Below are 144,179 nucleotides of genomic sequence, written 5' to 3'. Positions count from 1 at the left end.
TGTGATTAGACTTCCTGCACTAGATAGGGTGATCAACTATTATTAATTATAGAATCATAGAATCAAAGAGTTGGAAGAGACCTCATGGGCCATCCAGTCCAACCCCCTGCCAAGAAGCAGGAATATTGCATTCAAATCACCCCTGACAGATGGCCATCCAGCCTCTGTTTAAAAGCTTCCAAAGAAGGAGCCTCCACCACATTCCGAGGCAGAGAGTTCCACTGCTGAACAGCTCTCACAGTCAGGAAGTTCTTCCTCATGTTCAGATGGAATCTTCCCTCTTGTAGTTTGAAGCCATTGTTCCGCATCCTAGTCTCCAAGGAAGCAGAAAACAAGCCTGCTCCCTCCTCCCTGTGGCTTTCTCTCACATATTTATACATGGCTATCATATCTCCTCTCAGCCTTCTTTTCTTCAGGCTAAACATGCCCAGCTCCTTAAGCCGCTCTTCATAGGGCTTGTTCTCCAGACCCTTTATCCTTTTAGTCACCCTCCTCTGTACACATTCCAGCTTGTCAATATCTCTCTTCAACTGTGGTGCCCAGAATTGGACACAATATTCCAGGTGTGGTCTAACCAAAGCAGAATAGAGGGGTAGCATTACTTCCCTGTACCTAGACACTATGCTCCTATTGATGCAGGCCAAAATCCCATTGGCTTTTTTTGCCGCCACATCACATTGTTGGCTCATGTTTAACTTGTTGTCCACGAGGACTCCAAGATCTTTTTCACACGTACTGCTCTCGAGCCAGGCATCCCCCATTCTGTATCTTTGCATTTTGTTTTTCCTGCCAAAGTGGAGTATCTTGCATTTGTCACTGTTGAACTTCGTTTTGTTAGTTTTGGCCCATCTCTCTAATCTGTCAAGATCGTTTTGAATCCTGCTCCTGTCCTCTGGAGTATTGGCTATCCCTCCCAATTTGGTGTCATCTGCAAACTTGATGATCCTGCCTTCTAACCCTTCTTGAGATTAAGGTGGCAAAATTCCAAGCTATGGCTGTTTTGTCTGTTATGGCTTTTTCTGGACAGAGATAACTGAACCATGTCCTGACAGCCTTCAGATTGGACTATTGCATTACACTGGTACTGAAGATAGTATGGAAACTGCAGCAGGGTAAAGACAATCTTGAGGTACAAGAGGCATAGTGTTGAACATAATTTTGTGCAGATGTTCAAGACAAATTTCATTCTTTATACAATACCATTAATGGAAATTCCTTGGGGAAACCAAATACAGCAGGTGACTGTAACTGGACCATTAACTCTCCAACCAATATAAAGTACTCTACAAAATAAAATACTGTAGTATTTATAATAACTTCTAATATTCTATTAACACCTGCAGAGATCAATTAAAATAACATGGTTATTTTCCATGGTCAGCACAGCTGCAGCAGAAGAAAACAAGTTGTGGGACTATAAATAGAGTTGCCCAAGTTCTTTCCTGGCAGGGTTGCTGTTCCTTTAACAACTTCAAGACACAGACAGGACAAAATAAAAGAGGTGGAGCTCACCTCAGCAGATACAAACCACAGCAGATACAATCCTACTTTGATGAATGTCTGCTTGGTACACAACTTTTAAAGAAGCAGAACCTTAGCCATCCACCTCAAAGAAAGAAAATGATTGGCTCTAAAATATAAATGCAGTTATATCTTTCTTTTCTGAAAAAAAATCCTTTTTTTATCTATTGAAAATAATAAAAGTAACTTTTATTTTAAGAAATGTTCCCAAAATGTTACAGTGTAGGGCAGTTATTTTTAACTTCCTGAAGAAATTAAAGTGTGAAGCCAGAGGAATCATAGCAAGTCAAAACACTGTATGATATAACAAAGGAAACATGGAACTGTGTGTATTTGTACTTACTTGGGTTTGAATTCAGTACTGAGGAACTCATCTCATTGAGACTGAAAAGCATCTTCTCCCCACTTCTCTACATTGCCCACACGGAGTCCCCGGGAGCCCATCATATTATACAAAGCTACTTCTGGTGGTGCTCGGTGGGGCCCCATGATGGCAGCACAGAGAAATAGAGCAGAGAAGTGTTGGGTTAGAGCAGAAATAGAGCAGAAGAACTGAAGGGGAGGACAGGTGGGGAAACATTGTGGGGAGATTAAGGGAGGTAACAGAGCCTGATGACTCCCTTTAGTGCCCCACAATTGGTCTTGCTATCCACTACTTTGCCTCTGCCCATGTTATAAGGTGCTAAAATAATGGTTAAATGCTACAAAGTACTGAATAACAAAAAACCAAGCAAGGCTCAGATTTGGTCATGAACTAAAAAGATAAAACTAACTGTTCACATTCAGCATTATCATTGTACAGTTAAAAAAAATCAGTGGAACTAAGGTACACATTACCAATAATGTACTCTCTAAATGTTTCACCAGGTTGGGCCATACAGCCTGTTGGTTTCTATATTTTATGCCTTGCCTTCCCATCAAAGTGTCTTAACATTTAGAAAATATGGATTATATATAGACACCTAATAGCTAGTATCCTGTTAGTGGCACACACAGGCATAAATCACTTTACATGTGTATATATTTTGAGTATTTGTAAAGATTGGCATTCCCTCCCCACACAACAAACAGATCCTATCCTCAGATTTGTCATATAGTTGTTGCAGCACCCAACACAGCCATTCTGTAATTGGTAGACAGGATGAAATAAAGAGGCATTTGGGTTTATCCCCATAGCCAGATACAAAATAATTGCATCACCAAACAAGGGGCCCTCCAGAGGATCTTTGTGGACTCTAACAGATGATGTAATAATTTCATGTCTGGCAACAAAGACATAACCAGCTGTATTGTAGATCTGCGTGTTAAACTGAGACATACAGCATCCAAATCAATGAAAACAAAGCAAATGGATAAAAACATAGCTGTAAGCACAATAAAAGCTCCATTTAGCTCTATCACTTTTGACTGTAGACCAGTTTCACCAACTTCTCTGATGGATACATAGGTACTATAATAACTGGAGGCATACTGGGTGTAAAAAGGGAAAGTGATAAATAAGAGCAGAGGTGAAGAATTACCCCTGCCAAGGGACTGCTTATTTATTTATTTATTTATTTATTTACAGTATTTATATTCCACCTTTCACAATGCACATATACATGGCAAACATTAAATGCCATTAGACAGACACAACATATACAGAGAGACACAGAGGCAATTGAACATTTCAGCTTTCCGGCTTCATGAAGGTATGCTCGATTCTGGCCACAGGGGGAGCTGCCGCTTCACCATCCACTTTTGACACTGAGTCCTTGATGGAGCACTTCCTCATTCTTACACACGATGCTTTGAACTCATGACCTCTCAGTCAATAGGGATTTAATGCAGCTGGCTACTAACTAGCTGCCCTTGGGGCACTTTTGACAACCTTCATTTTGGAACCTTTCTGTGCTTCAGCAGGAGCAGGCATCTACAATGTACTCCACATTTTGCAGAGCCATGTTTGCCCTGGATCTGGGATACTCTGGCATCTGCTGCAGTACATTTTTGACTGAACTTGAACTTTCCTGGGACTTTAAAAATGTGTTGTATAACTCTTGATGCATTTTGCATCATTGGAGGGGTACATTTTATTGGCACCCTGTCTTCAAGCCAGCCTCGAATTGCATGATAGTATCTATGTAGAACTGCCCTGCAATATAGCCTGCAGCATCTAGTATCCACTGATGGAAGACTTGACTAAATAAAAATATCATGGCTTGCTGACAGAAGAGCAATAATTATGAGTCAGCCTAATTCCATGGTAGAAAGTTCCAGAATCTATGAGTGGACACTGAGAAGACCTACATTCTCTTCCTGGAAAATGTTTCTAAAAGTACTCAAGGGACTACTGAATTGCTGATGTGTTTGACCAGCTTAGTGGTAGCAGTGCTTTATTTTTGAAAGTACTCATAAACACACTGAGTCCTGGAATCCAGAGCTATTCATTTTAGACTAAACAATCTTCTACCACTAGAAATATCACATGAGAGTTTCATTTCTCTTCTCCCTCTGCTTGTGGTCGAGTGGTTTCATTGTATTTCATTTTATTGCAAGGTGCAGAACAAGTCAGATCTTGGGTTACAGCTTAGCTCTCAAGTGTAATGTCATTTTAAACTGATAGGTCAGACTGGCATAGCTATTTTACAGTTCATGATGTTATTGGAAAGCCCACCCGGCCCTATTTGAGCAATATAAATAGTTTTGTACCTTCTGTCTTTCCTGTTGCCACAGAGAACCTGTGTCACACTTGGCAGTATGTCCTTGGACAAAATATAAGCATCCATACACTAAGCACCATTCATGCTTAACCAGAAATCTGTGCTTTGGAACAGAGAGAAGCCATCTACATATAAATAGGATGTTTGCACAGGGAGTTATCAATAAAACTCAAGTAGAAAGTATGATTTTGGAATATAACTTATCACTTACAGTAAACAATGAGCAGTCATGGTAAAAATAAAATTTGGTACTAAATACAAAGTCTTCAGTACAAAAGATTCAGCATTGTTTCTGGTGCATTTTTAAAAGGTAAACTATAACATGATTGCACAGGTATGATTATCAGCCATTTCTTCTTGTCCTAGAATTACAGTCTTTGCTTCTCTGATAGATATATAGCTGCCATAGTAGCAAAGAAAGATGCTTTATTCTGAGTTGCACAGAACATGCAGCAAACCATTGTCTGCATTTGGAGAAGGAGCCAACAGCATTTCTGCTGTCTTGAATTTCAGTTCCCAGAAGCTTCAGCCAGCATAGCCAATGTGATTTCTGTAGCTAAACACCTACTGAGAGGAAACTTAAAAAAAAAACTCTTTGTAAACAGTAGCATCAGGTGGTTCACATGTCAGTGTCATAATAAATCAATTCCAACATTAGACCAGTGATTCCCAAACTCTGGTCTGTTTCGTATTCACCTTGGCCAAAAGTCCAAAATTCTGGGAACAGACTTCCAAAACATCTGGAGAGCCAACGTTTGTGATCCACAGATTTAGACCAAACTTTAAATGCCCCAAATAGTTAGAACATCTTGAACAATTGCTTTACACTTCAGGTTGAAATCTAGCATGAATCCACTAATGCACTGACATGGAATGTCCTCTTTGATGGTAGAGAGTGCCCAGGATGTTACACCTGTTATTCAAGAAAGGAAAAACCAGAGAAATCAAGACATAACAAATCCATAAGAGCAAAAGCATGGCCAATGCAGTCCAGGAGCTAAGCATGAAAAATACTGCAAGAAGTATCCAAAACCAAGCTGGAACTCACCAAAGAAGGTCTATATCAACGCTGCGATAATGTGTACTGCTGTACATCTCATAATTAGACTCCCAAGAAGAGACACATGTCCTAATGCAAAAGTACCGTATATTCCAGGGTACTAGATGACTTTCTAAACTCAGAAAGTCATCTCAAAAATGGGGGGGGTCATTTTAAACGTGGGTATACCAGCATAACAGTCTGTTGGAGCGCCATTTGCTACTCCATCAATTGAATTTGCCTACAGTCCCTCCTTGCATCCCAGGCGGCACCTCGCCATTGCAACCCTCATTGTTCCCTTGCCTCCCTTGGTGGCACAGCCTGAGGAGGAGGAGGGAGGGAGGAGGAGGACAGCAGAGGGAGGGAGGGGACAAGGAGGAGAAGCCAGAGTGGGGGAGAGGGGGGAGTCTTTCCTCCCCTCAAAAGGAACAGAGTCCAAAAAGGACTCTGATAGACAGAAAGAGGTCAGTTGGGAAGCTAACCTCATAGCGGGTTATAACGAAATTTAGAGGCTGACCATAAGTTGAATATATCAATGACCGATGTTGCTGGTAGGTATGACTGCCACCACCTCAGCTTCTATTGGCCTGAGGAATCAAAGGTGTGAATGTGTTGTAGGTAAGGTGTGTTTGAGCTCTTGATTCTTCTATTGCTTCTTCACTGGATGACTGGACTTTAAAAGGGTTTGACAGACTTAGTTCTGAGGAGATGGATAGACTGAGGCATACACCAGTTAAAAGTGAACTAAGAAAGGTTTATTTAACTTTAAACAGATAGCGACTCATATAATGAGTGGTACAGAAGCGTAATTCAGTTGTAGAGACTTAGTTACTTAAACAAGTAGTTCCACTGACAGTAAAGCTTTTATCAACTGTGAGATTCCTTAAACACACTGCTCTATCTTTAGGCACAGTATCACTTGAGAACAGACTACTATCTGTCTCTCCCAAAGGGCAAATAAGCTCTCTTATACTTTTCCTCAGTATAAACAGACAAGTCTTTGTTACTGATCCTATCAATACAGTAACCCTAGCCCTTGTCTGTCTGCTTATTCCCTCTCCTTAATGCTCACTTTAAAACTTTCTTTCCCTGTCAGATTCCTACTGTAGCTTCCTATCTTAAAATCACATCCTTCTGTGTCTGATGTCAAGACACTTCTCTCTCTGTGTCAAAAGCTGACATCCTTTTTCCCTCTCTCAACCGACTCCTCCCCTAATTGCTCCAACCAATCAGGAGTCGGCTTGACTCCTCCTCCTGTCTCTGCCTGCCTTCCAAGATGACAGCTACTGTCATGCAGGCTTCGGCCTGGTCGTCTTAAAGGTAGATTTCACTACACGGGTCTCCTTCAAGGAGACCGGCAAAACCGCCTGTGGAGATTTTCCCCAGAAGAGGTTCCTAGAGGGAGAGAACAAGGCTTGAACAGGCTCACCAAGCCAATCGCCTTCATTAAAAAAAAAAGAAGCAGAAGAGGGGGAATTATAAGAAACCACAACAGAAGAAGGAGAAAGGAAACAGGGAGAAGAAAGCTCACAGCAGAAAGGGACGAAAATTAAAGGAATTTAAAGGAACTGGGGAGAAGAGAACTAGAGAGAAAGCAATTCAAGAATGTCTGTAAAACACGGATAGTGCTTACTGGAAAGAGAGACACAAAGAGACAAAAGAGACAAAAAGAGAAAGAAGAGAGACAGGAGAGAAAGAAGCAGAAAACCTTGTATGGAGAGTCTTCTTGTTACTGTGGTTATTGTGTTCAATTTTAGGCACCACAATTGAAGCGAGATATTGACAAGCTGGAATGTGTTCAGAGGAGGGCGACTAAAATGATCAGGGGTCTGGAGAACAAGCCCTATGAGGAGCAGCTTAAAGAACTGGGCATGTTTAGCCTGAAGAAGAGAAGGCTGAGAGGAGACATGATAGCCATGTATAAATATGTGAGAGGAAGTCATAGGGAAAAGGGAGCAAGCTTGTTTTCTGCTGCCCTGGAGACTAGGATGCGGAACAATGGCTTCAAACTACAAGAAAGCAGATTCCATCTGAACATTTGGAAGAACTTCCTGACTGTGAGAGCCGTTCAGCACTGGAACTCTCTTCCTCGAAGTGTGTTGGAGAATTCTTCTTTGGAAGCTTTTAAACAGAGGCTAGATTACCATCTGTCGGGGGTGCTTTGAATGCAATTGTCCTGCTTCTCTTCCAACTCTATGATTCTAGGGTTGGGCTGGATGGCCCATGAGGTCTCTACCAACTCTATGAGCCCTGGGCTCACTCTAGGTAAGGTAAAGTCTTGGAGACAGGGAGGGCTGGGCTGGCAAGAAAAACTGACCAATCCAAGCAGGCTTTGTATAAAACAATCAGCCAATTGCTGGTAAGATACATGGCTTGCCGTGATTGGCTGGTTGTTGCATACTGGACACAACATACAGTACAGCACCAATATCTGTACCTGTTCATACAGTAGAGCACCAGTACATGTCCAGCAGTGAAAACCCCATCATGGCTCCACCAGCAAGAAGAAAGAAATATGAAGCCAGTTTCAAACTTAAAGTTGTAAACTTTGCCATGGAACACAATAACTGTGCTGCCGCAAGACAATATGGAGTAACAGAAAAGATGATTCAGGACTGGAAAACAAATGAAAAAGCCTTAAAGGGTATGCCAAGGGGTAAGTGTGCATTAAGAAAAGGCACCCCACATTGGCCAGAACTTGAAAAACATGTAGCAGTCATGGTGAATGAGCATCGCCAAAATGGTTATGTAGTGACACGAAATAAAATAGGTTTGTTTGCACTTCAATGGGCCAAATCTAACCCAGATCACAACAACAGATTCATGGCCACTGCATCCTGGTGTACTAGATTCATTGGAAGGCATAATATGGCACTGAGGCAAAAGACAAAAATTGCCCAAAAATTCCTGCAGATCTTGATAGCAAAATAAATAGTTTCCATCGATACATAATACAACAGCATACTAAACATGGCTATGAGTTAAGTAGCATTGGAAATATGGATGAAACTCCAATGAATTTTGATATAGTTGGAAATAAAACTGTCCATCAAAAAGGTAAAAAAACCAATTTTAATTAAAACAACAGGACATGAGAAGTCCAATTTTACAGTGGTACTAGGATGCACAGCTGATGGTACCAAACTGAGACCAATGGTTATTTTTAAAAGAAAAGCGATGCCAAAATTCAAGTTCCCTGCTGATTGTTTTGTACATGTGAATGAAAAAGGCTGGATGGATGAAGAAGGGGTAAAGCTATGGCTTGATAATATATGGAGCAGGTGACCAGGTGGACTTCTTCAAAAACGTAGTCTAATGGTGTGGGATATATTCAGGGCTCATTTAACTCCCAGCACCAAGCAAAGGCTTGCAAGACTAAACACAGATACAGCAGTTATTCCTGCAGGATTAACATCGTTGGTACAGCCACTGAATGTGTGCCCAAACAAACCATTTAAAGATTGCATTCGAGAACAGTGGAATGAATGGATGGTTAGCACGAAAAGTCATTCACAAAAGAAGGAAACATGCGTGCTCCACAGTTGGATGATTTGTGCAAGTTTGTCATTAAAACCTGGAATGATATTGATACAGAAACAGTAATCAAGTCTTTCAAGAAGTGTGGCATATCAAATTCATTAGATGGTATGGAGGACGACTACTTGTGGCAAGATGATGAGGAAGCTGAAGCTGAGACCACACCACCTGATACAGAATTCAATCCATACAATGACTGCCTTACAAATGTATCACAAGATGTCATTGATGTACTTATGATACCAGATGACAAACAGGAAGATTTTGAAGGCTTTTAAAGGGAAACTGTCACACCAACAAAGCCTGTAAAAATACCATAGCTTGCAGTTATTATGGGCGTTGGTAACTCACCAGGGACTTGCCTGGCACTTGCTCTCTATCTATTGTTTGTTATCTTCCTCCTATCATCATTACTTCCAGTTTGGTTGACAGCTTTGAAAACAAACAGCATGGCAGCTCCCATGGGTTTATTGTCTTATCCTTCCTTTCGGTTTTAGAGGGAATTAGGAAAAGTTTAATCCACTTTCACTGTTTTATGTTTACATGTTTGATGACAAGCAGCCTTAAGTTTATAAGTGACAGCTTTCCTGCTAAGAGCTTACATGTCATAAGCATTTGAATTAAAATTACCATATTGAAATCAAATCTGATTTATTTTTATTTTTATTGGGTGTGCGTTGGAAGAGGGGTGGTCTTATACGGCGAGTATATCACAAACTCCATATTTTAACTGGAAAATTTGGGGGGTCGTCTTATACACCCAGTCATCTCATATATACAGTATCAATGTGTTATGTAAAATCCACGTGTCAAATCATTAATCAAGGATCTACAGTACCATGACTAAAAGAGGTTACATGTAATGAATGCATTGCTCTTTTAACTCAACATTATGATGTTGAGTTAAAAGAGCAATGCATTCATTACATGTAACCTCTTTTAGTCATGGTGCTGTAGATCCTTGATTAATGATTTGACACGTGGATTTTACATAAGGGAACCCCCACTAATAACCATTCCCCACCCCAACTACTATGAAAATTCTACTTTGTTGTTATTTGCCACCATCAGCTTCAAATTATGTTGGAAAAAAAGAAGATGCATTGCAAATGGATTGATTTTATCAAAGTAGTCTCAAATCTGAATTTAGAAGTCTTAAACAGAGCTGTTGGCATGTGGGACCCTTGGAGGCATCTCTTTTGGGGTGACTCTTTCATGTATTTTGTAATAAAACATGCCCTCTTGTTATGTGTGCAAAGTACAATAGCCCCAGTTCACCCGTTTTTGCTACAAGTGGGGGTTCAGGCATAAATTGCTTTAGGGCTTTTTGGTAATTTATGGTATCCCTAGAACTCTTTTATAGAACCGTATTTCAATTGAACTTATTTTCTGTCAGCCTTTCTTCTCTTCAAATGAACTAATTTTCTCCTTTCTCAGCTTTCATAACCATTCATAAAACTGGAAATTCACCCTTGATACATTAGAAGTCCAATGGGTCAGAAAATATTCCACAGTTCGTGATGATTAATCTGAGCTTGGTTAGATACATGTTATTATTTTCAGTGAGGAAGAGAAAAGTTGAACAGCTATTTTCCTCTCATTTTGTTTTAATACTTGTAATTATGAAAATGCAGCAAACACAAATTACTGTTAAGATATTAATTGGCTTCAAACACTTTTTGATGCTCAGCAATCTTATAAATGTATAAAATCTCAATGATAGGCTTTTCTAATAAATAAATTACATAAAATCAAACAATTGTATGAAAAGGAATTTAAAAACTGCTTCAACCATGAATGTCACAGCTATAGTGTATATGCAGGTTTTTATTACACTTTACTTAAGACATGAAAAAAGTCTACATAATCTTGCAACAATCAATACCTGCCAGATTCTTTTAACTGGAAGAATTCATGTTAATCGCATTGAGAATTGTTGGATGTGTTGGCCTGTCAATGCTTTCCCCCCCACATATATGGTGGTGGAATTATAAAAACTTGAAATGTATCACCATAGTATTTTATTTATTTATTTATTTATTTCGCTTATATACCGCAATTCTCAGCCCAAGGGCGACTCATTGCGGTGTACAACATAGAAAAACAGGTGCAAAATACAAAACATAGTGTAAAATAATACACAATTCATCATTATCAGAAACATCTCATCAAAACATCAACATTATTACAAAGCCATTCCGAGTCGTCTCATCGTCAAACCCACAATCCGATATCATTTCCGTTGTTCCATTCCTATGGTCAAATTACCAGTCATTGCACTTCTTGTTCAAATGCCTTCTTAAACAGCCAGGTCTTTAACTTCCTGCGGAATATCAACAGGGAGGGAGATAGCCTGATGTCCATGGGAAGGGTGTTCCACAGCCGAGGAGCCAACACCGAGAAGGCCCTATCTCTCGTCCCCTCCAGCCGTGCCTGTGAGTCAGGTGGGATTGAGAGCAGGGCCTCCCCGGAAGATCTCAAAGTCCTCGTGGGCTCATAGGCCGAGAGGCGGTCAGTTAGGTATCTTGGGCCGGAACCGTTTAGGGCTTTATAGGCCAATGCCAGCACCTTGAATTGAGCCCGGTAGCAGATTGGCAGCCAGTGGAGCTGGTACAGCAGGGGGGTTGTATGCTCCCTGCGTCCCGCTCCTGTTAGTATCATGGCTGCCGCATGTTGGACCAGTTGGAGCTTCCGGGCCGTCTTCAAAGGCAACCCCACGTAGAGAGCATTGCAGTAGTCTAAACGGGATGTAACCAGAGCGTGGACTACCGTGGCCAAGTCAGACTTCCCAAGGTACGGGCGCAGCTGGCGCACAACCCTAAGCTGTGCAAATGCTCCCCTGATCACCGTCGAGACCTGGGGCTCCAGGCTCAGCGATGGATCCAGGATCACACCCAAGCTGTGAACCTGCGCCTTCAAGGGGAGTGCGACCCCATCCAGCACAGGCTGTAACCCTATGCCCTGTTCTGCCTTGCGACTGACCAGGAGTACCTCTGTCTTGTCTGGATTCAATTTCAATTTGTTCACCCTCATCCAGACCGTTACAGCGGCCAGGCACCAGTTCAGGACCTCGACAGCCTCCTTAGTAGCAGGTGGAAAGGAGTGACAGAGTTGGACATCATCTGCGTACAGATGACACCGTACCCCGAAACTCCGGATGATCTCACCCAGCGGCTTCATGTAGATATTAAACAGCATGGGGGACAGTATTGAGCCCTGAGGAACCCCACACGACAAGGGTTGTGGGGTTGAACAGGTGTCTCCCAATAACACCTTCTGGGACCGACCCTCCAGGAATGACCGAAGCCACTGTAAAACAGTGCCCCCGAGACCCATCCCCGCAAGGCGTTCCAGAAGGATACCGTGGTCGACGGTATCGAAGGCCGCTGAGAGGTCCAGCAGCACCAACAGGGGCACACTCCCCCTGTCGAGCTCCTGGCGCAGATCATCCACTAAGGCGACCAAGACTGTCTCGGTTCCATGTCCCCGTCTGAAACCAGACTGTGCCGGATCCAGATAATCTGTGTCTCCCAAGAATACCTGGAGTTGTGAGGCCACCACGCATTCCAGGACTTTGCCCAAAAAGGGGAGATTGGAAACAGGCCGAAAGTTGTCGAATTTAGTGGGGTCCAGTGATGATTTTTTCAACAGAGGTTTTATTATAGCTTGTTTTAAGCTCGCTGGAATTCTGCCTTCCCGAAGGGAGGCGTTAACCACCACCTCAACCCACTCAGCCAATCCCCCTCTGGCCTCCTTTAGAAGCCTGGATGGGCAGGGGTCTAGGATGGACGTGGTAGGCCTCATTCCTCCAAGTATCTTGTTCACATCCTCGGGTTTCACCAATTGAAATGAATCCACCAAAATAGAACAAGCAGGTGCTCGTGTTACATCCTCAGAGACTGCCCTTAATATGGTGTCCAGACCAGAACGGATCAAAGCGACTTTGTCTGCGAAGAACCGAGCAAAAGCTTCGCAGCGAGATGCCGAGTTGTCAGGGTTCCCGCCTAGAATGGCAAGGTTTAAAAGGCCTCTGACAATCCGGAACAACTCAGCTGTACGGTTCTTTGCAGACGCAATAGTGGCTGCAAAAAAAGTTTTCTTTGCAGCTTTTATTGCTGCTGCATATGCCCTTAAAAAGGACACAAACCGTGTTCGATTTGGCTCGCTCGGATCAGATCGCCACACACTCTCTAGTTCCCTCTTCCTTCGCTTCATCGCTGCCAGCTCCTCAGTGAACCAAGGAGCTGGTTTAGCTCGGCTACTTGAGAGGGGACGTTCCGGAGCGATCGTGTCAATTGCCCTAGTCATCTCCCCATTCCAGAGAGCGACCAGGGCATCAACAGTATCACCTACTGAGGTGGCGGGAAAATCCCCAAGAGCCGTCAGGAATCCATCCGGATCCATAAGCCTCCTGGGGCGGACAAACTTAATGGGTCCTCCACCTCTGTGGAGGTTAGGGGGCGCAGTGAGCCTAAATCTGACCAGGAAGTGGTCGGTCCATGGCAACGGAGAGATGGTCAACTCCTCCACACCGCCACCTTCCTCCCATCCCTGGCAGAAAACTAAGTCCAATGTATGTCCAGCACAGTGGGTGGGGCCAGATACTTGTTGGGACAGCCCCATGGTTGCCATGGCAGACATGAAGTCCTGAGCCGCTCCTGAGAGGGTCGCCTCGGCATGGACATTGAAGTCTCCCAGCACAAGGAGCCGTTGAGACTCCAATGCCAGGCTCGAGACCACCCCCGCTATCTCAGGTAGGGAGACTGTAGTGCAGCGAGGTGGACGGTACACTAGCAGAATCCCTATTCTGTCCCGGTCACCCACCCTCAGGTGGACGCATTCAAAATTTGTTGACTGCGGGATGGGGCCCCTGGTCAGAGGGATGGAATCTCTATAGACCACTGCGACCCCACCTCCCCGCCCTCTGGATCTCGGCTGATGCTGCACGGAAAAACCTGGTGGGCAAAGCTGGGTCAAATTCACGCCTCCAGCTTCGTCCAACCAGGTCTCCGTGATGCACGCCAGATCTGCCCGCTCGTCCAGGATTAGATCCTGGATGGCAGTAGTTTTTCCGTTGACAGATCTGGCGTTCAACAGCACCACCTTCAATCCAGAGGGACCGCCACCCCGGTTACACCAATTTACCCTATTAGGTGACCTGTTTGGAATTACTAGTGTAGTTGTACGATCCCTAGGCCGAATTAATGGTCTCCTTTTCCCGCCTCTCCCCCTCCCCACCATGACTTCTATGGGGGCTCCTCGGCTAGTGGAACACCTCCCCTCCTCCATGCCGCAGTCCATTTCCATGACCTTAATTTCTGTCCCATTATTGGTTGTCTGATTTGTTAAGGTCTTACTTTGCCATGTTCTTCCATTCCCTTTATTCCCCCCCCCCCGCCTTATCATTTCCCACAACCTCCAGCCCGTTTTGTCCCGTGTCCCTTCCACAAGTAATTAGCACCAAGGATAATAAATATAGGGAAGTAGGGGACCACATGAGTCGTGGTGGTAGACTACGTGCAACTGGAGCTGATCTTAAAGTGCAAGTTCTTAAAGTGCAAGGAAACCAAATCTAGCACTAAGCGCTACCTAAAATGCGATCTTAAAGTGTAAGTTCTTAAAGTGCAAGAAAACCAAAGTCTAGCACTAAGCGCTACCTAAAGTGCGGCATGGAGGGAATGGAATAAGTTAAAGTGCTGAGTTGGAAGTAGCAGCAAGTAGGACTAGGAAGCAATGAAGTGCTATGCTAGGCGATTCGTAAACAATTCTGCAAGAATATTAATGACCAGGAATCATTGGTAAAGTTATTGTGGTTCATAGATGTAAACGATGGACAGTTGGTGTAAATCGATGAATGGATCTTAGTCCTTCCGGAGATGGTCAACACAGGTGGTCGGTCAGCAGTGCTGGTCAGCACAGTTGGTCCACACACAGCCTAGCCGCACAGTTGGTCTACACACGGGTCGGTCTGCACAGGAAGTTGGTCTACACACGGGTCGGTCTGTACAGGAAGTTGGTCAGCACAATTGGCCAGCACAGTTGGATCACACACAACCTAGTCCGCACAGTCAGTCACCACCAGGGTCGATCTGTACAGATAGTTGGTCAGCTTAGTTGGTCCACACAATTGGCTGAAAGAGGTCGGCAGAGGCCAACTAGATGACAAGGAGTTTGCCAAAGAGGGTATTCACGCTGCAGGACCCTCGCAGGACCCTCGCCCAGATGGAATTGTTGGCACAGTGGCACAGGCCGGACGGTAGCTACTCACCCCTTCACAGCTCCCTGAGAAGGGGGAGGCTCCCGTCGCGGCCTCAGGAGCGATGATGGCGATGGCAGCTGCAGTGGCGGTAGCAGCACCTTCCTGGCCGCTAGTCCCTTTCCAAGGGGCAGCCCTGCCGCGGCCTGGATCGAAGAGGCGGCGAAGGCCTCGTTGGACTGACGGCCCCGCCACTAGCGGCGCTCGCGGTGGCGGCCTCAGCGGCGGCACAGGCCCCGGCTAGTTCCTCCTCAGCGCTCCGAGGAGGGGGGGTGACTCCAACAACGACGGCGCTAATCCTGCTGCAGTAGGGGCAGCCGCAATGGCGGCACAGCAGCGGCCCGTCTCCTCTCGGCCTCCCAACAGCATCTCCTCCCTGCGGCCTCTCACCCAGGGAGCGTGACTCTAGCCGCGGCCCAAACCGCGGCGGCGGCAAATGGCGGCCGTGGCAGCAGTGGCGCTCATGGTGGCGGCCTCAGCGGCCCTTACAGCTCGGGCCTTCACTCTCGGCGGTAGAACAGGCGGCGGTGGATTGGCCCCTTCACCCTGCTCCCGACGGCGTTGGGCAGTCGGCCCCCCAACACTCACCAGGTGAGGGCAGATCTTATTGACAGAGGGAGCCGGCCGCGTTGTAATGGCGGCGCTCCCTTACCTTCCTCCGCCTTCCAGGCCCCTTTCTCCCGGGCTCCTCGGCTCTTCTCCAGGCCGCTTGGGCCCCTGCTGGGCCCGTGGTAATTCTCGGTCTCTCTCCCTCCTTAATTGGGTAGTCGAGGGGGGAGGGTTCTCTAGGATTCCCTAGGATTGATTTTTTAATCAGCGCAGCTCTGCATTCTGCTGCTGCTGACCGCCATACCGGAATCGGAATTTTAAGGATTATTAAGGATATAATCAGTTATGAAATACCTTATAATCTATCAATAGCATTCTTGAGTAGTTAAAAAGATAGACAAAACTAAACCGCCATTAGTTTATTGTTAATAAGTTAAGTAATGTTGGCAACATTGTGAGAAAGGTGGCTGATTCCTTAAATGAAATGATATTTTTTTAGATTTATGAATAATAACACTATGTAACATGATTTTTTCTTTTACTAATTGGCTGTATCATAAAAATATGGAAAAAGCTTATTAAAATTGTAAAAGCTTTGTTGTGTTCTGCACATTGAAATGTTTAAAATGGCATATTTTCATTATAGAAAATTACAAACAAAGTGCTTAGACTGAAGAAAATAACAGTACTACCCTCAGGCACAAAAAACAAAAATTCTGGAGTATAACAACTACTTTCAAAGTAAGTACCACAGAATGAAACAGGAATAACACTTTCAAACTAGGAACAGATTGTTTTTTCAAATTGTGTTACATTGTGTAAATAGTAGAAGGGAAGCCGAATGTTTCAGGTATTTGGTCGTATTCTTCTCTTCACCCAATGCCCTCTTCACCCAATGCTATAATCCTTTTCTGCATGGCCCTTGGAGGTAAAAGATGGAGGGGAAAATGCTGAAGCATCTTCTTGACAATTGGTCTTTTTTATTATTTTTTGCACCAGAGCTAAACCTGAATTTATAGTTAGAAGGATTTTCTATCTTTTAATACTCGTCTTATGTGCTTAACATTTATTAGTACTTTGATGTGCTTCTAATGTTTATACACACTATAAGAATAATACTGTGAATTAGATCCAGATTGATGATGTACGAGTAAGTTGGAATCCAAGTCAAGGTGATCAGTTAATAAATGTTGTGGTGCTGTGAAAATACGATAGCTTAAAAAAAATTAAAAGGTGTAGCCTACCAGGGAAACTTCAAGATTTCCACAATAACCATGCATTCATTGTACATTTTTTAAAAAAAAAAATGAATAAAGAATTTAAGTCTCATACAAAAATGGGAAGCCCCATTCAAAATTTTTGTCAAACCACCGTCAAGTCCCTTTCATGTATAATTAATACTTGGATTGCTCTTGCAAAACTTGAAAAGATGTGCAAATGAGGTTGAAGTCTTATCAAGTAGTGAATGAATTTAGGAAAGTAAAATCCAGAATGACATTTTCCCACAAGATCAAGGCTTGCATTGTATCAGAAGTTCCTCTTCATTTAACCATGTTGCAAATGTCTTTTCCTAGTGCCATCTGTTGGGTTTTTAAAAAAATGAACTATGAGGCTCAGCTAGAGTCCGTCAATTGTAAAGCAAAATATTCATGAGATACCGGAAAGCACCAAAGAGTATTCATGAATCACCAAGGTTGATCACAGCTTGAAGGTCAGTATAAAGAAACTGATGACAATAAGAGTCATAAAAATGAAAATGGCCACAATGTTCATGGATATGTTGAATTGCATTGATTATTTTGCAGTTGAGCAGTTTTTGTTCTTAATGCAGCAAGTTTGGAACCTGCAGTTCTCCAAAGTCTTAACTAACTACATCTCCAATCTTGACAGTTGACACACAACATCATGTCAGATTATGTCAGGGGCTGCTGTGGTTTTATATTATTTTATGGATATAGTCTGTATGGTTTTTAATAGTAATTCATTTAATACTGTTTTAATATTTGTATATTTTAAATTATAAGCTGTTGTTTCTATGTTAAGCCGCTTTGAGGCCCCTTCCACATAGCTGAATAAAATCCCACATTATCTGCTTTGAACTGGGGTATATGGTAGTGTGGTTATTCTGGCTTGATATTGTGGGTCCTGTGGAAGAGATAAAGTGGGATATAATAATAATAATAATAATAATAATAATAATAATCCCCAGGAATTACCACAACCAAATTCTCTCTGTGGCAATCCTACTATTAATAAAGGATTATTTAATCAAGTTTTATCATGTTTAATTTGTTTTAGTTAACTATTACTGGAGTTTTAGCATGGTGATTAGTATTTATTTGTCTGTGTATTTTTGTTTTCATTTTTCATTGTTGATATGGTCGGTGGACTAATACATTAACAACTCTATTTATCTATCTCTAATAATCTTTCAATTAACATCCCTAAGAATTTGAAAAAGTGGACCAGAATGTAAACCCCATCACCCCTCATCAAAGGCTACTGTGGCTAGGACTGAAGCTGGTAGTATTTCACTCTAACACCACCTAGGCCCCATCTACATTGATCTAGAATTTGGGCCCAATGCAGCAGACCAGACATTGGATCGAGCCTGATTGGTGTTCTCACAGAGACTTCCTCAGCTGGATTGAACTAAGAGCTTCTCAGAAATTACATCTCTATGTATTTACTCCCTGGGTAAACAATTATATTATTGCCCCCTCACACTGACTATGAGATAAAGAACTAATGCAGTATCTTTCTAATCTCTTACTAGGCACACAAAATATATATACATATAATTTAATATGGAATATGGGGGAATTGGTTTCTAAACCATTCTAGGGTCAATCCAGCATTTGCCATGCCTGATTGCTCCAGGATAAGTGGTCAGTGTAGACCCTCTCTGTGACTGGTTTGTATTAATCATTCCTTCATATTCATTCACTAGTGTTGGGACTGAAATATTCATGGCTGAAGACTGGGTCAAAAGCTGACTTGGTGTGGTTCTATTAGTATATGAAAACAAAGAAGGGAGACATGATAGATCAACACTAATTTGTTCTTGTCACACTTAAGACCTTGATTTTGATATATAATTGCAGAAAAGCCTTGACTAATTTATAGCATAATCCTACAGATAAGTAAGTCCCACTGAATTTACCCCAGATTATTCCAGATGAATTGGCATAAAATTGTAGTCTTAATATTGTTTTCTCCTTTTCGTTTTGGTTACGCTTCACACACACACACACATATATATATATATATCAAATTTACTGTATCCAGATTTCAAAAGATAACTTCAGTTGGGCAATCTGATAATAGCTCTGAAAAGAACCCAAATAGAAGAAAGAAAAAAATATTAGTACTGTAGAATTTCAAAAGGACATCATTGGTTTTAGCACCCTATTACATTGAGAAATTTTCCAGTTGTAGGACACTTCAGTCTCTTTTCAAGCATGAAGAGGCACTGAGCTCATCACATGAGTTAAACTACGTCTCGTGGTTGAAAAGAGGCAGAAGTGTCTTGAAAGGAGGGAACTCCAGCAATCTGATCTCATCAAATTGGGAAATTTCCCCCTCGTAGAACACTTCGGCCTCTTTTCAAGCATTGATAGGCACAGAGCTCATCACATGTTCCAGGACTGAAAAGAGGCAGAAATGTTCTGAAAGGAGGGAACTCTGGACACAAGCCAGCAATTGTGTTCAGAGCTCCTACCTCTTATCACACTTTGATCTCATGTTTACAACTGAAAAAACAGATGCAATGGGAAACATCACAGTTTCCCGTTCTGTTTCATTGCCCAACCATCAGCAGTGGTTTTAACTTGGATCACTTTGTCTTGTATCCTATGGGCTTTGATCCTATGGGCGTGGAACAATGGCTTCAAACTACAAAAAAGGAGATTCCATCTGAACATGAGGAAGAACTTCCTGACTATGAGAGCCGTTCAGCAGTGGAACTCTCTGCCCTGGAGTGTGGTGGAGGCTCCTTTTTTGGAAGCTTTTAAACAGAGGCTGGATGGCCATCTGTCAGGGATGCTTTGAATGCAATATTCCTGCTTCTTGGCAGGGGGTTGGACTGGATGGCCCATGAGGTCTCTTCCAACTCTATGATTCTATGATTCTATGATGCAGAACCATACATTCCATGGAAAGCAATGGTTTTACCCTGGATCACTGTTTCTTGTACTCTATGGGCTTTGGTGCAGAACCATAGGATCTCATGGAAAGAAGTGGTTTTAAACTGGTATCAGTCTCCTTTAATGTAAGGGGCTTTAGGAAAGACAAGGGATCTCTTGGTTTTTGGATATTGTTTCTCCTTATTAAAAACAAAAAAGTAATACTGACCTTGTGATGAATATAAGATGAATGTGTTGCCAGCTCTTAAGTTTCCATATGTGAGTGTTAGTGTGATGGGGAGGTAGAACGTGAAATGGGACTGCTGATGATATAAGAGGGGATGGTCATCCATGCTTTCCCCTCTCAATGTGATGAGGTGTTCCCCCCCTTTTTTTTCGTGTCAGGAGTGACTTGAGAAACAGCAAGTCACTTCTGATCTGAGAGAATTGGCCATCTTGTGGGAGGCTTCTCTCATGTCTCCAAAGAGAAGCTGGAGCTAACAGACGGGAGCTATTGGTCAATAGTCCTGTGGGCAGAAGGGTTTAACCCATTGCATCACAAAGGGGCTCCTTGATGAGGTGGTTAATTTGTCAGCAAAGAAATTCAAGTAAACGAATCTTGCAAAAGAATGAGGAAAGATGCAGCATATTATAAACATTTTGTAAACATTTAATGAATTTAAAAGATTATATTTTGAGCAATCAGGAAATATATTACTTTTCTAGTATAATTAAAAATTTGCCAGTGGAATATACTGCCTCGGAGTATGGTGAAGTTGCCTTCTCTGGAGGGTTTAATCATGAAATGTCTATAATCACTTACTAACAAGCAAATGCGATTTATTTTACTAGATGGAAGCTATATTAATTTAATACTTATGACTTCTTGTGCAACATCCACGTCCTCATTACTGTTGATTCCTTCTTGCTGGAACACAGATACCAAAGTGCAGATGTCCTTTCTGCATTACTCACAAGTCAAGCAATGAGAAGAAAATACCATCTTGTTTCATTTAAAATTCTAGTCTAAAGCTATTTGGTGGACACAAGTGCAAGCGCATTCTTGTACAAATTCAAGCTCCCCAAAGGAATAACTTTGACTCTAAACTATTAAAATTTGTTTTTGAGGAAAACAAAGAGATTCTCAGGACCTCATAACATTGCAAGAGATTCTCAGGATCTCATAACATGCAAGTCCATCCCACCTGAAGCATAGACAAACAGGGGAAGTCTACGCAGTGAGTCTATACTGCCATATAATCCAGTTCAATGAGGATAATCTGGATTCTATATGGCAGTGTAGAAGGGGCCTCATATAATACAGTTCAAAGCAGCTAATGTGGATTATCTGCTTTGGTAATCTGGATTATACGGAAGTGTAGAAGGAACCATAGATACCATTTTCTTTCTATTTCCATCATGCCATTTCTCCTCCCCAAATTATTTTTAGGTGAAATCTTGGCAAATGGGTATGCATGGTAAAGAATGCTGGAGGGACATTAATACTTATTTGCACATTGCATTTTTATCTCACTTTCCCTTCAGTTAAATCTGTCTGTTTTATGCAAATCTATGATGTTAGTAAGCACACCATTCCCATCAAAGATCAATCTTAGAACAAAATGATTATTATCTTTATTTATACCCTGTCTTTTCTCCAATCCCGGGACTAAAAGCAGCTAAAGTGTGGCTAAACACTACTGTTTAATCATATATTTTTCTACTGGTCTAAGTTCACCTTTTACACATTGTTCAACAATAAAACTCAGAATGTTCTACAATGACTAAGGCCCCTACTACACTACCATATAATCCAGATTATCAAAGCAGATAATCCACATTATTTGTTTGAACTGAATTATATCAGTCTGCACTACCATATAATCTGGATTTTATATGTTAGTGTAGAAGGGGCCTAAGATGTGCCTCATTTCCCAACGGCTCTTTGAAAGGGAAAAAAACCATACACATCTATCCAAATGTTCAAATACAAATGAAGACAGTGATAAATAAGATAATGTAGAAAAATAAAGAGTGGTTTTTGTACATAAATCATCAAGTGTATTTTTCCTCCTTCCATAATGCTAGTCGTGTTCAATTTTGATAGTACATCTTCAATTATTCACTAGAAGTGTGTGAACTGACAAAAAAGTGCCATTTTCAGCCTCATTTTCAGTCCCCCCCCCTCCTCTTCATTTCATTTACTGGGTAATTACTGAAATCAGGAGGGGGTGCCATTTTCAGTCTGGTAAGATTCAGTCCGTTGGTGCCAATTGGGAAAATTTAGAGGCTTGTTTCTCTGTCATTTTTAGCCCTATCACGATGAAACTTGCCACCGTTATGACTGCAAGCCTGCCAAATTTCAGAACATTTCACCAATCCCCTGAATTTTGGGAATTTTTAAGAAGATTTTACCATAACATTTTTTTTAAAAAAAAAATCTACAAGAGGTTCTGGGGATTTAAGCCCAAGCAATGCATACCACAAGAGATGTGAAGAATGGACACAGTCAACCAGGCCTCTGATTGGCTGAGAAATAAATGTGAGAAACAGAGAGAAAAATTATTTTATTTATTTACAATACTTATATTCTCACCTCGAAGGGAACTCAGGGTGGATCACAGAAGACGTATATGGAAAACATTCAGTGCCAATTATACAATGCCAAGACAGACAACAGATAGAGGTATATTTAGAAACCTCAACTCCCACCGTGCTTCGGCAGGGAACGCAGAGGCTCCATCAACGTCTGCATGATGCAAAGTGCTGCTGGGAAAGTGAGTTCCCATTGAGGCTGTCTCTGGAGGAGAGGCCTAGGGAAGCCTTTCCGATGTTATTTGCCTCAAATGGGCACCTGATTTGTGAGATTGTCTATACTCCGTGACCTCTGCCTCAGATAGAGTGCCACTCAGCCCCATTGCCCCCATTAGCTGAAAGATTTGGCTGGTCATAGTCCATTCAAGGCTGAGACTTTGGCTTTCCCCCGTACAGTCCATTTTCGGCGGCCCGGCTGCCAGATCACCAAATTTCTCTGAAACCGGTATCGTCAACTATAATTGTGCACACCGCTATTATTCACAGTCTGCATTTCCAGTTACTAATATCATTTTGTATTTGCAACATTGATTTATCCTATAAATAATAGACTGCACAATCTTATTAATCAGTAGAGCAAATGTTGAGGCTGCAATCATATATTCAGGAAGCTCTTCTGAAATCAATAGAACTTACTGCTCACACATATAGTACTGAACAGCTTCTGTCATTATCTCAGGCATTAACCTGAACATTTTCAATGCACTTTTTAAGACTGAAATGATTTGGTAGGGAGTGATGACAGATCCAGAGGCCTATTACGTTTTTCTTTATACAATATTCTGCATTTAAAATAAACCATGAAATTATTTGCATCTTATCCTTTAATTTCCTGTTGTGTGTTTGTGAATGGGTGAGTGTATGTGTAAAATCTTCTGTGTTATGAAACCATATGAGGTGTAGTAGTTTTTAGTGTTCACGAGGCTGATATTTGAATGGCAGTAAATGAGGGAAAAGTAGAGTATGTTTATATTTTATTTGAGTGCTTACTGAAAAGAAATGTAGAGTATGAATTATAGTATGTTTAGAATTTCTTATTAAGTAGCTACTTTGAAACAGAAGCTTAAGTCATAACTGTCCCTGGAAATATGTATTAATGTTAGTAGATTTGATATATTAAACTTGTGAGTTAAAATTATTCTGGCCACTTTATAGTTCTGCCTGTGCAGCAAACAGGGATGGTGAGAAATGTCAGTACATTCTTTAGCAAAATTAGCTAATTCCTTCTAAACAGGATTGGACATAGCTTCAGTAAATTCTTTAGCAAAATAAGGTAATTCCCTCTAAACAAGATTAGAAATAAAAACATGAGAAAAACCCAGATTGACCTATTCATCCATCTTGGCCCATGGTTTGGAATGCTTAAAAGCATTCGCAACCATGTGAATTGAGCTGAAATGATGCCAAGTCAGGGTGTGTGTACACTGTAGAACTAATAACAACATACAACCTCATCAGACAGGGGAAAAATTAGCATCCAAAGATGCTTTCACCCCATTTAATGGATGGAGCCCCATGCTGGCCATCACACGACATCGTGTGACTTCTGGAGAAAGCTCTACCGGACACTTTTCCCACGGAGGGTGTCACTTCCCCCATGTGCTGTGGAAAGCATTGCTGAGAAGGAGCTGTGAACATGGAGATGTATTCGCCCCACTGCCCTTCTCCTTTCTTGGCAAAGCCTAGCCTTTATGATGAAGCCCTTTAACTGCCATGGCTCAATGCTATGGAATTCTGGGATCTGTAGTTTTATGAGGCACCAGCACTCTTTAGCAGAGAAGACTAAAGCCCTTGTAAAACTACAAAGGAGGTAGGATGCATGCCATCCCAGAAGAGTGGCTGCACTCCTTGGACATTCGAGCATATGTACCAGATCTAGGACACATTTAAACTAGGCTAAACTACCTGGTATAGACATGCCAGAAGACATCCACAATTTAGATTCCAATTTCACAATATAAAAAAGATCTCTGTGGTTAATAGTAAACCTATCTTACCTCCTCTGTGTGGCTGCCACCCTAATTGGCCAAGGAGCTCCATGCATGCCCCTAGGCATTGTTAGTGCTCCTGCTGATATGAAAACAAGGTGCCTCATGACAAGGATGAAGGAAGGGAGTGCCCTCATGATAAGGATGAAGGAAGGGTGTGGCAGTGATACAACTACAATTCATTCCCTTTCCCATTTAATAGTAGCAATAGTTATTAATAAGCCAATCTAGGAGCTAGTTCAGATATTTGGAAACTCGCTCTCCAGATGACCTTTTGTTTCAACAGATAGAAATCACTTCCCAGTACTCAATGACTGATGTTACCAGAATAATCTTAGACATTCATTTCTACATCTGTATGCATCTATTTCTATGTGGAGTTGTGGTAAGCCCTAATGTTTTGCTTACTTTGGTCATTATCCTGTTTAATGTGGAAAAAGAAAACATTCAGCCCTGTGGACTTCCTCCCTAGCTCAATCTAAACCAGACAACCATCCTTAAATAACATTTTCCGAAGTACCCAGATAGAAAAACTGTCATGTGACTCCATTCTTTACTGTGGGTTTTCACTGTAGGCAGGGTATCCAATTCACTCAAACAACTGATAATCTTTCTATCTCACGACTCTCAACTCCTAAGGCTAGCAAGCATCCATGCTCTTATAAAAATTTCAAGGAGACATTTCTGCTTCTTCCAATATTCTCCATGAAATGATTGAAAAGATTTTAAGCAATAAAATGCTATTTTGACACCATGCACATTGCATAACAGCTATAATAAAAACTAGAAAATTTCAAAGTGAAGCAATTACATCTATCATATCCTAATTGTGTTATTGCCTCAAAATGAGCCATCTATTTTCCTTCTGAAAGCATTTGCAAGGCATACCATTAAGCAATTTTTTGACTGTATGAATAATCCATCCGTCTAGTTCGCCTCTAAAGGGAGGGCAAAGCTGTTTTTATGCACCCTGAACAGTTGCATTTCTCTCTGCTTATGTAATTCAGATGTCAGCCGGCTTGAAATACTTCATGCACTATTTGGACTGCCAAAAGAGAAGGCAAGCAGTTTGAGCAATATTTAACATAGTCAAACATGACTGAAAGTACCATTTTTCTTTCATTACAAGTGATTTTTAAACATTTCTTTTAAAAGAATAGCCTAAATACTGAACTTCAATGGATACATAAAATGTATAGTACCATAAAGAAACTGCATAGTTAATAAGCACTACTTTCCTTGCTATAGAAATGCAATTTATTGTAATTTTGAAAGACTGGATTTTCTAAACTGCATAATTGTTCTTTTATAGGAACCAGCTAACATTAATAATTAAATGTGCATTCACTTGAACAGGAGCAATTACATTTTAACACTAAATTACAGAGGTCATGATCTACTGTATAGTTGGTTAGTTTAGTCACTTGTAGTTAGCCACATCTGAGGACTCTTCCACAGAGCCCTATATCACAGAATATCAAAGCAGGAAATCCCACATTATCTGAGTGTGGAGTCAGACAACCCAGTTCAAAGCAAATATTGTGAGATTTTCTGCCTTGATAGTTTTGGGTATCGGACTGTGGAAGGGCTCTGAGAGTCAACCTCGACTTCTTAAAGATGGATGCCACATCTTGTTCTCCAAGTAAATAAAAGGTCAATCAAAGCATCACAGATCTTGAAATAAAACCTTAAGTCCTCTCTTAAAGTAATCGGCTTAGAAGCAGCCACTGAAAAGTCCTTCTCCATATTCCCACGAGATGCACCTGTGAAGAGCTTGCTACACTCGCTCCAGACTTTGGTGTTAACCTGGTTTAACTTGTATAAGGACCCTCCATATACAATCCACGTTATCTGCTTTGACTGGATTATATACCAGTGTGGACTAAGATAATCCAGTTCAAATCTGATAATGTGGATATTCTGCTTTAATAACCTGGATTATCTGGCAGTGCAGAAGGGGTGTTAGAAGATGAGGAATGGTCTGGAGCTTTGTTCTAGGGTTAGTGGGGACAATTGGACCAGATCAAAGCTGTCCACATGGCACAATTGTTCTCTTTTCTCTGTGCTCCACAGTTAGTGAAAAGTGGATGGATTAGAGCTGCATTGTTTATGTTGCCGTGATACTTGGCAAAGAGCTCTAGAGAACTCCTGGGCATTGCCTTGCCTTTGTTGACATCAGCAAAAGCATTCACACAACCATAGAAGAAGAAAAAGGATGAAGTTTTCCCTCCTTCACCTTGATCACCCAGGTACCTTTGTTGATGACAGCAAAGGCACCTGGCAACAGCCAGGAACTCTCCATAATCTTTGTTAGCTGCCGCAGTGACAGACACATATGGTCTAGGCATGGGTGACCACCCAGCAAGGCCAAATCGGGTTCACTCCAACTGGATGGGCTAGGCTCCACTCCCATCACTTCCCTGACCCATGAGTATAAACAGCCCTGCAGAATCCAGGGCCGGACCAGAGAAGATCTGTTCTAAACTGGACCCTGTTTTCTTCTTCCTGCCCTCTCCTATTATTGAGTCTTACTCAATGAGATGATACAGAAAGAGGCCAGATGAAATCTTTCAGGAATGGTTTTTAGTTGTGTATTTGCGACTTGCAGGTACCTCCAAATTGGAAGATTCTATGATTTTATGATCCAGCAAAGGATCACCGCCTTGTTGTGGTGCTGGAGCTTGAGCACCTCAATGATGTCATGAGCAAAACCATGAAGGGCCACCCAAGACAGGACGGTCGTGGCAGAGAGGTCAGACCAAGCGTGATCCCTGGGGAAGGCAACGGCAAACCACCCCAGTATCCTTGCCAAGAAAACTAAATGGACCAGTACAACCAGAGATATGTCGGTATGCCATTGGAAGATGGGACTCCCAGGTCGGAAGATGGCCAAAATGCTACTGGGGAGGAGCAGAGGATAAGTTCAACTAGCCCCAGATGTGATGACGCAGCTAGCTCAAAGCCGAAAGGAAGGCTAGCGGCCGACGGTACTGGAGGTGAATGATGAATCCGATGCTCTAAAGATCAACACACCATAGGAACCTGGAATGTAAGATCTATGAGCCAGGGCAAATTGGATGTTGTTATTGGTGAGATATCAAGACTAAAGATAGACATTCTCAAGGCTGCATACTCTCACCCAACCTTTTTAACTTGTATGCAGAACACATCATGCAATGTGCGGGGCTTGATGAATGCAAAGCTGGGGTGAAAATTGCTGGAAGAAACATTAACATCCTCAGATATGCAGATGACACCACTTTGATGGCCGAAAGCAAGGAGGAGCTGAGGAGCCTTCTAATCAAGGTGAAAGAAGAAAGCGCAAAAGCCGGGTTGCATCTAAACATCAAAAAAACCAAGATTATGGCAACAAGAATGATTGAGAACTGGAAAATAGAGGGAGAAAACGTGGAGGCCGTGACAGACTTTGTATTTTTAGGCGCAAAGATTACTGCAGATGCAGACTGTGGCCAGGAAATCAGAAGACACTTACTTCTTGGGAGGAGAGCAATGTCCAGTCTCGATAAAATAGTAAAGAGTAGAGACATCAGACTGGCAACAAAGATCCGCCTAGTCAAAGCCATGGTATTCCCTGTAGTAACCTACGGATGTGAGAGCTGGACCTTAGGGAAGGCTGAGCGAAGGAAGATTGATGCTTTTGAACTGTGGTGTTGGAGGAAAGTTCTGAGAGTGCCTTGGACTGCGAGAAGATCCAACCAGTCCATCCTCCAGGAAATAAAGCCCGGCTGCTCACTGGAGGGAAGGATACTAGAGACAAAGTTGAAGTACTTTGGCCACATCATGAGGAGACAGCAAAGCCTAGAGAAGACAATTATGCTGGGGAAAGTGGAAGGCAAAAGGAAGAGGGGCCGACCAAGGGCAAGATGGATGGCATCCTTGAAGTGATTGGATTGACTTTGAAGGAGCTGGGGGTGGTGACGGCCGACAGGGAGCTCTGGTGTGGGCTGGTCCATAAGGTCACGAAGAGTCAGAGATGACTGAACGAATGAACAACAACAAGGATAACTTGGACTTTTTTTTGTCATATCAGGAGTGACTTGAGAAACTGCAAATCACTTCTGGTGTGAGAGAATTCGCCAGGGGACGTTGCCCAGGGGATGCCCGGATGATTTGATGTTTTTTATCATCCTTGTGGGAGGCTTCTCTCATATCCCCGCATGAGGAGCTGGAGTTGATAGAGGGAGCTCATCCGCCTCTTCCCGGATTCGAACCTGTGACCTGTCAGTCTTCAATCCTGCCGGCACAAGGGTTTAACCCACTGTTCCACCGGGGGGTTTCAGTCAAACTTGAACTGAAGCTGTGCTTTACAAGCAGTGTTGTAAAGCTTTGTAAATTTCATTTTCACAAGCCAGAAATAATGATTTTACCATTTTCCTCTTTGTCACAAATTCTGTGCCATGACATTTTTTACATAGATGAAATCATAAAGCACCAAGAAAAATTCTCATTAGTCTAGGATTCTTCTTGTCATTTTTTCCTGATACTTGAGAAACCTATTTTCAACCATTTTTTGAAATAAATTTTGAATATTTTTCCATTCTTATTTATAAGTAGTAACCAGCTTCTTGAATTGTGCTACAATTGCATAACATAGTAAAATGGGAGAAAAAAAACTCTAAAGCTGGCAATTGGAAAAGAAATGTATTTTAAAAGCAATATATGGAAACTATTTTTTACAATTAATAGACACACGACCTGTAGAACTTGGAAGGTGCAGGGGAAAATTAAAGTTGCATATTGATTTTTTCATCCTATCTTACTTCACACAGTTCAGCAAACGCTGGATTACCAAAGTTCCATTTGGAATTTCAGTTCTAAACTCAAGGCAACTGCTCGGTCAGCCAAACCGAACCTTCCCCAAAGCTTTGTGTGTATGAGCATTGTGTCCCTTAAGTTACTGATTTCTTTTGTAAACATGAGACAATTTAAGTCCTGATGGTGATATCATAATAAATCATATGAGCTATACAAATTCCTTTCCTTTTAATTAAGGATAAAGGGTGAGGATAACTGTTGGCAATGTGTATCAGAGAAAGCAGATTATCAAAAGTAATTCCATTTTGATCCCTTTCCCTTTTATTTCCTAACAATAGTGTCCAGATGTTCCTATTTTATCTGTTTCTAGAGTCTGCCCTCTTGAAACTTCCTCTTGACTTAGGGCCCTTCCACACAGCCATATAACCCAGAATATCAAGGCAGAAAATCCCACAATATCTGTTTTGAACTGGGATATCTAGTCCACACTGCCATATATTCCAGGTCAAAGCAGATAATCTGGGATTTTATTCATCTGTGTGAAAGGGGCATTAGTTATTAAGGATCTTATCCCAACAGTGACTTCAGGGGAAAGCTAGTGTGGCATACTGTTTTGAGTGTTGTGTTAGGACTCTGGGGCCCCTTCTACACTGCCATATAAAATCCAGATTATCTGTTTTGAACTGGGTTCTATGTCAGTGCAGAATAATATAATCCAGTTCAAAGCAGATAATGTGAATCATTTGCTTGGATAATCTGGAGTATATGGCAATGTAATGGATTCTGATTCTATTGATGAGACGTGAATGATTTGTCATATTGATGTTTAATTGTTGTTATGCTATTGTTTTTAAATACTCCAACAGTTTTGTAATGTGTGCATTGAAATTGCTGCTGTTAACCGCTATAAGTCGCCTAAAGGCTGAGAAAAGCGGTATATAAATGAAGTAAGTAAGTAAGTAAGTAAGTAAATAAATAAATGTAGAAGTGGCCTAGGAGACCAGCTTTTGAATCTCCTCCTCTTCCCCACCTCCTGATGCTCATCTTCAAGCTTCAGGAGGATTGTGCAGAGGGGTCTGTATTGCCTGCTGTTCCTTTTATTTTCTCCTGCCACTTGTTTTGTAGAAGAGGACACGGGAACAGGCAGAAACAGAAGGAAGGAAAGAGGGCTCCATCTGCAGCATGTACCCTGATGTTGGTCATGATTTGTCACTAGATCTCTCTCCCCACAAAGCCATAGACTTTTAGGAATACTTTCTATTTATATGTGGAGATTCACTAGTTGTCAAGTATCCTGCAGGGAATTTTTGAATGCATGTTGGCTGCCAAGCCAGCTGCGTTGATCATTTTAATAAACAAGTGATGTTTTCTCCTCCCTCCTTACATTTTCTTACTAATCCCTCCTGTCTTTCCAAACACAACAGGAAAGGAGTCAGACTCCTTTTGGGCTTTTGCACTTTATCCAGATTGCCTCGGGTTTTCACAAGTTTTCCACAGGAACTTCCTTGTGGAAGAGAAAATACCCTTTCCTTCTCCTGTTTCTAAGAGTCAGCAACAGGATGATTTACCTGGAGAGCAGTTTGGGAGGGCTTTGCCTACACCACAAAGAAAATTATATGGCTTCAAAAAGGCCACCCAATGGGCTTATAAAAAAGGGATCACCAAACACCTGTTTTCTTCCACTAGAAACTAAGGGCCATTCCAGACAATCTAGGGCCCATCCACACAGCCCTACATCCCAAAATATCAAGGCAGAAAATTCCACATTATCTGAGTGTGGACTCAGATAACCCAATTCAAAGCAGATATTGTGGGATTTTCGGCCTTGATATTCTCGGATATAGGGCTCTGTGGAAGGGCCCCTAATGATCCAGGACAAAGAAGTGGGGCAAAACATCATGGTATCTGAAATCAAGTCTAAACACGAAGCTGTCAGTCCTGACAAATAGTACCCTGGCATCCTGAAAGGCTTGTTTGTAGTGGATTTTAGAAATCCACAAAATGCACACAGGACAGCCACTGAAAGTTTTCTGTAAATAAAAAAATGGCTCTCTGAGATATGCTGGACCTCATAAGCACTGATGTGGATATATGAATGTGCACAAAAGCAGATTTCTTGTCATTATCTCTCCTCATCCTCCTGCTGCCTTTACATTTGTCCTCCTGAACCCTGCTTCCCTTTGGGATCACTTGCCTGCCATGCTGTTGCCCATTGTGTAAAGCTCTGTTAATTTCATAAATATGAGAACAAAAGAAACTTCTCAAGGGATTTGCTTCTTGCATCATTTTAAATGAAAGCAATGCAAAAGATCCTGAGTGTATACATGAAAACTTTTTATAGTTATGTGCCACCAATTGAAACTTCATTGTTCATACAATTAACAAGATCTAGAAATGTTAGCAAGCCTAAAGCAGAGCTTGAAAACTAGTTTGTAACATTTGAAAAAATAACTGCTGCAATAAAGTATATATTTTATATTTGTTTGATATAAGCTACTCTTTCGTAGATTGTGAATAAACAGGGGCTTTATATATAAGCTGGCTACAAATATAATAAGTAAGAGCCCCCATTGGTGCAATGGGTTAAACCCTTATGCAGGCAGGACTGCTGACTGAAGCGGTTCAGCTTCTCATACAGGGACATGAGAGAAGCCTCCCAAAGGATGGTAAAACATCTGTGTGTCCCCTGGGCAATGTCCTTGTAGATGGCCAATTCTCTCACACCAGAAGCAACTTTCAGTTTCTCAAGTCACTCCTGAAATGAAAAATAAAACCCTAAAAATGTCACGATCTTTGGGATGCAGACAGGTTAGTAGCAATATTTGTATTTTTGCCACCTGATGTTGTATAATTAAGACCGGATACAAAGTCATCATAACATAATGGAGAGGAAACTTAAGTGGATATACAAGGTAATCAAGTGGAGATGGATATCACACTTATAATTCAACAACACAAAACTGGACTCACTAGGTATCTTGATGGGCTACTTCCATTCAAAAGGTTATGACAATAACTGGACATGTAGTCATGCTTAGTCATGAAATACAAAATATCTGGTCAAACTAGAAATCTGATCAAACAAAATTACCCCAACAAGCTAGATACCTGAAGAAAACAGGTGTTTAAGAAAAAAAAGGGTTCGGGCCAAGATGGGTCTTTTTCAATGCCAGTCCAACTCAAGTAATTAGTCAGGATTTTGAACAGAACCAGAAATGGCCCCAAAGTTATAGTTATCGAGTTTATTTATTTATTTATTTATTTATTATTACTTTACTTGTATACCGCAGTTTCTCAGCCTAACAGGCGACTCAACACGGTTTACAACAAGGATAAAAATCAGCAACGATATACAATTTAAAACCACAAAAGCATAATATACAATATTAACACAACAATAGACAACACAATGCATCTCATAACTAGAATCATGATCCAATTCGTCGTCCAATTTTCCAATTCCTTTAATCATCACATTGATTGCACTGTTTAACCGAATGCCTGTTCAAACATCCAAATTTTGAATCTTCTTCGGAACACCATCAGCGAGGGGGCTGATCTTACCTCCATAGGAAGGGCGTTCCACAGCCGGGGGGCCACCACAGAAAAGGCCCTGTCTCTCGTTCCCGCCAGCCGCACCTGTGAAGCAGGCGGGATAGAGAGCAGGGCCTCCCCAGAAGATCTTAGGGTCCTGGCGGGCTGATAGGCAGAGATACGTTCGGATAGGTAACTTGGGCCAGAACCGTTTAGGGCTTTATAGGCCAACGCCAGCACTTTGAATTGAGCCCGGTAGCAAATCGGCAGCCAGTGGAGCTGGTGCAGCAGAGGAGTTGTATGCTCCCTGCGCTCCGCTCCTGTTAGTATCATGGCTGCCGAGCGTTGGACTAGCTGGAGCTTCCGAGCCGTCTTCAAAGGCAACCCCACGTAGAGAGCGTTGCAGTAGTCTAAACGGGATGTAACCAGAGCGTGGACTACCGTGGCCAAGTCAGACTTCCCAAGGTACGGGCGCAGTTGGCGCACGAGTTTTAACTGTGCGAATGCTCCCCTGGTCACCGCCGAAACCTGATGAGTTGTATTCATCTGCAATGCTCTCTACATGGGGTTGCTTTTGAAGACTGCTCGGAAGCTTCAAATGGTCCAACGGGTGGCAGCCAGGTTGCTAACAGGAGCGGCGCTCAGGGAGCATACAACTCCTTTGTTGTGCTAGCTCCATTGACTGCCAATCTGCTTCCGGGCTCTATTCAAAGTGCCGGCTTTAGCCTATAAAACCCTAAACGGTTTTGATCCAACTTATCTATCTGAACGTATCTCTCCTTACGAACCATCCAGAATGCTAAGATCTTCTGGGGAGGCCCTGCTCTCGCTCCCACCTTCCTCACAGATGCGTTTGGCGGGGACGAGAGACAGGGCCTTCTCAGTGATTGCCCCTCGACTGTGGAATGCCCTGCCTAGAGAGATAAGATTGGCGCCGTCCCTCCTTTCCTTTTGAAGAATGGTAAAAACCTGGCTTTTTGAACAGGCCTTCCCAAATATGGCATAGATATATGATATTATAGACAATTGACGATGCAACTGGACAGTGATTTGAGATGGAGATGCTTTGACAATGGTTTTAAATGCTGTGTATGATTTTTATGTTTTTATATTGCTGTTAGTATTTTAAAGTATTTATTATTGTTTTAATTTGTTGTAATTGTACCGCATCGAATTGCCTATTGTTAACCGCTCCGAGTCACCCTTGGGCTGAGAGGGGTGGTATATAAATGTAGTAAATAAATAAATAAATACTACTGTGATCAAACTCGAGCAATAATAGCCTAAATATTTCTTACAGGCATTGATTCATAGCTATATGCTTCAGTCACTGCCCAACATTTCTACTAAGTAACATGCTGTTGAATTTTTCATTATGTTTCATTTGTAGTGCATCTTCTCACTGAGTTTTTACTAAGTTTTAACATATAAGGGAGTTCTGTTGGCACATCAAGTTGTAGGAAGCAAAGTGCCCAAATGGGACCTTACTCTTTGCCTTGCCAAACTCTCACCTTTGGGTCCCGGGCTCCAGCCTCGTGAGTTCCTGTTGTTCCAGCTTTCCAGTTTTCCAGCTTTCCAGTTTTCCATCTTTGATTCATTCGGATTGACCTCAGGACCGGTTTGACCACGCTCTGGCTTTTCTGGACTTTATGTGTTTATATTTTTGGGACTGAAACATTCTTTTGTTCTGAAACTGTGATTTTCTTGTTCCAGTGACTGTATTTCTGCTACATATTGATTTTTAAGCAGTTTGCTTCATTTTAGTTTAATCTGGATTAAGAGTCTACACTATAATCCAGATTATATTTTAGTTTGCTCTATTGACTCAATTTTGGTGTCAAACTACTCCAATAGACTTCAGCACTGTTGTTAAATGCGTTTCAAGACTTTTTGTTTCCAATAAAGCTGTGTTTTGCCATTTGAACTGTGTCTGGCGTGTTTGAAGGCATCTGGGTCCTGACAGGTTGGTGCCTTTCAGTCCCTAATCTGAAATATAGAGTGGAAAATCATAGCCAGCCCAAAACAACTTATTGCCTGAGGCAGAGTAGAAAATGGACCCTAAATCTACCTAAATTAAAGGATAAGGTATCCAAAGCCAGTCATGTTGTTTTGGGCACATGAAAGAGAAAATCTGCCCCCCCCCCCCCCTCCGTCACTACACAGCAAATGAAAGAACTAATAATCTGCTGCCTTTTCATGACATCCCAAATTGGCTTCCCAAGTTAACTGTTTCATTCTGTCAAATGGTAGGGTCAGCCCTATTAGGAAATGGGATATTTCCTTGCAGATAGGGTTGGAAACACTGACTGAATAAAAAAATTAAAGGTTTCAAGTAATTATCAGAGAGTTATGTTTAGCTCTGAGTGACAATGTCACACCTTGTTTTGAAATACATAAACTGACTCACTGATTAATGGAGTAGTGATTTTATATAGGATAGGTTTTCAGTCACCGGCCTTCAGTCTAAACCGGCTGCTCTGCCATGTATTTCTACAGCTGCTATTCAGCTTCTGTTGCAATCAGTAACCACTGTTATGACTCTCAACTGACTGAAGCATTTGGGGGCAGCTATTTGAAAGCCCCAGTTAAGCAATACTCATTATAACTTGGAAACTTTTACACATGCAGTAGAAGAGAAATGATTGGGGAATGATGGAGAGCTGTTTTACAGATTTCCAAAGTGAAGAAAGAAATTAAGTCACCACCGAGAGAAGGAAAAACAACTCAGACCACCTAGTGTTGATGAAGGACCAGGCACCTGCCTTTAATTGCATGCTTGCAGAAAAACAGTAAAATCACCGTCTTTAATTTATAATGAGTTTTGACTTGCCTTGACATAAGCTGTGAGAATGGCTGTGGGGGCAATTTGTTGAAAATAACAAGGATGTTCTGTTCTGCATTTTGGTATTGAGAGATCTGGTTTGTGGGACTAAAAAAAGACTAATATAGCCCCCGTATTTGGTTGTCTTTGAAGAGTAAGGTCCATGTACAATAACATATCTGCTTAAATATCTTAAAAGCACCATATCCCACCTGAACTTTGGAGCTAACCAAGAACTTCGTTTAGTATTTGGGTGGGAGACCAAGTGCTATAACCTACATGTCAAAGGAATGACTATCAAAACAACCTCTGGATATTCCTTGCCAAAAAATCCCTATGAATTTCATGGGCAACACACACACACATTTAATTGCTATCACCCTATTCATAAACCCACAGCTCTTGTCTTTAAATAGAAAGATAATAAACACTTGTGATTTAACTTAAGACAGCAGCAATACAGACAAACTTGAATAAATCTACACTACAAAGTTATGATTGCAGCTTGATTGAGTCTGAATTGATGTTTTTATATGTGCATGTGTTTTATTTTACTGTATTTTAGATTGTGTCCACTTTTATGTTTGTTTTTAGGCATTTTGTGCCATCTGCAAGCTGCCATGAGTCCCTTCAGGGAGATGGTGGCAGGATATAAGAATAAAGTTGTTATTTTACTGACACAAAAACACAGTATGTCACAGTAAATGAGATATATATGCTGAATTTCCTATCACAAAATCACAAGTCGAACTTTTCCCAAATGTCTAGGACTGTGTGATGTATTTTTGAATGATGCACGAAGACCCAAGTAAGGTGGCCTTTTGCACTTGACAGATTGTGATTTTGTCAAAGTTTATTGTTTCCAAATGCTGGCTGAGATCTTTTGGCATGACACCCAATTATTACTGTACTGGTTTATGCCAGAGCCTTTGCAGTTTGATTTTGAGCTCCTGATAATGGCTGAGTTTTTCTTGTTGTTTTTCATCAATTCGGCTGTCACTTCATATGGCGACATCAATAATCCAAACTTTTTTCTTTTCCACAATCACAATGTCTGGTGTATTGTGTTCCAAAACTTTGTTAGTCTGGATTTGAAAGTCCCACAGTATTTTTGTGTGTTCACTTTCCACTTCCTTTGGAGTTGTTGCTGTTGCTGCTGCTGCTGCTGTTGTTGTTGTTATCATTTGCCAGTACCATATTTGTGCCCATTGGCTACAACTATGGTTTCCTTTTTTCCTGAAAACTCTCCGTGGATCAGCTGTCAATGGGCCAATCCATGGGCCACCACTTTGAATAGTAATATGTAGCATACACACACTCCTATCCTTATTCTTATTATACAACTTGCAACTTATTTTGTCCAGCCTTAATAAGAAACCTATTTTTGTTTGCCATTCTAAAAATTCACCAAAAATCTTTATCCAGTAACTTTCCAGACTTAGATTTACTCACATGAACCCAATGTGCACACAGAGAGACTTATAAAGATATTTTGCTATCTGTCACATTTAATGTGACAATTCCTCTAAGAATGATACTGTCCTTTGTATACCTTCATACTAAATATATCTGGAATCATTGTTTTAGTGAGCTTTAGAAAGCGAGAAGAGGCCTCTAAAATATTTATTAATTGCTGTTTTAGGAGACAAGATCATTCCACTGGTTTGTTGTTGTTTTTTGCCAGAAATGAGTGGGCATAGTGAGACATGGCATCAGTCCTCCTTAAAGCACATTGCTTATGCTTATTCATTTAAGAAGGGAGGAGGACTAATTAATATGTGACATTATAATTGGAGCTGGTTCTGAGTTGCCAGTGTCTATTTTCCAAAATACTACGGCACAGCCAATGTGTCTTTTCAGAGAAGGGACTAAGCATGTGATCTTCGGGGAACTATGGAACATGCAGGAATTGAGAGTACCTTTATGGAAGAGTAAAGAGTTTTGTGAGGGCTTGTGGGGAGGGGTCGCAGGAACAAATCTTACCGAAAGTAAAGTCACAAAAATGATGAGGCTTTGACTGGGGCTGAGTCTGCACTGCCATATAATGCAGTTTGGAACTGCATCAGTTTAGACCCATATAATGTGGTTAAGTTATATTGTATGGGTCCACACAAGACAATATTTTACATTTTACACACATATACACAGTTGAAAATGATATTAATTGCACACCACTCTGGTAGTTCTATGCTATAGAGAACATTTCTCAACCTGTGGGTTGGGACCCCTGGGGGGGTCACAAGGGGGTGTCAGAGGGGTTGCCAAAGACCATCAGAACACAAAATAGTTCTGTTGGTCATGGGGATCCTGTGTTGGAAGTTTGGCCCAATTCTATCGTTAGTGGGGTTCAAAATGCTCTTAGATTGTAGGTGAACTATAAATCCCAGCAACTACAACTCCCAAATGTCAAGATCTATTTTCCCCCAACCTCCACCAGTGTTCACATTTGAGCATATTGAATATCTGTGCCAAGTTTGGTCCACATCCATCATTGTTTGAGTCCACTGTGCTCCAAAACTCAAGGTGAATGGCCACAATATCCTTCCAGTATTTTCTGTTGGTCATGGGAGTTCTGAGTGCCAAGTTTGGTTCAATTCTATTGTTGGTGGAGTTCAGAATGCTCTTTGAGTCTAGGTTAACTATAAATCCCAGCAACTACAACTCCCAAATGGCAAATTCACCCCCCTCCCAACCCCACCAGTAGTCAAATTTGGATGCATCATGTATTTGTGCCACATTTGGTCCAGTGAATGAAAATACATCCTGCATATCAAATATTTACATTACGATTCATAACAGTAGCAAGATTACTGTTATGAAGTAGCAATGAAAATCATTGTATGGTTGGGAATCACCACAACATGCGTAACTGTATTAAGGGGCTGCGGCATTAGGAAGGTTGAGAACCACTGCTATAGAGTATTACAATTTACATATATCAATAAACAATTTTTCCTAAAGATCTGAAGAGAAATCCTATTCCATATAATCATTTATATATTACAATGGATATTACAATGCTGCATATAGATACTATATCAATGTATTTTAATCTTTTATGAGATACTTCAGAGCACAGTAAGTACCAGTACTTGAGACCACAGTGGGATAACAATTAAAAACAATGATCAGGTTTACTGAGTAAATTACAATTAACAATGTGCTATTTTGGGGATGGTTGCTTAGATAATAGTCAGGAGAGGCTGACTTCCCGTATCAATCAGGTAGTGAATCCATTCTCAGATTTAGTAGCATGCATTGCATGCATACTTCAACATGCCATTCCTTCTTTTTTCAGCGAGCTAAAGGTTTGTTGGACCTGGCTGTGAACTATAATGTGTGAGAAGTTTGAGTTATGGTTTGATTTTAGAAACAACATTTAGATTTCGTTTCTTCAATCTGAATCAGGCTTGTAGCTCCCAATCCCTAATGAAAGATAAGTAGTACATTACTTATGGATAAAAATAGACAAGAGATTTCATTGAACATTGCTGAAGAACATTTTTCCATATGAAAAGAAATCCATTTTATGTGTTATATTAAAAAACCTACTATTTCTTAAATAATAAGCTTTTCAATTGAGCAATACACTTGTTATAGAAAGCTCAAATGATTAATTCATCATCCTTATTATAATAGAAAATTAATCTTGTTTTCATGCTTTTGTTGACAATATCAATGATGATCATTAAAAAGGTAGCCTAAAGGCAGAGGTACCTTCAAATAAGCTTCAATGAAGCATGTAACTGAATCAGTTTTGAAGAATCTTTTCGTGTTAGCTTTTCTTTAAAGAAAAGAATTAATGCTTTAAAAATAGATTGCTATCACTCTATCTTTAGATAGAAAAATTCAAATATTTTGAAAGTATTTGGGCTGATTAAGGTCTTTCATAGCAGCTATTTCTGTACAATCCTATTCAAAAGCATTTTAAAATGGAAAATGGCCACCAACTGCCATTCACTTCTCATTTAACAAGTTGTTGCATGTTGGTTTTTTAATAAAATAAAATAAAATGGAAAAATTCTGAATCCAATTATATGATGCACAGTTATAGCACTATGACTCCACTTTAACTGTCATAGCAATACCAGTAAAATCCTATGACTTGAAATTTGGTTATTTGGCACTTGGGAGAAGGCTGTTGCCAGCCGTGCTTGGCTGCCTTCCTGCCTGGCTGGCTGGGCAGTGGGCACAGCCTGCCTTACCACTTGTGTGTTGTTGCTGTTGGGGTTTGGGTTGGGTGGGCACTGCGAGGGTAGTGTGTGTGGGGCTGAGTGGTGTGGGTGGGAGCAACACGGAAGAACCAAAGCACTCACTCCAACATTTTTAAAAGCCAATGTTGTAGCTGGTCTCTCTGGTCTCAGTGTTTTTCAGTTTGTGTTGCACATTGCTTCAAAAAAAACCTAGATCTCCCATCAATTCAAGCCACTCTTTGAACACAAGCTCTCCTTCCCAAAGTAGTGAAATCATCTTCCAAGGCAAAAAAGGGCAGGGCTGTTTCTTATTTTCTTAGTTTGCTGTGAGTTTCCTAAGAAGACACTAGAAATCCCATACATTGTGAAATTGCGTCTGCCATTAACGAAGCGATTCGGAAATTTCAGAAATTTCAGAAAGTTTTGAATTTTTTTTGGGGGGGGGGGATCAGAATTCAATTCCGAATAAAACCACCAGTGTCTCTTGCATCCGAAACAAATTTTGAACATTTTTTTGATCAACCAAGCCTACTGCTTATATTTCAGCAGAGCAGGGCCTCAATAATCAGCCACCATCATTAATATATCTAATTATTACCTATATGGATATATTTTTGTCTATACCTTAAAATTATATCTTCAATTGTGATCCACAGAAATTTAAGGGTTTTATTCCACGGAAAAAGAAAGGCATTCATAAGGTCTAAAAAAGGGAGGGGGAAAGGGGTCTGCAAATGTTCCATTTGGTGCTTTCCCCCAAGGTCATTGCATTTACCTTAAGCATTTGCACATATGGTGGCTTCTATCTTCTTCTTCTTCTTCTTCTTCTTCTTCTTCTTCTTTTGATTGATTGATGCTATAGTTATTTTTATACAGGATTTTGGTCACTTTCTGTTTTGCCATTCAGTTTTTTGATGAGTGTTTCCTTTTCTTTTAAGATTCAAATAAAACCCTCTCTCTTTTCAGAGATTACATTACCATCCAGTGACTCTCCTTTGTTAGAGCCATCTGTCTAACAAAAAGGAGGGCTCTGGTAGCTAGGGCAAAGAGTTGCTTGGACTTTCTGACTAACTCTTTACAATCCCCATTATGCTAAGCAGCCTTTAGATCATTTCAGCATTGCAGATCATTAAGTCTGATCTTTCTTCTTTCATCACCCAAAGGGCATTAAGCCAATGTCTCCCAAATGAATAGTTTCCAAAAGCATAAAAGAGTTAAAATGAGTATCCCTTCTTAGTCACCTGGTTGCATACAGAACAAGAAAACAATGAACAATAATGGAAAATTTTGTCTTTATTAAATGTTATAGCATAAGCTTCTTTGCCTTGACCCATCATAAAAGTAGCAAAGATTGCTGGAACATTGGCTGTTTTCCATTAGATACAGAGAAAAGGCTGAAGTGACATGAAAGCTATCACATTTCCAGTATGTTGGAGACAACAACTGGAAATCTAACTGTACCCTTTAAGCCTTTTAGGATTATTATTTTGTGCCAAAAGCATTAAATAAATAAAACAATTCTAAAACTGATAAAATAGAAGGAGCACAAGCAGCTAAATAATTGTAGACAAAAAATGAGCAACAGTGACCGCATTGTCAATAGCTTTAAACAATTATTCCTCTGTGCATGTGGCAGGGCATTGTGGGCAAGCATACAGATGCGGAGTTGTTTATTCTGCTCCGTAGTCGCACAAGGTGGAGGATTCTTCTAGATAGTACCATTTTGCCAGGTTGTCTTTTGATCTGCCAACTCCGCTTCTGAATCTGTTCAGGAACTTCCATGTTGCCCATTCTTGATTTTCCCCTGGAGGAAGACCTCGTGGGGAGCCATCCAGTTGGGATTTCCTGGTTTAGCTGCCCAGAGGGATGCTATTGCTGTTGCTGGGGGAACATTAAGAGAAGTGATGGTTCTAATGAAACTTTTCCTTGATTTGTGTCTACTGGGAGAAGGCTGATGGCCACGCAGTGGATGGTTTTCACAGTGTTCAACCTTATTTCTCGTACAGTTAGCAGCAACTTCCCATTGCACATTGGGGGGGGGGGGGCAATGCCAGTTAGCTTAGAGGGTCTATCAACAGATGTAGGTTTGAGACATCCTTTGATTATTCTGCATGTTTCATTCAGTGCTTCGCATGGGCAGATTTGTGCCAGTAAGTTTCCACAGAATGTTATTGTTTGCAGCTACTTTGTACTTGGTGTTCATACAGCGTTACCTAAATGTTAGTGTTCGACCGAGATATTCAGGATGGGAACAGTATTCGAGCTCTTGGCCTTCCCAGGTAACTGGGAAGAAGAATTGATTTTCTTGAAGAACAGGAAACACTTACAAACAAGAAACACAGTTTAGGGCAGAAGAGGATTAGATGCAGTAAGCAAGATATTTTTACTTAATTATCGAGTTAATTCTCATTTATTAATTAGAGTTTTCAAACTGAAAAGAGTACTGACTAATGGAATAAAGACAAGTGTCCATTCGAAGCATGAGATACACCATGCTTTTTATCATGACAAAAGTGGTTATATGTGGGTTACAAAAATACAGCACAGTTTGGTACGTCAAGTGTTAAATTGTACAACATGGAAATGTAATGAACATTTAATGTTTGGAAACCTGCCTAGAGCTTGCCATAATTAAAGCCACCAAACATATATATTCAACCAGCTGGTGTAGTTGGTTCAGCAAATTTATCCAAAATACTGTGAAATAAATTTCCATTCCAGAGTAAATTTTCCATTTTATTCTTTCCTGGTGATAACTACTAAGCTAGGAATCTAGTTCACACATTTTCTTGCATTGACCAATATCTGTACAAGAAAAAGCACTTGGGAATTAGGATACTTGATAATTTAGAAGTGGACAGTCCAACTGATTAAATTGTTTTTAGTGAAAGAGGTCTGACAAACGTCACTTTATCTCTTAAGTAAATTCCAAGTTGAAAATGTACAGACGCTATGAGATTGAAATAGCCTAACTGTGCGACTGGATTATCAGTAACTGAACTATCAGAAAGGAACTATCCCCTTCTCTGAGTAGACTGGCAAAAAGTGAAAGTTGAGTCCACCCTGGTAGAACTTAAAAGGTGAACCGACCCCTCTACTTTCACCATCACAGCACTGCTTCTGACCTTTTGGAATGTGTGGGTGGAAAATGGAAGTGTCAATCAGGGGCAGCTGGCCCCCTGAGGTTTTCTTTTTTCGTGGTGTGAGAGAATTGGTTGTCTGCAAAGACATTGCCCAGGGGACGCTTGGATGTTTTGATGTTTTACCATCCTTGTTGGAGGCTTCTCTCATGTGCCCACATGGAGAGCTGGAGATGACAATGCGAGCTCATCCATGCTCTCCCCGGATTCAAACCTCTGACCTATATGGTCTTCAGTCCTGCTGGCACAAGGGTTTAACCCATTGTGCCACCTGCCCCCCCTGAAGTGACATTTGTGCTTTTCCCTCTCACTTATCCATGGATACTATCAAAATCCAGCTTGTGTCCCGCTTGGTGCTGGTCAGTGACCATAATAAAGTTTTGTATTGTATTGTATTGTATTGTATTCTACTATCAAAATCCAGAATCTTGGCCCCCAAGCCCGCCCTCAACTTATGCATGATGTCAAATTATACATAAGTATATATACTACACACAATTGTATATGTTGAGTTACCAAATTCCCACTGATTCAAATGTCCTTAATTGGATTTAGGTCAGATGCATCTAGTTGCCCTTATTAAAACTTTGCCTGCATGCTGTTTTAACTGCCCAAAGAATATTAACTAACTCATTCTAAATTATAGGAGTAGGAAGGCTTTGGATTCTTGTTCATATGGCAGGTCTCCATTTAATTTCTTTTTTTTGTTTCTGATCAATAGCAGAGCATAAGCTGAAACTCTGTCTGATACCCCGCAGTCTTCAAGTTTTAGGACCACAGTCATGACGAGGTTGATACAAATTACCAGAACCTGCTACAGACCCTCTAACATTTCACAAGTTAAAATTGTGACTGCTGTGGGCACACAACATCAGATTGTGGTCAGAACAGCAAGAGTTATTAATGACAAGGAGCACAGAAATTATGTGAGATGGCATTAGTTCGCTTTTGCCTGAGGCTACTAATAAGGGCAACATTTCCTCTCCTCTTCTTTCTCCTCTTAGCTGAGTTTTGAATACTTTTACAGCAGTTGAAAATATGCTTAGGATGAAGGAAGAGGTAAGAGAAGCAGAGAGAAACTGGGATATTTTAAAAGCAGCTTGAAAAGTGAGTCAGAAGAGAATTAATGAGGACTCTTCCTGACAAATTGGAGGTTCTAGCAGGAGAATTTATGATATATTTTTGACCAAAGAATGGTACACTTCTTCCATCTGGCGTACTTTGTGTTCTTTCACCAAGCACACAGCTTCAGGATGGATGCAAATGGAACAGTGAAGAAAGAAGAGGACACCTGCCTAGCCAGATTCGTGGAGTGAGAGATGTTACAGCTATATCACTTTCACAGTCATGCCAAATTTGGAGGAGTTGGAGGTCATGCAGGCAATACAGAAAGTGCTACAGGACCCAACCATGTTTCATCCTTGGAGGTGCACTAGTCTTCAATCCTCTATTTTGTTTCATCCAGTGACAGTAGAAAGAGCAGGAGCCAACCATCATCACAACAGATCAATGCTTGAGCATTTAATACACAACAAAACATATTCCATAACAAATGCTACAGAGGGTCTGTGTGCAACAACATGGCTGCTGCCTGCTCTTCCAACTTTCAGTTATACAGGCTCAGGTGACAAGGGCCAGTAGTATGGGAGAAGGGGGCTATATAAAGTCTGTGCCTAATCTAGTGAGGCAAATGATGAAGACTGAAGTAGGCTTCTGATAACTGTTTCTCTTTGAAGAAAGGACTGAGTTGTCCTTCTGAATGGCCCTGCTACCTCATGTATTCTGAAGTCACCATTTCCAGTTCTGAAGAAAGTTTCAACAGCCAGTCAAATTGCCTTCCATCCATACAAATGGGCAGGAGGCACCAGTGTGGCTTTGCTTCAGGCAGCAAAAAGTAGTTTAGCCCTGGGCATGGAGCAGTACAGCTGAATAGGATCTCCTGTATTCACAGAATCACTTTACTATGAACAAATGGACACTTAAAGGCGGCTTGGTCTCTTGACAGATGTTGAAGCAATGGTTAGTTTTTGCCATTCCATCGCTGTGACTAGAAAGACTAAATAGCATTTAGGATCAATCCTGAAAGCCTAATTCAGAAACATGATCCAAGTTATTGAGGGAGCTATTGCATAATTTCCATCATCTTCACTTGGAAGTAGTGATATGCAACAGTTGGCAGAAAGGAGTCTATGTTCATAATGGAAATAAAACCACAGTCTAACAAAGGCATCTAAAAGGAATAACACATGTTTGAACTAAACTATTTCAAACACAGACATTTCAGACCCCAGGCCACTAAGTAAATGTCTCTTTTTAGATAGGGATTTGAGGAGTCTGAAAATGAAGCCTTTATTTCTTTGAGAAGGGAAACATTCCTTTGAAATTGTGTCAGATGTCTCACATTTCTGGCAATTCATTTCAGGGTGAACAGGTGAAAACCAAAGTACGTTTTCCACCATTTTGAGAGAACATTTAACGTTACCCAATACAAATTTAAAGAATGTCAGTTTAACAAAGAATTGATGTTCAGCCTAGAACAGAAGCAAAGTATTTTTTTTTAAAAAAAGCTTTCAGTATTACCATATGATGACTTACATTTAAATCCTATGAGCCCTAACCTTCATCTAGAGATTTCAGCCTTTTAAATTTCATTTCTTCAAGCATAGACTACAAATGAAACATGGTTGTTCAATAAAGCCCCATTTAATTTTATTCAAATGTTTGCATGCACATGGTTTTAAATAATCTTAAACTATTTCAGCTGTTTTAATGTATTTTTACTTGTTAAGGATCTGTTTAACTTTTTAAAAATAAAGTTGATAATTCATATTGCTTTAAATATTTAATAATTCAAAGTGGTTTTATGGTATGCTGCTCTGAACTCCCTAATGGCCTCATATGTGCTACTGGAATCACCATGAATAATGGCAAATCTGGCAGTGTCCAGTGGGGGGAACCCATCACTCCATGCCCCACATCACCAAACTCACCTAAGGCCCTATCCCACAGGAGGAATCGTTTGCTGCCCGGTTTCCTCCAGTGATCCCAATGCAACACGAGAAACCTCTCGTGTTGCCGTTATTGTGGCATACACCAATTCCTCTTCCCTTTTGCAACAGAACCCCACTGGAATTAGATGGGTGCTGTCACAAAAGGGAAGAGCAACTGGCATATGCTGCCACTTTTTACCCCCGTCTGATGAGATCAAAAGTAGAGGGTAGGTTACAACTATTTCAAAAATTCATACATACATATGTAAATATTTTTTTCCATAAATAAATTACTTGCCAAAAGCTTCCCACAAAATCCCATCAGAAATGAAGAAAAATGTACTTTACTTAGTAAAGAGAAATCACATGAAGTCTATTCAAAATGTAGCATAAGCATGGACCAGCATGACCAAGTCTGACTTCCCAAGGTATGGGAGCAGCTAGCACACAAGTTTTAATTGTATGAAAGCTCCCTTGGCCACTGCCAAGATCTGTGTAACCCCATCCACCACAGGCTGTAATGCTATACCCTGTTTGGTCATGAAAATCTGCTCTAGATTTTCATCAAGATTTTTAAAGATTTTAAAGGTATCTTAGTCATATCTCTAATATAGATTCAGCACCTTCGTTAGTTACAGGGATTCAGACTAAAAACCAGACTACTTTCATCACCCTACTGACACAGAACACTCCTGTATCTTAGAATTTAGAACAGGCATGGGCAAGCTTCGACCCTCCAGGTGTTTTGGACTTCAACTCCCACAATTCCTAGTAGTCTTGATCTCCAGCCAGTGACAGTCCTCTCGAAAGTACATTCTTGAATTTCTGGGAGGGTATTACAAAAATAATCCTGTTCACACTGAAAGTAATTTCACCTATATCTGACAGAACAAAAGTGTACATAATGAAATGCAGACTTTTGCAAAACTAAATACCCTCCAATTCCCTGAATTCTAAGGGTCAGAAGGGCTCTACCTCATCTATGTAGCATAATTTCACCCTTGGGGAATCTAAAGATATGAGCCAGCAGTATTTGGCTAATAGCAGTGCTGTTTGAAAAGTAGAGATTATTGTGAATATTAAGAATATGTTATTGTAAGCACACCTATCATCCAAAATCACATCAGTGCCAGCTTCATCCATTCTGGAAAGACTCACTTTGGCTGAGATGCTTAACGACTGGAATGCAATCAACTTTCAACATTGAGAAACCTCCCCACCTAAATCTTTTCATGCTTTAACTTCCTCTGTAGGATAATAAACTATGGTGGGAGTGTGTGAACATATATTACAACCTGTTTCTCATCCAAGCTGATTCTGAGAACTGGGTGCACCTCAATAAGCTCATTCCAAGGATTAACTACTTGGAAGCATGAGCTCAGCCTATACACTAGGATTTATATATCCAAATATTTTCCTCGGAGAAAAGCATGCATGATGGCCTAATTTCCCATATAATTTAAAGCAGTCTTGGAATCATGGAATCATAGAGTTGGAAAAGACCTAAAGGACTATCCAGTCTAACCCTCTGTCATGCAGAAATACAAAATCAAAACACTCCTGACAGATGGCTGTTTGCTTCTCTCTTACACTCTCCAGCAATGCTGCTGTGTAATAGACAGAATAAAATATTCAGCTGTAAACCAAGAACTCTTTTTCATTCACAAAGTAAAATCTAGACTGGGGCACTATGGTAGTTTTCTTTTTTAACATTTGTGACATGAATTCAAAACATTAAACTACCAATGCACATTAAATTAATGTATTACATATAGCCTTGAAATGATTCCCACAGGAGGAGCTATGTCAGGTCTGGAGCAATGAAAACAACAGAGAGCATTATGCTACTTTAACAAATGTATTATGCCGTAACTACAGTCCATCTGATGAGGTGGAGCTAGTCCATGAAATCTCAAGTCATAGTAAATTTCTTGTCCATTTAGGCACTACAATACTCTTTACAGCTTTTCGCTGTCCATAATTGCTTATCCACTTGAACAACAAATAATAATCTTTAATAAAGTCAGCTATTTGAAATTAAATTTTATCACTATTCAAAGCAAATCTTAAATTTCATAACCTTAGATACATCTATTCAAAAGTGAGCACCTTTGAAATAAATTCAGCATATGTCTGAGAAGACAGGCAGAGGATCATGTTGTTAATATAAGGGCTTTCCCCTCTCAAAACCAAGTTGATGAAACCTAACTCTTAAGAATTTATTATTCCCAATACTCATTTTTACCCACTTTAAATATTTCTTGGATGTGTATCCCACCCATTCCCAATTCTCAAATCAGTTCATATTACAGAGCGGCAGCATTGCCATGGATATCTTGTGTTACATATTACAGTTAGAGCTTGGATATTTTACTTTTTTGAGTTACCCCTCCAAATTCCATGGACCAGTATGACCAGTGACCACACTGGTTGTGGGATTCTGGGAATTGTAATCCAAAAACAGAAATCTTTCAAACTTCAGTGGGGATGTAATCTTTGTAATTAGTTTCTCACCACTGAGCATGAATAACTTTTTGCAATTTTATCCATTTTCAAGGACTATTTCTAAGTTGGTAATGAGTTTGATGGGGGGCGGGATACATTTTTTTGCACAGAAAATGTGGGTGTTTTACAAAGGGAACAAATTTCCTTCTACCTAAAATTTAGTAGTTTTTGAAGGGTTCTTTTGTTTTTTAAAAAAGAGCTGAATTTTGTGAAGAAAAATGTCCCAAAGTTGAAAAAAACAACTTTGGCCTCATATGATTTTCCTCATAAAATTTACTCAGAGCTCAGGAATTCTCCTTTTTTCCCCCAGTAATTTAAATATCTTTTCCATCCTTATTTTGTACATAACTATTTTCCTTGAGCTAAAGCCTTTCCCCCAACCAGCTGCTTTTCAATGTATTGTAAAGGAGTGCAGTTCAAGGAAGGCTTTAATGTTACATGGTCTCTGTGTATCATTTTGCTTTTAGTCAACTATCCTTGTAAAAAATATTTATCATTCCAGTGATGGTTCCAGAGTCACTGCATATCATATGTAGCTAAATACATTTAGCAAGAGGTATCATGTAAAGCAGGGGTCCTCAAACTAAGGCCCGGGGACCAGATATGGCCCTCCAAGGTCATTTACCCGGCCCTCGCTCAGGGTCAAACTAAGTCTGAAATGACTTGAAAGCACACAACAACTATCCTATCTCACCAGCCAAAAGCAGGCCCACACTTCCCATTGAAATACTCACATTTATATTTGTTAAAATTGTTCTTCATTTTAATTATTGTATTATTTTAAGTGTTTTTTGCACTACAAATAAGATATGTACAGTATGCAAAGGAATTCATTCATGTTTTTTTTCCAATTATAATCCAGCTCTCCTAAACTTTGAAAGGCTGTGACCTGGCCCTCTGTTTAAAAAGTTTGAGGGCCCTCTGATGTAAATGGTTGGCATTATTGGGCATCTACCCATAGGCAAGATGGATGGATGGCATCCTTGAAGTGACTGGCTTGACACTGAAGGAGCTGAGGGAGGTGACGGCCGACAAGGAGCTCTGGTGTGGGCTGGTCCATGAGGTCATGAGTCAGAAACGACTGAATGAATGAACAACAACAACCCATAGGGTTTCCAAGCCTCAGGGCTCTAGCCAAATTTCTCTGTTACTCTGGGTCTCTATATAGGGAAACAAGTCAGGGGCATAATTTTTTTACAGAATATGTGCATTTTTACATAATTAGTTCCCTTCAGTTCAGGAGTCCCATCACTCAGGGCTTCCTATCACTCTTTACACATTCTCCCCCCCCCCCCCCCCCCAATCACAAACTGTGTCTTTGTGAACTTCTCATACTGGCTCAAACAACAGTGACAGTGAGAAGAAGGAGCAATAGATTCCACTGTACTTGCTGGTGGGCTTTCTAGGGAGCATGCAGGTGACAGTTGTGAACAGCAAACACTTAGAAACGAATGCGGTCATTGCTAATAGTCAACATGGATTTATCAAAAACAAGTCATGCCAGACTAATCTGATCTCTTTTTTCGATAGAGTTACAAGCTGGATAGATGCGGGGAATGCCATGGATGTAACATACCTGGATTTCAGTAAGGCCTTCGACAAGGTCCCCCACGACCTGCTGGCAAACAAACTAGTCTAATGTGGGCTAGGCAAAACTACATTGAGGTAGATCTGTAATTGGTTAAATGGACGAACTCAGAGGGTGCTCACCAATGCTTCCTCTTCATTTTGAAAAGAAGTGATGAGCAGAGTGCCGCAGGGTTCCGTCCTGGGCCCGGTCCTGTTCAACATCTTTATTAATGACTTAGATGAAGGGTTAGAAGGCAGGACCATCAAGTTTGCAGATGACACCAAATTGGGAGGGATAGCCAATACTCCAGAGGACAGGAGCAGGATTCAAAACAATCTTGACAGATTAGAGAGGTGGGCCAAAACTAACAAAATGAAATTCAACAGGGACAAATGCAAGATACTCCACTTAGGCAGAAAAAACAAAATGCAAAGATACAGAATGGGGGACGCCTGGCTTGAGAGCAGTAAGTGTGAAAAAGATCTTGGAGTCCTCGTGGACAACAAGTTAAACATGAACCAACAATGTGATGTGGTGGCAAAAAAAGCCAATGGGATTTTGGCCTGCATCAATAGGAGCATAGTGTCTAGATCTAGGGAGGTAATGCTACCCCTCTATTCCGCTTTGGTTAGACCACACCTGGAATATTGTGTCCAATTCTGGGCACCACAATTCAAGAGAGATATTGACAAGCTGGAATGTGTACAGAGGAGGGCGACTAAAATGATAAAGGGTCTGGAGAACAAGCCCTATAAGGAGCGGCTTAAGGAGCTAGGCATGTTTAGCCTGAAGAAGAGAAGGCTGAGGGGAGATATGATAGCCATGTATAAATATGTGAGAAGAAGCCACAGGGAGGAGGGAGCAAGCTTGTTTTCCGCTTCCTTGGAGACTAGGATGCGGAACAATGGCTTCAAACTACAAGAGAGGAGATTCCATCTAAACATGAGGAAGAACTTCCTGATTGTGAGAGCCGTTCAGCAGTGGAACTCTCTGCCCCGGAGTGTGGTGGAGGCTCCTTCTTTGGAAGCTTTTAAACAGAGGCTGGATGGCCATCTGTCAGGGGTGATTTGAATGCAATATTCCTGCTTCTTGGCAGGGGGTTGGACTGGATGGCCCATGAGGTCTCTTCCAACTCTTTGATTCTATGATTCTATGGAGAAAGCAACAGTAACTAGAGACAATGGTGGTAAGAAGGTAGAACAAGGTTGGACAAGTACCTGTGGTACAATTTCCTGCCCTATAGATCACAACAGGGAAAAACTAAAACTGCAGGTGGTCATAAATCTACTTCTGGTTTTGAACAATGTTCTGTGGGGTTTTATGAAATAAAGCTGTATGCAGATTAGGATGAAGGGTGTTAACCTATTGAAAAGATGTATTGCTATTTCTAGGTGCTTTGGGGAATCATGGTGCTCCAGTAATATAAAAAATGATGACTGGAAATAGATTTGTTGGTGGGTAGGTAGTAGGGGGCATAAAAATTGACCAGGGCCACATTTTCCCACTTCCCTAAAAGTTTTTTTTAAAAAAAACAAAACAAAACAAAAACCTAGGGCCAGAATAGACAGATAGTTAGATAGATCGTTAGATGCATTTAACAGTTTTGCTCATAGGAAAAGCTTCAGTGAGGGATAGGAATGTAAAACATTCATTTCTGGTGAGACCTTTATAGAGACAAAATCTAAGAGACCTCGGTAGTCTTTGAAATATTAAGCCTCATATACTGAACTGACATGTTTAATTCTGGGTGTATGGAAACGTTAATGAGAAGTAGCTGACACAACCTTTCAGTTATTGCCATGAAGCAGATTTCTTTTGGAAAATATTTGAAAGAATTTTAGCCCACCTGCTCAGTTTTTGGCTTGGCCAAGTCATCAAATGCTGATACCAAAGTGGAAGAACGGATGCACTAATCACATTATGGTTTCCAGTAGAAACTTGACTCTTCTCAAAGTGCTCATTTGGAAGGCAAAAAATGTATTTTCTATCAAAGGCTATTTGATCTGTAATTTATTTATTTATTTACAGTTCTTATATTCCGCCCTTCTCACCCCGCAGGGGACTCAGGGCGGATTACAGTAAACACATATATGGCAAACATTCAATGCCAGTTTGACAAACAACATTTAACAGACAAAGGCTATTTTAACTTTTTTTTTTTCTGGCCGCCAGGGGAGCTGCTGCTTTTCATCGTCCATCAACGACACCGATGAAGTTCTTCCGCATTCCACATTCCCCGGAGTCTTCTTTCTTTATGGCCTCATAAATTAGTTAAATTTAGCCTCCCACACAAGGTGGTCCCTTATTTTCCTACTTGACAGATGCAACTGTCTTTCGGGTTGCAAAGGTCGACAACGGGCTACACAATGGCTGGACACCCACTCCAGCCCGGGCTGGCTTCGAACTCATGACCTTTTGGTCAGAGTGATCTTAATGCAGCTGACACTCAGCCAGCTGCGCCACAATCCCGGTGCCATCCATGCCCCACAATATGCATGTGTTTTTGTACATGCGTGCAGGAATGCATGTCTGTCTGACCCAAAGGACCTTTGATGTTTAAAAGATATTGCTGATTGGCTTCAGTAAACTGTGGCCAGGCCCAAATCATGTTATACTAGTGAAGTTCCACTCCTTTGAAAGGTTCTTGTTGTATCTTCAATATCATTTAGTGAATATGTGTTACAAACGTCAACACAGGCTTGGCTTTGTTTTATGGATTGTGTTCTGTTCATTTAGAGCTGAATGACAAAAGTAAATAAACTCTAGAAATGTTTTCTATTTGGGGCTTGAGTTGCCAGGTCAGTACCTTCTCTGGCTTTGAGATGTCAGGAAAAACCCAATGTGAAGAGCACCATCACAAAGGCTGGGCAAACAAAGGTTGGCAGAGTGGCTGGTCAAAACCGCTCTTGGGTCAGCTGATTGTGAAAACAGAGGTGGTTATTGGTCCACTAAATGGAATCTAGTGTCACCCCTCAGCTTGTTGATAGCTGGTCTTAAAGCTAAAAGCACTACCATGTAACACTCTGACTTGTACTCCCATCCCACAGAACATATAGATAGATGATAGATAGATAGATAGATAGATAGATAGATAGATAGATAGATAGGGAGAATAGAAACCCTGTTAAATTCTGGGATCTTTTAGCAGTTTTTAATATTATTAAGCAAGGGGCTCAGGGTGGTAACTAGTGAGACTACATTGGATAGCTGCCTTCCAATCAGGGAAATGAATATGACACCCCGAAGGTCAATTCAAAGTGTTGGTTGTTTAGTTTCATATTCATATCACTTGGGGTCTTGGATTACTTGCAGTATTTTCTTGGTCAATACCAACACTTGATCAATGAAGGAATTATGAAAGATTGTCTGCTAGAAGCCTTTCCTCTTCCCTGTTTACTCCTTTCCCAATTCTTACCTGTTGTTTTTGCTTATTTATTTATTTATTTATTTATTTTCTACTTTCTCCTAAATATATTCTGCTTTGTCCCAAACTGTTATTATATGCCTATATGTGTGCCCCAATTATATGTTGTGAATCCTGCACTTTAGAATTAATACTATATCTATAGCTATATATATGATGAACATGTAGAAGGTAATGCTGGGGGAGGGTGCGGGCTTACTGAAGGTAATGCTGGGGAGGGTGCAGGCTTACTGAAGATAATGTTTACATTTATTTTGTGTATATATGTATGAATGTATTAACAACTGATGCAATCTCTCTCTCTATTTCTCCCTTGTTCTTTCCTCCTAATGACCTTATCACACTGCTGACCCATCCCCTTAATCTCAAATTGGTGGGGCCCCACATTGCCCATATTGCAAGTAGCGAGAAGGGGGAAAGGAAGCAGAGGGGAGGATTTGGTTGGAAGGAGGCAAGCACCTCAGAGTTTCCATCTGAAAAAGGGAGAAGAAATCAATACAGGAAAGACTCCCCTCCCTGGTCCCTGAGCACCTTCAAATGGAGAAAGAGAGGAGAGAAAGGAGGAGGAGAAAGAGAGAAGGAGAGGAAGAGAGTGATTGGCAGGATATAGGGAGAGTGTGTGTGAAGACACCAGGGAAAGGAGGGAGGGAGCAGAGAGAGAGAGATGAGGAGAAGGGGGAGCCTCAAGAGCACAGGATCGGGTAAGGAAGGCACTTGGAGAAACTCTCAGATGCCAAACAGCCCAGGAAAGGTAGATCAGGCAATTGTGGGAGGATATATTTCTCTTCCTGACCCCAGATTTAAGTTTGTCCCAGATGGAAGGAAACCAGAGGTTTACAAGTTGCATCTTGCCAGGTTTCTGCAGGTTTCAGGTAGGATTGACATGAAAGAAAAAAAGATGCAGGCAAGGCACAGAGGGTAATGCAGGAACAGATCGCAAATTGTTAATGTTTGCTGGGGGGAAAGGAGGCAGGGAAAGCAACCAGGCACCCCAAAAACATGCCCAGTATAGCCCCGCTCTCACCACAGGGAGCTTTAAAAAATCATAATTATTTTAATATTTTTCTCCCTCCTCCCAATGGCCAAGGGATGGGAGGAAGATAAAGACGAGGAAAGCTGGGAATGGGGGAAAAGTCAAGCAGGAATACTGCACTTACCTGGTGGGGCAACGAGATAATCCTTTCACCCCACACCCCACATCTCCCATGCCAACACTTCCCCATTATACTGTATGGGGGAAAGTGTTACCACAGGGCTTCCCTCCATGTAGCCAGCAGAACAGAGGAAGCCTCCCATCTTGTGGATGAAGCTTCATAGAACACTTCCTCCACAGTTCAGGTACGGAGCCCTAAAGGAAGTTGTCCTGCATCGTGTGATGGGCAGCATGGAGCTCCATGCCTGAACTGTGCTGGAAGCATCCTAGGGCACTTCTAGCAGTAAGTGTGATGAGGTGGATAGTCTCTGCTATGCTCTTTTTCATTCTTCAGAATGCATAACTCTCTAACATAGAGAATAGCACATTTGTGTCCTTCCAGATGTTGTGGAAATACACGTTTCATCATGCTTTGCCACAGGCTAAAACTAATTGAAATAACCAAGTAGTTTTCTCATGTTGGGGGTGTAAGCATCTAGTATAAAGGATCTAGAGTACTTATTAGCGCCAAAAGACATGGAATATGTCAAGTGGTGGTGTAATTCATAATACAAAACATTTAGAGGATCCTCGAGTTCTCTCTCCCTCCTTTAAGCATTGGTTTTGTCCCTAAGAGAGTCATAATTGCTGAGAAGGAACTCAGCACATGAGAACAGCAAGGTTTCCTTACATTGTAAGAAGACTAACTCACCAGACTGAGGCTACAGTAATTTACAGAAGTAAACAGAAGAGAGTTCAACTAAATGACACCCTGGAAAGATGTTCCTGGTATACAAACAGCTTAGTTGAAATCAGAAATAGAAGGCAAATCCACATAAACAGGGAGGTGGTTGACCACACTATCCCGGCCTCCTAAACACTGAAAAACAATCTGCGATGGAGGATTAGAGAAAAGGAAAAAGAATTATATTAATTTCACCTCTTATGCAAACCATAAATTTAACAAGCAAAACAAAAAATGCAACAATTTGACAAAAAGGTCAACCAAACCACAGTGTTTCAGTGACCCCACATTTTAAAAAGTGCATCCAGAGAGGATCATGAAGGATCTGGAAACAGAACCATGGGAATGGTTGAAAGAGTTGCGTATATTTAGCCTGGAGAAGATTGATAGACATGAGAATGGTTATCAAAAGTCTAAAAGTCTCTTGTACAGAAGAGGGAACAGACATGTGTCAGAGCAGGAATGCAACCAGATGATAAATACTGCAAAGAAGCAAATTTGGGCTAAACTTTTTGTGGGGAGGGGGGGGGGGGCTACTACTAGGGAGATCTATTCAGCACTAACCACACAACCAGGAGATTGAATGAAAATATCAAATCTATTGAAAGCACTTCTGCATCAAAAATATGTTTTATTAGTTTGTAGAAGAAATAAGGGCTTGTTTACACTGGAAAATAAAACACATTCCTTATAGTTGCCTTGATTTTGATACATGATGTAGGACCCCTTGAGCAGTGAAAGTGTATTTTTTAGACATTAATGTGATATATCAAAATGCACTTTATGCTCCACAGTTTCCAGGAAAATCCAGCCTGATGCTGTGGCTTGCTACATGTATACAATCTAGGTCAGCATGACCAAGGAAGTGGGGGCAGGACAAGTTGCTAGTTGACAAGCATAACCATTTTAAAAACCCTTCAGTACTACTCACATGTTTTGTAAATTATGGACCTCTTCTCAGATCAAGGGAGGGACGGTTCCCTTTCAACTACTGATTTGAATTTGCTGTGTGAACAATAGTGTTTCAGAGTGGTGCATTATATATAGGAGTGCCATTGGAGCAGCTGTAGGGCTGCTAGGTTATTTGGATGGTGTGATGAACCCTAAGAGGTTTGTTTTCCCCTTCATGGAACAGAGTATTCTTAATTTTCTTGAAGGTATCACCTTTACATAATCTTATGGAACTTAGAAAACCTTTCAAAGCACCTTGAACCATAAATTATTTTTTAAAGAAAACATTAATACTAGCTAAAAGAAGGAAATGACATATTGACATACTACTTTTGTTTGTGAGTGTGGGAAAAGTGTTAATCCCCATTTTCACAGTCGCATTTTGTGGAGTACTACAGATGTGGCTAGGTTTGGAAACTTATTTTCAAAACCACTATTTTGGAATTCCCCATCAGTGAGGCGGATCCAAAAGAACACTAGTTGAGAGATTGCCAGTAGATCGAATTTCTTTTCAAAAACACAGTTCTGGTAAATGTTTATAACTCTCACTACTGTAGGAATCCTGTGGTCTATAGTTTTCACTTTATTGCTCTCCAATCCAGCAAAGCCCACATACCGAAGGCTGGAAAATGAAAGAAATTTGAGCCATTTAATGTAAACAAAACTCCCATAGTCCCACTGAATGCTTGCATACAATGCAAGTTTACCTGTGGAGAGAGAAACACATTGCAAAAGACATAATGGCAGGCCTCAGAGCAAATGCTCACAGATCAGAATTTTACAGTGCTTCCATATGCAGCACGTTGATTAGGCAGTCAGCTTTAATGGCTTTTACTACCCCAATGATGCAAATTCACTTTATTTTTTAAGACCTCCCTGTCACATTTTGTGATAAATATAAAGTATTTCAAAGACAAATCCAAAAGTGAGGATATATTTTGTGAGTTTTTCCCCATTTTCCTAATATTTGTAAAGTATATGCACACATTTGCTGGAGTTTGGGCATACGACCCTCATGAAAGTGAAAAGCCACAAATATTTTTTTACCTAAGAGCACACCTCTCTAGGAATTTCTAGGGCTTCCAGCATGATTCTGTAGTCGACTGCTTCTGGAAACTGGCCATAGAATTGCACTAGAGTTTCTTAGAGAGGTGTTCTCTCTAGATAGCTGTAGGTTCTCCAGTATGTCAGGGAGAAATTGACCACAGAGTTACACTAGAAAACCTAAGAATTCTGAGAGTTTTTGAATCAAATCAAATTTGAATCAAATTTGAATCAAATCTGTGAGTAATCAAATTTGCAAAGTCAAACTGTAAATGTCGACATGTATATGGATTCATGGAACAAGAGCCTTATTCTTCCCTACCTTGAATACGACCTCATTGTATGACTGAATGAAAAGAGACTTTTCATAGCCACCAGAGGACATTATGTAGAGAGCACAATAGTATTTGCTTATATAGTGCTTGACATATATAAATCTCACTTGAGTTTGTTTTTTTGTCGTGTCAGGAGTGACTCCTGATATGAGAGAATTGGCCATCTGCAAGGACATTGCCCAGAGGACGCCTGGATGATTTGATGTTTTTATCATCCTTGTGGGAGGCTTCTCTCATGTCCCCACATGAGGAGCTGGAGCTGATAGAGGGAGCTCATCCGCCTCTCCCCGGATTCGAACCTGCGGCCTGTCAGTCTTCAGTCCTGCTGGCACAAGGGTTTAACTCACTGTGCCACCGGGAGCTCCATCTCACTTGAGTGATGCATTGAAACAAAAATACAAAAGTCATAATTAGGACTGAGCATCCTTCTCTTCTATTTCTATAGTTTTCTTCATCATGATTAAAATGTGAAAACTCCTCAGTGAAAATTTCTTAGCATATTATTATTAATATGTAAATTTGGCTTACTGAAAATAACATATTATTAATAATAATATGTTAATAAATCTCAAGATATTATCCCAGATAGCAAAAATGAATCACATTCTTCAATAGGTCAGTTTTTCAACTTTTATATACAAAAATCTTGACCACGTGTTTCTGATTTGTGATCTACTAGTCTTTCACAGGAAATTTGAGGTGAAAAATAATTTTGTTAGATTTTTCTGTCACCAATAAAGTAGCCATTTCACAGTTTCCAAGTCTTGTTAGATGAGACATACCCCTCCTTCGGAATTTTCTCCTTTGCAAGGCTTGGGAGACATTTCTGACAAATGATGTATGTGCAAAACACACACATTTTAAACAGCTAAAATTGAGACAAAGTAGAAGTAGTTTGAGTATTGGGCTCTGGAGACTCTGTGCTTCAAATCCCTACATGAAAATCCACTGGTGGCCCTTCCACACAGCCCTATATTCCAGAATATCAAGGCAGAAAATCCCACAATGTCTACTTTGAACTGGATTATCTGAGGCCAGACTCAGCTAATGTGGGATTTCCTGCCTTGATATTCTGGGATATAGTACTATGTGGAAGGGCCCTGGGTGTCCTAGAGCAAGTCATACTCTCAGCCTCAGAGAAAGGTAATGGCAAAACTTAAAACACATTAACACATGTATACAAATTTCAATGCTAGAAGAAAAAATAAAGACTTGCAACTTAGTATGAAATAATTACTGGAATAAAATGGAAGTGGAATTTGTGGAAATGCAATGGAATCTTGATGGAAAAGTTTTTGCAACCCTACAGAAAAACTCTCCTTAAGGGTTTTGTTACATAGGCAGAATTTTCTGTTTAGAGAATCCTTCAATTGGCTGCACTGCTATGATGGGGACTGGGAATACATTTTCTTTGACATATTAGATTGAAGATATATATTTGGGGGGTGGAGATCAGAAAACTTTAGAGTTTCAAGAAAGACAGTGAAATATTTCAGTCTAATTAATCAATGACCACAAATAGAAAAACTGCATTTCAGAAACATCATCATCATATTTAATTACTTATTAATCGCCCTCCATCCGAGAATGCTCTAGGCGATTTACAGCTAAATTGTAAAAGATAAAATACATAAATACAGAAATTAAAAGAGATCGAATGCTCTAGGAAAAAAACAGGTCTTAAGTGCTAGAGTAAAAGGTCCTAAGTCACGCATGGCTCTCATACAGGGCGGCAAAGAATTCCATAAGGCAGGGGCAGAAATAGAAAAAGCCCTGCGTCTGGTACTTTCCAAGTGCACTTCTCTAGGACCTGGTATATAGAGTAAGTCACGTTGGGCTGGTCGTTGCAACCTCCGATGATGGGAGAAGGAGAGACGGTCCCTAAGGTATGATGGACCCTGGCCGTAAAGAATTTTAAAGGTCAGAACTAACCTCTTACACAGGCCATGGTACTCAGTTGGAAGCCAATGTAAATGTTGCAGCACTGGTGTTATATGGCATTTCATGGGCATTCTTGTGAGCAACCTGGCTGCCGCATTCTGAACAATACGGAGCTTTCAGGTCATAGACATAGGAAGGCCAACATACAGGGCGTTGCAATAGTCCAGCCTAGACATGACCGTGGCATGGATGACAGTTGCCAGAGCCTTGTCAGATAGGTAGGATGCCAGTTGCCTCACTTGTCCTAGATGGAAAAGGGCCTGTTTGCTGGCAGCAGCGACCTGAGCGTCCATTTTCAGCTGCGAATCCAGGACGACACCCAAGCTCTTAACAGTGGTCGATGGAGATAGGGCAGCACTATCGAAGGTGAGTAACGGATGAGTCAGACCTGCCGAGCGGCCATGCCAGAGAATCTCAGTCTTCGCCGGGTTCACCTTCAGTCTGCTAGCAAGTAGCCAGTTCGACAGCTTCCAGACATCGGGTGAAATTGTCTGGAATTGACGTTGCTCCAGATTCCAGGCGCAGAAGGAGTTGGGTATCGTCTGCATATTGGTAGCAGTCCAGAAATGTAATAAGACTAAACAAAGCAAATGTTTCCATTTTTTTTGTAAACAGATGCCAGGTTAACTCTCCCGGAGTTAAGGCTAGAGGTTTAGCATAGCTGGTAAATCATCAGCAGTTTTAAAATCTATCAACCAAAAGGTTGCAAGTTCAAAGCCCCAAGTTGGCATGAGTTGCCAACTGTCAGCCTAGCTCATTGTTTACCTAAGCAATTCAAAACAGCTTTAGCTGTGATTACAGAAATTAGAGTTGGGGGGGGGGGTGTGTTTTACAACACCATAAAGAAATAAGATCAGAAAATGCTGGACGACCAAAAGGAAGGAGGAAGTCCTGACGGCTCTTCATCATAGAGGAAAAGAGCAACAGCACCCCCTGGACTCAAGCCCAACCTTCCATGGCACCTCCTTCTCTTCTGTCTGTCTGTGTATTGTCTATACAAAGCAGCATGAATGTTTGCCATGTATGTGTACTGTGATCTGCCCTGTGTCCCCTTCAGGGTGAGAAGGGTGGAATATAAATAAAGTGTAATAATAATAATAATAATAATAATAATAATAATAATAATAAATTCTAGGGTAAGGGAAGGCAGAACATATACAGAGAAAAATGTATGCGCTCCCATCAGTTCTCCCTCAAGGTTTTTGACCTTCAGTTGTTTAACATAACAAGACCAAAAGGGCTTCATTTCCCTCTTCTGTATTAAGATGCTATCATACTTTCCAACTGTATTAATTAGACTAAGACAATCTTACGAACCACATCCCATGAGGGTAGGGGACATAGTAAGAATTATCTTCTTTACTGTAATGTTTCATTCTAGTCCATTTATAAGGAAAATAAATAATATATTCACCCATGACCTGCAATGCATTTTTTCCATTCCTACAATAATCCTCTGCTTTTGAGCTATCCCAAGGGTGAGTGTAGTCCCTGTCCATACCACTTTCATTTTTAAAATAAAAAAGGGAAACCTTGATATTGTGGAAGTCCCACAGGAATGCACACACTCTGATGGCACTACAATGATCTAACACTATTTACTTACTTATTTATTTATTTATCATATTTATATCCCACCCTTCTCAACCTTGAAGGGGACTCAAGGTGGCTTTACACATAAGCAACTATTTAATGCCTTAAAACAACATACAATTAAAACAAACATTTAAATCAATGTTAAAATTAATACACATTAAAACAGTTAAATGCAGGTTACCTGGTTCAAGAGCAGTATGTATGAAAAAGATCTTGGCGTCTTCATGGACAACAGGTTAAACATGAGGCAGCAATGTCATGCAGCAGCAGCAGAAAAAAAGAGCCAATGGGATTTTGGCCTGCATAACTAGGAGTATAGTGTCTAGATCCATGGAAGTCATGCTACTCCTCTATGCTGCCTTGGTTACACCACATCTGGAATGCTGTGTCCAATTTTTGGCACCATAGTTGAAGGGAAATGTTGACAAGCTGGAATGTGACCAGAGGAGAGTGTCCAAAATGATCAAGGGTCTGGAGAACAACCACTGTGAGGAGTGGCTTAAAGAGCTGGGCATGTTTAGCCTTCAGAAAAGAAGACTGAGAGGTTGCATGATGGCCATGTATAAATATGTAAAGGGAAGCCATAGGGAGGAAGGTGCAAGCTTGTTTTCCGCTGCCCTGGAGACTAGGACGCAGAACAATGGCTTCAAACTATAAGAAAGGAGATTCCATCTGAACATGAGGAAGAACTTCCTGACCATGAGAGCTGTTCAGCAGTGGAACTCTCTGCCCTGGAGTGTGGTGGAGGCTCTTTCTTTGGAGGCTTTTAAGCAGAGGCTGGGTGGCCATCTGTCAGGTGTGCTTTGAATGCGGTTTTCCTGCTTCTTGGCAGGGGGTTGTACTGGATGGCCCATGAGGTCTCTTCCAATTCTATGATATGATTCTATAATTACATTAGTTATTAAAACCACTCCATCCCCAATTGTAATCTGGGGCCATTCCAATAGTCATTGCACATATTCCATATCTTTCAATTGCACTTCAACACAAGGAATCTGACAGTTCCCATACTATATTTTAAAAAGCACCATTTGCTGTTTCTGTGCAAATTGGGAGCTCTGAAGTCAATTGCTCCCTGACTCCAAAACCTCCGTTTGTATCCACTTTAAAAGTCGTTTAAAGACAAAGTCCCCTGGGGAAACTGCTGGAAGTAGCCTTGGATTGCATAATGGGCTCCATGAACTCCTCCTTTAAATTGTTTTAAAGCAGTGGTTCTCAACCTGTGGGTCCTCAAGTGTTTTGGTCTACAACTCCCAGAAATCACAGCCAGTTTACCAGCTGTTAGGATTTCTGGGAGTTGAAGTCCAAAATATCTGGGGACCTACAGGTTGAGAACCTCTATTTTAAAGTGTGTCTGATGAAGTCCTTAATCTTTGTATGCCCATAAATTCAACTGCTTTTACAAATGTCCCAGTTTATATTTCCTTTTCCCACTTCCCCTCTTTGAGTTCAATTTATTTAAGATAGTGCAAACTGAATTCAATGTGCAAAGTAGTTTGCCTTCAACTTACTTAGCAGGCTGAGAGGAGAGAAGGGAAGTAGGCTCAGCCAAACTAAACAACTGCAACCTAGTTTTTTTGTTCTTTGAAAAATATTTTAAAAATTGTCATCTTGACCACATTCTGATGTTCCTTGACTACATGCATCCCAGTTTTCATCCAGGAAATGTTGAAGAATATATGATATGAAAGAAAGAAAGAGAGGCAGTGTTGAATTCTGAGACCTGCACTCTAAAATGAATTCATAACTTTTCCAAAGTCTAGTAATTACCCATATTCAAATTTATAAAGCCACAGATTGCCACTTTCTGCAAACCTACAACTTTGACACAGCAGCCAGTATTCCTACTGACAAATTGGTTCATCATTTACTGATAAATTAACAAGTTATTGCCTTGTCTACATAGAGACAACCAATTTTTGTGTTGTTTCCTCTAATCTAGATCATGACATTTAGAAGTACATTAGTTTGTTGTTCAATATGGTAACATATTTTATAGCCATTTCAGCATTTCTAGGTCACCAGGGACAGGAAATAGATCGTTGTGGGCTGTAAGAAGCTGTAAACTGATTCACCATACATTTAGTTCCTGGGATGACTGAACAGAATTGCTATCTGCTTGCAGGAAACTGCAAAACAATTTAAGATTCCTTAGTCTGTCTTAAATGTCTTACACAGTAATGTCCTTTGAGATTAACTGCTTCCATTGTCTTATATTACTTTTCAATTATAATTTATCAGCAACAGAAGTATACAATTTCTCTTTCTCTTTTTAAGACAGAGCTTTCAGGTTAGATGAGAAAATGAGCCACACAGAACAATGGAGGAAATGAACTGGAAGAAAAGCATGAATACACAACGCTTCCTCTGTTCGGCCATTAAAACACAGGCACAGAATGGAATATTATGCTCAATGCAACACCTGATCCTAAGGGAAAACAGTGAGAATCTCAAGTTATATTACTCTTCTGACTATAAGGGATGTATTGAAAACATTCTTGCAAGGTGCAGCCATGTTTTGTGGCATTACCATACTCCCAAAACTTGCTTTGAATACAGTTGCTGGCAGGATAAAATAAAGAAATTGAATGCCTCTTTTTATAATATTATTTTAGGCAAATATTAGGGATAAAGCAAACTTTAAGCAGCAGAAATTGGCCAGCTTCTATGATAATGCATAATCATTAGGTTGCCTGCTTTAGATGGAGACATTTGCAGAAATGAACATTACAGCTGTGATGAGGCATGGAAACAGAACTCTAGAGCTGGCTTCATTTTTTACAAGTGCTAATATTACCAGTCTCTCATAGACTATATAACTATGTGGGGGGCATTTTTCTGTACAAAAGAGAATTCATTATATATATATATATATAGAGAGAGAGAGAGAGAGAGAGAGAGAGAAAGAGAGAGAGAGAGAACAAATGGTTAGAACAATAAAAAATGACACATTTGTCATTTTTGGAGGAAATATCATCACAGTAAAAAAATTGTATGCAGAAAGTCCTCTATTGAGTCTCTGGCATTGCTAGTTAAACAGAATTCAAGAAGCAAGGTTTCAAAGGTCCATAACCTGAGACTGCTTTGCTACTCAGAATAGATACTGCTAGTTTTCAGCCTTTATAGTGATGGCAGTCAGCCCTCTGTATCCACAGATTCTGCATACATGAATTCAATCATCCAGAGCTTTAAAATGTTTGTTTAAAAGTAAAATGACTAACTTTGATTTTGGCATTTTACATAAGAAGCATCATTGTATACTTACTTAGTTGGGCAGTCCCTCATTGTCTGAGTATGATGGGCCTTCCAAGTGTTAACTTGGAAGACGCCTGTGTGTGTGTGTGTGTGTGTGTGTGTGTTTTAATGTGTAGCAGTCAATGCACAGCTGATCAACACGCAGTCTTCACAGAATGAGGGTCCCAAAGTTGCATGGTTAATATGATGATGGTGGCATCTCAATACATTGCAGCTGTCTTCCACCTTCACATCAGTTGTAATATGCACCATGTTGCTTTCTGCCTGATCTGCTGTTGAGGTCTTCGGATTGTGCTTGGTCTGGAACCTTCCCTGGACCCCTCCTGGAAGTACATGACTCTGAAAGTTATGCCTGCAGGTTCATTGCAACACACAAACCTACTCACCATGTCAAGGTGAAAATCCATCGAGAGGAACCATTGTATATTCTGGCACTTGAGCACCCATGTATTTTAGTCTCCGTGGGGGTCCTAGTGGATATTGAGGGTGGACTGTATAATTCGGAGGCTTCCTACTTTCATTCTGTTCTTTTCATCTGTTCTGAAATGAGCCCCATATAGAGTTACCGGATCTCACGGCCAGACTCTAGGGCCCAAATTCTCATGAGTCATCTCCTGAAGGGAGTCAAGGTTGCAAAATCTTCAGTTTTGGCAGGATGAGCTCCAAGCAAGAGAAAGGGATTGGGTGCAGAACTATATTTCATCTAACAGAGCAGCACCACCTACACTTTGTATGCTCAATTTGTTGTTCTAATTTGCAAAGACTCTCCAAGCATTTATCTCCTTAGTTAGCTTCTCCCTTCCTTCCCAGTTGTTGTGGGTGTGTCAAGGCCATCCTCCACTTTGTTCTGGATACATTTTATAGCTAGAAGCCAGCAGGTAAGATTATCTTTATTTTGTCTTTGGAAACAGCATCATTTCACCTTGATCTTAGAAAGACCTTTAGCTAAGGTTGTCATGGTGTGTATACCTGAACGATAGGCTGTGAGCAAGTATGATTGGTACTTAATGCATGATAATGACATTACCAGGAGCTGTCCCTAGGTCACAGTTTTTGTCCTAAAATCTCTTGAATCTGCTGCAGTTCTGACATACCTAGATTATCTTAATCCATAGAGAGGAGGATGGAAAAGGCAAGATAATGGTGCAGAAATGAAGGGCTGTGTATATTAGAGAGTTTATTTATACAATGTTTTAAGAGGGAAAGTAGTTGATAGAAAGGACATGATTCCAGGCAAAATATATAGTTCTTAACCTGGGAATAATTAACTCAAAGAGACAACTACGATAGTCCTTTTCCAATTATATGTTATTTATTATGGGTGCTTTCATAATAAATCAAAAGAGGAGACACCATCATGATATACGGTATTCTTTTATCTGGTTTTCATTGCACTGCTGATAATACTTTCTGCTTAACTAGATATTACCCTTCAGAGCTGTTAGATAGCAATATTGATCTTTGCTACTCATTTTGTTTGTTTGTGTGCACTTTCAAGTTGCACATCAATTTTTGGTGACCCTATGAATTGCATAGGTTTTCTTAGGCAAGGAATGCTCAAGGGCGGTTTTGCCAGTTCCTTCCTCTGAAATAGAGCCGACAGCACCTGACATTTATTGGCAGTCTCCCATCCAAGTATTAACCAGGTCTGATTAGGATTCACTTCCAAACAAAATGGGATCTTATGCCTGTAGAATAGTGATTCTCAACCTTCCTAATGCCGCGACCCCTTCATACAGTTCCTCCTGTTGTGGTGACCCTCAACCATAACATTATTTTCATTGCTATTTCATAAATATAATTTTGCTACTGTTATGAATCATAATTTAAATATATGATATGCAGCATGTATTTTCATTCACTGAACCAAATTTGGCACAAATACCTGATATGTTCAAGTTTGAATACTGGTGGGTTGGGGGGATTGATTTTGTCATTTGGGAGTTGTAGTTGCTGGGATTTATAGTTCACCTACAATCAAAGAACATTCTGAACTCCACCAACAATGGAATTGAACCAAACTTGGCACACAAAACTCTCACAATCAACAGAAAATACTGGAAGGGTTTGTTGGACATTGACTTTCAGTTTTGGAGTGTTAATTCACCTACACCTAGAGAGTACTGTGGACTCAAACAATGATGAATCTGGACCAAACATGGCACGAACATTCAATATGCCCAAATGTGAACACTGGTGGAGTTTGGGGAAAGTAGACCTTGACATTTGGGAGTTGTAGTTGCTGGAATTTATACAATCAAAGAACATTCTGAACTCCACCAACAATAGAATTGGGCCAAACTTCCCACATAGAGTCCCCATGACCAACAGAAAACACTGTGTTTTCTGATGGTCTTTGGTGACCCCTCTGACAGCCTCTCATGATGCTCCCCCCAGGACTCCCAACCCCCAGGTCGAGAAACGCTGCTGTAGAATGTTTAGCCAAATCTTATTTTACAGATTATCTTAATCTTGCCAGAAAGGGGAAGTTTTACAAATGGAATTCATCAGTAGGCAGCAACTTCTATGTATGCCACCTCTTCACAAGTTTCTACCAAGTTTGCCATTCACAGAGACAGGCCCTGCTGTAGGAACATTGAATTTTTGTACTGTATTTTTCTTACATATAAATTTAATGTTTTTAATGCATTTTAACTGTTGATTAAACCACATTTATATGTGTTGTATGAGTCTGAAAATTGTTCAATTATACATTTTCCTCTGACAGCAAAATAGTTTAAGGCTTCAACTTCTTCAGTTGGAAACTACATCATGGCATATATCTTGTTTTAAAATCATTTTGTAATGTATATTTAAAACAAGTCTCTCTCTTTTTCAGAAGAAAGGCCTTCTCTCCATTTTCAAAAGGAACATTTAACATTTTGCTCTTCCATTGATATTCTTGCTGCAGTTTATACAAGAAAGAGTAAGGGTCTATAAGCATCCGATACTTCCTGTAGACAGATGCCTCCACCCAACATGTGTTTTAAACACATTGCATATTAGGCTCAGTGGTCAAAAATTACTCAGTCATTTTGCACAGTGATTTATGTGAGTTCAGCAGTAGTTTTCAAGCTAGAAGTGTGTGACATGAGGCCTCCAGAAAGTACATACACTTACAGGAAACAAAATATATATTGAGGCTTTTTTATTATTGTCTTCGCTTGCAGGGAATATCAATTAAAGTAGATCATATTGTGGGTGTTCACAGCATTAAATTATTTCCTTCTGTCACTGGCTTCTGCAGCAACGCAGAGATGCACAGAGTGTATGGATTTTTGACTAGCAATATTTTTGTACCCCTCACTCATTTCATGGAATGCTTCTTCCCCAGGTAATCCAACAAGAAAACTAATTATTTTGTGCCTGACCTAGCATTAACACTGAACCCCATATGGCTATTTGTCTTAGTCCTTATGGGATATGTGAAGCTGATGTAGGCTTTCAGCCTGCTGAAATGGTTGGACACACGATACGTTACTTGCACACACACACAAACCACTTACAAAAACACAAGGCCTAAGCCAAAGGCGTTTCCTTGACTTCCCACGCTGCTGTCCTTCAGGAGGATATCACTGATCATAAAGAAAAGCAAAACCTTGCATTTTAAAGCTACAGTGCTCCAAAGGGGGAGAAAATAAAATCTGTTTTTAAAAGAAGTAAAAGCAATTCATAATATGTACCTAACTTGCCTCCAGTAGAAAGACATCATTCATTCATCCATACAGCCATACCCAGGGCTTCATATTTGCAGATTTCTCTTTTTTCTGTCTTGCCACCTTTTATTTCTTTTATTTCTTTGTTTATTTGCCATATTTATATCCCACCCTTCTCAACCCTGAAGGGGACTCAGGACAGTGCACATAGAGGCATAATTCGATACCATACATTACATGCAGTACATATCCAGCAAATAAAACATATACATTAAAACATTCGCTAAAAACATATCAACATTAACATTATTAAAATCACATAATCTAATAGTCCAGGCTGTTTCAGTTATCATTGCATCATTCCATGTTCACATATTGCATATTGCACTAATACATTTTACAAATGCTTTGTCCCAAATCCAAGTATTCAGAGGTTCCTAAAAGACAGGAGGGAGGGGGCTAATCTGATGTCACTTGGGAGGGAGTTCCACAGCCAAGGGGCCACCACTGAGAAGGCCCTGTCTCTCATCCCCACCAATCATACCTGTGAAGGAGGTTGGACCAAGAGCAGGACCTCCCCAGAAGATCTTAATTTCTGACATGTTTCATAGATGGAGATACATTCGGACAGGTAAGCTGTGCCAGAACTCTTTGGGACTTTATAGGCTAAAGCCAGTACTTTGAATTGTGCTCAGTAGCAGACTAGCAGCCGGTGGAGCTGGCATAACAGGGGGGTTGTATGCTCCCTGTACCCCGCTCCAGTGAGCAGTTGCTTCTGAACAGTCTTCAAAAGGCACCCCAAATAGAGTGCTTTGCAGTAATCTATTTGAGATGTAACCAGAGCATGGACTACTGTGGTCAAGTCTGACTTTCCAAGGTATGGACACAACTGGCAGACAAATTTTAATTGTGCAATAGCTCCCCTGGCCACACTGAGACTTGGCGTTCCAGGCTCAACGATGAATCCAGGATCACTTTTAAGCTGCAAATCACAGGGAGTGTAACCCCTTCCAGCACAGGCTATACACTATACCCTGTTCAGACTTGTGACCAGGAGTACCTCTCTCTTGTCTGGATTCAATTTCAATTTGTTCGCCCTTATCCAGACCATCATAGATGCCAAGCACCCGTTCAGGACCTAAGCAGCCTCCTTAGCAGCAGATGGAAAGGAGTAATAGAGCTGAATATCATCTGTGTACATATCAAACTCCAAAACTCTGGATGATCTCTCCCAGTGGCTTCATGTAGATATTAAACAGCATGGGGGATAATATTGGACCTTCAGAAACATATTTGGTGAGGATACAGGAGACAGCCTTCTTGGTGGATACTATCATACAGTCGTAGGCTTCAATCCATTACACGTTTTATTTAGAGTGGTCGTCTTACATTAATGTAATTAACTATTTTCAAGAAAGAACTTTACAGCACTGCAAACACCCTAGTACAGAGGTCCTCAAACTTTTTAAACAGAGGGCCAGGTCACAGTCACTCAAAATGTTGAAGGGCCAGATTATAATATGAAAAAAAACATGAATGAATTCCTATGCACACTGCACATATCTTATTTGTAGTGCAAAAAAACCCACTTAAAAACAACACAATAATTAAAATGAGGAACAATTTTAACAAATATAAACTTATTAGCATTTCAATGGGAAGTGTGGGCATGCTTTTGGCTGATGAGATAAGACTGCTGTTGTTGTTGTTATTGTGTGCTTTCAAGTCGTTTCAGACTTAGATTGAACCTGAGCGAGGGCCGGTTAAATGACCTTGGAGGGCGGTATCTAGCCTTCGGGCCTTAGTTTGAGGACCCCTGCCCTAGTGGAGCTAAAAAAATAAGATTATCCTCATTGGCTTAGTCAAACAGCAGAAAACATTGTTACATTTGTAATTTATAAGCATTTAAAATCAGATGAGTGCCAACACACTATAACTTTACAATGGATGGTGTGCTGAAGGAAAAAATGACTTAAAGGTAAATATATCTGAATGTTTAGGATCATTCTCTTTCATAAAATGCTTGGCACAGATGGTGGAATTCTAGCACTTGCACAGCACCTGAAACTGTAGAGATCCAATCAGACAGGTAAGAGATACATGCCAGAGCCAGACTCCTTGCTTGTTCTGGCAACATCCATTTATGGTGGAAACTCATTTGACCTTATCTTCAGGAACATCAGCAGGAATTATGGTATGATTCCTTTCATTTCTCACATCTGTTTTTTGTTTTTAAAGGGAGGAGTCAATCTGGTTTTCTTCCTTTGAGACGACAGATGAAATAATGGGTGAAATAATGGAATGGGCAATTAACCACAATCCAGATATCTCATGAAACTGTCTGTACAAACATGAACTGCTGAAACATGAACACTGAGGCAATGGTTAGGAACAATACTTGGAAAAATTACTTCTCTCGGATTGTAATGAAAATGAGGAGCTTGTTTACAAAAGGTACTAAATTTATCTGAACAAACTTTATAGGAACCGAAAAAATGTGCTAAGGATATGCATTGTTTTGCTATAAAAATGCAACTTTTCAAGCTCTGTGCTGAAGTGATTTTATATATTTTGATAGTTTTGATCTCTGAATGATAGTCTACTCCTAGCCAACAATGTGCTGCCACCTAACGTTTTTCATTTTGCGGAGATTTGGTAGCTTTTGGAATCACACTCTACAAATAAAGTCCACTTGGTTGAACTGCAGCATGCTAACAAAGCATTTCTGGGACTTGTAATATTTTTTTTAAAAAAATTTCCCAAACTCTGGTTGGGGTGGCACAGAACAGGAAGAAATTACTTTAAGTTCTTCAAAAAGAAGGGTTTATTCTTCCTAACCTCTGGGCTCTCCTTTAGGTCTGGGAGGAAATTACAGACCTTCCAAACTAAGTGACAGTTGGCTTGGGATAATGACAAGCAGGACAGATAACGTAGGGAAGGGAGAAATGAAGGTTTTTGTATTGTCGAAGGCTTTCATGGCAGGAATCACTGAATTGTTGCGAGTTTTCCAGACTGTAAGGTCATGTTCTAGAAGCATTCTCTCCTGATGTTTCGCCCACATCTATGGCAGGCATCCTCCAAGGTTGTGAGGTCTACTGGAAACTAGGCAAGTGGGGTTTATGTATCTGTGGAATAATGTCCAGGTTGTGAGAAAGAATTATTGTCTGCTCGAGGCAGGTGTGAATGTTGCAATTGGCCACCCTGATTAGTATTGAATGGCCTTTGTAGCTTCAATGTTCCTGCCTGGGGGAATCCTTTGTTGAGAGGTGTTAGCTGTCCTTGATTGTTTCATATCTGGAATTTCCAAGTTTTCTGAATGTTGTTCTCTATTTACTGTCCTGAGTTTAGAGTTTTTTAAATAAATAGCTAGATTTTGTTCATTTTCATGGTTTTCTCCTCTCTGTTTAAATTGTCCACATGCTTGTGGATATCAGTTGCTTCTCTGTGTAGTCTGACATGAACACAGCATTTCTGTGTTCTCAAATAATATGCTGTGTCCAGGTCAGTTCATCAAGTGCCCTGCTATGGCTGACTTCTCTTGTTGAATTAGTCTGCAGTGTATTTCATGGTCCTTGATTCGTGTTTGGGCGATGCTGTGTTTGGTGGTCCCTATGTAGCCTTGCCCACAGCTGCATGGTATATGGTAAACTCTCCAGAGGTTGGAGGATCCCTCTTGTCCTTTGTTTATTCTTCAGCTAGCAGAGATGGAGCAGGGATTGACTGCTACCCATGTTATAAGGTCAGAACTATGGTGCATGTTTCTCTTGGTGCTACTGGCTAGCAACTCTGTTCCACCACACAAATAATCAAGTACTCATTTTCTACTTGCAAAATATCAGAAAAGCACTATCAGAGCTTTCAAATGGTGTGTCCTGAAACATTAGCATGTCAGCTGCAGTGTGTAGGCGTGTCACATGTCACATAAGCAGAAACCTCTAAGTCTGTGTGAAATAGCAAGAAATCACACACACACACACACACACACACACACACACACAAGAAAGATTTTCATAGGATATATTGTGTCCAATACATTTTGTCATTACAATGTATGTACGTGTCCATATTGCTTATAAGGGGTTGGTTTAACTTCTGGTTTACTAGAACTGGATTACTGTAGCTCTAAATACTGCATGTCTAAAAAGTGTGTCACCAACATGAAATGAATGACCCCAAATTGAAGAACTGCATTGACAAAACAGAAATATGATGAGACTAGACATTGCAGATGTTCTCCAATCTGTTATCAAAGAAGGAACAGTCTACTCTTACTGGAACTGGAATGTAGCACGGTGGTGGTCAGTCTAGTTTAATTTGGAGGCTGAAATGTGTTGAATATGCAGTTGCCACAATAAGACAAATTGCATAGTAAATTCTCTTGTCTCCCATAATAATACCTGAACTTTGTTTGGTTCCATGATGTAAGTCACTTCTGCCAGAAGGAACGGTGAGTTTCATCTATGTTAATGATAATGCCATCACCACCCAAGCAGGGAGCTTTGAAATGGTTGAACAAAAGTTCTCCAAAGCTTTATGTGCTCCTACTGCCTATTACAGGGGAAACCAGCTGATTCCTAGTCCATCTAAAATGCAGATGTGTGCTTTTCGCCTTAAGAACAGACACAGTATTTGCTCCCATTTATTTAAATGTATAGGTCTTCTGATATTTCCGATAATTTCTCCAATGGTGTGGGGCTCTGAGGATTACCTGGGAAGGAATCCCACTGGAGCATTGCAGCACAACAAAATACCTAGGAGTTACCCTGGACCATGCTCTGACTTACAAGAAGCACTGCTTGTCTATCAAGCAAACAGTGGCCGTTAGAAATAATATCATGTGAAAGCTGACTGGCACAACCTGGGGATCACAAGCAGATGCAATGAAGACATCTGCCCTTGTGCTTTGCTACTCTGCTGCTGAGTACGCATGCCCAGTGTGAAACACATCTCACCATGCTAAAACAATAAATGTGGCTCTTAATGAGACATGCCATATTATCACAGGATGTCTATGCCCCACACCACTGGAGAAATTATACTGTTTTGACGGTATTGCACCACCTGACATCCTCCAGGAAGTAGCAGCCAATAATGAAAGGACCAAGGCAGTGGCATCTCCGACCCATCACCTGTTTGGATATCAGCCAGCACATCAATGCCTTAAATCAAGAAATAGCTTTCTAAGATCTACAGAGGTACTCGAGGAACATCTCAGCAAGCAAGAATGCAAAAGTGTCAGGTTTAAACCTGGAACCTAAATCCAGGGCTGATACCGAATGAGAGACTCCCTCCTGGGCACACAGAGGACTGGGCAATTTGGAAGGTGCTGAACAGACTGTGCTCTGGCACCACGAGATGCAAAGCCAACCTTAAGAAATGGGGCTACAGAGTGGAGCCCACAACATGTGGATGTGGATAAGAGCAAACCACAGACTACCAACTACAATGCAACCTGAGCCCTGCCACATGCACAATGGAGGACCTTCTTCTAGCCTCTAGCAACACCAGAGGCACTCCATGTGGCCAGCTTCTGGTCAAAAGAAATTTAGTATAATGCCAAGTATGTACCAATTTGCTTCTGACATGATAAATAAATAAATACCTGAACTATAGGGGAAGGGGTAGGGAAAAGGTGTTTTGAGAAACATGCATAGATCTTTAGATATTTGTGATATGTTCCCCCTTCAAAGTTTCCAACTATCAATCCTTCAACAATAGCAAGATTGTTATAATAGCAAGGGCTTCATTTTCCTCTTATGTAAAGAATAAGATGCTATAATACCCTCCAACTAGACCTATTTGGAGGTGTTTTTGTGAATGACTGTGTCGCAAAAGGATCTATGTCTAAAAAGTGTGTCACCAACATAAAATATGTGAAATTTATGCATATATCTTCAGAGAGAGGGGGAAGAAAAGTTTTAAAAAGGGGACAGTTTCAAGTCACCATCGCTCCATATCACGTTCGAAAATTGTACCATAACAGAGACTAGAGCAGTGGTTATCAACCTTCCTAAAGCTGCGACCCCTTAATACAGTTCCTCGTGTTGTGGTAACCTCCAACCATAAAAAAAATTAATTGCTACTTCATAACTGTAATTTTGCTACTGTCATGAATTGGAATGTAAATATCTGATATGCAGAATGCATTTTCGTTCACTGGACCAAATTTGGCACAAATACCTGATATGCCCAAATTTGAAAACTGGTGGCATTGAGGGGGTGTTGATTTTGTGATTTGGGAGTCATAGCTGCTGGGATTTATAGTTAACCTCGAATCAAAGAGCATTCTGAACTCCACCAAGAAGGGAATTGAACCAAACTTAGCACACAGAATTTCCATGGCCAACAGAAAATACTGGAAGAGTTTGGTGGGCATTGACCTTGAGTTTTGGAGTTATAGTTCACTTACATCCAGAAGGCACTGTGGGCTCAAATAATGATGGACCTCGACCAAACTTGGCATGGATAGTCAATATGGCCAAATGTGAACACTGGTGGAGTTTGGGGTAAATTGACCTTGACATTTGGGCGTTGTAGTTGCTGGGATTTATAGTTCACCTACAATCAAAGAGAATTCTGAACCACACACATGATAGAATTGGGCCAAACTTCCCTCACAGAACCCCCCATGACCAACAGTAAATACTGTGTTTTCTGATGGTCTTTGGTGATCACTCTGACACCCTCTCGTGACCATCCCAGGGGTCCCAACCCTCAGGTTGAGAAATGCTGGACTAGAGGGTGGAGTAAAGCTATAGCTCAGGCATGGGCAAACCTGGTCCTTCCAGGTGTTTTGGACTTCAACTCTCACCATTCCTAACAGCCCTCAGGCCCTTTCCTTTCCCCCCTCAGTTGCATAAGCCGGACCTGAAGAAGGGACCTGAGGCTGTTAGGAATGGTGAGAGTTGAAGTCCAAAACACCTGGAAGGACCAGGGTTGCCCATGCCTGAGCTATAGCTGTTGGATCAGAATGGAAAGAAGGTGAGGGAGACCCACCTGACAGATGGAGACATAGTGCTGTCCCTTCCTAGACTTGAAAGACCTGGATGGTGAGAGGAAACCCCGGAGGGAGGGAGGGAGGGAGGGAGAGAGGGGGTCCTTGTCCCCTTCCTTTTCCTGTCCCAAGCCTTCCTCTCCGTGCCCTCGGCGACCCCTCCCCCCTCCCCCTCCCCCTCGCTCCGCTTTCCCCTTGGAGCAGGCAGAGGAGGAAGTGCGGTGGGAGGGCTGGTGCTGAAGCTCTCCCTTTAAGAGGCAGCCTGCAATGACGAGGGATGAAATTGCCATTGCAGGATGGCATGCCGCTATAAATTCATTGTTCCACCTCCTCGCATCTTCACAGCTCCCGCCCGTCTCCTCTTGTTCGCATCGGCAGACTGGGGATAACTCCGACGGGGACGACAAGCGCAGCATCCTCTGAGCAAGATCCCTTGGTTTCGCAGGGAACTTTCCCCCCGACAGCGCGCCTCCTTCGCCTTTCCGCGGGTCTCTCTCTCTCTCTCTCTCTTTCTCGCTCGCTCGCTCTCGAACGGAAACCTCCTCCGAGCCCAGGAGGGAAGGGAGAAGGCGGCGAGGTCCGAAGGGCAGGCAGGAAGCTCGGCTTCTCGCAGAGCCGAGCGGAGAGAAAGAGCGGAGCTGCGGAGGGCTCCAACTTCTCGGATGCGGCTCAGCTGACTCCGGAGAGGGAGACGCCAAACCGGGAGCTCTGCTGTTACTCGCGGCTCCCTGCCTCGTAAGGCTCGCTTCTCAGGCGGAGGCAAGGGAAGGGGCAAGGGCAAAGGCTAGGGCAAAAGCAAGGGAAGGGGCAAGGGCTAAGGCAAGGGAAGGGGCAAGGTCAAAGGCAAGGGCGAGGGCAAAAGCAAGGGAAGGGGCAAGGAATAGGGCAGAGGCAAAGGAAGGGGCAGGGAAGGGGCAAGATCAAAGGCAAGGGCTAGGGCAAAGGGAAGGGAAGGGGCAAAGGGAAGGGCAAAGGCAAGGGAAGGGGCTAGGGGGATCCCGCGCTATGCTTCCCCCGTTGGCCTCCTGGCTTTTGCCGCTGGCCGCAAGCCTTCATGCCGCCGCCGGAGCGCCCCCGCCCCCTGCCCCGGATGGGAACCGGTCGCGATCGCGCGGGGAGAGCGGCGTGGTGGAGAGCGTGGACCGGACCTACGCGGGCGGCGGCAAGGTGGGCTACCTGCTCTACGCGGGCGGGCAGCGCTTCCTGCTGGACCTGGAGCGAGGCCCGGGCGAGGGGCGCTGCTTCTACCGGGGCACCGTGGACGGCAGCCCCCGCTCCCTGGCCCTCTTCGACCTCTGCGGCGGCTTGGACGGCTACTTCGCGGTCAGGGACGCCCGATACACCATCAAGCCCTGGCTGCGGCCGCGGGAGCTGGCCGAGGGGCGCGTCTACGGCGACGACTCCGCCCGGGTGCTCCACCTTTACTTCAGGGACCCTTTCCGCTTCCAGGCGCTGACCGCCCGGCCCAGCTGCGAGACCCGAGGGCCGGAGGGCTCCCTGGCGCTCCCTCCCCGCCCCCACCCCCGACGCCGCCGCCGCCGCCGCTCCATCTCGCGGGCGCGGCAGGTGGAACTCCTCCTGGTGGCCGACCCCTCCATGGCCCACAAGTACGGCCAGGGCCTCCAGCACTACCTGCTGACCCTCGCCGGCATCGCCTCCCGCCTCTACGGCCACGCCAGCATCGAGAACCCCATCCGGCTGGCCGTGGTCAAGGTGGTGGTGCTGGGGGACAAGGAGAAGGGCCTGGAGGTCAACAAGAACGCCGCCACCACCCTCAAGAACTTCTGCAAGTGGCAGCACCAGCACAACCAGCTCGACGACCAGCACCAGGAGCACTACGACGCCGCCATCCTCTTCACCCGAGAGGTAGGTTGGGGAGGAGGCCTTGGCCCTTGGCCTTCCGCCTTCCGCCTCCCTCTTCTGCTTCGCAGCAGGTGTGCTGGTCTTGCCTCTCCATGAGGCCCGAAGTTGTGGGAGAGCCACAGAGTCTTCCTCAAAGGTGGAGCTTTCGAGACGTGCATCGTTTCAGGACACAGTAATTCGGTTCAACTAGCCAACCAGAGGTCAGACCAATCCCTTGTAAGAGAACAGACACATGCATCAATTTATTTATTTTACTGCATTACAATAAATTGTAATAATAACAAAATGTATGGGGACACAACACATCCCATGGAAACTTTTCATTTATACTTTTGAAAATACATGATTTTAAAAATAATGATATCCATTTCCAATATTTTTGTCATTTACAAGTTGTAATATGTAAATATGTGCAAGATTTTAAAACATGCATGCACCACTGAGCTGCTTAACTTGCTGCCTGAAAGGTTCAAATTTGGGGAGCATGGTGAGCTCCTCCTGTTAGCCCCAGCTTCTGCCAACCTGGCAGAAGCACTGTTGGGGGTGCTTTGAATGCGATTTTCCTGCTTCTTGGCAGGGGATTGGACTGGATGGCCCATGAGGTCTCTTCCAACTCTGTAATTCTATGAAAAAATGCAAGTGTGAGTAGATCAATAGGTACTGCTACTGTTGGAAGGTAACAGCGCTCCATGCAGTCATGCTGATCACATGACCTTGGAGACATCTACGGACAATGCCAGCTCTTCGGCTTAGAAATGGAGATGAGCATCACCTCCAGAGTTGGACTCAACTGCTAGACTTAATGCCAAGGGAAACCTTTACCTTACTTTACTATAACACAAATAAAATAACTTCTTACTATGGATGAGGTTGATGCGATGGAGACATGGTAGAATGTTTGATAAAGACACACACATTTTGTCTTCAACATTTTAAGGCTTCCATGTTTCAGTGCTATTGCGTATTTCACGTGGACTCAGAGGTTTATTTATTTATTTATTTATTTACGTCACTTATATCCCGCCCATATCAGCCTGCAGGCTACTCAGGGCGGTCTACATATCGGCACAATTCGATGCCATCAATACAATACAAAAGCAAAAACAGTTAAGTGCAATTAGACAAAAAAAGACAGTGCAATACAGTGCAATAACAATTTAAAAAGAGCTATATCCTCTCATTCCAATCCTCGTCCATTTCATCGTCTTGGCCGTTCCTGGGTCATTCTCCATCTCAAGCTTGACTATCTATTCCGGGGTTCCGAATGCCTGCTCAAAGAGCCAGGTTTTCACTCTCTTACGAAAGGTCAGGAGGGAGGGGGCTGATCTAATATCCCTAGGCAAGGAGTTTCTCATGATATTCACACAACACATTTACACACTGCAACCAACACACTAATGTGTTGTGACCCAGTTTGAAAAGCTCTGTTCTAGGTTACCATGGCATCCTCTTCTAAGTTATCCATAGGGTCCTCATCTCAGTTATCCATGGCATTCTCTTCTAGGCTCCATGAAGCAATGGCTGCATCAGTTTGAATTTTAAGCCCCTTGTAATATTTCACAAGCTGTCAGAGTTGTCTCTGAAGATACCTACCACCACAATTAAGTCAGTTTTCACCACAAATAGGTAAATACCTGACAATGTAGCAGTCATGCCAAGGGTCTGATGGGACGCCTACATGAAAAAAGGTTGCCATGGGACTCACCTCCTTCCTGTGAGCCTACTGTGGGAAAGGAATGTTGAACCTTTATCTCTTGCATCTCATATGGTGTGCTTAAGACATTTATGATAACAAACAAAAAGTTAAATTCAGCCACAGCATCCTCTTGCACTCAGCGCCCAAGACATTTGCCATCTCAAGGGAACTCAGAAATGTTTTTACTTAAGGTCAGCATGGAGACTCAACATTGGCACCAGATTGTTATTAATTTTGTCCACATTCAAGTACTTGCAAATTACATGTTCCCATTCATTATCATTCAAGTGATAATGAGAAGACATAACTCACTATAAAAGATAGTCATTCTTGGTAAGGAAGGAAGCAGTAAGAGAGTAGGAAAGCACAAATAAAGATAAATATACTCAAATCAAGGAACCCATGGCTCCCATTTGTTGGGAGTGCTTTGATTGTGTTGAGGAATTGATTAGAATGGCCCTTGTGGTTTTTCTCCATCTTTACTATTCTGTGATCCCATATCTACAAGATCTGAGCAAAGCTGTTGAAGGAAAGCTGATTTAGCTGTCTCTCATTCATAGAGTCACTATAAGTCGAAGTCAACTTTTTTTTCATGTCAGGAGCAACTTGAGAAACTGCTTCTGGTGTGAGATAATTGGCCATCTGCAAGGATGTTGCCTATGGGACGCCCAGATGTTTTACCATCCTGTGGGAGGCTTCTCTCATGTCCTCGTATGAGAAGCTGGAGCTGACATATGGGAGCTTACCCCGCTCTCTGGATTCAAACTGCTGATCTTTCGTTCAACAGTCCTGTCAGCGCAAGGGTTTAACTCATTGCGCCACCAGGGGCTCCACGAAGTCAATGTGACCACAGTTAACAACAAAATTCATTCAAACTGCCTCTAAGCATGATTCTTATAAGGCAGTATGTACTGACAAGTGCTCTCCATGTGGTCAGCACAGTTTAGTCACAAGTAATTGTGCCTAGAATAGATTGTAGGCAGTCTTTGTTATTCCTGGGAAGGTTCGAGAATTCCTCTCTTGAGGAATTATCAGTAAAAAGTGCACTAAAAGGAGAAGCATTAAGCAATATAATGAGTGATGATTGTTGTGTATTTTGCACTTTTTATTCATAATTTCTCATATAGGAATCTTAGTGTCCCATGTTTACCATATCATTGGTGGAAAGACGTTTGGTGCCCACGAGCCTACTCTTGAGTGGGCCTTTGCTTTCCTCATTTTGGGGTCCATCCTAAGGTATCTGTGGGAAATAAAAGCCTAAAGGCTTTACACAGATGCTGCAGCAGAAGTGAAATAGTAAATCATATTACAGAAGAATCAGGAGCTAGCAGACATTCTTAAACTGTGTGCTTTCCCAGCAGCAGTCCTGAAATTGATTTTTTCTAAACTTTGTTAAATGAACTACTCCACTCCACTGAGTTATTCAGAATCCCACAAGCAAGATGAAAGTTTCCCCTTTGACTCTTCTCTTCCAGTGTCCTTGATGCCTTGTAGTGATGAGGTAAAAGCTTTGTGTCCTGCGTGTTTATTGAAAAGGTTTTCTTAGTGTTCATGTCCTTGTACTACCTTCAACCTGATAAGTTTCTCATAAGGCTTTTTCATGATCGAGATTTGCCCTGAATTCCCTTTGTTATTGTTGGGTGCCTTCAAGTCATTTCAGACTTGTCATGACCCCAAAATGAACCTTTCATGGGATTTTCTTGGCAAGATTACTACAGAAGGGGTTTGGCTTTGCCTTCCTGTGAGGCTGAAAGAATGTGATTTGCCCAAGGTCATCCAATGGGTTTCTTTGGCTGAGCGGGAATTCAAACCTTGGACTCCAGAGTGGTTATTCAACACTCAGACCACTCCACCACACTGGCACTCAAATTACCTCTAGAGAAATAGTACTAAGGAAGAATCTCATTGTGTAACTTTTATGTGATAACATTCCAAACCAGTAAGCATTTGCCATTTAATAAGTTTGATGTTGGTACTGAACGGATTTGTTAGATTTTCTCTGTGTAGATAACCTAGCACAAGTGTAGTTAATCATTGTTTATATCAGCACTGACATTATATATTAATGCTGAAATCAATGTTGAAAAATTCAATCAACACAACTAATAAGGTAAGTCATGGATAGAGAGTCGTGTCAGGACAACCAGTCAAATTATATTACATTTCTAACAGAACAAAGCAAACATATAGACAAAATACAAAATTTGTGAGTTTGGTAGTTGATTAAATGTCCTTTGACCAGTGTCTGGCCACTTGGAGTGCTTCTGGTGTTGCTGCAAGAAGGTCCTCCATTGTGCATGTGGCAGGGCTCAGGTTGCATTGCAGCAGGTGGTCAGTGGTTTGCTCCTCTCCACACTCGCATGTCGAGGATTCCACTTTGTAGCCCCATTTCTGAAGGTTGGCTCTGCATCTCATGGTGCCAGAGCGCAGTCTGTTCAGCACCTTCCAAGTCACGCAGTCCTCTGTGTGCCCAGGGGGGAGTCTCTCATTTGGTATCAGCCATTGGCTGAGGTTCTGGGTTTGAGCCTTGTTTTGCTTGCTTGCATGCATGCTGGTCGCTTCTGTGGCGAGAGAATCAGCCGTCTACGAAGACGTTGCCCAGGGGACGCCCGGATGTCTTGCAATCCTGTGAGGAGGCTTCTCTCATGTCCCCCATGGATAGAGAGGAAAGTTAGAAAGTCTATTTACCAGAAAGTATTGTGGTGGTGATGTGTCTTTAAGTCATTTATGGCCTATGGTAATCCTAAGGGGAACCTACCATGTAGTTTTCTTGGCAAGGATTTGCCCTTGCCTTCCTCTGAGGTGAAAGAGTATAACTTCTCCAAGGTAATTTGTTAGGTTTACTTGGTTGAGCAGGGTTTACAGAGCCCTTTTCCAGCATCCAAAGCATTATACCATTTTGTTTGATTGGGAAGTGTAGTCTTTTGTTTTTCTAGATTCTTTTCCATTTTTATTCACTTCCAACTGGATGCTAGCAAACCAAAGAACTATCAATGCCTTTGGATTATATCCAGATCTGGCTCTGTTGAGATTACTTAGGAACAGAATGTGTGATGTAGACTTAAGGGAGCTCTCAATTTCCTTGCTTAGTTTCTGGTAATTTAACATGGCATTTCCAGCATGAAAAGAAAGTAGCAATAAAATTGGAAAGGCACAACATGTGTGGCGCATAAGAGGAGGATGTAAATTCAAACCACATGTAAACTCAGCTGGAGAAAAGTAGTGCACCGGGTTAGGTGAAGGGTGGAGTTGCAATGCCTCATTATCCTCAGGATGGAAACTGGTCTCTTAATCCGTTAGAGTTCTGAACTGGCAAATATGATCATCACAGCTTTTTGGATGAGTTTTGAATGATACTCGAGAAGCATTGGCTGAACTGGGGAAGGAGGTGTGGCTCATGTGGACATGTGGCAATGTTTATGCAATAGGAACTTCTCAACACAAATGTCCCCTTCAGTGTGCTCTTCTACTTTTCCTTCCTTAATTCAGAAAAAACATATAACTTTCCATTAGAGTTCCCTTCCTCTGCTACATCGCTAGAGTGGCTGCCAGAAAAAAGGAGGCTTGGGATGTTTTGTGGAATGGGTTACTCCGGGTAAGGAGAAAAACATAACCTAGTCTGTTTACCACTTCAAAATACTTGAAATAGTCTTGATGTTCCTGCCGTGCTGCAGTTGTCCTGCATGTTCTTTCTGTTCATGTCTAAAACTACTCATTTTCAATCGTAATGTACAGGACTGGAAAACATCTCCAAAATTGTCATGTTCAAATTGGATTTTAAGAAATACAAATAGTGCTAGATATTTTTATCTATGCTCTTATACAGAGAAAAAAAAACATCCCTAAAATAATTATTTCATAAATGGTTATATATATATATATATATAGAGAGAGAGAGAGAGAGAGAGAGTCTTCCTTTTTGTGCCAAAAGAGCAGTTATCTTCCATCCAATTCTCATAGATGGCAGAAATGTTCATAGAATCATGGAGTTGGAAGAGACCACAAGGGTCATCCATCCAACACACACCTCACCATGCAAAAACACACAATCAGAGCACCCCTGACGGATGGCCATCTAGCCTGTTCTTAAAATTCTCCAGAGAAGGAGACTCCACCATGCTCCGAGGCTGTATATTTCATTATTGAACAGTTTGAACCATCAGGAAGTTCTTCCTAATGTTTAAGTGGAATATCTTTTCCTGCAGTTTGAATCCACTGCTCCCTGTCCTAGTTTCCAGAGCAGTATAAAACAAGCTTGTTGACAGCAGGAATCACGTGGTACTCTAGATCTTAATGAAGTCATCAACCCTAGTCATCGTAGCCAATGGTTATATTGGGAGCTGCAGTTCAACAGCATCTGGGGAACCAATTGATTGACACCACTGTTTAAAATATAATTATTCATATAGCTAAAGTGGGAGGTGTCACGTAACTCTTTCTGGGATGTATCTCTTAAATGTATTAATATGTTCTGTATTAGTAGCATATATGCCGACATACAGATGATTTTATAACTCATTAGCTGCATAGAGTGCAAATCCTCTGTGTGATAATCTGTACGCAGATTTCCTCAGTGGAATTGTGCTGTGCAAGCTGGCAACTCAAATATGTTTTACTCCCATAACTTAATTGTTATTGGTTTTTTTGTTCCTAAAAGTGTAGAAAGAAACTAGTTGTCTACAGAGTTAAAGTCATTGTGGATATCTATTTTCTTTCTACCTTTGGGAACGCATTCCATATTTTGTTTTTGCTTAATTATGTTTTGTAACATTGTATTGATTTGCTTTGTGTATGGCCGTGCAATGGAGAAGTTTTATTATTTCAATTAATGTGACATTTTTAATACTCTAGCTCTTTCACCAGGAAGCACTGAAAATAGAGGTAAATGTAGGTTGAGTTACAAGCACTTGTATGAATCCCAGTTAGTGGTATCCATGACAGAGAGCTTTTGTGGGGAACCTATGGCCTTCCAAATGTTTTCGGGCTGTGATTTATAATAGACCTAACTTATATTATCAGTAATGAGGAGTGATAAAAATCACTACAAAGATCTCCTATACAGTTTTCCTCCCAGCATTTAACATAACACAGACTATTTAAACATATTTTCTCTGTGAATTTCACATTGTTTCATTGATATTTCCTTCTGGCATTAACAGGGGTTGCTAGTTTGGCAACCAGAGGGCCATTTCTACAGCATCCTGCTGTTTATTCCACCTATAGAATCATATAGAATCATAGAGTTGGAAGAGATCTCGTGGGCCATCCAGTCCAATCCCCTGCCAAAAAGCAGGACAATTGCATTCAAAGCATCCCCAACAGATGGCCATCCAGCCTGTGTTTAAAAGCCTCCATACAAGGAGCCTCCACCACACCTCAGGGTAGAAAGTTCCACTCCTGAACAGCTCTCACAGTTAGGAAGTTCTTCCTAATGTTCAGGTGGACTCTCCTTTCCTGTAGTTTGAAGCCACTGATCCTCGTCCTTGCTCCCTCCTCCCTATGACTTCCCCTCACATATTTATACATGGCCATCATGTCTCCTCTCAGCCTTCTCTTCTGAAGGCTAAACATACCCAGCGCTTTAAGTTGCTCCTCAAAGGGCTTGTTCTCCAGACCCTTGATCATTTTAGTCACCCTACTCTGGACACATTCCAGCTTGTCAATATCTCTCTTCAGTTGTGGTGCCCAGAATTGGACGCAGTAACTGTTACGATTCCATCCTATGGATTCCTGGGATGGGTGATTTAGTAGCGGGCATTCAGAAGACAGAACTCCAATGTCTTACCAGACTACAAACCCAGGGAATCCATAGGATGGAACCATGACAGTTAAAGTGGAATAATAGCATTATTATTCTTTAATGGGAATGGGCCCCTGGAAAAAATACTTGATGAATCCGTGACCTATGATTTCCTTACCAAAATAAAACATTTTTTCTTCTGCTGACTTCAGCTGTGTTTGTTCTTTATTTGTTCAGTCGTTTCCTACTCTTCATGACCTCCTGGACTAGTCCACGGCAGAGCTCCCTGTTGGTCGTCGTCACTCCCAGCTCTTTCAAGGTCAAGCTAGTCACTTCAATGATACATCCATCCATCTTGCCCTTGGTCTGCCCCTCTTCCTTTTTCCTTCCATTTCCCCCAGAATCATTGTCTTCTCCAAGCTATCCTAGCTTCTCGTTATGTAGCCAAAGTATTTCATCTTTGCTTTTAATATTTTTCTCTCCAGTGAGCAATTGGGCTTTATTTCCTGGAGTATGGACAGGTTTGATCTTCCTGCAATCCAAGGCACTCTCAAAATTTTCCTCCAACACCACGGGTTCAAAAGCATCTATCTTTCTTTGCGCAGCCTTCCTTATGGTTGAGTCCTCACATCCATAGGTTACTATGGGTAATACCACTGCTTTAACTATGCAGATCTTCATTGTGATGTCTCTACACTTAACTATTTTATTGATCATTGCTCCCCTCCCAAGAAGTAAACATCTTCTGATTTCCTGGCTGCAATCTACATCTGCAGTAATCTTTGTACCTTAGAAATGCAAAGTCTGTTACTGCCACCATGTTTTCTCGATTTGCCAGTTATCAATCCAGCTGGTTGCCATCATCTTGGGTTTTTTTTAATGTTTAACTACAACCCAGCTTTTGCACTTTCTTTTTTCACCTTGGTTATAAGGTTTCTCAGCTTCTCCTCGCTTTCAGCCATCAAGGTGGTATCATCTGCATATCTAAGGTTATTAATGTTTCTTTCAGCAAATTTAACTCCAGTCTTGGATTCATCAAGTACCACACGTCGCATGATGTGTTCTGCATACTAGTTGAAAAGCTAGGATGAGAGTATATAGCCCTGCTGTACTCCTTTCCAAACCTTGAACCAGTCTATTGTTGCATGGTCTGTTCTTACCATTGCAACTTGATCATTGTACAAATTCCTCAGGAGACAGACAAGGTGGATTGGTATCCCCATACCACCAACAACCTGTCACAATTTATTATGACCCACACAGTCAAAGGCTTTAGACTTTTAGTTGAGCTATTGAGTGGTATAAACTGACATCTAAAATGTGTATTTTAAATTCATTGGTGGCATATCACAACTTGTTTGCTTCAATGAGAAAGTGTGGGTTTTTCCTTCACTGTGGGAAGAAAAAAGGATGCCCAGGAATGAAGAAATGTACTAAGAGTATTCATTGAGGAGCATCAAAGGCTAAATGACTCACCACCCATTTGCAGACTGGAAGCCTGAAAAAGAGTTTAAAGGTAAAAATGTCAGAGAAGAAACATCTCACAGGGCACAGCTGTTTTTTTTTCTTAAGCCTCTTTTTTACCCTTTTTTCAGCAAGGCAAGAAGTAGCAGCTGTTGGCATGAGCATTCAACTTTTACAACTCTGTTTTGAATGTCTGAAGCATGTTGCTTAGCAACTAGACGCTTTGCCACAGCTCCGTGTTTTGATGGGCTCCAAATGCGGCACTGTTAAGTTTTTGTACACCCAGATGCCTTCTCCCAGGCTGCTTGTTTTTCAGTTGATCAAACGTATGAGGTACATTTTCCATCCCTGTTTATTAGTCCAGGCCACCTTGAACTTCAGTAGACTAATATTTGCATATCATCTATCAAATGAGCACATTATCATAGTCACATAGTTCATTAAGCCTAAACTTCATGCCTTCACGGATACTTGAATTGCCTTTGGATTCAATGTGATTTTGCCAATGGCACTTTGCATTAAAAAAACACATCATGTTTGACAAACAGACTACTTTCAAAAAGAAAGTTGGAACATATATTCACCAGACTCTTATTGTGCTATGTTTGCAGGTTTTCCCTTGACACATTTTTTCATTACAGTGATGAGGATCTAAAAACATACAAACTATTTAATTCAATATAAGAAAGGTACCTGTATACTTTCATTAATGAAGTAGATGTTTTCTTAGTCATTATTTATTTTAATTTGATACCAGAGGTAGAAATAATAGAAATAGGAAACTATACAACAGAAAATAAGAGCAGTGCAACATATTTCTGCAAATTATCTTCAGAAGTAATAATACACACAGATAAAACAAAATAACCAAATCAGGTAAGCCTTGCCTGCATAAACAAAAGCATTTTCAATATTCTAGAAACAACTTCAAAGCTTCTCCCAAAATGCAATTGGGGTGATTTTTTAAAATCAGCCACCACTTATGTTTGGCATTGGTGGCCAGGATTATGCTTTGATAACATACTGGGAGTAGGTGGTGAGGCAGGCTAATATGCTTTCCCTTCTTTGTTTTGCTATTCACACATGTTCAGTAGGGGATTCTCAAGACAGCTGGCATTTACTAGGCTTGTGTACAGATCTGTTTTTATTCACTACCTCAGTTACTTTCAGTACCTTCGGAAGCACAGAATGGGAAGGACCCTCCCGGTACAAAAATGTGCACAACACGAAAGCAAGCAGAAGTCGATCTCGGCTCCTCCTCTGCTTTTCGGCATCACAGTTTAATCTTTATTATTAATCTCAGCAGCAATACAAAAGAAAGCCCCCATTCCCTGAAAACTACTATCTTAGACCTCATCTTAGAGTAGAGTAGAAACAGCTGTAGTGCGTGGCGTGGTGCATGCTGGGAGAGAAAGTGCGCATGCCTGCCTGCAGCACCTCTCCAGTCTCCTCTAGAGTAACAGCTTTTAATCCTCCTTAAAGCCTCAACAATTCCCTCCTACAGCTGCTCAGGGCTGCTTTATTCCACAAAGCAAAGGCTTATCTCCTCCCTTGATTCCCCATGCCCTCCCATCTCCTCTTCCCTCTTCTTTCTTTCTGTTTTTCTCTTTTTGGCTGCTTGGCTTTCCCCAAATATTGGCATCCTGAGCTATACTCCCTGTGGCCCTCGCTCTTTCATTAGGACCTTATTGGAGGCCAACCTGATAAAAGCTGGCTGCAAAAAATGGGGAATTTGGACATTTGGTGAAGACAGCAGATCTTCCTTCCTTCCTTCCTTCCTTCCTTCCTTCCTTCCTTCCTTCCTTCCTTCCTTCCTTCCTTCCTGCTTTCCCTGTCCCCTTCCCCCTCCCCTCCCCTTCCTGCCCAAGACTTGGCACTACATCCTACCTTTCCTTTGTCACTACACTTTCACTATTTCTCCCGTCCTTTGCTTGCCAATCTCTGCAGGCCTCAGTCTCCATCTGAATCCAAGGTATTTTGCAAGTCTGCCTGCTGCCTCTCTCTAGTCTCCTCTAGAGTAAACAGCTTTAAAGTCTCCTTAAAGTGCATGCCTGCTTGCAGTGCCTTTCCAGTCTCCTCTATAGTAGAAACAGCTTAAATGTCTAAAATGAAAGGAAGTCCCCGCCCTTAATGGGCCAATAGAAAATAGATCTTCTGGTACCCCAGAGCGAAAACAGATATCTGCCCTCCCCATTTTGGTTTTTCCTAAGACTATCTTAAGTCACATAAAAAACTGTAGGAGAGATTTCTCACAAAAGATATGAGCAGTATTCTCTTTTATAATAAAACATATATATGAACTCACTGTGTGAGATCCAATTCAATATCAAAGTGAAAGTGTTACTGAAGCTTAACAGCAAATACTGTTACCTAAATTCTGCAAATGATTATTCATTGACTGAAATATATGCTTTATTTGGTATTGTTTTCAAATCCTTTGTTAACATGCTGGAGGGCAATCTGTAATTACAGCATGTGATATAGATGTGTGGATTTCTTTTTAAAAATTAATATCCTTTATAAATGAATTCTGTTCTGCAAAGTGGGAGTTGGGAAATACTGATTCTCCACTACGCCATTGTCCATCATATAAATTACTTATTTTACCATTTTAACTATGTCACTAGATAATGATAGTAAAATCTGCATGTATGTGCCCAGGCATATAGAGAGAGGTGGGGGGAGAGTTCATGGTTTTTCAGCAGGTGCAAACAAGATTTTAAAAAACAATGTTTTGCAGAGGATTTGCATGTCACGGTATCTGCTGACTGGCATGTTATTTGAACTTATAATAGTTTTGGCTGTTGCTCTACTTTTGGAGGTCACTGGGCCTTAGAACCATAGTGTGGAGCAGACAGAAGACTAAAGCAGAAGACTAAAGCAGAAGACTAAAGACTAAAGCAGATTAATAGTCCATGCTACCTAAGCAAAAGCATTGTTTTCTCAATGTTATGATCTAAAGCTCTACTATTAGCAAAACCACTAGCTGCCTAAAGCTAGTGAGAAGGCAGATCCCCAGAGACCCGCTTTCATTGTGGGACCAGCTGATCAATGTAATACAGTAGTACTGTGTTGCCATTCATTGGGGATGTGATAGAAAATGACAACTGGCATTCTGTAACAAGCCAAATCATTAGTGCTGCCATTTTCAAAATGTCATACTGCAAATTGAGTCCAAACCATGGTTTATTTCAAACCATCATGATTCATATGATGCCTAATTATTTTAAAGCCAATTCAGCAAGTTATGGCTGTAACTCGAGCATGATAGGCTTAGCTCAGGGGCTGCTAAATCAGCAGACCGGATGCAGCCCTCCAATAACATTTATCCGGCCCTGACCTAAACATTACACTTAGGTCAGGCCCGTAGCCAGGATTTCGATTCGGGGGGGGGGGGGGGGGCTGAGTCTGAGTGAAAGAGGGTCTACCCTAGCAAACCTTTTGAATTGTTACCCCAATACCCACATACATATGGGTTATATTGAGTATGGTGATCAGATCATGATATGAATAAACATAGCAGTTTAAATAATGCACCAGTAAGGCCTTTTTGCGAACCACCATGAGAATTTGGGGGGGGGGGGGCTGAAGCCCCTCAAACCCTCCCACCTGGCTACATGCCTGACTTAGGGTCACCCTGAGTCTGAAACAGCTTGAAACCACACAACAACAACAATTTTCATTAACTTGACTATCACATTGGCAAAAAAGCAGGCCCACACCTCCCACTGAAATACTGGTAAGTTTATGTTGGTTAAAATTCTTCTTCATTTAAAATATTGTATTGTTTTTTTCCCCATTGTGCTGTGTAAGTTCTTAACAAATTACCATGTTCTATGGACATTTCCAGCTCAGAACAGTATTGGCTGTTAGCTTTCACGTCAACAGGTATTGAATTAGTTCCAGGAAATATCCAAGCTTTTTCATGAGGAATGAAACATTCAAAAACATTTTCCCTGAAGCTTGAAATTACAAGAAGCTTTGCCCACTTGGAGATTTCTTTAAGTGCAGTCTTCACGAAGATGAACATTCGCAATTTCTTCAGCCTTTCCTCCTTTTTTTTCTGTGTACAACTTATCATCCTCATTGTCTTACTCTGAACAAGCTCTGACCCATGTATCACCAAGTCTACATTGATCCTGGAACTGATCCAGTGCAGTAAATGACAGCTTAATCTCAGGATGATTTAACTGCCCGAGACACTGGGTGGCACTCACCATCATCTGCCTTCTATAGTTTGGGATACCTTTCATCTGGTCCTGCAGATTTTTACTCATTTAATTAGATGATAGCTCACTACCTCCATAGCAATCTTGATTTGATAAACTCTTCACTTTCCTGCCTAGGTCTTCACAGAAGTAGTGATACCAGCAACAAAATGCCACAATATGCAGGGACTCCTGTTCAGCATCTCACCAAATCCACCTTGTCCATATCCATAATATGATGCTATATTACTTTTCTTTCTTGGCTTTTCATTTTTTAATCATTATCTGTCCACTGAACAAGTTCAGTCCCCAATGAGCACTATCTATCTATCTATCTATCTATCTATCTATCTATCGTTTCCTTACGTCAATAAATATACCCGTGACCTTAGTTCTCAAAAACTATCAAATATGACAAAGTTAGCTGGTCTTAGTAAAATTTATGCCATTTTTTCTAGTCTTTAAGAAGACACGTGATTCCTTATTGTAAGTTTAAAATATTTGTATATATTGCTTACTTCCTGTTCAATTAATCAATCTGTTATGGAATCTTATTTATTTGTTTAACATATGTTCTGTCTTCTTCCCAAGATTGTGAGTCATAGCAGCTCAGGCTAAAATTGAATAGAAAACAGAAAACTGGTTGTGATTTCTGGGAATTGTAAGCTAAAACACCTGTAAAAATCTGAACCTTAAGCTAAGGTCCAGATTTTTAGAGGTGTGGCGACTGACTCCCATGACTGCTTCTGCAGTTCCAAGGATCATTCCCCACAGCCATCCCACTTTTTTGGGCTCTCAAAAGTCTGGACTAGCAGGATGGCATCTCCCTTCCAGCTCTCCATTCCCTCTCCCAAAACTTAGCTGAGATGCCTGTCAGCCATGCAGGCCCCTCTGGAGAGCTAGTTGTACTGGAATGATGCTTTAGGAGGGGGAGGGGGGAAATTCCTCCCCCCCCCCCCCCCCACCACCACCTCCTGAAGCATCATTCTGGCATGACTACAGAGTTCTCTGTAGGGGCCTGCATGGCTGGCAGGCCTCTCAGCTAAGTTTTGGGAGTAGGGGGAGGATCTCGAGGGGGGCTGGATGCCCTCCCAGGTCAATCTTTGGTTGACCCAGAATGACATCTAGCCACCCCCCCCTCCCGGGGAAAGCTCGGGCTTGGCAGTTAGAGTGAGGACAAAGTCCTGAGAGGAATCAGGATTTTATATCCCAATTCTTTTTGGGATTTTCATATGTCTGAAAGTGCCCCCAGTGTGACTATGAATAGCTCCTTCAACCTTTCACAGAAATATGTTCAGCAGGCCCGTAGCCAGGATTTCGTTTCGGGGGGGGGGGCTGAATTTTTTTTCAGGGGGGGGTTGGGGGGCCTGAGTTTCGGGGGGGGTGAGTCTGAATGAAAGAGGGTCTAGCCTAGCAAACCTTTTGTGTCATTACCCCAATACCCCCATGCATATGGGATATATTGAGTATGGTGATCAGATCATGATATGAATAAACATAACAGTTTAAATAATGCACCAGTAAGGCCTTTTCGCGAACCACCATGAGAATTTCGGGGGGGGGGGGCTGAAGCCCCCCAAGCCCCCCCCCCCCCCCCCCGGCTACATGCCCGATGTTCAGTCAGGATAATAAGCAAGGTATTTCTTTTTTCATGAAAGTATTTGTTTACTTTCATTTCCTTTCATGAAGCCCCAAGTTTGTTCACAAAATTTTCAATACCTCTGCCTAAATCATGCATATTTATGAATTTTGGCAGAGGCAAAGCTGATTTGTGAACTGAGGAGAAATTTGGCTTAGTTTCTAAGTGAAACAGAGGTACTGCTTGCCTCATGGTTTGAGTGATATTTTCATGAAATGTGCAGTTTCTTATATATAGGAGAACATATATGTGTATGGAAACACATGCACATATCTAAACAACATTAGTTAAAAATACATGTCTGTAAGACCCTGTATAACTGTTGCCAACATTTTAAGTGTAAGAGGTTAAGTATACATGGCTAAGAGTCACTACAGGATATTAATAATATAGTTAGTTTGTGTATATAATTTTCATGGAAGTGGTGAGTTAGTAAAAGGAATATTGGAATGAAACTGGGAAATCTAGGATTTGGAGAAAGAAGGCATCATGCTGATAGATTTCTTGGCTTGTTTCTTATAAAAACAACATGATTGAAAAGGCATTTACTAATTCACACATTTTATAAACTATAGAATTGGCATGATTGGACCTACTCTTAGGAAACATCTGAGTTGTTTTTACAGGTGTTGTTTTTAATCAAGGTTTTACCACTGTACCATTCTAGGTCTTTCTTGAGTGGCCTTGGTGTGCATACAGCTTGCAGAGTGAACTCTAAACATCCAGGGCTCACCTGTTCATTTTAATGGCATATTTAGAACATAGAGGTGAATGAAGGAGGGGCTGTTCCATATACTGTATATGTAGTGGTAAAGATTACACATGTACACTTCTGATATATATATATATACACACACACACACGTATAGGCACTGAATATAGGTATGCAATTGACATTATTGGTATCTTAGTTTACTGTATTTTAATGAAAATATAAGCAGAAAACTAATTTGATGAGCAGTTCAACCATATTTTATATGCATGGGTAATGTCTGTGGCACCCAAGACTCTATTGTTGTGCAGAGGCCTTCCATTTTTGTGGAGTTCAGAGGCAAAAGTGGGAAAATGGTGAATGAAAAATAAATAAAACCTAGACAATACTTCCCTAGAAATCTCTCATTCCTTCAGTGTGACTTCATGGTCAACTTCTGCCAGAAGTTGACCATAGACTCACCCTATAAAAGTTATAAATCCCTGGAGGGAGTATATTAATCAAATCTTCAAACAATCAAACTACAGAAATTAAACCTGCAAATGTGGAGGATTAGAATCATTAGACCCACCCCTTTTCCCAGGGCTTTGGGGGGGGGGAGGAGGACCTTTGTTCAGTCTCACTGTTTGAAGCCGAACAGCAGGATTCTCTTTCCCACCTGCACAAAAGCTTCACTTCTCACAGCTCTGCTGGGGGAGTAAAGGAATTTCCACAGTTTTTGCTGGGAGAATACAGCCAGCTTTTGCTGGGGGTTAAAGAAATAGATCCACAGCTCTCCTGGGGAGTAAAGAAATAGTTCCTACAGCCTTCGTGGAGAAACTAAAGAACACCTTTAAGCTTGGCAGATCTACAGGAATCTTGCCTGGTAAGAGACCACTCGGGCTATCCATAAAGCAGCTTGGAGCCGGGAGTAGGGGCCTCACGCCAGCAAGGTAAAGAGAGATTGCCCAGGGAGGGGTCAAAGGATTTCCCTAAGGAAGAAAGGAACAGTTTACCACCAGCTGCCTGTCCCTTGTTGCAGAATGAGGAAACTACCGGTTTTCCAAAATTATAAAGTGTTTAATTCATTTGTTTGAAGATTTAAGCCCAAAGAACTTTGTTGAACTTATCTTGAGCCTCAATAGAACTTTGTGTTGGGAAATCTAAAGGGCCCTTCAGCTGAGGCACCCCGGCGTCCCGTTGGGCATACAGAGAGCACGTCCTGTAAGCAGACATTATTTCAGGCCCAGCGTGCGACAGCACACTTTCTATCCTAGTCCATACTATGTAATTACGGCTATTTGATACCCCTTTAACTTGTGTGCCTCCATCCTATGGAATCCTGGTCTTTTGTATTTCATGGAATGCTTAGAATTCTTTGATAGGTCTGATGGCCTCCCAAGCAGGATTCCAGGTATCTCTGTAGCTTAGGTTTCCCTAATCTAGAGAGATCCCAAAATTGTGTAGGGATGAGCCATGATACTTAAAGATGTATTAGATTAATAGATTGGTGTGCTGTTGATAGCCTGTATATCTTGGTCCAACCTGACAGCTGCATTTAGATTACTGATAAGCCATAGTTTATCTTGAGAGGAATGAGTCTAGTCTCTCTCCATTCTTTCAACCTTCCCTCCTGGTTTTCCTAATACTGCCACAGTGAAATCAGAATCCTTTTGAGGGTGCGTAGTTTGAAGCACAAATGCTAATCTGTGAATGCTTTTAAACATAACTTGGTTAAAGTATGTAGTGGAACATAACCATCCTTTATTATTGAAGTGATATAGGCAAAGCACTGTAAAGCCATAGTGGTAGCCCTATTTATTTATTTATTTATTTATTTAGCACAGCTACATAGAGTTCCCAATCTCTTGGAATAAGAAAATTGAACAGGAGCATAACCCATAAAACATGAATAATAATCTGCAAAGATCTAGTGTGCCTCCATGAATGATATGTATGCTTTGCACACCAGCTATAAATGTACTTTCATAATCACTTATTGTGGAAACCTGGGGAAAGATCTGAACTAGGGACATATGATGTTTTCAAGTTCCTTTGGCTACTTTTAAATTTACTTTGCCTCCATAGTTAATTCCTGACTACATTAACAAAGTAAAGATTGAAGTGGGTTCAGAGATTATTTATTATTCCAGTCATTTGACTATGGATCTCATAAAGAGGCCAAAGATTTGGCCTTATAACTGTAAATAAACCTTATAATAAAATTATTTTGGTAGCTCTCCAAGGCCTGAGGTTAGGCAAGTTAGTAGAAAATGAAGAAGAAATAGCACCAACATGCTTGAAGTTTTAAGTTGGAGGAGCCCTTGGAAGCTTTAAAAAATCTCATAGCTAAAAGCAGTTGCTAAAATGACCTTCCTCACCAACTATCAGTATTGGTGATTATTCACAGGATTGGATCGATATGTCAGTTTGGGGTTTTTCTCTCTCTTACACTCTTGAAAAAATTCCTTTGTGACAAATTTGTGAAAAAATTTAATTTAGGACTATTCAGTGCAAACACAAAACAAACAAAATGTTCAACTTACTCTACTGGCCAAATTTGAATGGGACAGGCATTTCAGCCATGTTCTATACCTATAAGCCATGCAGTTATTACCCATGGGGGCGGGGGGGGGGGGGAGTCTGTCAAGGGAAAAATATGGAAACCCAAATTCAGGGCCCAAAACATGATTCAATATACCCGATTCAAAGCCAAGAGCTAGGCAGAATCCAAGCCTGTAAGACTGACTCTGTCAGTTTCACTTTTTGCCACATTAAAAACTTTTTAACAAACTTCTTTCTACTCAATTTATAGGCGAATGTATTCATTGTGGTGTTACTGTAAATATATGACTTTCTTATCTATCTCAAAAAATAGATACTCATGTTGATCTATATTGGAAAAAGAAGATTGGAATGCCACTTCCTGGTCCATCAATGCATACACAAAAATTGCCCCACTCGAAGCAATTACCATATGTCTGTAGATTGTTAGAGCACTCAGAATAATTGTGCTTTTCAATATTAAAATAGTACATGGATGGTAAATATGGGTGGTTAATTTGAGGGCTGCTTCAGATCACTGCAATAAATGGAAATAGTTTCTATTTGGTCTTAGCAGTTGTCGTTGGGGGGTTCAGAGCTCCTCAAACAAAAAGGCCAACATGCATCTAAGTGTTGCCTTTGTCGTTGCTGGTCTTGTGTCAGCATATTGTCATCATCCACCTCTTGCTGTCTGCAAGGAGCTTATGGCTCATAGCTGTCAGTGCCTGTGGGTGCAAAACTCGACTTCAAATGCTTTCTTTCCCTTCCCTTCTTCGGCAGGATTTATGTGGGCATCATTCATGTGATACTCTGGGAATGGCTGACGTTGGAACCATATGCTCTCCTGAGCGCAGCTGTGCAGTGATTGAAGATGACGGCCTCCATGCGGCTTTTACAGTGGCTCACGAAATTGGTATGCAGTGCCTTTTTTGTTCCCTTGCCAAATACAACACTTGTAACAGCTGCATTAGGAACCAAAATACTTTGCAAGTAATTCCAGATTTTCCCCTGGTTCAGATATACACTTGGGGATTAAAGCTGTGTACATATTCACTTTGGGGTTAACTAATAGGGATGAGGAGGCAAGTGGAGGTACACAGTAGGTGTTTCCTTTCTGACAGTGTCACTTTTAAGCAAGGGCTAGAGTAGCAATTGGAGGGCTCCTACTAACAATTTCAAGGAAATACTAATTCCTTTTAAGCTCCTTTGCCAGGTAAACAGCTTATTCTCTCTCTCTTTGCACAAATACCTGATTGAGAAGATGACGGTTTATTTTGTACCACAAAATTTCTCTAAAAGGGAAGGTTACCATATCTAAAATAAGGACCAAATTGAGGGAATTGGAAGGCTTTAAACCATTCCTTCCACAACAATTCCAGACACTATTTTGCAATATAAATTTCTAATCAGGGCCTTGTCATTTGAACAGGGACTACGTCAGGGAGAGTGAAAAGCTAAATTCCACTTCCTTTCTACATTCTCATAAGAGTCCAAATCCATATCAAGCCATGTGCACTTTGTGGTAAAAAGGAGGGAAAGCATCTTTAAAGTAACCTCTCCTATGGGACTGTGTTAGTTTCCACTCAGTACATCCCATTAAATTAGGTGTGGCTTCCTTCTATATAGATATGTGCAGAACTGCAGTGTTTTTAGTTTGGTTTTTAAAAGGAATGTGAATACAAGAGGTAACAAAGGACAAACAAACCAAACATAACAACCCAACTCCATGCATCACTTTATGCACCCCCTTTTTTTCATTGAGGGCTGTGGGTCCTGGTGCATGCACTGTTTTTACAAACTTAGCACACAGGGAAGGAGATAACTGTGAGGGATGAGCCATCTGCTCAGGTGTAGTTCCTTCCACAGTGCATTTCTTTTGGCCAGGTTTGTTTAATGAAGTGTAGAGACCCAACAATATGTTATTGCAGGATGGGCAGGGTGGACCCCGCAAGTAAGCAAATAAGAGGGTGAGGGCATAGGGGAGGACATAGACTCTGGCCTTCTATAGGCCAGCCTCTGTGTTACTGTTATTCCATTTTTAAAATTTCCAGCCTAGAATGCCTATTTCTCTTTCAACAGTGTCTGAGGTCAGTGACTACTAATAAAACACATTTTGTAAGATTGTTTTTAATATTCAATCAAAGAATATTAAATTCCACAGTACTGCATCCTACCTGCTCAACCATTTGAAAACTAATTATACTCCCATTCATATTGATATACTTGCAGCAAAATAATGATACTCCCAAAGCAAACTTTACCTTGGTTTGGCACGAGGTACAAGACAAATCAGTAGCTGGCACACTCTGAAAGTTCCCTTTGCCTTGTTATTCCCTTCCAAGAATGTAAAGAAAAAAAATACCCCTGTTTTCCATTTTTTATTTTTAGTTTTCACTCTGCTCTGCCGTGGCAACAATTTTCATGGAAAACATCTTTAGTGACAGAAAAGGGATCTGCCTTTATGTTAACACGCAATGCAAACAGAAAACCTGAAAAACATTGCCAAATTCATTTGTAAGCTGGGACCCCAAGTCCCACCATGCCTGTTATTTTAAGCAGGAATACCCTCCCTCCATGCTCTTTTCTTAAAAAATGACATGAGAGTTGCCTGGTAAAATTGGGCTTGGTTTTGGAATGTTCTTCTTTTCCTGTTTCCTCTTGCTCCTTGTAAAAAAAAAAAACCTTTGCCATATAAATTTACTTTCAGCTGTTCTCTGCCTAAACTTTGGATGGATTATCTTCCTCTTCTGAAGAAAAACTTGCATACTTGTGGGTTCTTTGGGCATTCAGTGAAGCAGCTGCTGTGTTTGTGCTTGTGCGCTGCTAAACTGAATCTGAATGTGGGAAGTCGCATTCTACTTCTTTCATGCTATCTTTACAGAAAGTTCTCAGAGAGAAGAGTTTTTCTGAGCCCTAGCTGGAGATGTCCAGGACTGAACTTGTGACCTTCTACGCCCAAAGTGGGTGTTTACCATTGTGATCTTTCATGCAATTTCTTTTAATGTCAATTTGGCATACCAACCTCAGGAAGCGTATATAGGGGTTGTACATGTTCACAACTTCACATTTACCCAAATATATCTTCTGAGCCATGGGTTGCCTCCGAGGCTTAGATTATAACCTGACTGAGAAAGGGGGGCGGCGGGGGGGGGGGGGGGGGGAGAGAAACTGATGGTGGTGATGACACACAGAATTTGATTTCTTTAATAATGCTAATATCACTCCTAACATCAGACACTCTTAAAAGCAAATTGAATTTGGAAACTTTTTGAAAATGCAATTGAAGTTAGCAAGCATGTAGTAGGAATCTTGGTATCACTTTCATCAGATGTAAACAACAGCAGCAGCAACAACAACAATAACAACAGCTTTATTCTTATACCCCGCTACCATCCTCTATGGGGACCAGCAGCTGCTCTGTCTTTGTTTGACAGCTTTGGCATTAAAGAGCTAAGGGTGCTCTCTTCTGCACAATTACTAAGAATGTATATTGTCAGTTGAGTCAATTGACTCGGTCTAAGTCAATTTTTTGACTAAAATTTCTAGACTTATAGAATCAGAGAATGATAGAATTGGAAGAGACCTTGTGGTCCATCCAGTCCAACCCCCTGCCAAGAAGCAAGAAAATCTCATTCAAAGCACCCCTAACAGATGGCCATCCAGCCTCTGTTTAAAAGTCTCCAAAGAAGCGGCCTCCACCACACCCTTTGGCAGAGAGTTCCACTGCTGAACAGCTCTCACAGTCAAGAAGTTCTTCCTCATGTTCAGGTGGATTCTCTTTTCCTGTAGTTTGAAGCCATTGTTCCGCATCCTAGTCTCCAGGACAGTACCCTTTTACATATTTATACATGGACCTCATCACATCTCCTCTCAGCCTTCTCTTCTGCAGGCTAAACATGCCCAGCTCTTTAAGCTGCTCCTCATAGGGCTTGTTCTCCAGATCCTTGATCACTTTAATTGCCCTTCTCTGGACAAATCCAGCTTGTCAACATCTCCCTTAAATTGCAATGCTCAGAATTGGACACATTATTCCAGGTATGGTCTGACCAAGGCAGAATAGAGGAGTAGCATGACTTCCCTGGATCTAGACACTAGACTCCTATTTATGCAGGCCAAAATCCCATTGGCCTTTTTAGCTGCTGCATGACATTGTTGGCTCATGTTTAACTTGCTGTTCCCAAGGACTCCAAGATCTTTTTCACATGTACTGCTGTCGAGTCAGGCATTCCCCATTCTGTATCTTTGCATTTCATTTTTTCTGCCTAAGTGGAATACCTTGCATTGATTTCTGTTAAACTTTATTTTGTTAGTTTTGGCTGATCTCTCTAATCTGTCCCTGTCTTCTGGAGTATTGGCTATCTCTCCCAATTCGGTGTCTTCTGCAAACTTGATTATCATGCTTTATAAATGAGTATTCATCTAGGTGCCCATCCAGTATCTACCGCAATAAAGGAGGGGCTGTCCAGACAATGTTCTGGATAATCCTGAATTAATTATCTACAAACCAGGAAAACCCTGGTTTGTAGCAAATTAATTAGATAGTGGGTTTATTCTGCACCTTCTTGGAAGGCGCGGGATAAACCCACTATATCCTGTTCTGGACTGTAGAATATTGCTGTCCAGACAGTATTCCCACAGTTTACTGGGCTAAATACGCCCGGTGAATTGTGGAAATACCCACCCCTCCTCCAAAGCCCTCAGACCCCTTAGAAAAGTAAAATAAACTTACCCGCCCTCCAGTGCACTCTTGTAGCATCTCTCCCAGCATGTAGAAATGACACACCAGGAGAGTGGGGGTGGGGGGAGGAGGAGGAAAATACCACCCGCTCATTTCTGCATGCCAGGAGAGCTACTACAAGAGTGCACATGAGGCCAGATGTTTATTTTACTTTTTCTAAGGGGTCTGGGGGCTTTGCAGGAGATGTTCTCTTGGGCCAGTCCCACAAGAGCAACTGAACACCAACCCCAGAAAGTGTGTGCTTTCTGGGGTGGGTCTGGACAGGCCCTCAGGAAAATCTGCAGTTTTTAAACATGGATTCTTCTGGGATAAAAGCCTGTCAGGATCCAGCCTTGGTCACCATTCATTAGAGTTATAAAAGATTAGTTACTTTCTTACCAGAAGAATTGTCCATGCCACTAAGCTTATTCCGATCAAGATTTGGTTTTTGGTTTTTTTTAAATGATTTCCATATCCAGGCTTTATTGTGATGTTGTATTAAGGGAGAGTTATATTTCCAGAATCACACCAGACTAGAGAGAGAGAGAAAACCTGAGTCAAATGGTTTAATTATTAAACGGATCTTTCTGCAGACTTAATCATGTCATGCACTTCAAGGGAAATCTCACGTGAAGAAGGATTCATGGGGTCAGGCTGAAGTTAAACTTTTTTTGTCCTCTCAACTATAGAAAACATATGTCTGCTGCAGACTGATGATGGATAAAGTCGGGAATGCTTGTCTTGCAGGTCCAGCAGTCCCAATAGTGATCACTTTTTTTCTAAAAATGTTACTGGACTTCTACTTTGGCATTTAAAGTTTGGATTTGACAACTGCAATAAATATTGAGTTAAAAAACATGCCCTTCCCAATAACCTGTCCCATTTTATAGTTGGCCTGCCTCTATCTTGTCTCTTCAGTCAGTCCCACTTTTCACTCTGCTCCAAAACCACCACACAACTTGATTTTTTTGTCTTTACTTTGTTTGGCAAAACCTCAGTTTTCAGCAGATACCAGAATCCTGTTGGGACATGACACATTAGTGTAAAAATGAATTGCAGAACTGAACTGCACTTTCTCAAAGGTTGCATTAGCTTGGTTCTTAATGCCAATGTATTCTGCAAACACACATAGCACCTTTACACTCACTTCTGATTTAGGGTATGGGGAACTATTTGAATGTTTCACATTGGGTGAGGCACAAGGCTTAAAAGAAAGCTATGAAGCTCTGTAAGGATGTGCTGACTTAGGCCTTATTTATACTGCTATATAATACATCTGCAATCTCAGGAGCAGTCTCCACAACGATATCACCTCTGGAGGAGGGATGGCAATGCCATCCTTTCCCCTCCCCCCACATTTCTACCTTTAGGTAAAGGTAAAGGTTTTCCCCTGACATTGTGCAGTTGTGTCCAACTCTGGGGGGGGGGGGGCGGTGCTCATCTCCATCTCTAAGCTGAAGAGCTGGTGTTGTCCGTAGACACCTCCAAGGTCGTGTTGCTGGCATGACTGCATGGAGCGCCATTACCTTCCCACCGAAGGTGGGATCTACTCATTTGCATGTTTACAAATTGCTAGGTTGGCAGAAGCTGGGGCTAAGAGCTGGAACTCACACCGCTCCCCGGATTTGAAGTTCAGCAGCTCAGCGGTTTAACCCACTGCGTCACTGAGGGCTCCTTTTCTACCTTTAAGCAACGTAAAATTAAGTAGTTACCCAGGCCAGAAGCTTCAAAGCATTCCATTGTGCCTGGAAATATCGCACTGGAGCTTTTGATAGGGAATTCCCCCCTTCCCCTCTCAAAAGCTTCATTGCATCATTTCCAGAAGCATTTCCTTGGGAGAGGATGGCATTGCCCTCCCTCTTCAGTGGGCTGTTTTATTCCCACAGAAATGGGATCATAGTGGAGACTTCTCCTGAGATCGCAGATGTCAATCTCAGGAGATGCCTCCACGCACCTCATACCTGCAAAGAACAGGACCTTATTTAGCTGGCTTAAGGGTGTTGTGTCCACAAAACATACATCCCCAATACATGCTGCAGTGCACATCAAGCCAGAAGCAGTGCATTAAAAAAACTCACCAGGATGTCTAGAATAAGCCAGATAATGTGCTGCAATCAGAGCATATCCCATGCAGGGTTAATTAAAAATCCCTGCATTTTCCAGTGAGTGTCTAGCCATGGATACTGCAGTTTCTGGGTCCAGTTCTGATCCACAATTTGTGGTCACACTCTCAGTCTCAAACTAATTCCTGGGGTGGTTGTGTAGCCACTGCACAGTGCAACTACTTTGTTTTATTCCACTTCCAACTGGATTATAGTGTCTGTGTAACCAGCCCACTATACTACAAATACCAAGATTCCTGAAGATGGAACCATAACAGTTAAAGTATTAACAATTCAACATGAGTGTGTCATGAGGATACACTTTGACTGCTATAAGACTGGGGTTGCAAGAGGATAGAATAAAATTTTCGGAGCAATGTTTTGTTTCTGTTCTGGCTTTTTGTTTGCCTGATTGTATTGTTGTGAGTTGTTTCTACGCACAGAAGAAAGTTAGTACTCTCTGTAACAGGTGCACTGAAGTTTGGCTTTTGCAGTTTTTGATTTAGTTATCCATATATAGATATGATCTTGATCCCAGCACACTGTGCTCGAAATGCACACAGCTTTGCGTATGGTACCTTATTTTAATTTTGCAAGATAGTAACACTGCAATGCATGTGAATGATTCTTTTGCTCAGAAAACATAAAACCAGCAGTCACTTTTTTATATATCGCTGCTGAATAGGGAGCCTTTTGAGTTGAAGGGTTGTCAGATTAGTTTTGATAAGTGCAAATCTTAGGCTAGACAGGAGCAAATCTTTTGGAGTCCTATGGGCAAAAGAAACAATTGTGAAGGATGTCTCGCTTTCATCTTTTCCTTCCCCTGAGAGAGATAATGTTTGGGCAAATGTCCAGGTGTCTGAATCGGGCTCTGTGGTTTCTTTAAAAAAAAACACCAAAGATTATAATTAACCCACAGCTGTTCTTCTGACATCTGTGGGAAGAAACTATTTAATGCGTTTGCATTGTTACTTTTTTGTACAGTTCCCAATTCATATGTCTGGTGCTAACACAGCATTTGCCTTAAGCCCTTGTAAACATGCTTGCTCTAGTAAGAAAAAAATATGAGCACTCAGCACTGAGGCTTGGAGAGAGGTGAGCAATAGGGCAGAGACATCAACTCCTACTGAACTGAAATTCTGGGTGTGAATTAGGCCAAAGGCTGCTAGCAACAGACAGTTTATATTATCTCTACAGCATCTCTGCTTGCATAAAAATCTTTTCATTAACTTGGAGAGGCAAGTAACTTTCCCACCTGCTGAAAATGCAATAGCTTCAATAAGACCCCCTTCCCCCCAAACACAAAAGGCTGTTCTACAGGTGGCTTATGATGAAGAGTAAATTCATTCCATCAAAACTGTCTTGAGATACTTTGCCGCCTGAAGCAGAATAGCACATGGCACGCTCCCCTGCTCATGGTCTGTGAGACCCAAAGCCAGCCAAGTAATTTTTGGTCATGATGCAAAAAACAGCGCTTCTCATCTGTGCCAACAATAACTAAAATATCTACCAATTTGCTACCTTTTAATGATGCCCCAAATGGCTATTTGAGGTAGCCATCTCGAATAGTGCTAGGTCTAACCCTGCATTCAGCTCAAGGTAATGGGATATTTCAGTGCTACCAAGCTGCTATAACATGTTCTGCTTAATGAGTATCAGGGCATGTTTAAATAAAAATGAACCATTCTGCCAGAGACTAGGGAAGTGCCTTAGACACAACAGCATATTTATGGGAATTTGGCTGTGGTTAAAACTTTCTGTGCTGATTTCTGTGTGAATCTACCTTTGTGAATTGTTAGACTAAGCAAAATCATGTTTTCAAAAACTACAAGTAACGGTGCTTGAAGCCATCAGAATCCCAGCCAAATATCAGTCTCCAAGCCCTCAGAAAATCAGCAAGTATTCAACTGGGCTTGACCTTTGTACTTGGCATCATGGCATTAACAACCAAAAGTGCTAAGCATGGCCTTCAATCGATGCAGCAGTTTTTGCCTGCTTCAGCAACTAGGACTGAAACAGCAGGAAACAGTGAAATTTCAGAAGCCAGATTCCTGAAATTTTACTTTGAAATGGGAGCTGTACAGTAGTGGAATAATAAAACCAGGGCTGGGTGTATGGAGAATTTTTTAATGAAGCAAATGTTCTCAACCGGAGGAAGAACTGTTCAGGATCCTAGCATAGCTATTGTATCAAGGTATTTAAACAGTGATTATTTGAAAATCATTTTCATAAAGTCATGTTCCAGGTTTAAAGTGAAGTGGGTTACAAAAAACATCTCTACAGGCATCTAGAAAGTGTGGCAATGCTCATTGTCCAACTGCCCTTTCTGCTATCACACATCAAAAACAGGAGGAAAATGCGGGTAGCTCCATCAGAGCTACCCAAACTACATTTTCCTTCCCATAGTGGAGGAGAAAGTGCCTTTTGGCACTTTTCTTCCACTTTGGGAGGAATATGGGCAGGGCCTGCTGGGCGTTGAGTGAAGGTGCATGGCAGGTTCTGTCCTTGCCGTGCATAAAAGTGGCAAAACGGGGCAAAAAGGCTCTGTGTGAAGAGGTTCCAAGTCACAGTTCCCAAGCAGAGGGCATTAGCAAGACTTTCATTTTTTAATATTGACATGCTCTGAACAGCTTTTGGCAGTTGATCTAACAGCCATTTAATTTCCGTTGCCTGTAACTGGAAACCTGATGAGGTGTCATAGAATCATAGAATCAAAGAGTTGGAAGAGACCTCATGGACCATCCACTCCAACCCCCTGCCAAGAAGCAGGAATATTGCATTCAAATCACCCCTGACAGATGGCCATCCAGCCTCTGTTTAAAAGCTTCCAAAGAAGGAGCCTCCACCACACTCCGGGACAGAGAGTTCCACTGCTGAACGGCTCTCACAGTCAGGAAGTTCTTCCTCAATCCCCTCCATGTGATGAGTGGAGGGGAAGGATGTGAGGGATGCCACAAGCTACCATGAACACCTTCCCTTTTGCTGGCGATTGCTGGTACAACAGTAGGGCTGTCAATATTTAGTGCTATTCTGATTATCCTTAAGGTCACAGGCTGACAGTATGCATGTTTATGCCCACCAGCATGAAGCAGGGGTAGAAAGGAAGTTGCCCTCTAGAAATTGTTGGACTAACACCCAGCACTCATCATTGACTATGGTGGTTATGGCTGATAGAATCTAAAGTCTCATGAAATCTCTGAAGGACTACATTTTCCCATTCTGCTTTAAATGGTTTGAAGGACACTCCCTATAATAGGAATGATGCTTTTTGTGTGTAGCTAGCACCAAATGCTTTCCAAATAAAAGGAATTCCTGTATGCATCCCAGTAAATTAGTTACTACATATACTTTAATGTCAGGAAGATCATGTGATAGTTTCTGACTCAATTTGAAAAGTAATATGACCCCCCCCCCCTAAATTATTGCAGATGAAAATCATGACTTAAGCAAGGGCGATACTGAAAAACAGATACTTCATGCAAGCTGTAATTTTTCTGAATAAATAACTCACAAACACTGTAGCATTCTTTTCACTAAGAATTTACTGGGACTGTGGTTCTATTTACACTGCCTTTATAATGCAGATTGAGCTGGGTGATATGGCAGTTTAGACTCAGGGCCCTTCCAGACAGGCCCCAAACACATGACCTGTCTCACTTTTTACCTGGCAGCCAGTGGAGCTGCTGCAACAGGGAGTTATCCACTGATGTTGGGACATGAATATGTGTCTCAAAATGCTTGCTGAATTGATTTACCAATCCCAGTGTATTTAGCCACCTCCCTCTAACCAGAAATATAGAAAAATCCATGAGATGTACTTGTTTTTGAGTGCTCAGTACCTATCAAAAGAATTAAGCATTCCTTTGGTTAAAAATCATGTTTTACCATGTCATTTCTTTTCATACTTCCATAAAATTATCACTTACATTTTCTTGAACTCTAAACAAGGAGGAATTAGTAGAGGGGTTATTCACTGTTTCCATCCTCTTAAATAGTAGAGGTTATAAGGAAGAACTAGCTACTTTTTAAATGGAATGCACTGGGGAAAGTTGACATTTCCTCTGATCTGCTTTTTTAAAACCACTTTAAACATTACTGCAGTATAAACATTAGCTCACTGGTAAAATTATATGTCATTTTCACTTAGCTAGAAATATCAATACTGAAAAAGTATCATTAAATATGTTTTTTTAATTAAAAATGCATAGAATTATTGAAGGGACTCACTGTGGTGTTGCGGCCTGAGTGTTGGATTAGAATTCCAGAAGATCGGGGTTTGAATCCCCACTCAACCATGGAAACCCTCTTGGAAATTCACACACCCCTTTGCCTTAGAAGAAAGTAATGGCAAATTGCCCTGAGTAAATCTTGTAAAAAAAAACTTAGGAAATGGTTACTATAAGTCAGAATCACCTTGAAGACACATAACAACAAAAACAAATGGAATTACAGAGTTGGAAAAACCTCAAGATAATTTAGGCCCACATTGAGTAGATGTAAGAAATTGGGTGTTATAGCATTACTGATGTGTGTATGCATCCTATAATTTGGAGAAATGGTTGTAGATGTTATATCCCATTCACTGCTCCAGATCTAAAGTTTTACAATCAGATCAAGACAAATGTAGAATATAATTTTAAACTAATTTTTAAAATATAAATGCTGTAAATAAATAAATAAATAAATAAACTAGCAAGTCAAACTATGAAACATAAAAAGGCAAGGAATCTAGTGGCTTCTTTAGTCTGATTTATTTTAATTTCCAGCCAGAGACTTCTATTGTCTCATTGAAAGAAATAAAAAAATAAAACTGCAAACAAAGAGTGGAATAAATCCTTAACATATCGTTTTGATTTAGCTAATGGAAAATCAACAAGAACACAGCAGGCTCTGTAAATATAAATACACATACTCCAAATGTTGTTCATTTATAAGTCAGTGCTGTATTAGCTGCTGACTGTGTAATCTTACATTCCTGTTTTTCTTTACAATCTTGTATCATTGCTAGACATCAAAGAAATATTTTCAAAGAACAAAACCATAAAATTCAAAGCTGTATTGCATGAATGCACTGTATACAAGCAGATTGTTTCATTTTAATTAGTGCCGAACTGAAACATGCAGCACGTACCTTTTTTGCTTTAAAAGAAAAGAAACGAAATAGAAATAGGAACTGGAATTCTTGGGGAATGAAGAGAAGTTGAGGACACTTGAATCTCTGATTGAAGGGAGCATCACATCTAGGTTCTTGTGACCATCAAGAAGGTCCTGCCATATGTGGTAGTTCCAAAGGTTATATTACCTGGTCCTCCTAAGCTGATCTTGAACTTCTTTGAAGCTTAAGAGAAAGTAATCTTCTAGGTACTTAGTTTCTGTGATATACAGGACTTAATACTATAGTGTTAGCACCTTGAATTAGACCAGTGATTCTCAACCTGTGGGTCCCCAGGTACTTTGGCCTACAACTCCCAGAAATCCCAGCTAGTTTACCAGCTGTTAGGATCTCTGGGAGTTGAAGGCCAAAACATCTGGGGATCCTCAGGTTGAGAACCACTGAATTAGACCCTGTAGCTCACTTTCGCCCTATGCAGACATTTCAAAATAGGTAACTTCTTGTTGTCCTTGTCAGTATTAGAGCAACCTAATGCTGTCCTATCTGCAATGTCCTGATGGTCTCAAAGGAAGACCCAAATATACTATATTGCAGCAGTCTGAATAAAAGTTATCTGTACTGTAACATATGTATCTGATGGAGCAGCTATTTCTTACATTACATACAACTTGACACCTATGCTCTCCAGTAACAGATTTGAATTGATTGAATATAGACAGACTGTATGTTTTCTCTGCTGGGGAGTTATATAGCCTGAAGCAGGCCATCAGCTTAATTCATGGATGACCTAGGAACTAAACTTGGTCTAAATTTGGTCTCTGAATGCAACGGTACTGCTTTTCCATTTCTTCTACATCTACACTATGGAATTAATGCTTACACTGCCTTGGATCAATGATGTAGAATCCTGGGAATTGTAGTTTTACAAAGTATTTAGTGCTGAAAAGTATTCTGTGCTGAAAAATAGTGGTGCCTCCCCAAACTATAAACCCCAGAATTCCATAGCACTGAACCAAGTGGTGTCAAACTGCACTAATTCCAGAGTATATGCTCCTTTATTGCAAAAGCCAAATCCTCTTTAGAACCTCAAGTCCAGAGAGCCTTTACTTACTAAGATTTAACTTCAGTGAATATGTCATCCACACTTCCACCTCCAGTGCTTACAAAAGAGTTTTCAAATATGTGGGAAAACATTTTGACTGTACTATAGCCGTGGTCAGTTTGCAAACTTGTAAATCAAGGGCTGTTGCCTGTTCTTTTTGTAAAATAAGACCAGGAAAACTGCTGCCCCAAAACTACAGGCATTCCCCAGGGCTTTCTTATGACCTTCCAGGTTCCACTGGGTTCACTTTCCCCCTTCCACATTTGGAAGTATCACCCATAAATTGTCAAAAGCAACTTCTGGAAGCCATCATGGAGTTGGGATGCTGGATCAGGGTTCAAATCCCTGCTCAGCCATGGAAACCCACTGGGTAACACTGGGCAAGTCTAGCTTTAGAGGAAGGCTATGGCAAAACCGCTGAACAATTTTTGCCAAGAAAAGTCATGATAGATTCACCTTAGAATCTCCAAAAGTTGGAAATGACTTGAAGGCACATTGCTACTTCTACTCCTGGAAGAGTCACTGATGCCTTCTTCTGAAACCAGAGAAAATGTTCCCCATTGTAAACTAGAAGTAATATCTGTTTCATTTTTTGGAAGCTTATCACCTAACGCAGGTGGAAATGTAATGTACTGTGGGGGAGGGGTGCAGGAATGAAAACCACTCAGGAATGAAAACTACACAAACACTCCCTTCACAGTTCCATGGAGGAGGCATTAACAAAAGAAAATGAGTGCTCACTTTGTCAGCACATATACTAAAATTGGAACAATACAAAGGAAAATGAGTTGTTTAGCTAGCTTAATGCAGATACTAAGAATAATAATCATATTCATAGCTTTGCACTCTAGTCCTGAATTGAGATCAGAAATATATTTTTATTTGGATAATACTAAAAAGACATGTGTAACGTATGGTTGAATTTGTCAGAAAAAAACTCACTGCAAGTTGCCAGTGAATACAGTATGACATCAGTACCACAAACTTCAGTGAAGTGCTGAGTGTAGCCTGCCCAGATTACCTTTGAAGCACCTAATATTTCCTGCACCCTCCCATTCTAGAAGTTTGAGACATTGTCTGAGATAACATCAGATATGGAGACAGAAAAGTGAGTGCCATCTTCATGTTTCCTAAAGACATCCTTTGTTTTAGGTTGGTCTTTCAAAAGTGCTTGGCACTGACAGAGGGAAAAGATATTACAAAGCTCTCTGTGTCAGGCATATATGCCATATATGGACCAACAACAATTTGAAAACATTTATGTTCTGGCACATGTATATAGCTCCTTCGGTAACCAGTGTAACTATAAAGATTTTGGAAATACTTCAAGATCTCAGAAGCCATGTTTCACATATTTGAAGACAACACAGTAGTTAAGATCCTATATCTCAGTATAGGGAAAATATCTGCCAACTGAGTTATACTTTGCTAGCACTATACTTTTCCCTGCACTCAATACCATCCTAGAACTATATGAAAAGAATTAGTATGCACATCTATTGTCGCAAGATGCATAATTGTGCTTCTGCAACATGCACAACCCCACTCCCACCCCTGTCAACTGGATACATCTACCTGGAGTCTAAGATTGGGATGAAGATGGAAATACAATATTCTAAATAGATGTGGAAATATTTTCTAATTAGATTTGAGATGGGGCCTTGGTCTTTGAATGTATGCTTAAAGCAGTAAAATATTATCTTTTACTGTTTCCTTCTTCTAGGGCATCTCCTTGGACTTTCCCATGACGATTCCAAATTCTGCGAAGAGAACTTTGGTTCCATGGAAGACAAGAGACTTATGTCTTCCATTTTAACAAGCATTGATGCTTCCAAACCATGGTCCAAATGTACATCAGCAACAATAACAGAATTTCTGGATGACGGCCATGGTATGTATGAATATTGTGGTATTGAATCTCTTACTGAATTACATGTATTTCTCGATGCTTAAAAACAAGTTTAATGTTTTGTTTTTAAAGAGAAAACTGATATTTGTTATTCTAATATAAACTGAAGTTACTTTGAGTTATTCTTTCTACTTGCTATGTTAATTATGGGAACTACCTTGTTATTTGACTCCCTGTGCACTAAATGCAACACTGTTAGGCCCTTAATACTCTGTGACTACTATCTAGTCCGAAATAAGACAAAGAAAATAAATTGGGCTTGAGCTAGAGGAAAGATTCTGTGTGAGAAAGCCTGGGAATACACTGTGCCCAACCCATAACGTAAGTAACACTGAAGACAAAATAGCACCCCGTGGAGCCAATGCTGTAAATAAGAGCTGAACCTTCATAAACTTTCCCCTTATCCATAGTAGTAAATAATGATAGAAACATCAACAAATTATGAGGTTTGAAATCAAATTCTAATTCATCGTAGTAACAATCCATTGAGTTATGCCACTATGTCTAGAATCTTGTTGATGACATATACTATATCAGCTTTACCTTTACTCCAACAGTTTCACTTTTTAGGATGTTTCACAAGGACTGTATTCTTATTATGGCTGCAGCAGTGAAATTTTGACAGGATATCCATTCTACAAGGAATTTCACATACCCAAGTACACCTTGTCCAAAGTCCTGTCAACCGTTGCCTGCTGTGAGTGTGCAGCTGATATGGTGTGAGTTCCATGGGCTGGTTGCACAGTGGTATAATCCAGTTTTACAGACAGTGTTCCACATGGCTACCTTGGCTTTGCTTGTATAAAAGTTCACCACCCAACCCCCCTGGATTGGAACTTTGCCTTTTATCACCAACTGACAGGTGAAAAAGTGAAAGTGAGTTAACCATAGCTACACAGCACATTATATGCTGAAGTGAAGGTTTCAATCCAGGACTCTCTGATTAGTTGAACAGATGGCTTCGAATTGCTATCACGTAATTTATTTCACTAATATTCGTATTTTAATATTCTGCTTTGACTTCTCCTGAAAAATGCTCTCGATTTTCATTGTGTTCCTAAAGCACCAGCAGCTCTTAAACAGCCATTTCAAATTCCAGAATGGTGAGATAAAAATGACCTAATTGAATGAATAGATCCAGTTGGTATGGCAACTGAAATGCTTATGGGTGAAAAACATACTGTATGCATGCTGAACTTGTACAAAGTAACATTTTGTGGGATAGTTTTCAGCATTGCATGTCGGATTGGTGTGCAGAGATAATTCCTCGAATTTCCTGCTTACTTATTTAGCAATTCATTAACAGCTATGGTTGTCTTTTCCCATTTTACATCTATGTTGTTTCAGTTTAAAGTTAAACATACTACAATTGTTCTAAAACTAAGGCCCTTTCCACACTGTCCCTATATCCTAGGATCTGATCCCAGATTACTTTCTTATCCCAGATTATCTGTCAGTGGAGAATCATACAATATAGTTTAATGCAGAAAATCTGGTAACAGATTCTGAGATATATAGCAGTGTAGAAGGTGCCTAAGTTATATCATTTGGAAAGCAATAACCTGGCTATAAAATATTTGCTTTAAATATTTGATTTATATCTTGTGTACGGGTAGTCCCCGAGTTACAAACACCCGACTTACAAATGACTCATAGTTAAGAATGGAGGTGAGACAACAGGAAGTGAGAGAAATATACCCCTAGGAAAGGAAATTTACTTCTGAAAGAGTTTTCATGGGGAAAGGGGGTCTCCACTGAAGCTTTAGCACCAATCCTTGTTTCCACAACAAGCCATTTTTTTCAAAATCCAATTATCACAGGGACAGGAAGTACAGGGGCACAGACCCTGTGCTATCCAAAGGTCATATATGTGTGTATTCACACACACACACAAACATTTGGCTGGAGTTACACTTAAAATGTACCTGATCTGATTTACAAACAAATTCAACTTAAGAACAAATCTACATAAACTATCTTGTTAGTAATTTGGGGACTGCCTGTATATGTATGCATACATATATACAGAGGGAAAATGCAAAAGAAGTTGACATATGAAAACACAAATACAGTTTAAAACACATCAATAATAAAAGCACAGATCCTGTGAAAAGCCTCTTATGCAGCAACTAGTTGGTTGCCAAAACCCCTGCCAGAATAAAAAGACATTTGCCTCTTAGCAAAACATGAGTTCTATATTTATCATGTTAGCGTGCCTCCAAAATATAGCTACCAAGAGGAACTGGTGATGATATGGCAATCTCACTATGCTGCTATAGTTCAAGAATGAAATAAGCACTCGGCCAGTGTAACTAGAATGGCATTAGACAAGGAAATTGGTAGATGTGAGAGCACACTGGGAAAGAATCAGAGGACTAGACAGCTTTTAGACTAAATTCAAACATTTTCTCCTTGTTCAATTCTGGCATCAAGGTACACACCAAAAGATTTACAAAAATACACTATTGTAAGTGTAAATCCCTACTGACACAGTTGTTTGTTTTGTCGTAAAACTTACTTTGGTGTGTACAGTAGAGTCTCGCTGATCCAGCATAAACGGGCCGGCAGAACGTTGGATAAGTGAAAATGTTGGATAATAAGGAGGGATTAAGGAAAAGCCTTTAAAACATCAAATTACATTACGGTTTTACAAATTAAACACCAAAACATCATGTTTTACAACAAATTGACAGAAAAATCAGTTCAATACACAACAATGTTATGTAGTAATTACTGTATTTATGACTTTATTATCAAAACATTACAATGTGTTGAAACAGCTGTGGATCCGGGTGGGAGGCAGACTGCGTTGGATAATACAGAATGTTGGATGAGCAAAGATTGGATAAGTGAAACTCTACTGTACTTCAATGCCAGTCAAAGAATTGGCCTACAATGCCATTTCCGCATATCAGCTAATAAAGGGACTCAATGGGAAGTCCAGGACAGCTTTGCTCCTGTGGTCATCTTGCCTTTGTTGGAGAATTACACAGGAACAGATCATAGTCTACCAAAAGCTTATAAACTCTAAGAAGTGAGTAAGGTTTAGGATTGTGATGATATTCTTCCATTTCTACAACCAGGAGCTCACAAGTGGGTGGGTGGGTGAGCTGAGTCAAAAGATACTCATCTGGTGCACAAGCATCACAAGACTTGGAATGAGGAGAAGATATGGAAGATTATGAAAGCCCCGTCACATGTGTCTACTATTTGCTTTTAAGTGTGTGTGTGTGTGTATTGTAAAGTGGGCTTTTTCAGTTCTAGTCTTGCCTTTTCATCCCTGATAAGAGGACATTTGTGACCTCATCACAAAGGGCATGAGGCAACCATCTCTTGAGTTTAATTCAGGTTTAAATGTTCTCCTGTATAGTGTCTATAATATGAGAAAATGTATTGGAGGACCATATAGTTCAACTGAAAAAATGCTTGCTTTGGCAAGAAGCAGGCTTCCACACCTGTTCCTGAAGAAATTCTGTAGAGTATAATCTTGAGCAATTCTATTTGCAGTTAGAAAGGTGTTTATCAAACACAGCCCTTATGATTATTTGTGGCCACCAGCTGTCTTCTGAGCAGCTCCACCAGCCTTTACATAGGCCGCCTTGAGCATTTCTCCATCTGCAGGTATAGCAAATGCCAAATTGCAAAATAGCTGATTTATTTTTCTGTTTATTGTTGAATAAGCAATGTGGTGAATAAATGTTGAGGGTCACTTGCTAAGCTACCAAAAATACAATTTTCACCCATTAATTGCAACTGAACAGCAATAAGAAAATGTGTGTATAATTTCTAAATGTGTTTGCCCAAAATCTGGGACAAGATGTTTTTGGAAAAAAGAAGTCAGGTCTCATATTTAATCTTTACTTAATAGAGACCCAGTGTAAAATTGGACATTTTGCACTCTATATGCATTGCACTGAGAATTTGCATGTACATGCCTAGAAAAGAAGAAAATAATCTAATTTTGAAGTCCAAGCGTGTCTGCCCTGCTCCTTCTTTATATTTAATTAGTGTTGTGTCTCTATATCATGTTATTGCTTTTTTCTATGAGAAAGTCCTTTTGTGAGAATATAGTTGCAACTCTCCATGCCAGCCCGCAGTCCCCTGTCCCGTCCCCCCCCAAAAAAACAAAAACAAACCTTAACCCTGGCTGCATCTTCAGGCACCTTTGGAGAAAGCTCCTGACATATCACAATGATGCTCTCAAAAGCTCCCGACACATCATTTTCTCTGACAGGCCTGAATATGCAACCAGGCACCTCAGGTAAGTTTGGGGGAGGGGGAATTGGGGCTGGGGGCTGGCTAGATACCCCCAGGGCTTGTAGCCACCACCTTAGCAAATTCCCAGGGTTTGAGGTTGGTGTGGAACCTCAATCCTGAGGAACTGGGATTTACAATTCCAGTTCCTTTCACAATTTTGGCCTGTGTGGAAGGGGCCTTAGAGTTGTCTCTGCAATCAGCACTCTGCATCAAGATGATTCCCAGCTATGGGGAAGATTTTTACAATTATTAATATTATTATCGATAGCCCACTTTTTTCTTACCACAGGCAGACTCAGAAAAACTTACATTCGGTCTTCCTTTACACTTTCTGACTTGATATGGAAGTGTTAGGGGTAAAACATACATGATCAGAGCATAAGGGGACATCAGTGGGTGTCAGGTACATGCTCCAACACTTCCTACACACTTTAACCTTCACACACCCACTATATGCATGAGTTCTTTAAATGCTCTCATAGGTTGTAGTTTTGCATTAGACTATTCTAAGCAAGAGTCTAGTTATTTAGATGCAAAAGTATTGTTGAAAATGAATGATGAAATAGCATGGCACAGAAGGAGACTGCTAGTATGCTAGATACCTTAGTGTATTACTTGCATCAGAAGAGAGACAAGGAAGCTATCTCTCTTGCTGTCTGGAGATTTTCTTGGTATCAAGGGGCATGTTTCTGGGGAGGTTGTGAGGTCCAGATCTCTGCAGGTTTTTTTTTTAAAAAAATCTTAAACAAACCTGGAAATCCAGGTTTACTCTCGGTTAAACTGTATAAGCCTGGGGCATCACTTGGACACATAAAACTAATCCAGAAGCAATCACTGTGTTTGTGTCTGGCTGGAAAGGCCCTTATACACAGTCAAGTGCTAGAATGAAGAACCAATACAAAGTAAATGGCAAGAAGCAGAAAATGTCAGGACACCATTACCTCTTTCTTGTCCAAAACAGAGGAAGGGGGGCAGCCCCCTCTTCTCCTTTCCTTCATCACTTCCTTTTTCTGCATAAGCAGAGAAATACTTTGGGTTTTGGGCTGGGGTAGAATGATGGCAACCATTTTTAATAAAGTATATTTATCTGAAGTGTACCCACACAACACTGCTCTAGAAGGGGAACAGCAGACACTTCTCTAGACAAATGAAATAATTTTTAAAATGTTCATTGTGCCCCATTATGAATATGTTGGCATGGAGAAGATGAAGCGTCCAATCAAAAAAGGCCCTGAGTTTGTCATATTTGCTACAGTACACACAGATGGCAATACTTAGCACCTTTTCTAGCCACTGGAAGCTACACTTTGGGAGGTGTAAAACTATGTAAAACTTAGGTGTCTCCCACCTTTTTGCCAGATGTTTCCTGTATGTATTCAAGCATGCCTTTGTTTTTATCTTCTCTCTGACAGAGGAAATTCTTAATAGGGCAGAGACTTGAGGTTCGTTTTTTCATCACATGTCCCTGTAATTTTGGGGGGATATCTGCATAAGTGACATAAGAGACTATTGCCTCAATTATGGCCTCCTTATATAACTATTTGGAAACATGCCCATGATTCATAACACATCGGTGTTGATTCATACTATCTTTTTCAACCAGAATAAGATATGCAATAACTACTAGGTAATTACTTTTATTGTTGCTGGGGTTTTTTCGGATAGGAAAGATGAATGTCTTTTCACTGTTAGGGCTATCATTCAGAAATGAAATTTCTGTCTGTTATGACCTTATGCCAATTAACCAATTGATTATGTATGCTGATTAGGTATGCAGGCATTTGTGCAGAAATCGATACAAATTTTCTTAAGAAACATAATATTATCAAATTACAGGTGACTTTAAAATCATAATTCTGCCCCAAAGAGATTGATCTCACGTGTGTGGTTAGAGTGCTATCCTGTAGTCCACACTTAAGGTGTGGCTTACCTCTTCTCCCCTGTACTATTGAAATTATTTTTACCAGTGGGACACTCCAAATGTCACCTTCACTATGAAGTGCTCATCCCATGATTTTCCCTCACTTGAGGCCCAACTGACAATAGAAGCTTAGCATTGCATTGGTTTTTTTAATGAATTGTCACCTACGAGCCTGCATTGCAAGAATTAGATTTACTTTGATCTTATCGCATTTACAAATCTTCATTGCCAATTTTTTGCCCCACTTGCAAGACTCAAATCTTTCTCTGCAGTCACCTGCTCCCTCCAAACTATGAGACAATAGAGTTGAATACTTAGCATGTCCATTGTGTGATTTGTTGGGATGAGGATTCATGCAACACATCTGTGGGGAAAATCTGGAGTTCATCTTCTAATCCATTAAGTTATATGTTGTTTGATAATTGTACTAAATTCTGCAGATACGTTCTGGCAACCTGTATATGAGTGTTGTGTTAGAAACTGGTTTAGATGGTATCATAATGCTGTCATGACAGCTTGATTGTGTCCTAAACTGCATAATTCATGTAAGTGTGAGTGGTAGCTGACCATAGAGCTTTTATCCTGGTTCTGTCCACATTTTAGGGCTTGTGTAGAAGGGCCCCTACACTGTCACATAAAATCCAGATCATCTACCTGGAACTGGATTATATGGCAGTGTATACTTGTATAATCCATTTCAAACAAAAATATGGATTATCTGATTTGATAATGTGGATTATATGGCAGTATAGAAGGAGCCTTAATGGCATCCTGGCATATTGACTCATAGAATCTCTGTATAAACTTATCCATAAACAAGTATTATTGCTGTGCTCACACAAGCCATTTTGTATCCATATCTTGCTCATATCCCAAAATGTAGTCCTGGGCAAGAAATATAAGGTTTTCATCTCAGATCAAATAGCAGGGAGACAGTACTGCATTTTAAAAATGCAGTGAAACATATATTAGAAAGAAATTAAAAAAACTGATGGGTGAAACGTGCTGAGGGCCTTCAGAGAACAGATAAATGGGAACACACATGCTTAAGTAGACAAATAAACGATGAAAGAAGTATTTACTACATTTAAATTATAAGGAAGAAAGCAAATAGCCACAGTAGGTGAATCCTCTCTCAGAAAGGAGCAATCACTAATTTTCATTTAAAAGTTATGTTTTGAAATCTGGCAACTTGGACTCTATTTCTGTCACATTTTCAAAAGTAATGAAGTTTGGAAGAAATGTATGTCCTCTTTGCTTTCATGCATGATCAAGTGGTAGTTGAGACTGTTTACAGAGGGAGACAGGTTGCGGTAGTCTATTTTGGCCTAAGAGAAATGAAGCTTCACTAAACCACAAGCACCCACACAAGATTCGTATAAGATATTCAATCTTATAGTAGTTTGAACAAAACTAAAATGAGTTCAGGTTACTTATAATCTCGAAATTTTGCACAGGAGCAAGTTACTTATATTGGGGGGGGGGGGTGGATTCTGTTTCTCCTCTTAAAGCTGTGAGTGTTATTGTTTATGTAGCCCAAATGGGGTCATGTGGGGACAAAATGAATTTATTTATTTCCCATATTTATACCTCGCTCTTCTTCCTTTTTTTTTAAAAAAAAAATTTATTTACCTACATTAACAACTTACAGTATAAACAGAACATAAATCAATGAACATTTTACAAACACATAACGCCACCACCAAGGCCTGAACAAGTATCATTTCCTTTGCCCTAAATTTATGAGTCAACCATTAACCAAATGTAATATCCAAAATTCCTGACGCAACAAGGTTGTATTGTTTTCCTTTTCTACACTCTAAAGCATATTTAACAAAAACCAGCCAGTATGAATTGAAATCTGATCTGTTAGTTTCCCCCCTCGAGGGGGACTCAGAGTGGCTTGCAGATTGGTCACTTCAGTGTCACAATTGCAATACAAAATATATGAAAAAATAACACATTAAACATCAACAAAAATTACATACAGATACATTAACTGTTAAAACCATATAGCTAAAAACCACGCTCATCCTTCATGTTGCTACATATTAATTCTTTGGTGCACTATTCCCAAATGCTTGATCCCAGAGCCAGGTCTTAACTTTTTTCTAAAGACTAAGAAGGGAGGGGGCTAATCTAATATTGTCAGGGAGGGAGATTCATAGCCGAGGGGCCACTACTGAGAAGGACCCATCTCTCATCCCCACTTGTCGTACTTGCGATGGGAGTGGGACTAAGAGCAGGGCCTCCCCGGCAAATCTTAATGCCCTAGCTGGTTTATAGGGGGAGATACGTTTGGACAGGTAGGTTGGACTGAAAGCATTTAGGGCAGTGGTTCTCGACCTGTGGGTCCCCAGATTTTTTGGCTTTCAACTCCAACAAATCCTAACTGCTAGTAAACTGGTTGGGATTTCTGGGAGTTCTAGGCCAAAACACCCAGGGACCCACAGGTTGAAAACCACTGGTTTAGGGCTTTATAGGCTAAAGCCAGCACTTTGAATTGTGTCCAGTAGCAAACCAGTTTGAATAGGCTTGGATGGACCTTGAGATATGCAGAAGTCACCAAACTAACAAACAAAAAGACTTTAAAGAGCAAAGTTCTTGAGGGAAAATACTTCTGCTTCTTGAAACAAAGAGAACTGAGAACTGAATGTGTTCTGTTGCCACAGAATGCAATTAAGGAGGAAGCAACAAAGTGCAAATGAGGGTGATAGACAAAATTGAATGGCTAAAGTCTGAGCAGTACTACTGTATTCACACTGTAACAAGGTAAACCCTTTGGCTTTTTTCTTCAAGAAAGGGGGCACTAGGTCAGTGCTTAACATCACAATTAGCAGCATTTTGCTTCCTGCCATTTTATTCACATCTCTAAAAGACACAGAATGTTTATTCTTGGGCCTTGTGGCTTTCTTTGCTTTCCAGGTGTGCCCAGGGAACAGTTGCCATCAATGTTGCTTTTCCTCTGCTGATTATTTTTTGTTTTGATTAAAAGATTCCATCTGCCCCCAACTCCGTTCTGAAATGGTTCTGTTGGCTATAGCTCTGTGCCATGCTTTCTCTGGCTCTCATTAATACGGTTTACCTTTTCAAAAGTGGTCTGCCTCAAGAAGTTCAAATGACAGTTTTGTTTATGTGGAAATATCTCTATGCTCCTTTGATAATTATGGAAGACCCCACTCACAGAGTGTCTTCATGAACATGGAAAAGCAAAACAAGAATTAGTTATATGTCCTTCTTTGAAGATGACATACCAAATCAGAACACTCATTATGTAGTAGCAAGCAAAAAAAAAAAATACTATAGCTCAGGTTTATAGTTCTACTTTCTTCATTGAGACTAGAATGAAGAGCAGCTTAAAGAGCTGGGTAGGTTTAGCCTGCAGAAGAGAAAGTTGAGAGGAGATATGATAGCCATGCTTAAATATTTGAAAGGATGTCGTAAGGAAGAGGGAGCAAGGTTGTTTTCTGCTGCTCTGGAGACTAGGATTCAGAGCAATGGGTTCAAATGACAGGAAAGGATATTCTACCTGAACAATAGGAAGAACTTCCTGACCATAAGAGCTGTTCAGCAGTGGAACTCTCTGCCTTGACGTGTGGTGGAAGCTCCTTCCTTGGAGGCTTTTAAACAGAGGCTGGATGACCATCTGTCAAGGGTACTTTGATTGTGCTTTTCCTACATGGCAAGGGGTTGGACTAGATGACCCATGTATCTTCCAACTCTATGATTCTATGAATATTTGAAAAATAGGAAAATGAATTTGCAGTCTATAAAATAAAGTGTTCTGTATTGTAAAGGGAAAATGTATAACCATTAGTTACACAGGGGTTATCTTAACAAAAATGCAACTGTAGAGTGCATAGTTGTGGAACAAGATCATGGTCACTTTATCTATTTGGATGTTTGGGGTTATTGTATGCATCATTTGGGATGTAAATTATAAACTCAGTTGTGTGCTTTCAGGTAACTGTTTACTGGATCAACCACGAAAGCAGATCTTGGGCCCTGAGGAACTTCCAGGACAAACATATGATGCCATTCGTCAGTGTAAGCTGGCATTCGGGTCTGAATACACAGTGTGCCCTGGAATGGACGTGTGCTCTCGTCTGTGGTGTGCGGTTGTTCGCCAAGGTCAGATGGTGTGTTTGACCAAAAAACTCCCTGCTGTGGAGGGGACACCCTGTGGAAAAGGAAGAATCTGCCTTCAGGGAAAATGTGTTGACAAAACAAAGAAAAAATATTATTCGGTATGTTGCTACTTTAACATTCAAATAATATGAATCATGCTGGGGATCTGCCTTCAATGAGCATAGATGTTTTTCTATGATTTCCACTTTTCTTCACAGTACTTTCATGACGTTTTAATTGTCATGGCTCCATCCTATGAAAATGTGGTATATATAAATTGGCATTCTTCCAGATTGGTCTAAAAGAGCATGAGGTCTTGCCGTGTCCTCAGGCTTTGGCAGATGTGACTTCCATGTCCACTCATTCAATTCTTTTTCTGGCTTGTTTGCACTTATTTCTTGGATCTGCATTAGGGTTCTTACAGATACTTTTAACAGAGTGTGGTTTAATAAGGTGGTCTCATAATATAAAAGGTAAATGTAGTCCTCTATTTTTTGGGTTTTTAAAATCTTATAGTGCAAAAGTATATTTTCAAAGATGGATTATGACTTTGAAAAAAAGGAGGTAAATAGATGAAAGGACTCCTTTTTTTTCTACCTACCTGGTCTCAAAATGAAAATAATCCTACTTGAATATGGGGATAAAATATTGTAGCCAGTGCTGGAAATTGTCAAAAAGTACTCCAGGACAGAAGAAACCTAATTGATTTTTTTTAAAAAAAATCAAGCAGTTCCGCAACCAATACCATAATCTCTGGTAATCTTCTGATACCTTGGCCATGCCTGGAAGAGTTTTTGATGAGGTACAGGCAGCCCTGCACATACACAAAGGATTGTTCCAAAGCCCCCTGTGGATACCATAACCTATGGATGTTCAAATTCCATATGTAAAATATAAATAAAATGGTTAATAAACAAAGTACCAACCAGAGCACATATCAGTGAGCTGTAAATGACCTTCTGCCAATCACTCTGGAAACAATGGGTAGTGTGAAGCCAATGAAGAAGAAGCAAGGACCACACCACCACATTCTCTGCTCTCCCTTAGCAATGCAACTGCTTCACTTTCCAATATTAAAGAGCAAGCAGAAGCAGAAGTCAGATCCATAGTTGGTTGGATTTGTGGATGTGGAACCTATGGATATGGAGGAACAATTGTACTTACAATTTTGTGTCTAAAGCTTTAATGCTCTAGCTTTGGGGAATTATGAACTAGAATTCTCTAGCCATTAATTCTGAGTCCCTCACCAAGCTTCAGATCTCAAGATTCTGTTAGGCACAGCCATACCGGATAAAGTTACTGATTGTTCAGTGTGGATAGAATACATCCCAGGGTACAATTAATAAGGGAACTCTTTCCTTCTTACTTCAAAGATTGAAATTCTTTCAAGATTTTAACTGCCACTGTGCACATATTCTGCTGGTTATATAGCAATTTCCAAGAATGTGCAAATATTTTAGTTCTGTTTTTGTTTGATGGGACAGAAGGAAAGCTACAGAAAGAAAAATACTCAGAGTTACAGTTCAAAATTAACTTTTCCAAATTCTGCAGACATGCTTGTGTCTGATCTCTGTATCCTTTTGGTTTGTCGTTTAGCAGTATAATCTCCCCTTCAATAATTTAATCCTTGCTATGAAAACACAATAAAAATGTTTGAAGACACAGTAAAATAATGAATCTATAAAGGAAGCAAAACCCAGCAAATTTGTTCAAGCAGCATGACAGTAATATATAAATGAGATCATTAAAATTGCTGCATTATAGGTACGGAGCATAATTCTACCTCAGTTTATAAAGATGATGAAGATTACCTGGAATAATTTGGGTATTTTTTCTAGAACTTCAGTGCAAAGATCTTCTTGTGTAAATGGTCCAAAAAAATCAGTTCTTAGCCAATGAAACACAAATTTCAGTATGGACAGACAGACCACTGAAAAAGAGACAAGAGGTATTAGAAATGCAAAAGCAAAGCTGATGAATTTGAGCTATGACTTTCTTTTCTAGCTTTGACGTATTATCTTTTATAACATATTATGGTACATATTTCAGGCTTCAAACCATGGGAATTGGGGGTCCTGGGGGCCATGGGGCCAATGCTCCCGTACATGTGGTGGCGGCGTTCAGTTTGCCTATCGTCACTGCAATAACCCAGCACCTAGAAACAATGGTCGGTATTGCACTGGAAAGCGGGCCATCTATCGCTCCTGTAATGTTGTGCCTTGCCCTGCCAATGGTAAGTTTCCATGCATCAAAGTGTTATTTTTTGAGATGTGCAGAAGATATTACTTGAATCACTGTTTTATTCCTGTGCCATAACAAAAAAAAAAGATTTCTAGCTCTTGGAAGAGTGGTTACAAAATGAGTTCCCATAATTATATAGCCACAATGAAGAAGATATTCAGGAATAGAAATCTGCATGGAAGCCCTATGAACTCTGTTCAGTTCTGGTTCTCAAAAAAAGTCAATGACTCAGATTTGTTACACTAGAAAAAATAACAGGGGCGGTTGTATGATTATTGGCTAGCATCATTTTCAGTACTTAAGAGATCATAAGCTGGATATTTGATCTCATAACTATAACAGATTCATATCATGGTCATGAAAAATCAAACATCCCGCTATTTTCAGTTAGGCCCTGCCAAGGGATTTGCAAATTGTAGCACTGGGAAATGGTTTAAAAGAAGCAATTGCAAGAGGATCCTAAGGAGACTGTCCAGCTGCCTGTTAGTGTTCCTCAAGACTGTGATACAGACATCTTTTCCTAACACTCTGGTCTTCAGCACATTGCAAACCCTTTAGTTAAGGTGCTGAAACAATAGGCTTTATGGGAGGGGGCAGATATAACAATGACCATAGAGGTGATGGTGCAGGATGTTGTTGTTGTTGTTGTTATTACTCCAAAACCTGAAATACTCTAAAATCTAAAATCCCAAATACTTTAGGTCCCAAGAGCTGTTCATACCTGTATTGTTGTTGTCTTTGCTGTTGATATTATTGTTGCCAGCACTGCTCTGTTGTCGTGTTGGTTACAAAATCTAGTGAAAACAAAGTGTGGTTTATTTATTCATCTATATGTAATGTATCTGTTTACTGCCTTCCATTGTTTTTTATAATTAATGCACAATTAACATATAATCATTAAAGTAGAAAATAAGTGCTTGATTCACCAGAAAGATTTTTGCTTCACAAAAAGATGGCCCTAGTCCCTCTAGGGTAGATATTACATTGCAACATTTTGGGATTTTCTTGTCTCCATAAAGATGTTTAGTGTGTATTATCATTTAATGCTTTTTTAATTCGTTCATTTTTCTAAGCAATTTCCAAATGGTTACTATATCTGGCTTACTTGAAGCCATAGAAATTAAAGGTTGCTTTGAGACTATAGAATTAAATAATTTTTCAATAAATTTAAAAGTGTTGTTTCTGTTAGAGGAGATTGTGAGAAGTTTTGCATATTTTATTACTTATTTGCATTCCAAGATCTTTTTGTGAAAACTCTGTTTGAACAAAAGCTTGGGTATAATGCAAAAAATGTTTTGTGCAAAACGTTTTTCAGATAAAATATTTTTATACAGAAAATTGTGTATTTTTCAGTTTATGTATGAGGAATGTAGTGGGATATAAAGAGCATTATTTCTACACATACACACTCTCACTCCATGGAATTTGGCGACCTCAATAACAGTAGGCCAGTGAACCCATTCTGTAAGTTAATCTAACTTCAAAGGAACTATCTGAGGTCCTAAATCCTATCCTGAAAATAAATTCAGAACCTTGGATAGATTATTTGTAATTCAACTAAAGCTAAATTAGATTAGTGATGAGTCCCACTAACATGGGACTCATCACTGTCCACTGCTCTAATTCACTACCCTGAGATACCTCACCTGGAAAACTGTGTCGAATTCTGCGCACCACAGTTCAAAAGAGATATTGACAAGTTGGAAGGTGTCCAGAGGAGGGCAACTAAAATGATCAAAGGTCTGAAGACCAGGCCCTATGAGGAGTGTCTTAAAGAACTGGGTATGTATAGCCTGCAGAAGAGAAGGTTGAGAAGAGAAAGTTGAGAGGAGACATGATAGCCATGTATAAATATGTGAAAGGGTGTCATAAGGAAGAGAGAGCAAATTTGTTTTCTGCTGCCCTTGAAGCTAGGACTTGGAACAATGGGTTCAAATTACAGGAAATATGATTCCACCTAAACATTAAGAAGAATGTCCTGATCGTACGAGCTGTTCAACAGTGGAACTTTCTGCTGTGGAGTGCGGTGGAAGCGCCTTCCTTGAGACTTTTAAATAGAGACAGGATGGCTATCTGTCAGAAATACTTTGATTGTACTTTTCCTGCATGGCAGAGGATTGGACTAAATGGCCCAACTCTATTATTCTATGATTCTATGAAATTGCCTGGAATATTCAATTCCCTATGGAATGAATGTTATGTCCAGCGTACTAAACAGTTGTTGGCCTGATTTGAAATTGGCAATACTTGTATGAGATACATAGAAGTTATCCAAATTCCACATGTAACTAGGTTGCACATACACACTACCATAAATGCTCCATGTAGATCGGGGGAGGGGGTTGCATAACATTGGTTATGTTTATAGATGAATTGTATATGTGTTGTAAACTTTTCATTGTCTGTCTTGTGATCTGTCTTGTGCATTGTCTGTTTTGTGATCTTCCAACACTGGAATTTGCAATTAAAATGGTGCAATTAAAATATTAACAAAATATGTATGTTGGCGCTGAAATAATATATTTATGTTCATGTAAAGTAATGAACTAATAATTATTTCTCTTCAGCTAAAGCTTTTCGGCAGGAACAGTGTGAAGCAAGGAATGGCTATCAGTCAGATGCAAAAGGTGTCAAAACCTTTGTAGAATGGGTCCCCAAATATGCAGGCGTGCTCCCAGGAGATGTTTGCAAACTCACTTGTCGAGCCAAAGGAACTGGCTACTATGTAGTTTTCTCTCAAAAGGTAAAAGTTGCTACTATAACTACTTATCTTTTAGATGTAAATGCTTTATGGGTTATAGTCCTCTGTATGGTATGGGTTTGGAGAAGAACTGTGGCTTTGCATTTAAGTGCAAAGGTAAATTGATTGGCATGTCATGTATTATAAATGATTGTATTTTCTAGATTAATCTTGTGAAATCGAAAACTTTGGTAGCTCTCATATCCTGCCCATTATTGGGCAGGGGGATTCTAATGAAGAGCGACAAAATATTAGCAGAGAAATGCATTTCCTTACACATGTTCACTCTTTCATACTATCCATCTTGACAAATAATACTATGCCTATGGTTCTGAAGGTTCTTCAAAACCCTGCCACTCATGTCCAGAGGAAGGCAGAATTGAACATTTTAGTGCTTAGTAAACTGCTACACAGTTTTCCCTGGTGTTGATGTTTAAAACTAAAGCTCCCTTAGAATGTAGGGGATGATAAGAACTATAGTTCACAGCATCTAGGGAATGTAGTAATGAGGAAGGTTGTTCTAAATGTATGAGATTTGAAGTCCACCATCAGTACCTGTATATGTACCAATAGCTATAAAGCATATAAGAATGTTCACTAATGTATCATTCAGACATAAATTCTCAAACTCCTGTTTTAACCAATAGTAACTTTACTTCACAGGTAACTGATGGAACTGAATGTAGACCATACAGTAATTCAGTGTGTGTTCGTGGCAAATGTGTGAGAACAGGATGTGATGGAATTATAGGCTCAAAACTCCAGTATGATAAATGTGGAATCTGTGGTGGAGACAATTCTAGCTGCACAAAAGTTATGGGAACATTCAATAAAAAGAGGTAAGAAACTGAGAATATAATCATAATCAGTATTGTATAACACTTGTTGACTGCTGTTTGAACAGAATAACCTAATGATTCAGTTTTTGTGGGTTTTTTCGGGTTATATGGCCATGTTCTAGAGGCATTTCTCCTGACGTTTCACCTGCATCTATGGCAAGCATCCTCAGAGGTGAGGTCATAGATGCAGGCGAAACGTCAGGAGAAATGCCTCTAGAACATGGCCATATAGCCCGAAAAAACCCACAAGAACTGAGTGATTCCAGCCATGAAAGCCTTTGACAATACATTAACCTAATGATGTTCAGCTCCAGCAAAGGATCACCGCCTTGTCGGGGTGCTGGAGCTTGAGCACCTCAATGATGTCATGAGCGAAACCGTGAAGGGCCACCCAAGACGGGACGGTCGTGGCAGAGAGGTCAGACCAAGCGTGATCCCTGGGGAAGGCAATGGCAAACCACCCCAGTATCCTTGCCAAGAAAACTAAATGGACCAGTACAACCAGAGATATGTCGGTATGCCATTGGAAGATGGGACTCCCAGGTCGGAAGATGGCCAAAATGCTACTGGGGAGGAGCAGAGGATAAGTTCAACTAGCCCCAGATGTGATGACGCAGCTAGCTGAAAGCCGAAAGGAAGGCTAGCGGCCGACGGTACTGGAGGTGAACGATGAATCCGATGCTCTAAAGATCAACACACCATAGGAACCTGGAATGTAAGATCTATGAGCCAGGGCAAATTGGATGTTGTTATTGGTGAGATGTCAAGACTAAAGATAGACATTCTGGGGATCAGCGAACTGAAATGGACTGGAATGGGCCACTTCACATCAGATGACCACCAGATCTACTACTGCGGACAAGAGGAACATCGAAGAAATGGAGTAGCCTTCATAATTAATAAGAAATTCGCTAAAGCGGTGCTTGGATACAACCCAAAAAATGACAGAATGATCTCAATTCGAGTGCAAGGAAAGCCTTTCAACATCACAGTGATCCAAATATACGCCCCAACCACAGCTGCTGAAGAAGCAGAAGTAGATCAGTTCTATGAGGATCTGCAGGAACTACTGGATAATACACCAAAAAGAGACATTATTTTCATTACAGGAGACTGGAATGCCAAGGTGGGAAGTCAAATGACAACAGGGATCACAGGCAAGCATGGTCTGGGAGAACAAAATGAAGCGGGATGCAGGTTGATAGAATTTTGCCAGGAAAACTCGCTGTGTATAACGAATACTCTCTTCCAACAACCTAAAAGACGGCTTTATACATGGACCTCACCAGATGGTCAACACCGAAATCAGATTGACTACATTCTTTGCAGTCAAAGGTGGCGGACATCCATCCAGTCGGTGAAAACAAGACCTGGGGCTGACTGTAGCTCAGATCACGAACTTCTTATTGCCCAATTTAGAATAAAACTAAAGAGTTCAGGGAAAATACACAGACCAGTTAGATATGATCTCACTAACATTCCTAGCGAATATACAGTGGAAGTGAAGAACAGATTTGAAGGACTAGATTTAGTAAACAGAGTCCCAGAAGAACTATGGACAGAAGTCCGCAACATTGTTCAGGAGGCGGCAACAAAGTACGTTCCAAAGAAAAAGAAAACCAAGAAGGCAAAATGGTTGTCTGCTGAGACACTGGAAGTAGCCCAAGAAAGGAGGAAAGCAAAAGGAAACAGTGATAGTAAGGGGAGATATGCCCAGTTAAATGCGCAATTCCAGAGGTTAGCCAGAAGAGATAAGGAACTATTTTTAAATAAGCAATGCATGGAAGTGGAAGAAGACAACAGAATAGGAAGGACAAGAGACCTCTTCCAGAAAATTAGAAACATTGGAGGTAAATTTCAGGCAAAAATTGGTATGATAAGAAACAAAGATGGCAGGGACCTAACAGAAGCTGAAGAGATCAAGAGAAGGTGGCGAGACTATACAGAAGATCTGTATAGGAAGGATAACAATATCGAGGATAGCTTTGACGGTATGGTGAATGAATTAGAACCAGACATCCTGAGGAGTGAGGTTGAATGGGCCTTAAGAAGCATTGCTAACAACAAGGCAGCAGGAGATGATGGGATCCCAGCTGAACTGTTTAAAATCTTAAAAGATGATGCTGTCAAGGTGATGCATGCCATTTGCCAGCAAATATGGAAAACACAAGAATGGCCATCAGACTGGAAAAAATCAACTTATATCCCCATACCAAAAAAGGGAAATGCGAAAGACTGCTCAAAATTCCGTACAGTGGCCCTTATTTCTCATGCCAGTAAGGTAATGCTCAAGATCCTGCAAGGAAGACTCCAGCAATACATGGAGCGAGAGTTGCCAGATGTTCAAGCTGGGTTTAGAAAAGGCAGAGGAACCAGAGACCAGATTGCCAATATCCGCTGGATAATGGAGAAAGGCAGGGAGTTTCAGAAAAACATCTACTTCTGCTTCATTGACTATTCTAAAGCCTTTGACTGTGTGGATCATAATAAATTGTGGCAAGTTCTTAGTGGGATGGGCATACCAAGCCACCTTGTCTCTCTCCTGAGGAATCTGTACAAGGACCAAGTAGCAACAGTCAGAACTGACCACGGAACAACAGACTGGTTCAAGATTGGGAAAGGCGTACGGCAAGGCTGCATACTCTCACCCAACCTTTTTAACTTGTATGCAGAACACATCATGCGATGTGCGGGGCTGGATGAATGCAAAGCTGGGGTGAAAATTGCTGGAAGAAACATTAACAACCTCAGATATGCAGATGACACCACTCTGATGGCCGAAAGCGAGGAGGAGCTGAGGAGCCTTCTAATCAAGGTGAAAGAAGAAAGCGCAAAAGCTGGGTTGCAGCTAAACGTCAAAAAAACCAAGATTATGGCAACAAGAATGATTGACAACTGGAAAATAGAGGGAGAAACCGTGGAGGCCGTGACAGACTTTGTATTTCTAGGTGCAAAGATTACTGCAGATGCAGACTGTAGCCAGGAAATCAGAAGACGCTTACTTCTTGGGAGGAGAGCAATGTTCAGTCTCGATAAAATAGTGAAGAGTAGAGACATCAGACTGGCAACAAAGATCCGCCTAGTCAAAGCCATGGTATTCCCTGTAGTAACCTACGGATGTGAGAGCTGGACCTTAGGGAAGGCTGAGCGAAGGAAGATCGATGCTTTTGAGCTGTGGTGTTGGAGGAAAGTGCTGAGAGTCCCTTGGACTGCGAGAAGATCCAACCAGTCCATCCTCCAGGAAATAAAGCCCGACTGCTCACTGGAGGGAAAGATACTAGAGACAAAGTTGAAGTACTTTGGCCACATCATGAGGAGACAGGAAAGCCTAGAGAAGACAATGATGCTGGGGAAAGTGGAAGGCAAAAGGAAGAGGGGCCGACCAAGGGCAAGATGGATGGATGGCATCCTTGAAGTGACTGGACTGACCTTGAGGGAGCTGGGGGTGGTAACGGCCGACAGGGAGATCTGGCGTAGGCTGGTCCATGAGGTCACGAAGAGTCGGAGACGACTGAACGAATGAACAACAACAACAAATGATGTTCAGACACTATAAACTGAATGGTTTATAGTGCCTGAACATCTTATAATGTGCAGGCACTATATATATATATATATATATAGAGAGAGAGAGAGAGAGAGAGCTTATAATCCATCTCAAGTAGTGTTAAGATCTTTGAGGGAGGGATTTCTTTCTATCCAACCAACCACTGTCACAGATGCACAGGACATAACCTGCTCCAAGGCAGTGGAAATTCCTTCCCACATGAAGTTTGGTTGACTCCTTATCTCCTCTCTTTCCATGGGCAAACAAACACCTTGACCACCAAAAGTTCCTTGCCAAGCCTGGCTTACAATATTTTCTACCAATGTCTAGTTATCATGTATTCATTGTTTATTAAATTAATTAATTAATATTATTTTGTGGTATTCTGATATCATAAAGTATTCTTACATTCACTAACTATAAATAAGTAAAGGGGCACAATTTATTCTCCTTGGTTTCAATGGGATATAAATTAACTTACCTTCCCTGGAGATGAGTACTGTAGAAGTGGAAAGGATTCAAGGTTTGACACAGATCATAATCAATTAAATAATACATTTACATTGTCTCCAGCAGCTTAAAGCAGACCCTGGTTTCTTCCCAACTAACATGTACCTTTCTTTATTTCAGTAAGGGCTACACAGATATTGTAAAAATACCAGAAGGAGCAACCCACATCAAAATACGTCAGTTCAAAACTAAAGATCAGACAAGGTTCACAGCTTACTTGGCCCTGAAAAAAAGGAATGGTGAGTATCTTGTCAATGGGAAATACATGATCTCAACCTCAGAAACCATCATTGACCTCAATGGAACCGTCATGAACTACAGTGGCTGGAGTCACAAAGATGATTCCCTTCATGCGATGGGACATACAGGTACAAAGGAGATCCTTATAGTGCAGATTCTTGCAACTGATCCAACAAAGCCAGTGGATGTACGCTATAGTTTCTACGTACCAAAGAAACCAACCCAAATAACAAACTCTGTTACAAGTAACAGCAGCAGCAACAAACTGACAGCTCCACTCACACAGCCCCAATGGGTGACTGGACCATGGCTTTCTTGTTCTCGAACATGTGATACAGGCTGGCACACAAGAACTGTACAGTGTAAAGATGGAAATGAAAAATTAGCGAAAGGATGTTCTCTGTCTCAAAGACCTTCAGCATTTAAGCAGTGCTTGCTCAAAAAATGTTAACCTGTGGTTACAGGCTTCTTCAAAAGGAGTCTCATTAAGTCATATCTGACACATTGACATAAGATCTACCTGGGTGCGGAGAAAAATGAACACTTCAGGATACTTTCATATCGTCTGAAATTATGGGCAGAATCTGCCTATTTGGACCAAATGAAAATATGTACTGTTCTGGGGATCTTAATATGTCAAATGCACTAAGCATTAGTTGTTATAAAGCCCTTTGTATCTGCAAATAAGAAGAGGATAAACCAGTGAATGGGTGATCATGAGATATCTGAAGGTTACAGAATCATCTCCCCTTTTTCACCTACCTCTAACACAATACACCCTTAGACAATTGTCATACTTAACCATGATACCACAACAGCTTCTTTTTATACTATTTGTAAATACTTTTACTTTGGTATGTCACTTTATGTCACTTGCTGTTCTTGTGAAAGGATGATAGCTTTTCTATTTGACACAAGTGATTGACCAAAATGTGTCTCCAGCCATTTAGGATTCATTCAGGTTTTTAAAGAGATGGCTGTGGATACTTAATTGAAAAATTAAGAGCTTGCTGCTTTGAAAAAATACATTTTTGACAACAGGAAATACATTTCAGTTCTAAAAATTTCCTGACAAAAAGTTCTGTTCTATTTTAATGCCTTTCTAATGAAAAAAAATCATACAAGAACACCTCTGCAGCAGTAAAACAGCTGCTTGAATATATCTTGAACACAAACAAAAAGTAAGATGGATACTTTTTTCTGGATTAACAATTCAGGTAATAACAATGAAAATGACAAAAGAATCAATTGTGTAAAACAGGGGTTGGCACTGTTTGCCCTCAGAGATTAATAGGCTTCATCTAGCATATCTCACAATCAATTATTCTTGTTAGGGTTGCTGGGGCCTCCAGTCAACCTGTATCTGAAGCTGCACAATTCCCATATTTGGTACAGGAGGTAGACAAATGGAGGAGGAGACTACTGGGAAGGAATTCAGTAAGTGGTAACAAATGTTAGAAGCAACATTCCTTGGGAATAATCCATCAAGACTATGTCAGGAGTTGGTAGTCTAGACAGGTGTCCTTTTCTCTATGTCTCTTTCTCCTAGTTGTCCCAACTTAGCAGGCAACTGGGGAACAAATCACTCTTGGAAGTTTGTGTAAGGCCTTTGGGAGCCACAGGTCAGCCAGTCCTGAAAGAGGTGTTGGGTCATGTCTTAATCATCTTCTGACTCATATAATCTGAAACTTATTCATTATATGTTAGATTTCTGGCAGCCATAGTGAAACTAAAACAATGAATTTGTTACCTTCTGTGATGACATTTAAAAACATACTGCATATCTTGCATATAGCAATATTTTATACAGTAATTTTAATTCTAGGACTATGTATTACCACTCAAATACCAAGTCCAGAGATATACACATGATCAGATATGAATAGAGATGTCCTCTGCCCAACTTCTTCATTATTTCCATGAAGAATGTGCTATCTTTTGCACATTTAATGTGGGTCCTAACATTAAATGAAAAGAGTCAGTCTTTTAATTGCCCATAAAAGTCACATATCAGTAAAAAGTGCATTGCTGAGGGCACCCATGCACATTATTTGTTGTTGCTGTGGATATTTTAGTTTTAATTTGTGTTCAAGAAATTGAATATTTTATTTTTGAACACTTTGCATATTTTTGTGGATTAAGAATGCAGTTCTGTGCCCACTTTCCTGGGAGTAAGCACTATTGAAGTCAATGGGATATACTTTAGAGTAGTCACAAAAATGATTAAATAGCTTCATAAGAGACACAGGAAATTCAAGTCATATTTTAATATCATCATTATAGTCAATACTAAGTATTTTCACAGTGCAAAGTATTGTAGAAAATATTTTCCATTTTAGTAAGGTAACGTAAATACCTCATCTGAAATCTAGTGAAATCAATTTACTTTTGGATTATATTTATATATTATGAAAATCTTAAATGTGGAAATATAATAGAAATGAATATAGATATCACTTCTGTTCTCAGTGCCTTACATAATTATTATAAGTGTAAACAATTCTAATTTTATAAATTTCTATTGAAATTCTTATCTATTTCAATGGGATCAGGGTTATATCAAAAATAATTTTCATTCAAATTTTGATCTAAAATCTTTGCACATGTATGTGTGGCTCCAGAACCAAGTTCTGATGTTGATCTGAAATTGTGATCAGGGTACATAATTCTATGCATAACATTTCTGTTGTTATGCCAAAATCATTGAGGAAAATAATTCAGTGTTAAGCCACTCCATTAATGTAAGTCTTGTTGACTTGCATGAGGAGAACACTATGTGACACTTAAATAATTAGTTAGTTGGGTGGGATGAACACTACAATTCAGTAGTAAAATTACCATGTCACAGTTCCACTTTTGTTCTTGACTAGTGCTATAACTTTGTAAAAGCTACTCATCAATGATGACTGACAGCTGTTCTTTCACATTGCCAGGATATGACCAGTTAAAGAATATGGGTGCACTTATTAAGCACATCAACACAGAGATTCAGCTAGTGGGCATTTATTTTTTAATCATTTAAGGAAAACCATTTTCTCCAATGCAGTTCTAACCATGTGCAATTGTATATAATTAGTTGTGGTAGAATAGAATTTAGATAAAGAGCTATGCACCAAGAGTAAATAATACCCTCACCTATAATGCGAGTGGTCAAATTTGGTGAGCTACAAGCCAATTTTTCACCACTAGCTACCATACCCAGTTTATAGATCCAAGAAAAGAATAGGTCCTTGTTTTGACGGCAGTCCTGATCAATTGTACCTTAAAGCAGGTCTTGCAGTGGGCTTAAAGAAGACATTTTGGAGACTCTGCCAGAACCCCAACTGTTTTAATCCAGATTTAGACTCTTTAAACCCAAACCCCATGCAAAAACACTGGCACCTTAGAGGTTTCTCTTTTAAGTGTTTTTAAATGTCCAGATGCTCCATGGGCACCTGAGAGTTGGGGGTTAAACTGTCCTGCAGCATTATGCAGCCCACAGTGATCTGGATGAATGGTTATATTTGCAACTCCTGATTCAGACAGAGACTCGCATATGGAAAATATTTTTATATAGTTAAGTGTCTTGTGGATTGCAACATTATATGTGATATCTGCACTATCAAATCTTTCTGTGATTGTGGAGTTCAGAAAACCAGTAGTTTACTAATGTTTTTAGAGTGATACCCATTCCAATTTTTTTCTGCTTCTCTCTGACAAAGGAGGAGGATGTCAAAAAAACAAAACAGATCGCAAGACGGTGTCAAGTTTTACAGCTAATTTTGTCAACATTATTTGAGACTATATCTTATTCAGCACCATCTTAAGGCTTTTTTTTTCTTTTACTTTTAGCATTTACTTACATTTTCATGAAGAGACTCTGGAAGGTGCTAGAAATATATGATGTAGTATTGGTGAATCACTTTTCCTATACACGTTTGACACAGTAGTGGGAAGCTTTGGACTGAACATAATCCATTTGGGAGTAGGAAAGGGAAAATGCAAATGGCTACTGGAGTTGATAGGCTGAGCAAAGAGGTCTGATTTATATGGCACAAGGAATTTCGACTCTGATTTTATAAAAGCATGAAAATAATGTGAATTTCAGTTTTGTAACTGTAGCATGATAATTTGAGGGGTGTGACATGTGGTAGTCATAGCTAATTTTTGCAACAAAAAAAAATGAAGGAGGTATATTTGTTTTTACCCTGCTGTATCGCTACTACTTTGTTATACCTCCAGCTATTCCACATTGCTTTATGTGTTCATTCCAATGAGAAACTTGTCCCAGTGGTGTCACTTTATACTTTCTTTCTCTGAAAGAAGTGAATCCTAATTATTTGGGATGTATCAGTGCCAAGCGATTTTCATTGTAACTCCTAGTAAAATGAAAGTCTACTGAAATCCCAACTAGTTTCGTGGCTCTGAGCAGCTCTACAATTAGTAGTGCCGTGCCAACTAGCCTCTCCATTGAATTGGCAAAACATTCTCAAATTGCCCTAGAAAAACAAGTTGTAATCTTCAATAGCCCAGTGTGGTGTAATGTTTTGAGTGCTGCACTGGAGCTCAGGAGACCAGTATTCAATTACCATCAGCCATGGAAACTCTCTGGGTCACCTTGGACCAATCGCACTAGAGGAAAGCACTGACAAATCTTGCCAAGAAAACCCATGATAGTTTTGCCTTGGGATCACCATAACTCAAAAGTGAAGGCACACAGCAACAACAGCAACTATCCAGGCCATGTGATATTGTATGGTATGCATACAGTACATAATAGTAACATGTAAAAATTCTTTTGAGCAAGGCTAGACAGTTTATTTCCCATAGAAACTGTTTATTCCATGGAAAGAAAGTGGGAAGAAGATATTGGCAACTGGTCACCCATGTAAAAATAGTAATATTTTTTTTACAAAATTATACATGAAAATAAAAAAGCAACATAGCACTGAAAAATAAATAATTTATTGTTTTTACAAATTGGTATGTGAATGATGTAATGGATTTATTTATTATTTAACGTGAAATGCCAATTGTGAAAACTCTTCTATATTTAAATTGTTTTGCTATCACTTCTTTGTCTTTCTTTCTCTCCCACTTTTCTTTTTTTAATGTATGCCTTTATATTTGAATGGAAAGTACTATGTGAATTTATCAACACACAGCACTGGTTGCTTTTATGTTGTTTTTTGTTTGGTTTTTTTTAATAGAATGTGTGCACGTATGTGAATGTGATACACACTGATGTGAGTATGGTCAATAGTATAAATAAAAATATTTGGGTGTATGGCAGTGTGGGTGTGTCAGATATATATATAAACAAAATACACATGGATACATATACTTGCATGTATATGTATATGGACACTGACATTCTTCAACAAAGACTTCTTTAAAAGAAAAGTCAGCAACAAAAAGAAAAGTATGTTGAAATAAATTTATTCTTGTTGTACTTGTTTAGTGAAATCCAAAGGGTATTGTTTAGAGACCTCCCATTTCACCTTATTCTTCTAAGGTTGGAGAACAGGTGTGCATCAATCCGCTCCCATGTAGTTTAGTGAAAAAATTACCTATTTCCTCCCTCCCTCCACCCCCACACCCAAAAATAAATAAATAAGGGGAGTTGCTGATTTGACCAAAATTGGCTTGGACGCCAGTGGATGCCTTAATAATAATGGCTTTTTGTATTAGTTCATTGTTTGATTTAATGTGCCTAAGATAATGATGGTTTGTGTCACTTTCATGAGCAAAAGCAGCCTTTTTGCAGACTACCATAGCTCAAGCATAGTTACCATGTGCAGGACATTCAGTCCCATGTTATGTTAGTAACTGTGGGTGGCATTATGGCTATGCTCATTGATTTTGGTAAGGCATGAATGACACTTTTCTGATAACTATGATGCTGGCTCATCCATTGTCCTTCATATTTTGAAGTCACATTTAAATCACCTAAAATAAGTGACTTAAATAAGGCAACATATCCCGAGTTTCATATCCTGCATTATTAAGCCTAGAACCAAAGCATTTTTCTCAAGTATTAATATCTCAGTTGATTCTAAAGGTGTAATGGAATTGCTTCCATGTTTTTCTCAGCAAAACCTGAAGATTGGGGAGATCGCTGTTAGCTCATCCCCAAAGAAACAAGTACTAGCTTATGATTTGCCCTTACTGCATACAGCAATGCCAAAGGATGGCTGCGGGATGACATTCAGGTTCAGATATTCAAAGGAACTGCTATTCAACAAAGGGTTCAGAAGTATTGGAATGTGTTAACCAGATGACTGACTTGTAGAATGACTTTCCCTTCAGTTAGAAATGGAGAATATGGCCTTCCAGATGTTACTGGACTGCAACTCATCATTTCTTATCACTGATTGCTGAGTAGGGGTGATGGAAATTATATTTTAAGCATGTGTAGAGAAAATCACTTGCCATAAATCTGAATGAAAGTAATGCAGTTCATGTGCCACATAACCTGGCTTAATAATGGCATAATCTTATCAATTGAATGGCAATTTCTGTGATGCAAATCTTCTGTGGGGAAGAAATATGCAAGATGAATAACACAAAGTATAAATGATCCTAAAATGCTTTAATTTTGACTCAGCTTGGAAACTGCCATGTCCTCAACCATTTCCTTTTGGCATATTGTCAACAGCTGGTAGTTCTATCCACTTGATTCCAAAAAAAGTAATTCTTGGTCCAGACAGAAAATCTCAAGCAGCTAAAAGGTGTGTGTGTGTGTGTTTTTATGTGTTTCTTCTTAAGAATAAGCAGAAGCCCTAGAAATTACCACCATTTCACAGCAGTCAAAACAAATGAAAAACCTGGCAGTACAGTAGAGAAAAGAACAGACAGATCAAGTCACTTATATATTGTTGTGAAAATGTTTGTTCAAAACATTTTGTGGACACCACTCTGCACACAAACAACACTCTTAATTTCTCTCACATTACAAATGCCAAGTTTTTGTATGAATGCAATCTGTAAGAACCAGGAATCCATATTTTTACAGTAAAATCCCATTCATGTCTATTCAGAAGAAAGATCTAAGTTCAATGGAGCTTACTCCCAAGTCAGTGGGTATATAGGAATGTAATAGTGTGGATCAAAATGTTAAAAAGTGAGAATTGCAATTTATTTTCTTATCAACACTTCCTCATAACATATCTCTCAATATATGGCATCCAAATTAAGAAAAGTGGTTTCATTTTATTTTCCCTTCTAAATACGAGTTTATGTCCTTTTCTATGACTGCCACTCTTGTCTAGTTTCACAATACAGTACTTTGTTTTTTGCAATAGTAAATACCCACAAGAGTTTTGTTTTATTATGTTTTTAATCTGAATATGCCTTACAGTTTAATTTGTCCTTAAATATGTGTCCTCAGATTATTAGCATATAGAAAAAATGTAGGGGTATTTTGAGAAATCAACACTTTTAATTTTATACTATTTTGGAAATAAATGAGTGTGTGGATTATGTTGGCTTCAGTAGAGCAGTTTAGAAATAAAAGCAAGTATTTACTTTGCTAATTGTAAAATGAAGTCTGCATTTTACAGTGAGAGGGAAATCCTGAAGAACAATATTCCTAAAATGGTGAAAAGATTGGTAGCTACTTCTAATTCTGAATCATTTTAGCATTGCTTCCTTTCTTAAAATTGAATTCTAAGCTGAAACATATAACATACACTTTAAATCATACACTCCAAAACGAGCAATTGAAATGTTGCAAAAATATATTAATAAATAACTGAATAATTAGGCATATGTATATGGAAGTGGCCCGTGCTTCTGTATCATGTATTACTTTCATTACATTAGTCTGTGTCCAAACTTGACTTTACTAGACTTAATTTATATCATTACACTTGTATGTTTAATTATGACAGAATACAAATCGTGTTTTTACAATTCATTTAGAAAAGTTTGATCATACTGGAAGTCGTGGCATATAAAGTGAACGACGTAAAAAATTTACAAGATTACTGTCCTTCAGAGAAGACTTATCAATACAAATTTGGTTGCAGAGAAACAGATATCTCTTAAAAAACATATGTATTTTGCACATATAATTAAATAAAGAATGAGATATTCTAGAACTTCCCAATAAAAACATTTATGATATTTTACTGTTGGAAGACATCAACAAATTAAATTGGTTCTGTATAACTACCCTGATAATAAAATGAAAAGTTTCAGTTTTTGGATTACAAATTACAGAATCCTTAAGCCAGCATGTCTGGTGGCTACAACTCTGTTGTTCCAAAAAGCATTGTGTCAAGTTCTGACTAAAACATGTCCATTATACTAAGCATTTCAGGTTCTATCAAGATGTATATATTCCAAATCCTTCTTCCTTTTGACAGGGATGGGTGATGGCTCCCATTTCAGTGGGTCAGTGAATCCACTCCAGGTATATGTCCTAACTAATGAATTTATCACAAAGTACTAAATATACGTACTTTGGGATTACAGCACCTTTGTAGAGATTCTTGGCAGGGGGTTGGACTGGATGGCTCACGAGGTCTCTTCCAACTCTATGATTCTATGATTCTCTGGGCTAAAACCTGGATGGATATGCTGACCCACCAACTTGGAACTGACCAGATGCCTGTGCCTTTTTTTCTTTCTGAATTTAATCTCTTCATATTCTGACGTTGCAAAATATGGTCCAGTATTGAAATGTGCTCTAGCTAAGAAACAACATTTCTAAGAAGAATGGTGCTATAATCACCCAGTCTTTGATACAAAGATTAATACCAACCAAAGATAAAATCAGCATTCCCTGGCCTTATATTAAGCATATTGATTACTATCCATATTGCCAATGTGCACCATAATACCTTACACTGTATACTCTCACATATATTGTACAAACAGCCTAGTAAACTGAAATTTCTGTTACTTCTTTTTCTTTGAGAGAATGCTTTATCATGATGATTTAACACTGGATAACACTACAATGTCAGCCACTGAATAAAGATTTGTACTGTACTATGAAAAAGTCCAATGTCTCATTTTGTAAACCTATGATGAACAATATATGATAAACATATAAGTGACAGGTTGTAATCTTTAACTGAGTTTATGGCTTCAATTAAAATAATAAACTGTGTCATAGAACATCACATAAATTGTCCTTTTCTCCAGTAGCAAACTGAAGCTAGATACATTCTACTTTGCAATGTGTACAAGGGTCATACAGCTTCTGTTTCTAAATGTACTGCCTTTTATGAAAAAATAGCTACTGTTAACTTAAAGAATAGAAGAAAAAGTGGGGAAATAACTCTATTCTTGTGACTAGGAAAGCCAATTATCATTAATGCAAAAATGAGAAAAAGTAAAACTCAAGAATATTTGTAATCCCCGCTCAACATGCCAAAAATTCAAGAGATTTTTCACCAGAATGGGAGGTTTACAAATCTGTATCCAACTATGTCATTGTATTAGCACAGGCATGGGCAAACTAAGGCCCAGGAACTGGATGAGGACCCCTGGGCTCTTAAGTCAAGCCCTCCTCATTTTCCCTGTCCTCTCAGCATAAAGACGTGGTAGCCTGCCACATCCTTATGCAGAAAGGATGGAGAAGAAAGGCACAGCACCGTTGAGAGCCCTCTCTCTTGCCGTACTCCCGGCATAAAGGACGAGGTGAGCGGCCCCATCCTTATGCCGACAGGATAGCCCAAGGAAGTCACATCATGGGTGAGAGCCCTCTGCAGCATTCTAGCCCTCCTCCCAGCATAATGTCAAGAGGACAGCCCAAAGATCAGGGGAGGAGGATCGGGACAGTTGCCACACATCTTGTTTTCCTCTTAACATAAGGATAGAGCAAGCAGCCCCATTCTTATGCCAGGAGGACAACTTGAGGATGACCCACTTCCTTCTGGCTCCATCTGGCCTTCTCCCTCCTGGCCTGCCCCTCTCGGTCAGGCCCACAATGCGGCCCCAAACAAGAACATTTGCTCATGCCTGTATTAGCAAATAGACATTTATACAGCTAGAGCAAGAACAAGATTCTAGTGCAGTATTCATTTGCTTGAGAAAAAACATATCTATCCTGTTTCCTTTGCTACCAATTACACAGTGGATAAATCCAATGCTACTGGATTGTTCTTTCCACCAAATCATATCACACTATGATAGAAAAGTGAAACATAAATTCAAAAACTAAATCACACTGACAAAGCTGTTTACACCACTCTCATGTTGGAGTTGGGCTTTCAAAAATATTAGTTGGAGAGAAAATATGAGAATTTAAAAATAAATACTGCCAGGCCTCTCAGTTTTGGAACATTATGAAACAGTGCTGTTAAGTGGAGCTAACAAAAATACAAATAGCATGTTGAATGATGCTTACATATAATATTTGGTTTTTATATGAATTCCCTCTTCCCATTTTTTTCTACAGAACCCACCAGGCAATTGTTTTGTTGCTCACAAAACTAATAGTCTTGATTTGCCTGGGACCGTAGCCCAGGGTGAATATTTCACAGTACTTTTATATATTGTCCAGAAATAACAGGGTTACACCTATGAAATTCTGGCTGAGTCAAATTCCTTCCCAATTCCTGGTTCTATTTATGTGGCAAAAACTGCTGCTACCCTCCAGTTGCTTTCCAGCCAACATCATATTTGAAGTCTGTATTTTCTTTTTAGTTACAGCCCTGTTAATGACACATTTATTTCAAGGAAAATGGCTCAAACAGCAGCTGCTTGGGGTCTTATTTCAATCACCACATATGATCTATACCTGTGGATACAGCTTGCTTTGATAGGAATCAAAATCAGAGGTTCCCCCAAACTTTTTTGGTCATGGAACCCTTCAGAAGACATTTTTCCCCACAGAACCCTAACCCTAACTTTTACTAAGTATTGTGAAACCACAAAACTCTTCCTCCTTTCATCTACACCTATTGCCTGAGTTTTTATGTAACTTATTAGATTTGGAAACAAATAAAATATTTTAAATATAACCACAAACATGAGATTGCCCTGAACTGAATGTAAGTAGTGGTATGCTGATATTCATAAAAGAAAGTATCTTCTGGATGTTGCTAAAATAGTCAAGGGTGATCCAGCATGTGCACAAGGAACATTCTCAAAATTTCCATGCATTTCTCTGGAGAAGTCAGAGATGCTGGGCTATGATAAAACGACTTCCGGTGGCAAGTAGATGGAGTTAACTCGCTTTTCCCCTTCCTTTTCATAGAGACAATCAAATAGTTGACCTCATGTGTTTTTATTGTTAAAACTGTTTTATATTTAATTTTAAAGATTTTTGTGGAACCCTTACAGTATATTTGTGGAACCTCAGGTTTAGACTGAAGACAGTTTGGGAAACACTGATTTAAATTACAGCAAGATTTTGAGAGAAAACACCAATAGGACAGACATTTTGTATTCAAGAATGGAGAAGTGCAGGCCTGACTTGTTAACTTCAGGAGTTGATGGGGTGGGGGGGGGGGGGGAGAGATTGTTGTCTTTAAAACACACACACACACTTTTTGATGTCTTGACATCTTGATATCTTTGGTTAGATATCCATTGCTTGCTTTCTTCTTTTTTTTCAAAATGATTTTAGGAGTTGTTCACTTTCCATGAATAAGTGTATCATTCTCATTCAAATGGCTAAGGAACACTGAAATGTAAAGGTAAAGGTTTTCCCCTGACATTAAGTTCAGTTGTGTCTGACTCTGGGGTTTGGTGTTCATCTCCATTTCTAAGCTGAACAGCCAGTATTGTCCGTAGACACCTCCAAGGTCATGTGGCCGGCATGACTGCATGGAGCATGGTAAGAAACACTACATGAGAAACACTCTCAACGGAGACCACCCTCCCATTGAAGGGAGGGTGGTCTCCGATGAGAGGCAAGGCGAGGGTCTTGAACCATGCAGGTGAATCTGGGAGCGGTGCTGCTGAGCTTGGCTCTGTGGGCATTTTGTTCGCTGGTGCTGAGCACAGAAGGGAAACGGAAGCTCCAGATCGGAGTCAAGAAATGGGTCGACAACTGCCCTATCAAGTCCTGCAAAGGAGATGTGCTCCACATGCATTACCTCGGGAAGCTGGAAGACGGGACAGAGTTTGACAGCAGCTTGGCTTGCAACCAGACATTTGACTTCTCCTTGGGGACCGGACAAGTCATTAAAGGCTGGGATCAGGGTCTGCTTGGGATGTGTGAGGGCGAGAAGAGGAAGTTGGTGATTCCATCAGAATTGGGCGATGGGGACTGAGGGGTGCCACCCAAAATTCCTGAAGGAAATTAAAAACATGGATATGGGACCAGGATTTGGATAATCTGGCAGACTGAGAAGGACAATGACGACGAAAGCTTTGGAAACACACTATGATAAGCAGAATTAATTTATGAATTACGGACTTGGCGAAACGATGGCCACTAGGCTGGCTTTTTATTGTATTAATATAATGTTTTAACTGTTTATAATTATTGTTACTATGTATTTTATTGTGTTGAATTGTAGGCATCAAACGTATGCCGGTTGGAAACTGCCCTGAGTCCCCCTTAGGGGGTTGAGAAGGGCGGGGTAGAAGTACCCTAAATAAATAAATAAATAAATAAATACATGCCATAAATTTAAACACATTTCTATATTTTTTTTAAAAGAGATAAAAAATGTGTGCTAGAAATTTAGAAAAGAAAAGCAGCAGATTCTGAAAGGTTAAGCTTTGGGTCACCTCTGCATAACAGGAGCCCCCAGTGGTGCAATTGGTTGAACGCCTGTGCCAGCAGGACTGAAGACTGACAGATTCATGGTTTGAATCCAGGGAGAGCATGGTGATCTCCCTCTGTTAGCTCCAGCTCCCCATGCAGAGACATGAGAGAAGCCTCACACAAGGATGGGAAAACACCAAACATCTGGTTTTCCCCTGGGCAATGTCCTTGCAAATGGTCAATTCTCTCATGCCAGAACCGACTTGCAGATTCTCAAGTCATTCCTGACATGAAAGGAAAACCTCTGTATAGCAAGTTATGTGTACAACTACCTGCCCTCTTCATGGGTTGTGTGTATATGAGGAATCTGAGTTTGGGGAAACCCTGCCAATTTATACTTATCAATTCTCCTAATTTGTCAGGGACAGTCCTGATTAATCCTCCTGTTGCCTTTCAAAACAATTCAGATATCCAAAATTTAGTACAGCTGTGACTGAGAAGTGGCATGGCTATCTGAACAAAACTGGCAGCAGAAAAGAACTTATGTAGAGCTGTAGCTAAAGTGAGGACAAAAAGAGGTCATTGCCATTCCAAGTAAAATTTCTGCCCCCAAGGAAATTTTCCTTCAGTCCTGAAATGTCTTACATTCCAGTCATCTAAAACAGCAGCTGCACATTTAGAAATACAATTTAAGCATCCAAAGAAAGAGACCAGGCAGGTTACCCACAGAATGTGAACACAATAAATGTAAGAGCTCTGAGAATAGATGATTTTCAATGACTGTCTCCCTGCAATGCTAAAAATTTGGTGACTGAAGGAAACTTTCAGTGGAGGAGTGGCAATGGCCTCATTTTGCCTTCTCTTCCCTGTAGCTACAACCGAGAGTTCACATCCTTAATAATCCAGGTCTTGTTTCACACCCAAAGAACATGATAAAACAGCAGGAGGTTCCCAACTCACAGTGATTTGCATAATTAGTGAACACATTGCATGACATCCAGATTAGTTTCATCACATTTCCAAGAAATGGGCTATGTTAATCCTAAATGTGAGCCAATCTAACTTTAGTTGCAGACAGAAGCCAAAAAGGCCCTTCTCTTGAACTAAAATAGTTACAACAATTTGTGTAGTGCTACAGCTGTATTACTTACATATCTATGCAGTTATTATTCTCCAATATATTTGAGGTCCCATCCACACTGTTGTATTTTGAACTAGATTGTAATGGTCAGTGTGGACTCATACAATGCAGAATAATTCCCTGCAGAATAATGGGCAAGTCTTAAGGATCATGCCAAAAACACTAGCAAATCAATATATCAAACAAGAATTTATCATAAATTCACTGCAGCTACCTAAGTCCACTATTTTATTTTTTATTTTTTGTCATGTCAGGAGCAACT

The 144,179-nt window shown here is 40.5% G+C and overlaps 1 protein-coding gene and 1 pseudogene across 1 annotated transcript; both read left to right on the top strand.

Annotated features, from left to right (window-relative positions):
- Nucleotides 1–75,098: 75,098 nt before the first annotated feature.
- On the top strand, nt 75,099–135,395 carry ADAMTS5 (ADAM metallopeptidase with thrombospondin type 1 motif 5). Its single transcript, XM_060770466.2, has 8 exons — nt 75,099–76,779; nt 95,539–95,671; nt 109,516–109,683; nt 119,843–120,126; nt 122,057–122,240; nt 124,816–124,991; nt 125,652–125,827; nt 130,005–135,395. The coding sequence occupies exons 1-8, from the start codon at nt 75,919–75,921 to the stop codon at nt 130,573–130,575; spliced, it is 2,553 nt and encodes an 850-aa protein (XP_060626449.2). The 5' UTR covers nt 75,099–75,918; the 3' UTR covers nt 130,576–135,395.
- A 6,579-nt stretch (nt 135,396–141,974) lies between these two features.
- Nucleotides 141,975–142,369, top strand: LOC132770023 (peptidyl-prolyl cis-trans isomerase FKBP2 pseudogene; annotated as a pseudogene).
- The last annotated feature ends 1,810 nt before the right edge of the window (nt 142,370–144,179 follow it).

Source organism: Anolis sagrei, chromosome 3 (assembly GCF_037176765.1).
Source record: "Anolis sagrei isolate rAnoSag1 chromosome 3, rAnoSag1.mat, whole genome shotgun sequence".
Taxonomy (NCBI): Eukaryota; Metazoa; Chordata; class Lepidosauria; order Squamata; family Dactyloidae; genus Anolis; species Anolis sagrei.
Note: the sequence above shows the minus strand (reverse complement) of the source record. Positions and strands in the feature narration are given on the sequence as shown.

Bases quoted from the DNA above. Each gene is read 5' to 3' on its own strand.
- ADAMTS5 (XM_060770466.2), top strand. From the start codon at position 75,919: ATGCTTCCCCCGTTGGCCTCCTGGCTTTTGCCGCTGGCCGCAAGCCTT. The intron at 120,127-122,056 runs GTATGTTGCTAC...TACATATTTCAG, and splicing joins CAAAGAAAAAATATTATTCG to GCTTCAAACCATGGGAATTG. The intron at 124,992-125,651 runs GTAAAAGTTGCT...TTTACTTCACAG, and splicing joins ATGTAGTTTTCTCTCAAAAG to GTAACTGATGGAACTGAATG.